The following is a 144,179-nucleotide window of genomic DNA, read 5'->3' on the forward strand; positions in this document are numbered from 1 at the left end:
TTTTATGCTCCCTTTAAAACATGGAAGACAATCCTCAGAGAAGTCAAGCCCTAGCCCATCTGAATCCAAAGTTTGTGTTATACCATGCCATGCTGCCTTCCAGCAACCAGAATAGTCCTAATGCATCAGGTTTGGTAGCAAATCTCCCTTTTTCTCTGCCCAGTACATCACTTGTAGGGCCAAAGAGGCCTTTAATATAGAGTGAAAAGAGGAGTCCAATAAAGGCCAAGGAAAGAAGTGTATTACCAGATTTTCTCTAACCAAAGTTAAAGAAAAATAGTGTTTAGGAAATCATGCCAGCAGATTTCAGAGAAGTTCAGAGAAAAGGCAATCCTCAGTTAAGCATAGCCTAGACCGTTGGTCACATTTTGGGAAGTCCTCAGCTTTACTCTACTTTTAGAATAAACATCACAAGTTAGCTAAAGCTTTGGATGAACAGGTATTATTTTTATATTCCTAAACTACATGTAAGAATGCTCTCCATTGATGGTAAAGTACATTTCCACTTGTCATCAGGATCAACATACACCTCAAATTCTATCTCAGCTCTTCACAAAATTTCCTGGCACCCAAGAAGTAGAAAAGATGCTAGAGGTAAAAAAGAAATTTAAGAGGGTAAAATATATAAAGAAAGGTTTATGTCATGGTTACCAAATGATTTTGAAGCCCAGAGAACTAGCCAAGTGGCTAAAAGTGCAGTGGGTTTGGGAGGTTAGATTTAAAAATAAACCCAAATCCCCCACAATACCTTAATGATGAAGATGTAGGATGGGGCCAAGCTTTTAACTTTGCTTTAAGATGCCAAGAAAATCTTTAAGTCTAGCCACATTTGCTGATTAAAAAAAAAAAGGTGGGGGGGACTTCCTACCAGGGGATGGGGAGGAGTTGAACTGTTTTGAAAACAATGCCTTCAGCTTACCTAGAATCTCTACTATGACTTCCCTTCTCCAAGACAATTCTTGAGTCTGTAGAAGAGAAACAAAGGCAGCCATCTCCATCCTCCCTCCACCCCCCTTAAATGACCCTGATTTGTCAGGTGAGGCCAAACACATGACCCATGCAGGATGTGTCAGCTTAGGTTGATGTTGAAGTAAAAAACAAAGGCAAGAGCAAAGTACTGTGAAATAAATCCCTAGATACATCTCTAGAAGGCAGTGCACAACTAAGGCCCACTACCAAATAATAGATATTTCGGATTAATCCTTTACTAAGCTTTACTGCTCTTGGCAATGATTGGCTATTTAGAAGATACAGGATCTTTTTTTTTTTTTTAAAGATTTTATTTATTTATTTGACAGAGAGAGATCACAAGTAGAGAGAGGAAGGCAGAGAGAGAGAGAGAGGGGGGGGGGGGAAGCAGGCTTCTTGCTGAGCAGAGAGCCCGATGTGGGACTCGATCCCAGGACCCTGAGATCATGACCTGAGCCGAAGGCAGCGGCTTAACCCACTGAGCCACCCAGGCGCCCCAAAGATACAGGATCTTAAGTGCTGTTTCACTTAAGTGTAAAGGATTCCTAGCTAGGGGACGACGAAACAAGGAATTGGATGCTGCGTGTCTCCTTTATTTCTACCCATTCCAACTGAAACATGGCAAGGAAGACACACAAAGTTTCAAGTTCTTTTAGCTCCCCTTTCCCACAAATTAAGCAGCAAAAAATTTGAGTAATTCGCAAAAATGAAGGGGACAGAACGGGGATGAGGAAGGAAGTAAAGTTGCTGGAACATCTAACTTGCTATGAACCCAACAGACCCAGGGCAGACTGGTTTAGCCAGCACCCTTTCCAATCAAACAAAAACCTGCAGCCTGTACCTGTTTCCTCTGTTGGCACTGATCACTACCCCTCCACCCACATCTGCATTTTCAACTTTTGACTCTTGCTACAGTGCGAACAAAGGGAGAGAAAGCAACAACAAAATGATAGTGCCATAAGGTAACTGCAATAGCAATTCCTAAATTGGTATCAGCCTTCTTATACCCTATGCCCCCCAACTTATAACTAAGCATAGAATGTTTTTTTCCCTGCCTAGAGTTAGTCAGAAGCAATTCACTACTTAGTTTTACATTGCACTTGCTCCTTTCCTTTAAAGCATGTATGCTTCTCCTTACTTCAAGGGGGAAGGGAGAACAGGATGTTTACTTAAGAGCTGCTATCTCATTTGCGGTTGAATCTCTTGTAGCTTTGTCTATGCAGCTTCAGTGAGTTATTACTCAGCAATTGTGAATAGCAGCTGACCGGACTTGTCTATACAGTTACTCATAAACAAGTATGAGAAACGCCTCAATAACCCAAAACCCATTTGGATGGTGTTTGTGTTACTGTCTACATACATGAGGGGGTAACTCATCGCTCTTATACAAGATTGGCTTAAATAAAAACAATTCCAGGGGATGAAGCTTTGCATTTTCAACATGCCCAGAAACACCAATGTCGAAGTCTAAAAGCTGTTGCTTCCTTGGAGATGGAGAATCAGTTGGGCAAGTCAAAGTTCCAAGAGGGTACAAGGAAAAAGGTGAGCCAGATTCCAGAACCAGCCAGCACGATTGTACACCCTACATACTGGGTGTGTTCCTAGGCTGCTATTTCTGAAGTGTCTGGTGATACACGCATGTAACTTCATGTAATGAAGGCTGCTATTTACAGCCTTCTACCCTGCCAGTGACCCAGGCGGGGTCTGGATGCAGTGACTCTCTCTTTACCCCTTAAAGCTAACATTCCACTTACTAAGCTTCACTGGGGTATGAAAAGGGATGGGGCAAGAGAGGCGGGTTAAGTGTGGCTTATGTACCATAGATTGATTGCCAACATGCAGCAATAAGGGTAGATGTGGGCAAAGAATTGACCAGAAGGAACCCTGCCACCATTGCCCCTGCCAACTGGATGCTTGCTTTAAATCTTTTCTGAGGCGGGGGGAGCAGAGAATCTTAAGCAGGTGCCACACCCAGTGTGGACCCCAATGTGGACCCCAATCTCACAACCCTGAGATCATGACCTGAGCCAAAATCAAGAGTTGGACACTTAACCGACTAAGTCACCCAGGTGCCCCTCTATGCTTGCTTTAAAAATGCTTCTTCACTTAAAATCGCACATTTTGAAGACAAAGACAAATAATTATTCATACAATATATCCCACTTCATTACCAGCCACTCCTCAAACATCTTGACTTCATCCCACCCATCAACCCTTTTCAAAACTGAATTACACAAAGGATCAAACAGAAAACCCACAAGGCCATGGAGATCTGAGGCTCATACTGCTTTCAGGGACACTGAATGCTGTAGTCAAAGGGGACACCTGCATAAGATCAGGGTGAGAGGGGGAAAGTCAACCACACAACAAAGGAAACCATACTTTATTAAACTGGAAAAACAAAAACATACTATTAGGGACAAAGATTAAAAAAAAAAAAAGGAATGGTTGGAAGAGAGGCAAGTGTAAGTGGTCACAAGAAAGGGACATGACAGGTGGTCTGTGGTGTCTGTGTGGCTCAGAAATGTGCAGGTGCACAGACGGTCCCCTCGATCCCCCTTGCACTTAGACCAAAAGCCAATACAATGCGATCTTCAGAGATATATCCAAGCTTCCTTTCTGATTCTGTCGTTGGTTTCACCTTCGGCCCTGGACAGTCACATAGAAGGGTCTTTGCTGGAGAAAATTTAGGTTTTCCAACCATAGGCCTGCTCCACAATGCAGCAGTTTCAGCTCCTGGAGAAGTTCCCTCTTAGATGTGCTCACCACAGAGTCAGGAGCCCTTGGTCAAAGCCCCAAATCTCAAAGAAAAATGTCAAACCTTCAGAACTAGTTATTTTATTAAATGATATTAATACACATTTCAAAAGGATTTCATTGTTGCTGCCTCTAAAGCATGTATTTGTTTTGTTTTCCACACTGAACACGTTGAGAATATCATCCAACATATCTAATTTTAATCTTAACAGGCACCCCCGCCCATTCAAAAAAAGGGGTGGGGGAGGAAAAAAAGGGAAAAAGCAGTAATTTACAGCGGCTTCAAAATAATTAACAGCTGAAGCTTAATTCTGCATGAACTGGTAACTTCAGGATTGATAGTGAATATTCTGCAATTAGAAAGTTTAGCATATTCACATTATCTAGATAGGTTAGCTGTACCATAGAGATCACAAATATCGTATTCCTGGGATTGTAAAGGATAAAAGTCCTACTCTCTGATCATTTTACCTACCCTGGCATCAAACCAAATTGTATTTATGCTCATCTTTTGGGAGGGTGGGAGGGAGCAGGGAGAAGATTCTCATCTAAGCTGACTGAAGAGTAAACTCTTATACAATATTTAAGGACTTGATTTCTGATACTGAGTTTTAAGTGGTACCAGTGTATTCACGATCCCCCTCCCCCATTCTCTGTCTGTGATTTTACAGTGAGCACCAAGGACCTTAGTAACAACTTTGCACATTGTTTCTTATAAATCATGTCCTTGCCAAGACACACTATATTATGCTTTCTTTAAAAAAATTTTTGTTTATTGTATTTTTAAACTCAGGTTGAAATACAAAAGTCAGAGCATGGGCACGGAGTTTTAAATCACAGACACAGAAAGGCTAAAACCCCTTTGTTTCATGTTATGAATACCAGAATTGTCTTTTTTGTTTCATTATATCACATATATACATTGTCATCTTCATTTACTGCTGTAGACAGACTTCCTTAACAGCTGACAGTCACATACAAATCCTCAGTTCCATCCCGAAACAAACTCAATGAGGATTTTGTAGCTTAAAAAGCAAAACACCCTGCAAAAAAACCCCAAAAAACCAAAAAAACAAAACAAAACAAAACAACAACAAAAAAACCCCAATCCTTAAAAGTCCATCTTTTAAACTGTACAATAAGGTCTTCCTTTCATGTATTAGTCATCATGCTTTGGAGGACAATTACCCTGCCCCAACATTCAGGAAGCCACTTTCCTGACATCCCCACATTTTCTGATAAAATCAAATGGTCAGAGAGCCTTTTCAAGTAAACACTACTTTCAGCTTAAACAAGAGCAGCAGAAAGAATTCACATTCTTTTATTCTAGAGTGAAAAACATCCCACTTAATTTCTGCAAAAAAAGTTTGTTTTAAATCAATTAGAACTCTCCCTCCCCCTCCCCCCCACCCCTACCCTTACTCTTCATCACTCTTTTCCCTAAACAAATGTCTCAGGACTCAAGGTAACTATATTGTTTCTTTGCTTTGCTACACTATATACCCCATCCCACACACGAGATCATGGTATCATGCATTTTTGTGGGGAGAGCTTCAGGGTGGAGAGGCTGGAGAGGGTCAAAGACAGAAGAGTTGACTTAAGACCAGAAATGCATCAGGAAGATGAAGGACTTGCAGCCTCCTAACCACAGAACACATGGCGAGCCCAAATAAATAATGTGGAATAAATTACACAAAACCTCCCCAACTATGACGCACAACTGGTTTAAGCTGCTCTTTACCTGAAAAGCAAGTTTATTCTGACACAAAGGATTATCTTCTGTCACTAGGTTGTCCACTCTCCCCCATCTTTAATATTTCACTAGAGGAATCCAAAACAATCCCCGTACTTGCTACAGTTAGTTAGTTCTATGCTCACTTGGAAAAAAAGTATGAAACTTGCTAGGATTCCCTTTAAAAACAAAACAAAACAAAATCAAAACCCCATACTGTTTTACTTATCCAGCTGGAGATCACCAGTGTGTATACCTTGGGGCAAGACACTAAAGAACACAAAATAATAGTAAAGCAATCTTTGCTTTTCAGTGTTCCTAGATATAAAGTTATAAACACTCAAAGCATACTGATTGTCTTTTTTCCCAGTACTAGTTGTAGAACTACAAAGAAGCCTTTCAGTTTGGGGAGAAGGAAAGCACACCCTTCTCGTGTAAAATGACTAAGGGCAGAAACATTATTTCCTATTGGGAGTGGAAGGTGAGGATAAGGTTTGAGCCTTGAAATGTGACAGGCTGCTAGCTATAGAATGAGGTCAATTTGGATTTCTCAGCTCCCCCTGGTTCTCTGAAAAGATAAGTATAGTGAAACCCACTTGTCATTAAGACACAACTAAAGAGGCTTAACGCACTGAAAGATACTACTGCACCCCCTCCGAAATACCAAGAACAGCCACAAATACAAGTGTAGGGCAAGGAGGAAAGAAGGATACAGGCCAATAGTTCCCTTTCCTCAGTAGTTAACTTTTGTTAAAAACCACCAACAAATATCACTTACATTAGGGAGGCACCATGGTAAAAACATCTACCTTTTACATTAAAAAATTGAGGGATAATATTTTAGTTGCATCTTTGTATCAATTGTCACCTGTAATAATGACTTTCTTCCCAGCCAAAGCAGAAGTGAAAACTGAGGGAGAAAGAGTCAATCAAGAAAGAAAAGCAGGAAGTAAAAGTTGGTGCAAGACATATCAAACTACCTCAAAAAGTCTCCCATTCTTGTTTATGAGGAGGGATGTGCAGGCCACATTGCACTACTGGTGGTTCCTTTCTCTCTTCATTGGAGTTACACCTTATTTTAACCTGGAGATTATATCCAGTACACTTTCATTCCAAGGATAAAGAGGAATAATTTTTACTAGGGTAGAATGAGATCCGTATCTCCTCCAAGTTAATGACAGATAGTCCTTTAGAAGAGGCTGATTTTCTTTAATTAAGATTTTAGGAGAAAGGTAAAGAACCCAACTTCAATATGTCTTTAAAAACAAAACCAACTTGACAGGTCCGTGGTCTCCAACCTATCTTCCCTCGCAACATCTTTTGGGCTCGTCAGCAGTGCACAGAGCATTCAGGAAAGGGAGCCACGCTGGTCACAGTAGTTAATGGGAGAGAGAAGGGGATAGGAATCCTTCTATTGACTATGTGATAAGCCAAACCCAAAATAACATCCCAACATTGCACATGTTATTCTCTGTACTGATGGAAGTTTTATTTCAAATGTAATAATACTCTTCAATAAATGGGGTAAAATAAGATCTGTTTTTCCTCCCACCCCTCAAACCCCCAGCCAAGTGAAGTGGCTTTGGTTGTGTTTCTTTGCCCCCTCCTCTCCTTCCCACCCCCTGCCCCCTTTAAAATACAAGTAGCTTGGGGAAGGTCATTTAAGTGCAGTGGAAGGGAGGACTGGATGGAATAGTGAAATGTAAGCATGTATGACTTTTAAATTTGGAAGGGAGGCCCTTTGTCATTAAAAAAAATTAAATCAGAGGAAGGAAAACATAAAAAGAACAATAAACCAAACTCCTACTTCCAATGCTCTCTAGACTGTTCAAAATGCTTTTTCCCTTGGTTTCCATCAGTACCTGGGAGGGAAGAATGGGCGTTTTGGTGCAAAGAACGGAGGGCCCCTAGCAAAAGGTGGCCTGGGTCTCTTTAGACTGTGGAACGGGTCTCTGCTGAGAAAAGGTTCCCTAGGCCGAAAGTCTGGCCGGGGATTCCGCAAAATCATACCACTCCGGTTGATGGCGTCTCTGTGTGAGGGACCCAAGTGGGGGCCACTGCTGCTGTTGCTGCCTCCCCCACCTCCTCCTCCATGGGCTGGGCCCAGGTGCTCCAGAGAATGGGAGGGTAGGCTGAGGCTCTCTCGTACACGGCTAAGGCCAGGGCCGTTGAGGTCCCGTTGGGTGGGGCCCCCATGGTCCCTGGGTCCTGGGAGCACCCCAAAATGCTCAGCCAGGGTCCCTTGAAGGAGGGAACTATGGTCCTTAGGAAATACTGCCACAGCTCCCGCCACTCCGTGCTCTGCCAGTGGTGGAGCTGGGAAGGGTACAACCCCAGAGTGGTCAACAGGGGGTGGAGGAGGAGGTGGAGTAGAAAAGGGAACACCACTCCCACCACTGCTGCTATGCTCCCCAGGGGGTGGAGGAGGGGGTGGGGTGGGGAAAGGAACTCCGCTGTGCTCTCCAGGAGGAGGGGGTGGGGCGGCGTGGGCCAGGGCCGCCTCCTTTGTGAAGGGGTTCGAAAGATCCACAGAGGGTAGATGAGTGGGTGCATCTCGAGAGAAGATACCACCATGATCCTTAGGAGGGGCAGGTGGGGCAGATGATGGCCCCACTGGCTCTCTCTGGAAGGGTGCCCCATGTTCCAAGGGGGACGGGGGGAGATGATGCTCAAATGTTGAGTTGAAACTGTTGGAACGGAAGCTGCCGACACTTTCCTGAAATTGGGGTGCCCGTTCCTTGTATGGTGCCGCTTTAAAGCCAGTGAGGCCTCCGCTGCCCCCGCCCCCAAGGGATGCCAACTCAGAGGCACTTGAGGGGCCATTGTCAAAGGAGCTGCCTGAGGTGCTCAGATCAAACCAACCCACCCTTGAAGCCTCACGCCCATGTCCTCTATTTCCCTTCCCAGGAATTCGGACGGACTCTACGGTCTGTATTGGCTCCCCTGACATCCTCCTATTGGATGCATTATGATAACCCAAGGTTTCTATAGGGGCTCCCTTCTCTTCGGTGCTATCGGGCAAGTCTAAGCAGGAGGAGGAGACTCGGGTTTCTATGCGGTAGTGCTCTTCTTGTTGCTGCTGCTCAGTGGCTGTCAAGCTGGGCTGGGCGAGGTTTGAGAGACCGACAACACCATCACTTGAAGTACCCTTGTTGGGTGCCTGGCCAAAATGCTTATCGTCTGAGGGCTTTCGGGAGGCGTTTTTAAGCATATTCTTAAACTCAATCGTCGACGTGGTGGAAATGGTGGGGGCCAGGACTTTCTCCACGCCTGGTGTGGGTGGGTGGCCCGTGGGAGCGGCAAGGGTATTCTGCGGAGAGAAAAGGGAACGATGTGGGACTGGGTGAGGAGGGTCTGGGTACTGCTTCTGTGGCAAACCAAGATGCCCAGTGGTAGTAGACTGAGACAAGCTATTGTGGTTGGAGTCAGGGGTGAAAAATGAATCATTCTTACTCGGTGATGGTGACCGGTCAGACCCCGGTTCACTCCCTCTTATGCTGAAGGCACCAAATAGCCCAGGGGAAGAGGAGAGATGGTCACAATTCTCACTAGAGTCCAGGAGGGCCCTTACAGATGGAGGGAAGGCAGACTTTACCCCAAATTCTTGGGCCCTGTGGCTATAACTGGAGAGGATTGGCTGGTATTCGGTGGTATCAGAAAGCTTGCTTGACTTCAGGATAGACTTGGCTGGCTTCTTCTCTAGGTTCATCATGGCAGAGGGTGGAGGCCCTGAGTACTCAAAATCTCGGTAATCCTCATCTTCCTGGAAAGAAGTATCTGGATAGAACTTTTCCTGTGAAGAGTCCATCAGGGAAGATGGTCTCTCCATTCCATCAGAAGGCTGCTTATAGGGTGATTCACTGCCCAGGCCAAAAGGTCGATATGTAGGTACAGAATTGGAGAGTTCCCGGGGGTAGCTTTCCTCTCTCCCAGGGGGTGGTGATCTTGTACTGCTGGGTGTTGAGGAACCAGGGCTAATGATCTTAGAAAGCAGGGACATGGTGTCTACACTGCTGGATGTGGGCTTGTCCATCATCTCATCCTGGGTGGGTGTCCCACTCCTTTCATCCCGCACAGGGGTTCCGTCAATGTTGTCGATTGACGTGCTAGTAGGGCCACGCTGGAAGTCTGAGGGGTGGCTTTCTGCTGGGGCACTGGACCCCAAGCTGCTCAAGATTGGGATGTTTAAGTTTAAGCCACTGAAACCAGGATTACCTTTTAAGAAGTTGTGGATCTTCATTTCCAGGCTTGGAGAGGTGGACTCGGACTCCAGCTTTGGCTTGGAGATCTCTGAAGACTGGCACATGGCAACTTCAGTAGGTGGGGCAGCAGGGTTAGTAGTATGGGTTCCTGTAAACCCAATAGAGTTAGATGGTAGCTTAAAAGTAGTGCTTGGGAGCCCTGGGCTTTGCCCGATTGAGGCCTTGCTGGCTGATGTTGAAGAGACTTCAGAAGTTGATGAATTAGGAGAATAGTTGAAGCTTTTGGGAATAAAGGATTGGGTATTGGAGGGCAGATTTCTTCCTTTTATGCTAGAGACTGTGGTGTTGGCAGGGGAAGCTGAAGTGCTCTGGGATGCGGCTTCACTGGCTGGGACTGGGTTCCCAGTAACACTCTGAAGTAAAGATGACAGGCCTGTAGAAACAGAGATTAGAGGAATTAAAAAGAACAACTGCCTACCTTACAATAAAAACAATGTCGCTAATCGGATAGTCTCATTCATTCCAGTGGGAACAAGACAGACATTATAATATGAGGCCAAAGAGAATCCAGACCAAACAAGCAATGGCTAAATGTCATAGAAAATATTGGACCTACTTCTCAATATAAAGAAAGCAAATTACTGAAATGTTTCTACTGCAGTTATCAAACAAATCCAACATAGCACAATAAAAGGCAACAGGAAAGGGGAGATTTTAGTGTCAGAATCATTCACAGTTTAAACAAGACAAAGCAGGAGAAGAAAGGAGGCAAAATTATCCTTAAAATAACACTTTAAGCCAGTATTTCTTAACATTGGATCTGTGGTACTGTTCCTCTAAATGCAAATAGATATTCTGTCCAACTCTTCCTTTCCAGCCTCCACAACTGTTTCTAATAAGTTAATATACAGTGTTATTCTCAAGAGAGAGACAGTATATGCACATTGCTCAAATTTATTTCAACAGGGTAACTTTTTTCCAAGCGTCTCTTGCTAGGCTTTGGGGAAACAATGCTTTTAGATACCATTTTTGGTTGTAAAATGTAGCAGTAGTAAACATACAAACACACATACACACACCACAAAGAATTACAAAGCTGGACCACCTTATTGCTTGGAAAATTCAAGAATTATTCATTGACCCAGGCTGACATTGGTGAGATTCAAACCTACTCACTGACAGACAAAACCTCAGAAGCTCTGAGAAAGAATTCTTTGGGGCAAAGGCTGAAGTCCACCAAAGCAAACTGCTCCTGTAGAAAATTTTTTAGAAAAATACTTGACAAAGAGATAAATAGGAGTCCTATAAATTCAATGATATTTTGGAAAATTTACCCAATTTGCAGTTATAAATGAAAACTTTTTGTGCATACTTCACCCAAGTTTATAGCTTTTAATCACACATGAAAACAGTTCTTCCATAATGATAGGGTGAAAGAAAACAGTATTTCAGAGGATACTTTAATTATATGTTTCTTCAAAATTTCAATTTTAATCCAATATTTACTAAGAGACTTAAGCTCTGAAGAATTATGAGATCACTCCATCCTTAGAACATTTTTTTAAAAAGATTGATTTATTTATTTTAGAGAGTAGGTCAGGGAGAGGGAGACAGAAACTTAAGCAGACTCTGCACTGAGCGTGGAAGCTGGTGTGGGGCTTGATCTCACAATCCTGAGATCATAACCTTGAGACCACCAACCTTGATACAAAGAGGAAGATGCTTAACAGACTGCACCATCCAGGCACCCCCATCCTTGGAACATTTTTAATTGCCAACAGTTTCTATATAGTAAAGTGCATGATTTTTGTTATCCAATATTCACTAATATCTGAATAATACATATCATTTATTTCAATTATCCTCCTGAAAAATAAGTTCCACGTTTCATTTCCAAAAAGTTCTCTGGCTCTGTAACTTACCCCACTAACAGTCTGATTTAACTCTTAGTAGCCACTGTTCATACAAAAATCCTCAAGCACTAGAATGTGATATATGACATCATATGAATTTTAAAAGATATTTCAGCATATCTTTTAGATACTGTGGGATGAAATGACACTACTCAGATTTCTGGTAACTGGTGAGATGGTCTTCTACTACTAAGCGGCTAAATATTACTTTTCTTCAATCTTAACAGGCTATCCTCTATGGCCCTTTTGCCCACTGAAGTTGTTCTTTTATGTTGAAAACCTATCAATAATAGTTGTGGTGACACAATCAGAGACTCTAATAAGAGAATCCTTTTATAGTCTTTTAAAAATCAAGAATTCTACTCTCCATAAGGAAATGAAAGGTGATGAACTACTCCACAAAGGTTGTTTTCTGGGGTCTCCAGAAAAGCATTCTGTCAGAGCACACTTAGTTCTGCTCAAATTTTGCCTGATAAGAAAGTCCACAAGACATGGTACAATAATCAACTGAAAGAAAAAGCTGTAAATATTATTATACCCATCTATATAAGAGGCTAATAAAAACAAGTGAGTTAAACATTTTTACTAGAACTGCAGGATGGTGACAGAAGAGGGCCTAGAAGGTAGAAATCATAACCATGCTGATCCCTCAAACTAATTATCTCTAAAATCCTTACTATTAGATATGCTGTAGTAGATCATTAATCCTTTATTGCTGGTGCCAATATATGGTAACTGTGGGTTACTATTTGTTTTTTTTAAGATTTATTTATTTGAGAGAGACAGTGAAAGAGAGCATGAAAGGGGAGAAGGTCAGAGGGAGCAGACTCCCCATGGAGCAGGGAGCCCGATGCGGGACTCGATCCCAGGACTCTGGGATCATGACCTGAGCTGAAGGCAGTCGCTTAACCAACTGAGCCACCCAGGTGCCCTGTAGGTTACTATTTAATAGCATTTAAGTCTGTGTAACAAAAATCTCCTATATCTTATTGAAAGGCAAAGTTCACTATAATCTAGTCCTTGGCTGATCCACTTACAGAATAGTTTAGGAAATAAAATTAATAGAAACCTGTTGTGGTCTCTATTCATATAAAGCAGGGTTTCTCAACCTTAGCAATACCAGCATGTGGGGCTGGATTAGTCTCTGTCGTGGGGGCTGTGGTCTGCATTGCAGGATGTTTAACAGCATCTCTGGCCTCTGCCCACTAGATGCAGTGGCACTCCCACCCCCACCCCAGTTGTGACAAACAAAAACGCGCTCAGACATTGGCAAATGTCCCCTGGAGGCTGCTGGGTGAGAACCGCAGTTAAATTGCTGTATTGAAGATACTGCTCTAGTATTTGTAATTCATCGCATAATTATACTTAGGTGCCAAATAAAGCTTGTGCTGGTATCTGGAGGGTCTGAGAAGAGAGAACAGGTGAGCTTTATGAAAAAATGTTAGAAGCAGACAGTTTTAGACATAGAATAGGTAATTAGCAGAGCCGAACAGAGAGGTTCAAATAAGGTAGAGATTATAGGGAGGCAAACACAAAAAAGATGTGCTACACCTATATATGGAGGCCTCTCTAATACATTAGGACATAAAAACAAAAACTCATATCTCGTAAGATTTTTAAAAAATATTTTATTTAATATTTTTGAGAGAGAGAGAGAGATGGAGACAGAGCGCGCATGAGCAGGGGGAGTGGAAGGCAGAAGCAGAGGGAGAGGGAGCAACAGACTCCCCAATGAGCAGAGAGCCCGATGCGGGGCTCCATCCCAGGACCTTGGGATCATGCCCTGAGCTGAAGGCAGACGCTTAACTGACTAAGCCACCCAGCTGTCTCAGATTTTTTTTTTAAGGATTTATTTATTCGAGAAAGAAAGAGAAGAAGATGAGGAAAAGGCAGAGAGTGTCTTAAGCAGACACTGCACTAACTGCAGAGTTTGATTCAGGGCTTGATCTCACAGCCCCAAGATCACCTGAGCCAAAACCAAGAGTCAGACACTTAACAGACCGCACTCCCCAGGCGCCCCGTCTTGTAAGATTTTCGACAGTAGATTGACCTTTCTCACTATCTTTAGCTTTGGTTAACACTAAAAATGTAAACCTCAATATATACTATAAAAGCTGGAATGCAGCCCCTGAGGGTTGGAGGGGTCATGGTGTAGATGGACAAACATAGGACTCCAGTTAAAAAAAAACAACTGGCTTTTAGTCTCAGTTAATCACTGAATAGATAAATGTGCGACCTTAAGCAGATCACATCACCTCACTCTATGAATGGCAGCTTATAGATGATACATATAAAGAAGATACTAAATAACTGTACTATACATTCCATGGCTTTGGATTCTTCAGAAATGGAATCCAAGATCAGGCCAGAGGCAAACACTCACAATTCAAGTCCCTCTGGCATATGTTGGTTTACCTTGCAGTGCTGGGGCTGACTGTGTCTGGGTTTTGGAAAGAGCAGACAGAATGCTCTCTGGGGTGATCTCCACCTTTGAGAGGATATTTGCCAGAGGATTGTGAGATGTTGTTGGGGCAGGTGCAGGTGTTTTCAGGCCACTGCTGAGGTTGCTGGGACTTGTAGGAGTTCCTGGAGAAGGTCTTGATGCAGGACTGACCCCTGGTGGCAGAAAGTATAACTCAAGAAAATGCAATTCAAAATAATCATGAAATTCATAATCCTTCCCACTCAATCAGGAATGCTTCTGTGACAGATCCACAAATAGGACATATCATGGCTTGTACAAAGGAAAAACTGAAAATTAGATTAAAATCTGCTCCTGTCGACTTGGAACACCCCTAAAGTAAATAAGTATTAAGTTTTTTTCATATGTATTTGTCAGTTTTATTTTATTTTATTTTATTTTATTTTTTTTATTCATTTATTTGACAGAGAGAGATCACAAGCAGGCAGAGAGGCAGGCAGAGAGAGAGGAGGAAGCAGGCTCCCTGCTGAGCAGAGAGCCCGATGCGGGGCTCGATCCCAGGACCCTGAGATCATGACCTGAGCCGAAGGCAGCGGCTTAACCCACTGAGCCACCCAGGCGCCCCTATTTGTCAGTTTTAAAAGCCAGTAGAAAGAGATTTTGGGAACCTCTTTCTGTTTTTCTCTGCCAAGTGGAACCTATACCTCAGAGTCCTGTAGGTACTCAGTAAGTATTAATGGCTGATTATGATCAGAGCCACTACAACTGTGTAACCTGGCCACTGCATAACTCTATGTGATTAATATGTTGCTTTTAAAATGAGATTATATAAGCAACTTCCTTTACATCTTTAAATATATACATATTTTTAAATAGGCTCCACACTCAACATGAGGCTTGAACTCACGACCACAAAATCAAGAGCTGCACCCTCCAGGGACTGAGACAGCCAGGAGCCCCTACATCTTTATATTTTAAAACACTGGGTTAGTTTTTAATATATAAGAAAAAAGTATATAAAAATAAAATAATCTTTGAATGACCAAAAATATGAACAGCTATTTCACAAGGAAAACTAAATGATAAAGAAATGAAAAGGTTTCAACCATATCTTAATCAAAGAGATGTAAACTAAAACAAGTAACTTTTTTTTTTTTTTTTTTTTTGGGAGAGAGAGTTGGGGGCAAGAGAGGCAGAGGGAGGTGGAGAGAATCTTAAGCAGGCTTCACACCCAGCAGGGAGCCCAACACGGGGCCCTATCTTACAACCCGGAGATCTTGACCTGATCCAAAATCAAGAATCAGATGCTCAACCGAGTCAAACCAGGTGCCTTTTTGTTTTTTCAAGTAATCTCTACACCCAATATGGGGCTTGAACTCACAACCGTGAGATCAAGAGTTGCATGCTGGGACGTATGGGTGGCTCAGTCGGTTAAGCATCTGCCTTCAGCTCAGGTCAAGATCCTAGATGCTAGGATCGAGTCCCACCTCCTTGCCCATAAGGGAGCCTGCTTCTCTCTCTGCAGACCCCTCCAGCTGTTTGTGCTCTCTTTCTCTGACAAATAAGTAAATAAAAGTCTTTAAAAAAAAAAAAAAAAGAGCTGCATGTTTGGGACACCTGGCTGGCTGAGTCTGTGGAGCATATAACTCTTGATCTCAGAGTTGTGGGTTTGAGCCCCACGCTGGGTGTAGAGATTACACATTAAAAAAAGAGAGAGAGAGATGCATGCTCTACTGACAAGCAGGACAAATGGGAGAGGGAGAAGGAGACTTCCTGCGGAGCAAGGAGCCCAATGTGGGGCTCAATCCCAGGATCCTGGGATCATGACCTGAGCCAAAGGAAGGCGCTTAACAACTGACCCACTCAGGTGCCCCCCCAAATGACTTTTTAAGGCTGAATTTGACAAAGTATTAAAATAAGACAAAATAGTGTTGTAGAGGTTGAGGAACAATGGGAACTTTCATGTGCTTGGTACATAAAGTAGTACATTTTTTGTAATCATTTTAGTTTTAACATGAAAAGACTAAAAACCTACATATTGATTTTATTTGGTTTTATCTTTTAGAAAAATATATTTAAGTTTTTATAAATAAATAATTGGGATTTTCTTCAAAACAATCAAGATTGGGTAAGGCACAGCAAAAACAAGACTGGCCATGTGTTTCTACTGCTGAGGATGAGTGATGAGTACATGGAGATGCTCTACTTTTGTATATTTTCATTAAATTTCCATGAAGAGAAAAAAAAACCCTATATACTCAATCATTTTGGAAGGGCTGTGCATAAAGTTTAGCATCAAGGTTGTTCATTGTTCTTTATAATAGTGAAAAACTGGAAATATACCAGATGCCTAGTAATAAAGGCTTAGATAAATAAATTCATTATAAATATAGTGAAGTATAAATATCCTTCAATTATTGAAAGAAAAATTATTATAAATATTTAATCTACCAAAACATTCTCTCAAACACACAAATACACACATATAAGGTTAAACACAAGTGGTGTCCTTTGGGGTGGCAGGACTGGAGATACTTATTTTATTCTCTTATTTTCTAATTTTTCTATAATGACCATGTACTGTTTTTTTGTAGTTGTTGTTTTTGTTTTTTGATTTAAAAAATTACTTTTAGGGGCACCTGGGTGGCTCAGTCTTTAAGTGTCTGTCTTTTGCTCAGGTCGTGATCCCAGGGTTCTGGGATTGAGCCCCGAATCGGGCTCCCTCCTCAGTGGGGAGCCTGCTTCTCCCTCTCCCTCTGCCTGCTGCTGCCCCTGCTTGTGCTCTCTCGCTGTCAAATGAATAAATAAAATCTTAAGGAAAAAAATTACTTTTAATATAAGAAAAAAAAATCAACAAAAAACCAGACTGATGGCTCAATTAGAAAGATGAAAATAAGCTTTTTATTCTCTTATGGGACTTACTTACCAGTATTCTTCATGACTGATGTTAGGCTGCTAAGGATAGAACTGATCTTTGCCAGATCCACATTAGCCAGGTTTGGCAAAGCCAACGCTGGAGAAGGGGACAGGAGAGAAGTATTCACAGGCTTTGGAAGAGGTGGGGTTGCTGTCATGGTAACAGGCACTGGGGTACATGAAGAGGCCTTTGAGATACTTTCTGTTGGCTTTGTAGACATAGAAGTAGATACAGCTGACTTCTCCACAGGTTTTTCCTTCCTGTCCTCTACTGTTTAAAGAAAAGAGGTGATACTGCATTACTGCTTTCCACACTCTGCTTCCAGTATGAAACATGTCCTAATAGTTCCTGATCTGGAGGTATAAAGCACTAAGCTTTAGAGAAAAATCATTCACTTTATGATTTTTAAATAAGTCATACTCTTTATGTTCCTTCTGACCTTCAATGCCTGCTTAAAATAAATTTCCCAAATTCATGTTTTGTCTTTTCAAAGATGTCTTTGCATTTTTTTTTAGTATTTGTGTATTAAATTTGTACATTTCTGGGATAATTTCATTATTTGGTACATATTTATGTTCTTTCAGTCATGATATTTATAGTTATGAATTATCCCTGTCCTTTCCTTTCCATTAACCTGAAAGCTTTCTAAGACACAGAAACTCTGTACATACTTTCTTGTATTTTTTGACTTCCTAAAATTGGCCTAACTGGTGGATACAACTGTAGACACTAACATGAAACTGCAATAAATGGGCTTTACAATATATTCCTTCTAATACTTCAAAGGGTATGTACTATATACTTCATATATATATGAAGAATGCATTAAATTCAACAGAAGGCCAACTGCCTAAGAAGAATAATTATAAAAGCTGGGGGTGTCACAGAAACAATGCACTGATCCAGGTTAAGTTTGTGTGTTTGTGTATGTACATGTGTATGTATGTATGTATGTATCTATGTATGTAATTTCTACACCCATTGTGGGACACAAACTCCCAACTCTGAGATCAAGAGCCACATGTTCTACCCACTGAGCCAGACAGGGGCCGCCAGGTTAATTTTGAAAGCATAGTTAACAAACTGTGGCTTTGGAATCTTGAAGGTCAAGAGTGACAGATGTAAGGTATTCCAGTGTAAGTGCCTCTCCCTCTAGAACAGTGCTGTTCAATAGAAATGCAACTTAAGCCACACGTATAAATTTAAATTTTCTAGTGGCCACATTCAAGAAAGTAGAAACAGATAAAATTATGTATTTTATCTATTTCCCAAATATTTTCATTTCAATATGTTATAAATACAAAAATAATTGAGATATTTTTATGTTTTGTGGGTACTAAGTTTCTAGAATCCATCGTGTATTTTTTAAGTAGAGCACATCTCGAGTTGGAAAAGCCACATTTCCAATGCTCAATAGTCACATGTAGCTAGTGGCTACCTCACTGAATGGACCAAATCTTAAGGGATGATTCTTAGCCCGTGTGGCTTACCAAATCCTGAACCAGGATAATAATACATGCTGTTCTAATCTTATAAGGATTAAGCTATCTTTTAATACCAGCCTATGATAGATTCATTGGTGGGAAAGCAAAATAGGTAAGGAACAAGTTGCCTATTAACCCCATAAAGACATACCAATGATTTTTGACCCATCATCTTCCACATCTGAGAGTTCCATGTCTTCTACATCACGATTATCTGTCACAGGCTCAGGTGTGGCAGATTTCTCACTCTCCATGGCTGGTGATTGGGATTCCTCACCTCCCATTCCCTGAAAAGGAGACTCAGAACCAGTTGGAGAAGGAGCATCCATGCTTGGGGAAGGGACTGGTGATTCTTCAGGATCAGGAAGGGTTGACTTCAATTGATCCAGCTTTTTCTTTAAATTGTTCACTCGATTAGCGAAGGTTTTATATGCCTAAAAGAGGAAAAGAAGAGTTATTCTTCTGAGAAAAGGAACAAGAAGTTACCATTTTGACTTTGACCAGATTCCCTCATTATTATTAACTATATCCCTGGTACAAAACAACAACAATAAAAAATCACCCGTCAAGCCTGGAACAGTTTCCAATCTCTGCTTTTTATTTATTTATTTATTTATTTTTAAAAAAAGATTATTTATTTATTTATTTGACAGACAGAGATCACAAGTAGGCAGAGAGGTGGACAGAGAGAGAGGAGGAAGCAGGCTCCCTGCTGAGCAGAGAGCCCGATGTGGGGCTCGATCCCAGGACCCTGGGATCATGACCTGAGCCGAAGGCAGAGGCTTTAACCACTGAGCCACCCAGGCGCCCCAAATCTCTGCTTTTTATATTCCCTAAATGAATATTACCATCCATGCAGTTGCCCAAGTTATCTGTACTTAATCCTCTTTTGCTCTCTTCTACCAATCTAACTGACCCAATATTTACTGAGGGCTTAAATGTGCTGGCCAATCTTCTAGGTACTGGAGATATGACAATAACTAAGAAGACAGACAAAAATGAAATCCATAAATAAAGTTTAGCATATGAAATCAAATACTATGGATTTTTTAAAGAAATAAACTTGATTTTAGAACAGTTTTATGTATAAAAAATTACTGTGAAGATTATACAGAGTTCCTAATTATCCCTTTTATTAACCTCAAACATTAGTATGATACATTTGTCACAATTAATGAGCAAATTTTGATAATTATTATTAACTGAAGTCCACATACTTAAGGCAGACTTCTTCAGTTTTTATTTAATGTCCTTTTTTTTTTTTTTAAAGATTTTATTTATTTATTTGACAGACAGAGATCACAAGTAGGCAGAGAGGCAGGCAGAGAGAGGAGGAAGCAGGCCCCCCGCCGAGCAGAGAGCCTGATGTGGGGCTCGATCCCAGGACCCCAGGATCATGGGGGTTTTTTTTGTTTTGTTTTGTTTTTTAAGATTTTATTTATTTATAATGTCCTTTTTTTATTCCAGGATCCCACGTGGGAAAAACCACAGTACATTTATTTATTTATTTATTTTAAAAAAGATTTTATTTATCTATTTGATAGGCAGAGATCACAAGTAGGCAGAGAGGCAGGCAGAGAGAGAGAGGAAGGGAAACAGGCTCCCTGTCGAGCAGAAAGCCTGATGCGGGGCTCGATCCCAAGACCCAGGATCATGACCGGAGCCGAAGGCAGAGGCTTTAACCCACTGAGCCACCCAGGCACCCCAACCACAGTACATTTAATAGTCATGTCTTCTTAGGCCCCTCTTATTTGTGAGGTGGTTAGATTTTCCTTGTTTTTCATGACCTTGATGGTACCAGTCAGGTATTTTATAGACTGTCCCTCAAATATGAGATTTGCCTGATGTTTTTCTCATGATCAGACTGGGGTTAAAGGTGCTTAGGAGGAAGACCATGGATGTAAAGCACTATTATCATCATGTCACATCAAGGGTACACATAATCAATATGACATGCCATTGCTGATGCTAGCCTTCATCATTCAGCTTAAATCCTATTGATCTGATTTTAATGTTCATGCCTTAAAACAGTGTGTTTTTTTCTTTTGGTTAAGAGTCTTGGATCATTAGATTGCAAAATCATTTTGGGTGTTTGGGTGGTCAAACAAGAAACATTTTAAAAAAGGAATGGGACAGAAAAGAATATACTAGAGTTGAGCTTTTGCTTCTGGATATACCTGAGTAGCTTGCAGTAGAACAATGCTCCCACCAAGAACAACTAGGAAAGCCAGATATATACACATACATACTTGAACACACACGCACCCATGCACACATGTTTCAGTGTGGTAGGAGTGCTGAGGCAACCAAAACTTAAGAGGCAAGTCCTACACCAGGGGGAAACCATAAGGAAAGAAAGCTAAGCTGACATTCTGCAGTTGCCTTTTTTCTCAGGATTCTGCTGACTTGGGAGAGCCAGGTAAGAATTTGATAATTCAGGTAAAAGGACAAGGCAGAGGGCCACTACTACATATGAAGAAAAAGCACAGCTTTTTAACAGTCTTGCTGGTCTACAGAGATAGAAATTAGAGATTCGAAAGGCCAAGATTCTGGTGAAACAGGCTCAACCACATGTTATTTTAGCTCTTCAAGATATTTCCTGAATTCTGAAGAAGAGGGAATTAAGAAGCCAAGCAGGAAGCTTCTGAAAAGAGTAGTTTAACACAGGCTTAGGTGTTAAGGAGACAAGAATTAGACTTCAAATCATTCAGGGGAAGAGGGCCCTAGTGATCACTCCAGCCTCTCAGTGGGAAAACTCTACGCCCTAGAAGCTGGGAAGAACCAGAGGGAGACAGAGTCATGCCCAAACTGCAAATCAGCCCAAGTCAGTTCAGTTTAACCTCTGATTAACATGATCAACTCTCATAATATCTGCAAACCCTAGCAAGGGAAAGGGTTTATTCTGGGTATAGGAAGAGAAATCATCCAGAGATTCTATAAACAATTTCATACACAATGTTGGCACTCAGTACAAAAATTAGCCAGCATGCCAAGAAATAGGACCAACTGACCTAAAAGAAAAAAGACATTAGAAACAGACTTATAACAAGTGAAGCCAGTATTGGAATTATCTGACAAAACCCAAACAGTTATGTTTCACATGTTCAAGAAAAGAGAGAAAAATCCCTTCATGAACACTCTGGTACAACATCCATTAGATGAAGCTAAAAATAAAGACTTGGTAGCCTAGAGTAAGATGGAGCCAAAATGGGTTGAGGAAAATATGAGGAAGGCATTGCATGGGATGCTGAAGTAAGATATGAGAAAGCCCAGAGGTGGATAAGGAGGGATGGATGTGATGGTTATCTGCCTACACAGAGGATTTTTTTTTTTTTTTAAGATTTTATTTATTTATTTGAGAGAGAGAGAGTGTGTGAGCATGAGCAGAGGGGAGGGATGGAGGGAGAGGGAGAAGCACACTCCCTGCTGGGGAGGGAGCCCAATGCAGGGCTTGATCCCAGAACCCTGAGATCATGACCTGAGCCGAAGGCAGATAGATGCTTAACTGACTGAGCCACCCAGGTTCCCCTACACACAGGGATTGATCAAGTAAGTAACTGTATTGAAAATAAGGGGGACAAGGTTTTGCACTGTTAAAAAAAGCAATTACAAACAGGAAAGCGGAGAAAACCAGAATGAATACTGCGGTGTTGGATTAGGAATGGAGAGAACATATAGACAGACAAAGAAATTAATATAGATGTACGTGTGTGTACAGACAGGATAAGTATGTAAACATACATCTATTTCCTAGCTCTGTACACTGATAGGGTTTAGCAGCTGTGATATCCCGACATCAATGAGTACACCTAATACTCAGATGGTTTCTTTTTTTTTCTTTTTAAAGATTTTAATTATTTCTTTGAGAGAGAGAGAGAGACAGCAAGAGAGAGCACAAGTGGGGAAGAGGCAGAAGGAGAAGCAGGACTTCCCACTGAGCAGGGAGCCTGGTGTGGGGCTTTATCCCAGGACCCTGAGATCATGACCTGAGCCGAAGGCAGACATTTAATAGACTTAGCCACCCAGGTGTCCCATTCAGATGGTTTCTAAATGATTTTTCACTAAAAGGAACTCAAGCTCCTTGGAGAAATGACTGACTCGAGGGCCAGGCAGAACAGTGCAAGATGAGATGGAACACCTTATTCCAGAAGTAACAAAATGCTCTGAAAATGATGGGGACTTGTAAAAGAACCCAGAAAGCAGCCTGAAAAGAGATCCCACTGGCCAAATCTGGGACAATTTGAGCATCACAATAATTACTGGTAGTAATTAATTAAAACAAAGAATAAAAAGACTCTATGGGTCCATACTTATTTAAATAAATGAATAAATTGAAAGTTTTATGATGAATAAGTTATTTACAATGTTTCAAAAAACCTCCCCGGAAAACACTTACTAATTACTCTATTACCTTCTTAGGTTTGTGGTAATAAAGTACCACAACTTGGGAGGCTTAAAAACAACAGAAATGTATTATCTCCTAATTCTGGTGGCTAGAAGTCTAAAATCAAGGTGTCAGCAGGGCTATCCTTCTTTGTCTTTTCCTCACTTTGGTGGTAGCCATCAACCCTTTGTGTTCCTTGGCTTGTAGCCACATCAATAAAATATCTGTTTTGGTTGTCACATGATGTTCTCCCTGTGTGTCTGTCTGTATCCAAATTTCCCTCTTCTTATAATGACGTAAGTTATATTGTATAAGGCTCACCCTAATGACCTTAGCTTAATTTGATTACATCTGCGAAGACCCTATTTCCAAGTAAGGCCACATTCATGTGTACCAGGAATTGGGACTCCAACATCTTTTTGGGATACACAATTCAATCCATAGTAATTACCAAGTGAAAACTTTTCAATGGACAAGGCTGGAAGATACTACATCTATAAGATATCAAAAGGAATAGAACAGGTAGTGGAAGACATCAAACTTGTGTGATAAATGAAAAAATGGAAAGAGAAGAATACAATCAATTCTGTAATAACCCTACTAAAGACACATAACCTAAATCTGATCACAAAAATCATCACCTAAGGGGCGCCTGGGTGGCTCAGTGGGTTAAAGCCTCTGCCTTTGGCTCAGGTCATGATCCCAGGGTCCTGGGATCGAGCCCCACATCGGGCTCTCTGCTCAGCAGGGAGCCTGCTTCCTCCTCTCTCTCTGTCTGCCTCTCTGCCTACTTGTGATCTCTGTCTGTCAAATAAATAAATAAAATCTTTAAAAAAAAATTCATGAAAAAAAAATCATCACATAAATCCAAACTGGGGGACACTGAACAAAATATTTTGATTTATAATCTTTTTTTTTCCTTATAATCTTTAAACATATTTAAAATATGAAAATCAAGGAAAAGACTGAGGAATTGTTTTAGATCCAAGGAAAATAAATAGAAATGCAATAAATGGAACCTGTTATTCTGGACAGAACCTTCTGCTATAAAAACTGGTCAATCAGAATAGGGTTTAAGTGTTATATAATAATAGTACACAAATGTATGAATTATTTTTTGATTAAATGGCTATACTTTATGGTTATGAAGGAAAATATAAACAGTCTGGCAGAAAAACACATATGAAAATATTTGGGGGTGATAGGACATCACCAATTTATTTTCAAATGATTCAGGAAAAAAAATGTCTTCATAATGTAATTATGGTGTTTAAAAGTTTGAGAATGTGTCAAAATTTTAAAAAGAATGAAAAGCTGAAAGACAGGAAAGATGAAAAAAAAAGATCAACAGAATTTTACTAGAAAATAAAATTCTTTGTAAAAAGAAATCAGGGGAAGGGAGGGGGAAAAATCAAATGGTGATTCTAGAACTGAAAAATAAGCAAATTAAATTGGTGGGTTTAACAACAGATAAGATTCAGCAGAAGAGAGAATTAATGAATTAGAAGACTGGTTAATAGAAAATATCTAGAAGGAAGCACTGAGAGAAAAAGGATGGAAAATACAAAAAGGAACATAAAAAGGAACTTAGTGATGAGATCTAATATATGTTTTTAATAGAGTTCCAGGAGAGGAGAGAGAATGGAAAAGAAATAAAACCTGAACAGATAAAAGCTGAAAATTTTCCAAAATTTGTGAAAAACATCAAGCAATTTGTTATGGGGTGTGACCCTCCAGAGTCATAGGTCCAAGTCCTAACCCTATATAACTCAGAATGTGACAAGGTTTTACAGAGGTAATCAAGTTAAAATGAGGTCATTAGGGTGGGCCCTGAGCCAAAATGACTGGTATCCTTAGAGAAAGGGGAAATCTGGACACAGACACACACTGAGAAAAGACAATGTGAAGAGATATTGAAAATGGCCACCACAAGTCAAACTATGAAGCCGGGAACAGAACCTTCCCTCACAACCCTCAGAAAGTATAAAGCACGCGGGGATGCCTGGGAGGCTCAGTCAGTTAGGTATTTGACTTTAGCTCAGTCACAATCTTGAGGTCCTGGGACTGAGCCCCCCATTGGGCTCCTGGCTCAGCAGGAAATCTGCTTGTCCCTCTCCCTCTGCCCCTCCCCCAACTCATGCATGTCCTCTCTCTTTTTCTCAAATAAATAAAATCTTAAAAAAAGTCAACCATGCTATCACTTTGATCTCAGATTTCTGGCTTGTAGAATTATGAGGGAGACAACAAATTAATGTTTAAACCACCCAGTCTGAGAAACTTTGTTACAGCAGCCCCAGTAAACTAATACATCATTGATTCAAAAAGTTCTATAAACCCCAAACCAGATATGAAGAAGACCATGTTAGACACATCGCTGTGTAACTACCGAAAACCAGACAGAGAAGCACACCAGCTCAGCAGAAGAAAGAATATTTGAACTTGAAAATTGGTAAGTATAAATTAGCCAAAAATTAGTCCAAAGGGAAAAAAGAATGAATAAAACAGCAGAAATCTAAGACCACATGGGATATGTAACTAAAATCCTCAAAGGAGAAGAGAGAGAATGGAAGAGAAGAAATATTTTAAAAGATAATGGTAAATATTTCCCAAAATTAATTAAAGATACCAGACCACAGATCCAAAATGCTCAGTGAACCCCCAAGCAGGATAACTACAAAGAATACATCTAGGCACAGTTAACTTCTCATTATAAGGGAAGCCAGAAAGATTGACACTTTTTAGGTAATAAAAGAAAAAAAATTTCTTTTAAAGATTTTATTTAGTTATTTGACACAGAGAGACAGAGTGAGTGAGCACACAAGCAGGAGTGAGTGAGTGGCAGGCAGAAGGAGAGGGAGAACCAGGCTCCCCACTGAGCAGGAAGCCCGATACAGGACTTAATCCTAGGACCCTGGGATCATGACCTGGGCTGAAAGAAAAAACTTAGCTGACTAAGCCACCCACCCATTCTCCATCCTGTTCTCCTGATTCTAAAATGTAAACCTGATCATATCATTAGCAAAATTAAAATCCTACAACTGCTTCCCACTGCTTTCAGGGTAAAATTCCAAGACCAATTCTAGCGAACACAAACCTTCCAGAACCTTGTTCCTAAGTAACACTCCAGTTCTATTTACCACCTTCCACATACATGCCCAGCAATGAGAAATTACTCTCAGGTCCACCAATTTTGCCATACTCACGTTTGCATGCTTTCAACTATGCTCTTCAGAGAATATGGGCTTTTCATTTAGCTAATTACTGCAATTTCAGAGTTTAGGTCCTTTGAGAGATTTTTCTCTGTACCTTCCATCCCCACTTTAACTTTAGTTAAAGCACCTATTAAATCCATTCAAATAGCTTCCTACAGTTACCTCTATTATAGCACGTGTCATACAGAACTTCAATTATGTGTACTCAACAAATGCTTGCTGAATAAACCTCTCCCAGCCATTTGAAGATCCTCTAAAGTAGACTAAATGATTTCCTACATAAGATCACAGGTCAGTATTAAAAAATTATTAAATGGTCCTTTGGGTCAAAATGGTAAACTGACCACTCCTATTCACTATCTCTCCCTCCTGGGACTCCTATAAAGTGAATAGTAAAAAACAACAACAAACAAACAAAGGTATAAACAATTAACCAGAAGTATACCTGGAAAAAACATTTCTACAAAATTTAGAAGACAAAAAGAGAACAAAAGAGTAATAAAGAAGGGATAAGGCAGTGGGGAAAAAAATGAGGTTGGGGTATGCAGAAGGGGAGAAGTATCTTGGAAAGGAGCCGACTGCTGATCTGACTTGCAGAATCCCTGAGCAGTTTTCATCTAGGGCATGATGACTACAGAAGGGTGGAGTGAGTAGAGGGTTTGAAATCAATATAATTAATTAAAAGTGTGACTACCAAATACTCAACACCACCTCCCTTGCAATCTCCACACTTGGTCGCCAAGGTACTATTCCTTGGGCAAAAAAATGTGACTTCTCTAAAAAGTTAAAATATTTTGGCAAAAGACTCCAGCCTTCTAACACTTAGCACTCCTCCTGCCCTGAACAGCCAGTTCCTCACCTACATAGACTTTACTAAACCTGAGAGTAAATAATCCCTATCTATGTACCAGGAATGTCTCAATTTTTTCATACCTCATTCTTAAATATGAATGGACAGAGATACCAACTGATTTTTGATGAAAGCCTTTTTCATAAGAGAAAGACCAAGAAAACTAGAGAGGGAAAAAAACTCAAGATCTTTCAGAAAACAGAACAAAAAGATCAAGATTGAGAAAATAGAAGAGAAAGAAATTATTCCACAACTGAAGAACACCAATCTTTAGACTGAAAGAGCCCTCCAAGTAACCCATAAGGAATGAAAAATAAAACCTCGTATGTTGATACATCATTGTAAAAATTACAGGACATTATGGATGAAGTCCATAAAAGTTCCCAGGCAGAAAAAAAAAAGTTCCTACAAATGATCTTGCAAAGACTTCACATCAAAAACACTAAATACAAGAAGTAATGCCTTTTAAGCTGTAAGGGAAAATGATTTTCAACCAAACTATGAAAGTAAATGTGAAAACAGTATAAAGATATTTTGAGATCTAAGGACTCAGAAAATTCACATCTCATAAGCCCCTTATTTTTGGAAATTAACCAAGGATATGCTCCACCAAAACATGAGAGAAAACCAAAAAAAGAAGATAAAGAAATCTGTAAAACAGAGTGCTCAATTCAGAGTATCAGTAAAAGGGAGTCCTAGAATGAGATCCAGACATTTCAAACTGGAGCAGAAGATTGAAAGTTCAGCTAGGGAGGTTTCTGGGGAAAATGTGATTTCAGATATTCGACATGACAGAGAATTTAGAAAGTAAAAAAAAAAGGCTATGAGAAAGCAAACAATCTAAAAAAATTTTAGGAAAAAAACAAAAAGTCTCTAATATTACCATACCTACTAGATCATATGGTGAACAATGTTTACAGAGCTTTACTATAATCTTTGTTTATTAACTTTCAACCTTTAGAGCAAGGAAGTAACATTTAATTGATTACAGAGTAGAATATAAATATTCTCCACCTTGACAAAGTGAAAGTACAGTTTACTGAAGATGGGAAACTGAAGGGATAAATGAGAACTAATGGGAAAGGAGAGGGATGTTAATAACCTCATTCTACATAGTGAAGAGTCTAGAGTTAGCGGTCAAAAAATATTGAATACAGTACTACCATGTATGAAGATGATCAACAGATTTAAAACAGTTAAATAATGTTTTGGAAGGAGGAGGAAGGGAGTGGAGTATAAGTTAAAACCTCATATGTCATACCAAGAAGTTAGTAGATATTTCTTAAATAGGATAAATCAAGAAGGAACAATATAAGCATATTATTCAGAAAACATGGAAGGCAAAAGCCCCCCCACCCCAAAAAGACCTTAAATGAGTTAAAAGGGATTGCGTCTAGGAAGTGGGACTGGTGGGATCTACTGTCATCTACTTTTATGACCATACACAGAGATTAAAGCTATTAAAAAAAAAATTTTCAAGGCGCCTGGGAAGCTCAGTCACATAAGTGTCCTGCTTAAGATTCTCTCTCTCTCTCTCTCTTTCTTCCCCTGCCCCCCCCACCCAGTTTCTCCTCTGTAAAAATAAACAAATAAATAAAAATATAAAAACTTCAGTATAACACAGGCAGTTTCTTTCAGAGGCCACTAGTAACAGAATTTTCATAACAGAATGTTTCCATCTAGTTTTCTGGTAAAACAATAAAGTATGTATACTTCTGCCCAATTTTTAAATCCTGTAACAGTAACTAGGCACATGCCCTTTGAAATGCTAAGACATAAAGCTTTAGTAAAGCTTAATGGTCAGGGTATCTGTGAGCTTTAGTGTCAAAAAAAGCCAGGTCTTAATTTAGACTCCTCCACTTGCTGGCTCTATTAACTTATACAAGGCTACTGACCTTCTTCAAAACTAATTTCATCCATGCACTGGAGGTAATAATGTTTACCCTCATAGAGTTAGAGAACTCATATAAACAGTCACTGATTTACAGTAAGCAATCAATATAAGACAGCTTTAATTATTACTTACATTGGCCACCACTTTTACTTCTTTGTACTGTGCTTCATAGAAAATTCCAGCATTTTCCAGTGCTTCTGTTAATGAGGGCCCATTTTTCACCTGCTTATCTAATCCATTCACAAATTCCTCCAGTTTGGAACTTGCCTCTTCAAATTCTTTGGAGAACTTCTTTCCACCTGTCTTATCTAAAATAACAGAAGTACTCATTTTAGGATAAAACAGAAAATATAAAAAATTCAATCTTTTGAGGAAAACCCCTTTTACATAATCTATGAACCTGTTCTTGCTGCCTTAGTATCACCTTAAAGGAGATTCTCCAAGTCACAAAATTCACAAAACAGATTATTAAGACAATTCATGTGAATGTGCTAGAATGTAGTCAAGAGTGTATCATGAGGACACGTATAATTAAAGTAAACAAAAGAAAGTTCAACTAAAAGAAACTCTGTTGATTGCTTCTCTTCACAAACTGGATGCTGAGCTGCTAATTAGAAGTAACAGGATGAGGCTCAATTCTTTTCACTTAGATTCACTACAGAATGTGAGAAAATGGAGGTTCAGAAAAGTAAAAGTGACCTCTGTGTGTATCATATGAAAAATTCTTCTTTCCTATCTGAAGAAGATCCCTAATAAGAGTACAAACCATCAATTGTTTTCTTCAGCAACTGTGATATTACAAACTGTTACTTACTCTTCTTCTTTTTTTTTTTTTTTAAGATTTTATTTATTTATTTGAGAGAGAGACAGTGAGAGAGAGCATGAGTGAGGAGAAGGTCAGAGGGAGAAGCAGACTGCCCGTGGAGCTGGGAGCCCGATGCGGGACTCGATCCCGGGACTCCGGGATCATGACCTGAGCCGAAGGCAGTTGTCCAACCGAGCCACCCAGGTGTCCTGTTACTTACTCTTCTAAGTATACATCTTTCCCAGTGACTACTGGAATACAGCTTCAGATATGGGTACAGATTTTGGCTTTGCTAAAATTTTTATCAGCTGTGTAACTTGCTTGGTAAGCTACCCATCTCCTTATGAAGTCTCAATTTCTCATGTACAAAATGCAGGTTTTTAACAAGCTGGGTTGTTGTGAGGATTAAATTAGGTAACAATGGTTAAATTTAAAGTACAGTGCAAGAACAAAACAGGTGCCCAAATGAATGCTGAAAGCCATTTAGTCATGATTTCAAAAATATTTATCAAATGCCTATTATGTAGCAGGCATTGCTCTAGGTGCTAGGATACAACAATAAACAAATAAGGATAATTTCTACCTTCATGAGATTTACATTCTAACAATTTATTAATATAATTATTATTTTTAATTTATAATCTAAGGAAAAGAGAGCAACTAGTAGATTTTATGGGGCATTACAGTGACCTTATTAAAGAACATAACCAAACCACATTATCACACATGTGAAATACATTGTCTATATATATCCCAATATATCAAGAAAGCACTAGAAATGAGGAAAAGGACAGAATTTAATTACATTTTAGATTTTTTAATTATTTTTTTTCTCCTTCATTGAGATACAATCAACATATAACACTGTGTAAGTTTAAGATATGCAATGTGAAAGACAAGAATTTACTTATGAAACTCTTTTTCTAACATTTTATTTATTTACTTGACAGAGAGACAGACAGACACAGTGAGAGAGGGAACACAAGCAGGGGGAGTGAGAGAGGGAGAAGCAGGCTTCCCGCCAAGTGGGGAGCCCCATGTGGGGCTTGATCCCAGCATCCTGGAATCATGACCTGAGCCAAAAGGCCCCAGAGAACCGTAGGTTTTAGAAAACAGTTGTGGCACTTCTGGTCTTCCAAGTGGTGATTTCATGCATATAAACTTCATGGGGTGCCTGGGTGGCTCAGTCATTAAGTGTCTGCCTTCAGCTCAGGTCGTGATCCCAGGGTCCTGAGATCAGGCCCCATGTCAGTCTCCCTGCTTGGTGGGAAACCTGCTTCTCCCTCTCCTAATCCCCGTTTGTTTTCCGTCTCTCGCTGTCTCTTACTCTCTGTCAAATATATGAATAAAATATTTAAAAATAAATAAATAAATATAAATAAAACCTAAGGTTCTCTTTATGGGAGAAGCCAGTCTGATGACTTAAAAATGACAGACCTGGGAAAAAAATCTGAGTTACTCTATTTAAAAAGAAGTATTACCTTTTAAACATTTCAGAGTTTCTGTGCTGCACACATCCACCCTCATGGTTGACAGCTGTTTTTCCTTCAATTCTATCTGATCTTCTGAGCGCTTGTACAACAACAGCTCTTCAATGAGGGCCTGGGACTGAACACAGACCAGAGTCACATTTTATTTATGAAATCATTCACTTACTCTCCCTTCCCCCTGTTAACATAAAACATGTCTAAAATCTAATAACAGTAATAAGAAAGAAACCTTTTGCAATTCTTTGTAATCGGGGATATAACTATCAATTTTTATGCCGAAACTGTACTTTTAGTTACATACTTTAAAATGTCCTTTCCTTAGTTAGTCAAAGCTAATGAAACATATAAGGTTAAGACTAAGACAAAGGTCCACTTATTCTTCAAAATTTTAATTAGATAAATATAATCTTATTACGTTAACTGTAAGCAAATACTAATTTAGTAGAGCTTCACAGTAGAATGAACCCCTTGTTGGGGGGGAGGTTTCAATACAGAACTTGGCTGGTAACCTTCTGGAAGAAGGTTAATTCCTCCATTAGGGGAACATATAAAACTCCAAGTAATCTGATCCCAACCTGGATTCTTTTAGAACCGTTTAAATTTGTTCAAAATATAATTTATATACAATTGAATAAAAAATAAATCTTACTGGACTATATGTGGAGAACTATAGCAAAAGGGGTGAATAAAGCTTTGGCATATTAAACTTATTCTAGAACTTACTCGAAATTCTGCAACTATCTTAGACTTGAGAGCAGCTTTTGGATTCATGGATGCTGTTGAATTAAACAAAAGGTCATTAAGAATAGAGACACAAAAAGTCAACTAACATTCATGCAATTTTTCAGCATTATAGTTAAGGGTTTACACTTTGAACATATGTCAAATATGCACATTTAAAGAATAATTTAATTCTTAGAACAAATATTCCTAGAATATGAAATTTAAACACTCCCAAGTGTGGCCAATATAAAAATATACTATTTAGATAGATCTAACCTACTTACCTCCAACAGACCCTTTAAGTCATAAAGTCCTAGAATTATTGATTTGGAGATACTGAGATACATGGAGTACCTTTTTTGTCTGAGTTTAAAAGGATCTCAATACCTCAAATTAAGAGTGTTCAGGAGTAGGACATCCAATTAATCCTGAGCACTGGCTGAAGAAAATTACTGATAAACATCAACTCTATTCCTACGATTTAGCTCTGGATTTCTTTTTCTGCTGACTCAATTCACAGCAAAAAGAGGCAGGAAAAGTTCTAAGTACATTACCACTGTGGTTCAACTTTGGCTGAAATGATGACTCTTGCTGTTCCTACGCATGCAACTTATGACCAAAAGGATGTCAGAGGACTCCCTTAATCATGATGGATATCACACGCTTGCTGGAGTAAAAACATCCCAAGTGTCTTGTTTTACCTCCCAATTCTCACTGTCTTCTACCTTGTTCCCTCCACACCTTCAAGTCTTTCTCAATATTCCTCAGTTTGGCCCATAGCAGCCTATCACATGCAGTATTCCACTCCCTTGATCTCATGCTGGGTAAACATGATAAACATAAAAGGAGCTCCTGTTAGAGAATGAGCTTCTGGCCAGGATTTGAGGCCCATGTCTAATGTGGCAGAGTGCATCCCCAAATCGAAGGATTTCATGGCTCCCAAAGAAATGCTTCTTAATGCCTAGTCTCCTCTTCAGCTCTGTTGTTTAATGTCAGCTGCCTCTAACTTCTTATATCTTTCAACCTAAGAGTTAGCCTGGGCACTATCAAGCATTTTTTTTTTCTTCTTTCACTCCCCCAACTACTCTTGAATCTTCACTCATTTAAACCCTTTTTCTGCATTTCCTTTGTTTAAAAGTAGGGTTTTTTTGTTTGTTTTTGTTTTTGTTTTTTTAAAGAAGTAACTCCATGATGGCTTGTTTAGTATAAGTCACTGGGTCACTCTCCCAGGCCTGGAAAACACAGGCTTCCCCATGGTTTATGCCAGGTACGATGTCAAATGGTCTACATTTTCTTCTGCTCCAAAAACAGGAGGTAACTTTATATTAGTTGAGATTTTGTTCCTTACTTTGTGATTTCTTCCACTGCTTATTCGGTTGTTTGTTCAGATTTTCTTTCAGCTGCTTCTGAGTTTTGAAAGTGGTACCTGGAAAACATTTCAGTTTTTGCAATCTGGCATTATGGGAAGCTGTTCTGTCTGTCCACTTCAGTGTCAAAGTTGTAGCATTGTAACAATCCAAGATTGTGTGTTGTTTCTTTTTCTCTTTCTCTTTCATTTTTATAAAAAAATAAAAACACCCACCAGATCTAAGAAGCTGTCAAATAAACATGATTTCGATAATCAATAAAATTATCAACTTTAAGAACAGGGAAAGAAGCTTAAAAATACCAGTTAACACACTCAAATGAAGAATTTAACAGCTTCTTAGAAGATGCTATTTTTAAAGCAAATTTCTAGTCAAATAATGGTCATGGTATCAGATATCATCACCAACTTTCATTTAATTACTCAACTGCATGCATCTAATACATAAGAAATAAATAACTTTTAAAAAACAGGTACACAATTAACTGCAAATCTAAATCAAAACAAAGACTAAAAAATCCCAACATATGCTTAATATCAAATAATTTAGTAGAAACTGAAACCCCATTAAAAAATTATCCAACTGTAAGAGGATAGGGCAGTTAATTATTAAACATACAAAAAAATGAATAGTTTAAAACACTCAAAACAAAACAAAGGCAGGAAAATAATCAGATAGCCATTGTCACTTAATATGCTTGACTTTCTCTATTCAATATGACAAAATCCAACCCTCTCCAAACCAATTCTATTTAAATTTTAATTCAGATTTTTACAACCTTAAGATTCAGATTTTTAACCCAGACTTTTAAAAGTATTTAATTTTAAATAAATAGGACTCAATTCAGAACTTTATTTTTCATTATTAAGCAACAGGACCAGATCTATAAAATATCTCTAATTTTAAAGACTCAAGGACTCAATTTTTTCTTTTAGGAGAAAAAACACACTTACTCAAAGCTTCTCTCAATGCCATAATCATTTCTTCTGGGTATACATTTCTATCTTCCCAGATTTTGAAGATTCGTTCTATAGACTTAGAGACAGATGGATCCCTGAAGAAAAAGAAGAAGTGACACAGACATATAAAAATGTTAATTTATATCTCAAACTAGAAATCTGAAAATAAAGTCAAAAAAATTATTTTCCAAATGTCTTCTGATGTTCAAGACATTTTTTTCTACAGTGCCTAATAGGACTAAAATCTTTTTTCTTTTAATATGACTGAAATCTTGAATGCTACTTAAAATTTTTTTTTTAAAAGATTTTATTTATTTATTTGACAGAGAGAGATCACAAGTAGAGAGGCAGACAGAGAGAGAGAGAGAGAGGGAAGCAGGCTCCCTGATGAGCAGAGAGCCCGATGCGGGACTCGATCCCAGGACTCCGAGATCATGACCTGAGCTGAAGGCAGCGGCTTAACCCACTGAGCCACCCAGGCGCCCTAAAAATTTTTTTTAAAAGATTTTACTTATTTATTTGACAGAAAGCAGGAGAGAGAGCAAGAGGAAGCACAAGCAGGGGAAGCAGCAGAGGGAGAGGGAGAAGCTGGCTCCCTACCAAGCAAGGAGCCCAATGTGTGGCTCAATCCCAAGACTACAGGATCATGACCTAAGCTGAAGGTAGACACTTTACTGACTGAGCCACCCAGACACCTCTTTAAAATTCTTTAAATTTTTAAAAATTGAAATGCATTTGACACACTTTACTATTATTTTAACTGAAGTATAGTTAATACATTAAAATCTTAAATATTCTGAGGTGCCTGGGTGGCTCAGTCAGTTAAGCATCCGACTCTTGGTTTCAGCTCAGGTCATGATCTCAGGGTTGTGAGATGGAGCCCTGTGTTGGGATTAGCATGGCGTCTGCTTGAGATGCTCTTCCTCTGCCCCTCCCCAGCTTGTGCACACATGTGTGCAAACGTGCTCTCTCTCAAATAATATAAATAAAATCTCCAAAAATCTTAAACATTCTTATTCAATACTTTTTTAAAAAAGACTTTATTATTTTTAAAAATATTTTATTTACTTATTTGACAGAGATCACAAGTAGGCAGAGAGGCAGGCAGGCAGAGAGAGAGGGGGAAGCAGGCTCCCTGCTGAGCAGAAAGCCCGATGCAGGGCTCGATCCCAGGACCTTGGGATCATGACCTGAGCCGAAGGCAGAGATTTTAATCCACTCAGCCACCCAGGCGCCCCTATTCAATACTTTTTATCAATGACATATATGAGGCTATGACAGCACACTGAGCTTTCTGATGTATATGAAGTTATAAGGGTTGGTCAGTTCATTGTTCATTGTGTTCATTGATGCAGCTGACATCCCATAAAGTAAAGGAAATTAAATAAAATGAAATCTTATTTTTTTTTAAAGATTTTACTCAATTGGGAGAGACAGAGGGTGCACTCAAGAGAGAGTATGAGCTGAGGGGAGGGACAGAGGGAGAAGGAGAAGCAGACTCCAGGCTGAGCAGGGAGCATGACCCAGGGCTCGATCCTGGGATTTTAATTTTTCTAAATTGAAGTACAGTTTACACTTTATTATTATTTTTAATTGAAGTATATTTAACAAATTAAAATTTCCTTAAATGTTTCAAAAGTGTCAACTATATTTGATTTGTTTGAAGTGGGATCCAATGAAGGTCAACACACTGCATTTGGTTATATCTCTTAAATCTCTTTCAATCTAGAGCAATTAGATTAAATAGTTCTCAGTAATTTGGTTGTCTGCCCAGCAGAACATGCCACATTCTCCAGCTTTACTTATTTGCTCCACTAAAGCCTGAATTTCCTCTAGATAAAAATTAGTTGGATTATATACATGTTCAAATTTTGGGGAACAAATATTGAATAAATGATACTATATACTTCATACTGCATCCCATCAGCATATACACAATCTCTGGCTATCAGCCCATCTTTAATAGCATTAAGCCTGATAAATGGAATAAGGCAGTACTTTCTCTTGTCAACTGTGCCTATCTACTCACTAGCATTTTAGTGTTTATCTTTGGACTAAATAATTATATGTATGTAAGCTCTATATGTTAAATATTATTTCGCCAACAATCCAAATCTTTCCCCACTTTGCACTTGCATTTTTAAGTTACATTTTAAAACATATAATTTTAAAATGTAGCCTTATTAAAATCAAATTGCTCTCTACTGCCACTTTTTAAGTATAGGAAGGCTACCAGAGGCTTAAAAAATTATAACATTTTCTTTTATCTTTTAATGATTAAAATTTTAAAAATTCAGTTGCATAATTCATTTAAAATCTACTGGATGGGGCGCCTGGGTGGCTCAGCTGTTAAGTGTCTGCCTTTGGCTCAGGCTCAGGGCATGGAGCCTTGCAACAGGCTCCCTGTCAGGCGAAAAGCCTGCTTCTCCCTTTTCTATTTCCCCTACTTGTGTTCCCCTCTCACTGTGTCTCTGTCAAATAAATAAATAAAATCTTTAAAGAGAATAATAAAATCTACTGGGTATAGAATGTAAAATCAACCTCTAATCTAAACAGATTTCCTTTTTTTTTTTCTTTTTTAAGATTTATTTATTTGGGGGCACCTTGGTGGCTCAGTGGGCTAAGCCTCTGCCTTCGGCTCATGTTATGATCTCAGGGTCCTGGGATCGAGCCCTGCATCAGGCTCTCTGCTCAGCAGGGAGCCTGCTTCCTCCTCGCTGTCTGCCTCTCTGCCTACTTGTGATCTCTGTCTGTCAAATAAATAAAATCTTAAAAAAAAAAAAAGATTTATTTATTTGAGAAATAGAGAAAGAGAGAGTGAGCATGCAGACTCTGGATCCTGAGGGATCATGACCTGAGCCGAAGGAAGATGCTTAACCGACTGAGACACCCAGATGTCCCTCTTTTTTTTTTTTTTTCTTAAAGATTTATTTGAGAGAAAGAGAGTTAGAGAGAGTGAGCACACAGAGGGAGAGGGAGTGGGAGAAGCGGACTCCCCACAGAGCCAGGAGCCCAACGCAGGGCTCAATCCCGGGACCCTGGGAACCAGGGGCAGACACTTAACTAAATGAGACACTCAAGTGCTCCTTGAATGGTTCTGCAAAGTAGTTTTGCTTTGTATGCAAATCTATACTGACAGCTACTTCTATAAATGCTACTATATACCACTCAAAACTGCCATCTGGCTTCTATAGTTGTTACTGAGAAGTATGTTGTCAATCTAATTGTAGTCTTATGTATGGCATCTGTCTTTCTGTCTTTTCTCTTTGGCATTGCTCTTTGTTTATTTTTTACTGTAGTAAAATAAAACTTGCCATTTTAACCATTTTTTAAATGCACAACTCAGTGGCGTTAATTATATTCACAATGTTGTACAACCACCACCAACAACTATTTCCAAAATTTGTCATTGTCCTAAACAGAAACTCTGTACCCATTAAATAATTAACTCGCCACTACTGCCTCCCCCAGCTCCTGACTTCTTTTCATCTACTTTCTATCTCTATGGATATACACATTCACACTGTTGTACAATCAATCTCCACAACTCTCTTAACCTTGCAAAACTCAAACTCTATAGCCATTAAACATCATCTTCCCTTTCCCCCTACAACCACCACTGTACTTTCTGTCTGTAAATTGCATTATTGTAGTTCATCTAAGTGGAATCATCAATCTAAGTGGAATCATCAATCTAAGTGGAATCAGGACTCTTGCCCTTTTGTGACTAGCTTATTTCACTTAGCATAATGTGTTCAAGGTTTATCTGTGTTGTATAGCATACACCAGAATTCTTTTTAAGGTTAAAGGATATTCCATTTTATGTATATACCACACTTTGCATATCCAGTCCTGTGAAAACTGGTACTTGGTTTGCTTCTACCTTTTGGCTATTGGGAATAATGCGGTTTTGAACACTGGTGTACAAATATTTCTTTGAGTCCCTGCTTTCATTTCCGGGGAGCATTATACCTAGAAGCAGAACTTCTAAATCATACAGAAATTCTAAGTTTTTGAGGAACCATCAAACTGTTTTCCATAGCTGCTGCACCATTTTACATTCCTATCAGAAACAGAAGTTCCCCCTAACCCAACACTTGCTATTTTCTGGTTTGGTTTGGTTTTATAATTTTATTACAATGACTAGGTGTGATGTTCTTTTTAATTATCCTGCTTAGTATATGTTGTGGTTGTGGTAGCTGCAGATTCATGTTTTTCATCACTTTCAGAGAGTTCTCAGCTATTACCTCCTCAGAAGAACTCAAATGTTCTCTCCTTCTGGAAGCTAATTTTTTTTTTTTTAAGATTTTATTTATTTATTTGACAGACAGAGATCACAGGTAGGCAGCGAGACAGACAGAGAGAGAGAGGAGGAAGCAGGCTTCCCGCTGAGCAGAGAGCCCTATGTGGGGCTCGATCCCAGGACCCTGGGATCATGACCTGAGCCGAAGGCAGAGGCTTTAACCCACTGAGCCACCGAGGCGCCCCTGGAAGCTAATTTGATGTTAATTAGGCCTCTCATTCTGATCTCCCCCCCCCTTTTTTTTTCTCCTTCTAATTGCTGCATTCTGATTTCTTCAGAAGTAATTTCTAGCTTATTCTTTTTTCTTTCTACAATCCCTGTTGGTTCTTTTTAAAATCTGTCCAAGTATCTTATTCATTGTTCATTTCATTTCATTCATCTTTAATGTTTTTTGTATAGTTATTTTATATATTCTGCCTGATAACTCTAATATCTGAAACTCACTGTGGGGAGGGGATCTAAAATTTGCTGATCCTCCTTCACAGTGGTTTGTATTCCAAAGTGTCTGGTGATTTTTGGATTGTAAACACATATTTATTTGATCTATGGGATTCCTGGTGGTCTAGATAGGAAATGTACTCCTAGAGAGAAAATCTGTATCAGAAGCCAGGGGGTGCTTATGACTCAAAACCACCCCTTTTTTCTGGAGTCCCAGTCTAACTGCCAGACCACATGGTACTACTGACATAGGCATACTGGTTAATGTCAGCTCTGATTTTCTAATATGTCTATCGTTGCTGGTGCAGTTTTTATTTGGTCAGGAATATAACTGTTTTATTAAAAAATGACCTTTTGGGGGCATCTGGGTGGCTAGGGTTAAGCATCTGACCTGATTCAGGTCATGACCCCAGGGTCCTGGGATCGAGCATCAGGCTCCCTGCTGAGTGGAGTCTGCTTCTCTCTCTCCCTCTGCCCTAACTGCACCCCCTCCACTGGCTTGCACGCTCTCATGTTCTTTCTCAAATAAATACAATCTTTAAAAACAAACAAACAAACAAACAAAAAACCACAACCCGGGACCCCTGGGTGGCTCAGTTGGTTAAGCAGCTGCCTTCGGCTCAGGTCATGATCCCAGCGTCCTGGGATCGAGTCCCACATCGGGCTCCTTGCCTGGCAGCGAGCCTGCTTCTCCCTCTGCCTCTGCCTGCCACTCTGTCTGCCTGTGCTCACTCTCGCTTCTCTCTCTATGACAAATAAATAAATAAAATCTTTAAAAAAAAAAAAAAAAAACCACAACCCTTTGGAATTGATCATCTGCCATCTGGCCAGAAGTCAAATCAAAATATCTGTAACTGTCTTTCTTTCCAACTAGACTGTAGAGCTTCTTCACAGCAGAGATAACTTATTTACTGTTGTTTCTTTGGTACCTACAAGGTGCTTACTAAATAGTAACTGAATAAATGACAACTGGATTTTGTTATTGTCAAACCAAATTATTTGCTATGAGTCCTCAAGTAAAATGTGCTGGAAAAACAGCAACTGCTAAGAGAAAATATAATTAAGACTAGGGCATAATATAGTAAAAGTAGCCCTAGATGGAGAAAGAAAGAACTAAAACCTATAGGTTTCAGTAAGAGTCTTTTGGGGGCCAGATTTCTTCATTTGTTTTTGTGTTGCTCGTTTTTTTGTTGTTTTTTTTTTAAGATTTTATTTCTTAAGTAGTCTCTATACCCATGATGGGGCTCAAACTCAAACCCGAGATCAAGAGTCATAAGCTCTACCAACTGAGCCAGCCAGGTTCCCCTAGATTTCTTCATTTGTAAAAATGATTTTATTACATAATTTTGTTAGCTCTAAAATTCTTAACAGATTTGTTCCTTATTTATACAAACACAGAACTCTCAAACTTCTACAATTCAACGATCTCTTGTATTTAGGAATTCTCTGAAGATAAAATTAAAATCCAGAATAGCAGTTTTACTTACCTTGTTTTTCTAGGTCTCAATTTTAGCCATTACTGATCACAGTATCAATTCTACAGAATGTATAATTCTGCCACATATAACATAAAAAATTAATTATAAACTTTGTTGTTGACTTATATGTAACAAACAACTGGTTGACCTTGTAAGAAGTGCTAAGATATTCAACAGATGTTTCCTTCACTAGCATCCCCTACCTCTGCATTTAAAACAGCAGGGTATTAACAATTATTTCAAAGCATAAAGCTGATGAAGAATACAGGAGGAGGTGCCCAGGTATCACAGTTAAAATAAACAGAGCTAAACTACTTTTGTGCCTCACTCAGGGGAATATCTTTTCTTTATCAAGATCTTATTTCTGGGGCGCTTGGGTGGCTCAGTGGTTGAGCCTCTGCCTTTGGCTCAGGTCATGATCTGAGGGTCCTGGGATCCAGCCCCACCTCGGGCTCTCTGCTCAGCGGGGAGCCTGCTTCCCCACTCTCTGCCTGCCTCTCTGCCTACCTGTGACCTGTCAAATAAATAAAATGTTAAAAAAAAAAAAATCTTATTTCTGGGATGTTGTGTGCTATGTCTTATAGGTTCTTAATAAGTATTTGCTAACTGAATGGAAGACTAAATAATAGGTCAACTTAAGGAAATAGTCAACACTTAAAAAACCTTGGAGCTCAAATTGGATAGATTTTATCTCCAAAAACTTCCTATTCTGTGTCTCCTAAATGATCCCCATTTATACAACTTTTCTTTTTTATTTGCCTATAACAAATATCTTCCTAGTGTGTTACTTGTCTTTAATTTTAAGGTGTCTTCTACAATGTGCAAATCTAATTTTGATGTCATTAAATTCTAAGGTACTTCCTTTGTTTCTCTGCTGGAGCTCCCTGCCCCCACCACTTTTTTTTTTAAGAGAGGGAGGGCAGGAAGGGGAAGACAGGGAGGGAGAGAGAGAATCTTAAGTTGGCTCCATACTGATCATGGAGCCTGACTTGGGGCTCGATCTCACAATTGTGAGATCATGACTTGAGCTGAAATCAAAAGTCAGATGCTCAACCAATTGAGCCACCCCGGTGCCCTCTAAAAGAGCTTTTAATCCTTACAGTCATAAAAATATTTGGTTCTAACATTTTGGAAGTTTTGTTTTAGGGCGCCTAGGTGGCTCAGCTGGTAAAGCAACTGCCGAGGTCATGATCCTGGAATCCCAGTATCGAGTTCCACATGCAGCTCCCAGCTCCACGGGGAATCTGCTTCTCCCTCTGACCTTCTCCCCTCTCATGCTCTCTCTCACTGTCTCTCTCTCAAATAAATAAATAAAATCTTTTTTTAAAAAAAGTTTTGTTTTATACACTAAGGTAATTCATTTGGGATACACCTGTGGATATGGTATAGAAAAACATTTAGCAGGTGCATTTTTTCTGGATGGAAAGCATATGTCCCAGACTCACTTACTGAAGAGTTCATCTTTCCTCCAATGATTTTGTAATGCAACTTCTATCATTTACAAAGGTCCCATATATATGGGTCCCTTTCTGGGCTTTCTCTGTTCCTCAAATCTGTCCTTATACTGCTATCACATTTTTTTATAATTATAATTGAAGTATCAAGGTTTATTATTTGACTTGCTGTTTATCAACAGTCTTGGCTACTCCTAGACACGGACTCTTCTATATGAATTTTATTTATCTGAGAGAGAGAGAATGAGCACGAGCAAGGGGAGGAGCAGAAGGAGAGGGAGAAGCAGACTCCTGGCTGAGCAGATAGCCAGACATGGGGTTCAATCCTAGGACACAGGGATCATGACCTGAGCTGAAGGCAGACGCTTAACTAACTGAGCCATCTAGGGAACCCCTATGTGAATTTCAGAATCAGTATAAAAAGTTTCTTAAAATGTCCTATTGGGATTTTTATTAAAGTGTACTGTATTTACATGCTGATTATCATTTTTTTCTAATAGTTTGTAATTTTCTCCAGAAAGGTCTTAATATGCTTTTATTCTAGATACTTCACATAGCTTTTGTTGTAACTGTTAATAATACCTGTTCTTCTAATATACTTTTTTAAAAAAGATATTTATTTGACAGAGAGGGAGATCACAAGAAGGCAGAGAGGCAGGCAGAGAGCAGGGGGTGGGGGAAGCAGGCTCCCTGCTGAGCAGAAAGCCTGATGTGGGGCTCGATCCCAGGACCCTGAGATCATGACCTGAGCCGAAGGCAGAGGTTTAACCAACTGAGGCACCCCTCTATTATACTTTTTGACTGGTTATTTCTGATGTATTGAAATGCTATTGATTCCTAGATGTTGATCTGTACCCAGCAACCCTGCTAAATCCTCTTAAGTCTGTGAATTCTCTTGGATTTCCTATGAAGATGATTGCAAAGTCTCCATATATCTTTTTATCCTTATATGATCCTACTGATTACATTCTATAGTTCTTCAACAACTACAAATTAGAATTTACAAATTAAGGCAAATACCATTCATACTGACATTAAAGGGAAAAATGATATTTTGTTGAAACAAATTACAACATGAGCATAATAATGTATATATATTGTCTTTAATTTATCAACACCATAATTCAATTATTTCACCTTACTATTCAATTATTTCACCATTTTTCTCCATTGAAACTATCGGAAATACTTTCCACAGTTACTTGATGCAAACAATTATGTATATATCAAAGCCATCTTTAATCTGTTCTCATTAGCTTCTCATAAAATAGTATCATCTCATGCCAAAATGCAATCACAACAAAACCCCCAAGAAACAAAGGGGAAAAATGCAATCACAAACACGTTAACACAGCCACTGAAAATCAGTTGCAAAACTGTTAATATAAGGGCGCCTGGGTGGCTCAGTGGGTTAAGCCGCTGCCTTCGGCTCGGGTCGTGATCTCGGGGTCCTGGGATCGAGTCCCGCATCGGGCTCTCTGCTCAGCAGGGAGCCTGCTTCCCTTCCCCTCTCTCTGCCTGCCTCTCTGTCTGCTTGTGATCTCTCTCTCTGTCAAATAAATAAATAAAATCTAAAAAAAAAAAAAAAACAACTGTTAATATAAGATAATAATACAGATGATATTAAATATTACACTAAATAATTCAATTACTTCCAAATTAGTATAAAATAAAATTTTAAATTTTATTTCTCTTAAACTAAGATCATTTAAACTACATCCATGGACCCACCTAAGAACACCCAGGACCTGGACTTAAAGACATGCTGCTTTGCAGCACTCTATACTATCTGCCTCCCATCCAGTCATCAGTCATCCATTGTACAGGCATTTACCAATCACCTAGGAAGTGCCTGGCATTATGCTATGAGCAGAAGCTCAAAGTCAGGGGAGCAGAAACTGGTGATAAGCAGGACCTGTATCAATTACAATGTGGAGTGTTAGCTACCAGGATGGAAGAAGAGACAAGGTATAATGGTAGCAAAGAGTAAAAATTCCTTAATTCGGACTGAAACAAAGAAGCCAGGAAGGGAAAATTTCTTGATACTGAATCTCAAAAAAGGGATAGAGTAAGCAAAATCTTACAGAACTTATTCCCTAAGTGGGCATACTATACCACTCTATGGTTTATTATACAATTTGTACTTATAGGCTGCCAATTCAATTTCCAAAAGGAACCAACTTCTATATACTCAATACTGCAATTTATCTTTTTTTTTTTTTAAGATTTTTATTTAAAGATTTTATTTTATTTAAAATCTCTCTTGGTCAGAGAGAGAGCACAAGCAGGGGGAGCAGCAGGCAGAGCAGGTAGAGGGAGAAGCAGCCTCCCCACTGAGCGGGAAGCCCAATATGGACTAGATCCCAGGACCCTGGGATCATGACCTGAGCTTAAGGCAGACACTTAACTGACTAAGCCACCCAGGCACCCCAGTATTTTGTGAGATTTCGTTCTGTTGTTGTATGTAACTGAAATTCATTAATATTCTTTGCTATCTAGTTATCCCAATATACCACAACACATTCATTTTCCTGCAGAAAACCATCTGGATTGTTTCCAAATTTTTATTACCAAGAACAACGTTACTACAAAAAGTCTCTGCCACTGATTTTGCAGTTTCTCAGGAGTTTCTCAGGAGTAAAAGCCTCGGGGTGAAACCCAAAGGTCATAGTGTGTACGTAACAAACTTTTCAAAAGGAGGTTATTTTATACCAATCAACCCTTAAAGCAGCAGTATATGAGAGCTTCCACTGTGCCACAGTTGTGCACATGTTGGTATTGGTGGACTTTAAAATGTCTGCCCTATCTGGTGAATATACATGCTAGTTATTAATCTAGTACCTCTCAGCTCTAAACCCACACTTCTTTGTGGTTGGTGCAAGAGCCAGACTGCAAGCTCTATTTCCCTTTGGCTCAGTGTTAGTATCTGCTAATAGAGGCCCCTAGAGCCACGCTGAGAGGCTGGGAGAAGTGGTGGGATTCTTTCAGTGTTCTGTTCTCAAATGGATCGGCACATGGGCTTCCTGGCAGGGTCTGAGCACAGCGGCATGTTGCTGCTCTTGCAGACAGTGAGAGCGCTCAGTAGCCAGTCTCTGCCACTACAGGGTCAGGTAGCACATTCTTCTTCTTTTTTTTTTTTTTTTAAGATTTTATTTATTTATTTGACAGACAGAGATCACAGGTAGGCAGAAAGAGAGGAGGAAGCAGGCTCCCCGCTGAGCAGAGAGCCCAATGCGGGACTCGATCCCAGGACCCTGAGATCATGACCCGAGCCAAAGGCAGAGGCTTTAACCCACTGAGCCACTCAGGCGCCCCCAGGTAGCACATTCTTGCAGCAATCCACTCTTTCCTCAGGTCTGAATCTCAGGTGGGAGGAGGGAAGGGCTCGCTCTTCACCCTTCCGTCAGGGCCAGAGGTAGTAGCTGCTTTCAGCACACACTATCCCATTACACCTTAGAGTTCTCTTATTCCTTCTAGCAATAGTTAGCTACATTTTACCTACTTAACAATTCTCTACATTAAATTTTCCTTATTTAAATTACTGGTGTGTGGTTTCCCCAACTTGACTGGAACTTGGCTTACACTGTATGTAAGGATTAAGGATATACATATGTCAGCAGTCCGAAGACCATATGATGTGATATCACACCACACAGAATGCAGAAGCAGACAAGAGAATTTAACTGTACACCGTTACTACAAGATATTAAAGAGATCTGCAAAAAATGCAAAATACCAGCTCTTAATGAGCTCTTCTCATTAAAAATTTTTTTAAAGATTTATTTATTTGAGAGAGACAGAACACAAGTGGGAGGGGCAGAGGAAGAGAGAGAATCTCAAGCAGACTCCATGCTATGTGTAGAGCCGATGCAGGGCTCAATCCCATGACTGTGAGATCACCACCTGAGCTAAAACCAACAGTCTGACACTTAACTGAGTGTGCCACCCAGGCACCCTCATTTAAAAAAAAAAAAAAGGGGGCGCCTGGGTGGCTCAGTGGGTTAAGCCGCTGCCTTCGGCTCAGGTCATGATCTCAGGGTCCTGGGATCGAGCCCCGCATTGGGCTCTCTGCTCAGCAGGGAGCCTGCTTCCTCCTCTCTCTCTGCCTGCCTCTCTGCCTGCTTGTGATCTCTCTCTGTCAAATAAATAAATAAAATCTTTAAAAAAAATTTTTTTAGTTTTTATTTATTTATTTATTTGAGGGTTGGAGGAAGGGCAGAGGGAGAGGGAGAGAGAATCTTAAGCAGGCTGCTCACCCACCACAGAGCCCAACTGGGGTACAATCTCACAATCCTAAAATCATGATCTAAGCTAAAATCAAGAGTCAAACGCTTAACCAAATAAGCCACCCAGCCGCTCCAATTATTTGTTGATTGCTTTAAAGGTGATTGATAGGGGCACCTGGGTGGCTCAGTGGGTTAAAGCCTTTGCCTTTGGCTCAGGTCATGATCCCAGGGTCCTGGGACCAAGCCCCATATCAGACCCTCTGCTCAGCAAGGAGCTTCCTCCCCCTCTCTCTGCCTGCCTCTCTGCCTACTTGTGATCTCTGTCAAATAAATAAATAAAAAATAAAATCTTTAAAGGTGATCAATACTTAATTTCTGTTTTAATTTCAAAGATGGTAAGTGTCAGGTAAAACCTTCTAATTTTTTTTTCTTTTTCTTACTATTTTGTTATTCTTTGTATATTCTGGATATGAACCCTTTGTTGACTGTACAGCAGATATTTTCTTCCCACTCTGTGGTTTTTCTTTTCATTCTTTATGGTGTCTTTCAATAAACAGAAGGTCTTTGTTTTTTTGGGTATTTTTTTAAAGATTTTATTTATTTATTTGACAGAGAGAGATCACAGGTAGGCAGAGAGGCAGGCAGAGAGAGGGAGGGGGAAGCAGGCTCCCTGCTGAGCAGAGAGCCCAATGCAGGGCTCGATCCCAGGACCCCGAGATCATGACCTGAGCCAAAGGCAGAGGCTTATCCTACTGAGCCACCCAGGTGCCACAGAAGGTCTTTGTTTTAAAGTAGTCAAATTTAGGGGCACCTGGGTGGCTCAGTGGTTGAGTGTCTACCTTTAGCTCAGGTCATGGTCCTAGGGTCCTGGGTTCCAGCCTCACCTCAGGTTCCCAGCTCAGCAGGGAGTCTGCTTGTTTCTCTGCCTCTCCTATTTGTGCTCTCTCTCTCAAGTGAATAAATGAAATAAAAATAAAGTAGGTGAATTTATCAATCTTTGGAGGTAAGGTCATGAGATACTCTCCTTCAAAAGGATTTATAGTTCTTTTTTTTCCTTTAAGTTTTTTTTTTTTTTTTTTTTAAGTACGCTCCACACCCAGCATGGAGCCCAACACAGGGCTTGAACTCACAACCCTGAAAACAGGACGTGAGCCGAGAACAAGAGTCAGATGTTTAACTGACTGAACCACCCAGGAGCCCCTAGTTCTTTTGTATTTAAGTACTTAATGTGCAACTAATTTTTACGTATGGTATGAATGAAATCTAATTATATATATATATAGATATATATGAAATCTAATTTTATATAAATATGTATCAATAGCCAATTGCCGGAGCAATAGTTAGTTCCTTTTCCACTACCCATATATAGTTTCATACACAAATCTAGTATACACATACACTGGTCTGCATCTACACTTTGTATTATGTTCTACCATTTTCTTTGGCTATCTCGGGCTAATATCAGACTGCTTTATTTATTACAGCTTTATAAAGTTTGAAATCTGGTAGAGCCAGTTCTTCCACCTTGTTATTTTTCAACAGTTTCTGGCTTTCTCTTTCTGGGGAGGGGAAGGAGAACTCCCTGCACTTCCACATAAAATTCAGAGCAATCTGTAAAAAGGGGGAGGGTACCTCTACTGAGATTTTTTTTTTTTTTTAAGATTTTATTTATTTATATGACAGAGAGAGATCACAAGCAGGCAGAGAGGCAGGCAGAGAAAGAGGAGGAAGCAGGTTCCCTGCTGAGCAGAGAGCCCGATGCGGGGCTTGATCCCAGGACACTGAGATCATGACCTGAGCCGAAGGCAGCGGCTTAACCCACTGAGCCACCCAGGCGCCCCCCTTTACTGAGATCTTAAGACTGCGTTGGATTACCTGCTGGCTCAGTCGGTGGAGCGTGTGACTCCTGATCTCAGGGTTGTTGAGTTTGAGACCGATCCTGGGTGTAGACATAACTTAAAAAGTAAAAAAAGGAAAAAAAAAAAAAAGACTGCACTAGATTTATAAATCAATTTGGGAAGAATTAACATTGTTAAATACCAAGTCTTCCCTATCCACAAATACCTTATTTAGATTTTCTACAATGTTTCTCAATTATGTTTATGTTTTATAATTTTCTCCATAGACATCTTAAACAACTTTTGTTAAAGAATTTTTTCTACACACAATCAATCCTCATTAATCTCAATTCTGGATTCCCTATTTGTCAATTCACCTACTTGCTAAAATTTATTTAGCAAGTTTTGCTTTTTCAGTCATTCTTAAACACATACAGAATGGCAAAAACTTTAGGTTGGTTACTGGCATATTCTCAGATGAGGTCAAACAAGGTGATGTTCTGCCTCTTGTTTCAGCTATCATACTAGAACCAAGTATCCTCTTTATCGTCTATTTAGTGCCATATTTCTTTGCATCGTTGTGCTTGAGTGAGGATTTTGGTGTTTAAAATGGCCTCCAAGCATAGTGCTTAAGTTCTTCTGTCTATACTTCCTAAGCACAAGAAGGCTGTAATGTGCCTTACATAGAAAACACATGTATTACATAAACTTTGTTCAAGCATTGTAGTGCTGTTAGCCATGAATTCAATGCTAATCAATCAAAAATATATTAATAAATATATATTAAATAAGTTATCTGTATACAGAAACCTACATTAAATAGGTTACATACTGATCAGTTGATAAAAATATTGTGACCAGGGTGCTTGCAGGAACCTAACCCTGTATTTGCCCCAGGAGCAATGATTCAGTATTCACTAATTCATTGTTCATGGCAACCTCATGGAACATAATTACTATGAATAATAAGAATCAACTATATCTCTTTTCCCCCACACCTCCCTAGTATAAAGAGTTAACTTTTTAAATTTTAACTTTCTAACTTTGTTTCTGGTATACAGCTAAAATAATTAATTTTATTATTATTGATCTGGGTCCAATAACCCTGTTAATCATATCATCTGCAATTAATGACAATTTTGTTTTTTTCTTTTCCCAATCCTATCATTTACACACTTTGTTCTCTCCCTCTCTCCCTTCTGCCTTAATGTTCTGGCTAGGAACTCCAGGATGAAGTTGAATAGAAATGTTGATATTGGGCATTACCTGTGATTTGTTTCTCGTACATAGTATGTTTGCGATAGCTTTTTATTTTTGGAAAATATAGGTTACTAGACTGGAGACTCCTTTCTATTCCTGGTTTGGTTTACAATGAATGGATTTTTTACTTACTTTTTCTGCATCTTTTAAGATCATCATATAATTTTTCTCATTTTATTTTTAAGCATAGTGAATTAGATGAATTTATTCTCCATATTAATAATTTTTTTTAAAGATTTTATTTATTTATTTGACAGACAGAGATCACAAGTAGGCAGAGAGGCAGGCAGAGAGAGAGGAAGGGATGCAGGCTCCCTGCTGAGCAGAGAGCCCGATGCGGGACTCGATCCCAGGACCCTGAGATCATGACCTGAGCCGAAGGCAGCGGCTCAACCCACTGAGCCACCCAGGCGCCCGAATTTATTCTCCATATTAAACCACGTTTCTATTCCTGGGATAAACCCCACTACGATGTACTATACTCTTTATGTTCCACTAGCTCAGGTTCCTCAGGAATAAGATAAGTTTGTAATTTTCTTTCCTCATATTTCGTAGTTAAACTTTGGCGTCAAGGTTATGCTAGTCTCATTTATAAGCTGGGGAGCATTCTTTTTCTCTTCTCTGAACAAGTGTAAGATTGGAATATTATTTCCTCCTTCAGTATTTGGTGAACTTGCTGGTGAAGCATCTAGGTCCAGGATTTTTTTTCCCCCCTCATTAAGCTTTGTTTTAATGGGTCACAAAATTCTGTGACAGGTTTTTTGGTCAGACTGCTTCCACTAAAAAGTACTGATTTTGAAAACTAGTGACTTAAAACTGCCACACATGAAACAAATGGTCTATAAAATATTCTCCTTTAATTCTGAAGCTTTTATGATGCACTGTTATCATTAACCGGTCTTTTTTCTTTTGTCCTGTCCTTTAGCTTTTATTATCATATAAAGTAATAGTTTAAATTTAATAGACTATTTTTTAGAGGCATTAACCAGTCTTTTATTAAAAAAATTTTTTTAGGGGTGCCTGGGTGACTCAGTGGGTTAAGCCTCTGCCTTCAGCTCAGATCATGATCTCAGGGTCCTGGATTGAGCCCCGCATCGGGCTCTCTGCCAAGCAGGAAGCCTGCTTCCCCCCACCTCTCTGCCTACCTCTCTGCCTACTTGTGATCTCTCTCTCTGTGTCAAACAAATAAAATCTTTAAAAAAATTTTTTTTTAAAGATTTCATCCATTTATTTGACAGAAAGAGAGAGGGGGCACCTGGGTGGCTCAGTCGTTAAGCGTCTGCCTTCGGCTCGGGTCATGATCCCAGGATCCTGGGATCAATTCCCGCATCAGGCTCCCTGCTTGGTGGGAAGCCTACTTCTCCCTCTCCCACCCGCCCTGCTCGTGTTCCCTCTCTCCCTTGTCTCTCTCTGCCAAATAAATAAATAAAATCTTAAAAAAAAAAAAAAAAAAAAAAAGAGAAAGTGAGCTCAAGTAGGCAAAGTGGCAGGCAGAGGGAGAGGGAAAAGCAAGCTCCCCACTGAGCAGAGAGCCTGATGTGGGATGCGATCCCAGGACCCCAGGATCATAACCTGAGCTGAAGGCAGACACCTAACTGACTGAGCCACCCAGGCACCCCCCAGTCTTTTATTATTAAACTTAATGGCCAACTGAGACAAACAGTTTTGAGATAGTTCTCCTACCACTGATTAAGAATAGGGCAGCAAGGAGGCACTGGGGTGCTCAGGTCATGATCCCAGGGCCCTGGAATGGGACTCCTGCATTGGGCTCCCTGTTTGGAGGGAAGTCTCTTTCTCTCTCTTCCTCTGCCTCTACCCTGTTCGTGCTTTCTCCCTTTCTCAAATAAACAAAATCTTTATTTTTTTTTAAGATTCTATTTATTTATTTGACAGAGAGAGAGAGAGCACAGGCAGGGGGAGCAGGACAGGAAGACAGAGAAGCAAGCTCCCCAATAAGCAGGGAGCCCAATGCTGGGCTCAATCTCAGGACCCTGCCATCATGACCTGAGCTGAAGGCAGACACTTAACCAACTGAGCCACCCAGGGGCCCTTAAAAAAAAAACTTAAAAAAAAAAAAAAAAAAAAGGACAGGTTGGCAGGTACTAGGTATAATACTCATTTAGCCTCCCCAAGCTTTCTAGACAGAGCAGGTTGGTGATCTTGCCACTTCTGACAGCCTTCTGAATGTCCACTGCTCTGGTGACACCCACAACAATGGTCTATTTCATATCACAAATAGCAAAACAACAACCAAAAATACTCAGAGGAGGATAGTCATAGAAGCGCTCAACATACTGGGCTTGCCAAAAATAGTATGAGTAATTTCAAGAGTTTGGGGCCATCTTCCACCTTCTTACCAGGGTGGTGATCGATCTTCTCCTTCAGCTCAGCAAACTTACAAGCAGGTGGGTGAGCTGTGTGACAATCCAGCGCTGATGCATAATAGCCAGGCCTGATTTGGCCCAGACAGTTCAGGAAAACCACCCGAGCCATGGGAAACATCTCTGACAGGCACATCTTTGACACTGAAGCCCATATTGTTCCCACGAAGAGCTTTACTCAAAACTTCACGGTACACTTCAAAAGACTTTACTTCAGCTGTAACAATGACCAGAGCAAAGGTGACCACTATGTGGGGTTTGAGAATACTAGTATCTAATTGGCCAACTGGGACAGTATCAATACCACCAATTCTGTAGTAATCGTAGAGTGGCAGATTCAAGAGCTGGTCAGCTGGACAAGTTGCTGAGAGAAGACAATCCACAGCTTCAAGCAGCATGGTTCTACTGGCATGCCCATCTTCCCGAGTGACTTTCTATCCCTTAAACCAAGGTGTATTGGTACTTGGGTCCAGCATGTTGTCACTATTCCAACCAGCAACTGATACAAATGCAACTATGTCAGGGTAGAAGCCAATTCTCTTAATGTAGGTCCTCACTTCCCTAATGATTTCCTTGTATCTCTTCTGGCTGTGGTGTGGCTTGATAGAATCCATCTTATTGTTTCATACCCAACGTGTAAGGCAAAAGGGCATGCTCATGAGTCTGCCCATTCTTGGAGTTGCTGTCTTCAAATTCTCCAAATATCAGTAGTAATAATCAGGATAGTACAGTCAGGCTGAGATGTGCCTATAATCACGTTTTTGATGAAGTCTGTGTCCTGGGGGCAATACTGAGGGTCACGTAATACTTGCTGGTCTTGAATTTCCACAGGGAGCTATCAATGGTGATACGATGCTCACATGCAGCTTTCAGTCTATCCAAGACCCAGGCATACTTGAAGGAGCCTATTCCCATCTCAGCAGCCACCTTCTCAAATTTTTTGATACCATCACATTTGTGATCAAACAGCCAGTAGCAGTGGACTTGTTTTCCAGTGAAAACAATGTTGATATAAATCTTTTCCTTTATCATTCTGGCATGGTCTTAGCAGTGGTTTTCATGACACTCGCATTATGGGGGCAAACCCACTGCAAAACAGGGGGCTATTCTTATGGGAAGATTTCTGATGACTGGCTGAATTTAGTCAATGGTTTTAGGATTACAGGGTCCTCAATTTTTAATTTGTGCCATTTCAGTTCTTGTATTTTTTTTAAATTTTATTTATTTATGTATTTGACAGATCACAAGTAGGCGGAGAGGCAGGCAGAGAGAGAGGACCCTGGGATCATGACCCGAGCCAAAGACAGAGGCTTTAACCCACTGAGCCACCCAGGCGCCGCTCAGTTCTTGTATTTTTGAGGAACTTTACCATTTTGTCTATAACTTCAAATTTATTGGAATAAAGCTGTTCATATTATCCTTTTATGGTCTACAACACCGTAATCAAATCTACCTTTTACATTTCTAATACTGTTTATTTATGCCTTCTTTTTTCTTGGTCAACCTCACCTAAATTTTATCGATTTTATTATTTCCTCAAAACAAAACAGTGTATCCCTTGTGGAACCCTTCTACTATTATATGTTTGTTCAGTCTTGTGGTTATGTTTTTTCCCCAATTTTCTTTTTAATGTGGTAAAAAATTAACATATAAAATTTACCATCTTAACCATTTTTTTAAGTGAAAAGTTCAGCAGGATTAAGTATATTCTTATCGTCAGGATGCCTGGGTGGCTCAGTCAGTTAAGCATCCTGGGATGAGTCTGCATCAGGCATCCTGCTGAGTAGGGAGTCTGCTTCTCCCTCTCCCACTCCCCCTGCTTGTGTGAGCTCTCTGTCAAATAAATATATAAAATCTTTTTTAAAAAAGTATATTCATATTCTTGTGCAACCATTGCCACCATCCATCTCTAGGCCTCTTTTCATCTTGCAAAACTGAAACTATGGCTATTAAACAATAGCTATTAAACCTCCCATTTTCCCTCCCTCCAGTCCAGGCCAACTAACATTCCACTTTCTTTACAAATTTGACTATTCTAAGTTCCCCACTTTGTGTTTGACTTTTTTTAAATTTCATGAGTTTCTGTTCTTATTATATCTTTTCTTCCTTCCTTTGGTTTATTTTGCTCTTCTTTCGTGAACTTCTTGAGATAGATACTTAGCTCATTAATTTTTGGAGCCCTTTGTGTTCTAGATACTTTTTAAGTGCTTTCCATATATTAGCTTGTTTAATCCTCACAACAACCCTCAGATACAAGCTGTACTATTATTTTCATTTATAGGTGAGAAAACTGAAGCACAGAAAAAGTAAACAATTAGTTTAACAAGTGGTTAACAAGGATTTGAACCTTGGCAACTTGACTCCAAAACTTAGATTCTTAACTTCTAAGTTGCACTGCTTTTCAAGAAAGTAAAAATATTCCAGGAAGAAAAATTCATAAGCACTCGTATCAAGACACACTGTATGAGTGTTTGGCTGGAGCAATGGCTCATTACTGGAACATGAGAATTGGTGACAAGGATGGGAAGTTGACATCTGACTGTAGAGGGTTTTAAGTGCCTTCCCAAGGAGCTTGGAAAATGGGACCTCACAGTAAAAAAAAAAAACAATGACGGCTCATGATCTCATTCTTTCTCATTTTTTAAAAAGTTCAATCTCCTGGGTTGATGGGGGGGAGGGGGGTTGCGGGGGGTGGGGTTATGGACATTGGGGAGGGTATGTGCTATGGTGAGTGCTGTGAAATGTGTAAACTTGGCGATTCACAGACCTGTACCCCTGGGGATAAAAATATATTATATGTTTAAAAAAAATAAATTTAAAAAAAAGGTTCAATCTCCTATCTTAGTTTTTTATCATTTACTTTATTAATCAGTATCCTTATCTGTAAAATGAGGATAATACTCTTTGACCCTAATTATATTATGTAGTAGTGGTTTGAGAGTCAAAGAAAATAACAAACATGGAAAAGGAATTTGTTTAATTACATAGTAATATAAAAATATTTTTAAAATAATGGTCAGAGCAGTGATTTTATAATATTAATTTGTTAATATAATTGTAGGAGTAACTGTCATTATCAACTTCATCATCACAGCAGCAGCTAACATTTATTAGGTGTTTATCACTATTCTAAGCACTCACCCTGTATCACAGTATTTATTCATTTAGTAGTTCCCAGACCCTGTGGAATAGGTACTATTATGGGCAAATTTACACAGATTAAAAAAAAAAAAAAAAAACCACCTCAGGCTGATATCAGACAATAAGAACACAGTTAGAAGGCTATTATAAAAATATAAACATATCAGATAGAGATGATAATGGGAAATTTAAAGACAGAGAGAAAAGGAGGAAGATACAGCAAAAGAGTCTGGTAAGTGACTCAGAACAGATGGGACAAGAATTTAAAATTACTAAGGGGCCATTATAAGATGAAAAACTCTTCAGTTAAGTTTAGGCAAACTGTATTGTAAAATGGAAATAACAGGAGACTAAGAGAATAATCTCAGTTCTATTCTCATCTCTTTTATTAAATTGACATTTTACTTTGGGCAATTCTTAATGGCTCTGGCCTTCAGTTTTCTCATTTTATAAAAAGAAATAATAAAATTCAATTTGCTTACCTGAAAAGTTGGTTACCATGAGTTTCAAATACCATTTGTATAAAAATTTTCAATTTACAACCTATTTTCACACAAACTGTGGGAGCAGGGCTTTATACACATATAAAGTAGATTATAGTTTTAGATGTTGAGCTGAATATCATATAATAATGAGGCAGTAATTCACAAAAAGAAGCTGAAGACATGGTCAAAAAAAAGAGGGCAGGGGCGCCTGGCTGGCTCAGTCAGTAGAGCATGTGACTCCTGATCTCAGGGTTCTAAGTTCGAGCCCACATTGGGTGTAGAGATTACTTAAAAATAAAATCTTTAGGGGCGCCTGGGTGGCTCAATGGGTTAAGTCTCTGCCTTTGGCTCAGGTTATGATCTCAGGGTCCTGGGATGGGGCCCCGCATCAGGCTCTCTGCTCAGCAGGGAGCCTGCTTCTCCCTCTCTCTCTCTGCCTGCCTCTCTGCCTACTTGTGATCTCTGTCTATCAAATAAATAAATAAAATCTTTAAAAAAAAATAAAATCTTTAAAAACAAAACCAAACCCTAAAAATCTAGATAGAGTTATAGTAGTTATTAGGATATGAGTAAGAGTTTAATCCATGAGTAGATAAGTCTCCAAGAGAATGTATGTAAAGAGAGAAGAAATGCGGCTATCAGTTTAGTTAGAAAACTGGGGCACCTGGGTGGCTCAGTCAGTTAAGCATCAAGACCTTTGGCTTTGGGTCAGGTCATGAACTCAGGGTCATGAGATCAAGCCCTGAGTCAGGCTCCAAGTTCAACATGGAGTGTGTTTGGGATTCTCTCTCTCTCTCTCTCTCCCTCTACCCTGTCCCTGCCTTGTGTGTGTTCACAAGCATGCTCTCTCTCTCTCAAAATGAACAGATCTTAAAAAAGAGAAAGAGAAAGAGAGAAAACTGCCCCAATTCAAACTCCCAAGTGCTTTCAAGACTTTCTTCAATAACCTACAACTAGCCATGAAGTCATCAGAAGCCCTTCTTATGATGGGTTTATTTCAGAGTACCAAGCTCATTGTTTCCCCAAAATCTGTCATGACATCTTTCCCCAACAAAGGTCAGACATACATGCAATTTTCTCTACACCCTGAGAGTCAAAAGAACACATTAAGCTGTAATGATAACAACTAGTATAAATACACTTTTCAGTTCAATTAAATAAGAAAATTTTAAAAAGCAAAAATGACTGCCTTTTATGAAAGCCTGGGATAGCAACAGGACTTTGGTAAGCTCCATCCACATCAAAGATATAACCTACTTTCATATAATCCTGGCATAATACAAGCAGACCTTCAGTTTTTCCCGGGATTTTTCTATAGTCTATATATAATGTGTGTGTGTGTGTGTGTGTGTGTACACACCACTGCTGGTGGCAGAATAGACCATTGTCTTCCAAGTGGTAACTCAACTTTGACATTCATAAAGACACTTTCCCTGTGTTTCAAACTGAATTTTATACTGTTCTGTTGTCACAATGATGTACGCATCCAGAGGAATGGCATTTTTGTCCCTTAGCTAGTATCCCTAGGACACAAATGGCAAAACTAACACCATCAGGCTGGTTTACCTTCATTTATGTCCCACCCTCTCACGTGTAATTTTCACTAAAATAATGACTAGTATGTCCAAAATAAAATCTCCAAGTTCTCACTCTATAGAATTTCAAACCAGTGAAGGAAGAATAAACTGAAATTTAATTTAAAAAGGAGCTGTAGGGCACCTGGGTGATTCAGTTGGTTGAGCGACTGACTTCAGCTCAGGTAAAGATCCTGGAGTACCGGGATCGAGTCCCACATCGGACTCCTAGCTCCATGGGGAGTCTGCTTCTCCCTCTGACCTTCTCCTCCTTATGCTCTCTCTCACAAATAAATAAATAAAATATCTTAAAAAAAAAAATAAAAAGGAGCTGTAATAATTAGATAATTTTTTGCAAAGAAAAAGTTTCCTAACCCATCTGAAAGCACCAGTTTCCCTCTTTGGTCATCTCTCTTAACATACGGCAGCAGCCCACCCCACACCAACTTTTAGTCTGGTGAAACCAAGTAACTCCTTAAAGGGATTAAAGGAATAAAATGAATGCCCTAATGCAGAAGTTTTTAACAGGTTGCCTACAGGTCAAATTTAGTCAAGAGATGTGTTTTGTTTGGCTAGCAGTAACTTTTTTAAAAAATGTGATTTGGTATCACACGTTTAAAAATTGGGAGACTTCATATAAAAATCCAATTTTGATCTAACTTAAAAAGTGAAAAACTCCTGGGGCACCTGGATGGCTCAGTCAGTTAAGCATCTATCTTAGGCTCAAGATCTCAGGGTCCTGGCATCCAGCCCTGAGTCAGACTCCCGGCTGGTGGGGAGCCTGCTTCTCTGTCTCCCTCAGGCCCTCCCCCTGCTTGTGCTCTCTCTCTCAAATAAATAAATAAAAATCTTAAAAAAAAAATGGCAAGAAAGTCCTTAGAAGGTCTGGCAGCATGTGTTAACACTGGACTTCTACTGCTTAATGGCCAAAGGCTAGGTAACTGTTGCTCCTATTAGATGGGTTCTTCTCCACATTCAAGATACCTCACTCATACATGTGACCAGCCTGGAACCTCTAGTCATTTGCCCCTCCTGAATTAAAGATTTAAAACAATAGCCTTAAATTAAGATGTAAGAATTCACAAAAGGGTAGAAATGAATCTAAAGTATATGTATGAATAGAAATTTAAAAGAGGGGGCGCCTGGGTGGCTCAGTGGGTTAAAGCCTCTGCTTTCGGCTCAGGTCATGATCCCAGGGTCCTGGGATCGAGCCCCACGTCGGGCTCTCTGCTCAGTGGGGAGCCTGCTTCCCCCTCTCTCTCTGCCTGCCTTCTCTGCCTACTTGTGATCTCTCTCTGTCAAATAAATAAATAAAATCTTTAAAAAAAAAATTTAAAAGAGGGTAGTAGTGGTTGGGATGGGGATGTTTATGGAATACTAAAGCTCATCTCTTACAATCCCCTCATTTATCATATACTGTGTAATTAATTTCTTTACAACCAAGAATATATTGTTCACTGATACAGTCTTCTACTTCTGCTTCTATTAGAGTGTTAATTAACAGAGTTTAATTAATAACTGATAGGGGAAATCTAGTCTTACTTTCTTTTTTTTTTTTTTTATTAAAGATTTTTATTTATTCATTTGACAGAGAGAGATCACACAAGTAGACGGAGAGGCAGGCAGAGAGAGAGAGAGGGAAGCAGGCTCCCTGCCGAGCAGAGAGCCCGATGCGGGACTCGATCCCAGGACCCCGAGATCATGACCCGAGCCGAAGGCAGCGGCCCAACCCACTGAGCCACCCAGGTGCCCTAGTCTTACTATTCTTTAAAACAATTATCTTTCATATGTTATCCTTCTACATTAAACCCTGTTGAGATTTTGACTGGGATTATAAATAAATTTATAGATTACATATTGGGAATTATATATATATTTTTTAGATTTTATTTATTTATTTGACAGACAGAGATCACAAGGAGGCAGAGAGGCAGGCAGAGAGAGAGGAGGAAGTAGGCTCCCTGCTGAGCAGAGAGCCTGATGTGGGACTTGATCCCAGGACCCTGAGATCATGACCTGAGCCGAAGGCAGAGGCTTTAACCCACTGAGCCACCCAGGCAACCTTGTGGGAATCATATTTTTAACAATACCAAAATCTTTCTCTTCAAAATGGTACATAATAATCTAACTTTTCATTTATCCAGATCTTTAATACCATTGAGTGAAATCTAAAAGCTTTCTTTATAAAAACCTTAACATACTTCTTTGGTTTTTTTTGTTTGTTTGTTTGTTTTTTAAAGATTTTATTTATTTATTTGACAGAGAGAGAGACCACAAGTAGGCAGAGAGGCAGGCAGAGAGAGAGAGGAAGCAGCAGGCTCCCCGCTGAGCAGAGAGTCCAATGCGGGGCTTGATCCCAGGACCCTGGGATCACGACCCAAGCTGAAAGCAGAGGCTCTAACCCACTGAGCCACCCAGGCGCCCCAAAACCTTAACATACTTCTTACTACATTTACTCGAGTGGGATCTCTTTTATTCTGGGGAGCAGTACTTTTTGTTGCAAAAGGAATCTTTTCTCCTAATTACATTTTTAAATTGGTTACAGCTAGTACTTGAACTTGAATCTGACTTTGTATGAAATCTCTTATTAGTTGACTTTATGTGAGCTGGAGGGTCAGCAAACTCTGACCCTCAGGCCAGCTACCTATTTTTGTAAATAAAGTTTTACTGGAATACAGCCATATGCATTTGTGTACCTGCTGTTTTATAGCTGCTTTCATGCTAGAATAGCAGAACTGAGTAGTGACAACAGAGATTCTAGGGCCTACAGAACCTAAAATACTTGCTATCTGGCCCTTTATAAAAAAAGGTAGCCCATCCCTGATGTAGGTAACAACAATCCTATCTCTTCTAAATGTACTCTTTTTACTTATTCAGAAATGAATGGGATCGCCAGCATAATGGCAAATATGAATGATGTCAGAAGACATCCTTGTCTTGGAATGCTTTTATTGTTTCACTGTTAAGTCCTATGTTTACTACAGGTTTCTGAAGATACCCTCGTTAAGAACATTATCAGGGGGCGCCTGGGTGGCTCAGTGGGTTAAAGCCTCTGCTTTCGGCTCAGGTCATGATCCCAGTGTACTGGGATCGAGCCCCGCGGGGGAAGCCTGCTTCCTCCCCTCTCTCTGTCTGCCTGCCTCTCTGCCTACTTGTGATCTCTCTCTCTGTGTCAAATAAATAAAATCTTTAAAAAAAAAAAAAAGAACATTTTCAGAACTGGAGCACATCAGTTTCCTGAGCTTCTGCCTTTAACTCAGGTCATGATCCTGGGGTCCTGAGATTGATCCTTTAGTTGAATTGGGCTCCCTGCTCAGCAGGCAGTCTGCTTGTTGCTTGTCCCCCTTCTTCTGCCTCCCCACTGCTTGTGCTCTCTCTCTCAAAACAAATAAAATCTTTTTTTTTTAAAGATTTATTTGACAGAGAGAGAGAGAGAGATTGTGCACAAGCAGGGGGAGCGGCAGGCAGGGGCGAAGCAGGCTCCCCACTGAACAAAGAGCATGATGTGGGGCTTGATCACAGGATCCTGGGATCATGACCCAAGCTGAAGGCAGACACTTAATGATTGAGCCACCCAGCACCCCAAAATAAATAAAATCTTAAAAAAAAAAAAAAAAAGAACATTTTCAGCACTTGAAATTTTAATTTGAAAGACTAAACTGGGGTGACTGATGGCTCAGTTGGTTTAAGTGTCTGACTTCAGCTCAGGTCATGGTCTCTGGATCCTGGGATGGAGCCCTGTGTCTGACTTCACACTCAGCAAGGAGTCTCTGTTTGTCCTTCTCCCTCTGCACCCCACCTCAAAAAATAAATAAAGGACTGAAGTTTATTCTGAGATTATGTCCTTCCACCTTTTTCTGTGAAATTAGTTAAATTAATACAAAGAAGTTGTTTTATTTTTATTTTTTTTTAAGATTTTATTTATTTATTTGACAGACAGAGATTACAAGTAGGCAGAGAGGCAGGCAGAGAGAGAGGAGGAAGCAGGCTCCCTGCCGAGCAGAGAGCCCAATGTGGGGCTCGATCCCAGGACTCCAAGATCACGACCTGAGCTGAAGGCAGAAGCCTTAACCCACTGAGCCACCCAGGCGCCCCCAAAGAAGTTGTTTTAAAAAATACCTTACCTAGTAAAATAAAAGCTGACAACTCTATATTAACCCATGAACTAGGTGATAAAACCTAAGTCTAGGAAACAGTAGGTTAAGTTATAAAAAGACTATAGTGATATTTACAGCAGAAACTCTAAATGGAGACCATCTAGCATATTGCTTTTCTTACTCTAAATTATACTGGGTTTATATATGTAAAGAAACAACACAGACTGTGGTTAAGTGGGAAAGAACATGTGCTTTAGGGTCTAGACAAGCTTGGGTGGGAATTCTGTCCCTCCCCACAACCTGCCAGCTGTGAGAACTTAGGCAAGCTACTGAATCTCTCTAACCAGTTTCTTTCTCCTTAAATGGGGACAAAGTAGCAACAAAGTAGTTGCCCTCAGGATTCAATGACTTAAAGCACACAAAGCACTCTGTATCATATCTGGTCAATTACAAGTGTTCAATAAATGTTAGGTGTTATATTATTATTTTATGTACTTTTTAAAAAGATTTTATTTATCTGACAGAGAGAGACACAGCGAAAGAGAGGGAACACAAGCAGGGGGAGTGGAAGAAAGAGAAGTAGGCCTCCTGTTGATCAGAGAGCCTGAAGCAGGGCTCGATCCCAGGACCCTAACAACTGAGCCACCCCAGTGCCCACCCCCTTTTTTATTCACAAATTTTACTTTTAAGTAATCTCTATAGCCAATGCAGGGCTTTAACTCACAGCCCAGAGATCAAGAGTCCCATGCTCTACCAACTGAACCAGCTGGGCACCCCAATTTTATGTTCTTCTGACACGTGTATAAATCTTTTAGTATATTCACCTAGCACCAAAATAAACACCTCAAGTTAATAATCCAAAGGAAAGAAAAAGGATCATTCAATTTTGAATGGGTTAATAGCTAACAAATGGATGGATAATGTGCAATGTTATTTGAGGAAATACTCAGCAATTTTGATTGTTCTACATATTTACTTATCCTCTAATTGTGTATGTATGTCTCTTGCACCAAATAAACAACTTGCAAATATGGATGAAACACAAGGAAGACACTATTAATAGAGAGTAAAAATAACATCGAATTAAGTATTCCAACACTTTGGTAAATGCTGGTTACAATTTCATTAAGGATGGAATAAATCAATATGAAGTTCAGAACAAAAATTTCCATTTTTCTTTAATAACACAGATATCATAGAGGGGTCAAGATTTCAAGAACACTGAAAGAAGAAAGGAAATGTGGGGGAAAAAAAAAAGAAGGAAAACAGAAGGAGCTATTGGAAAGAAGTACCAACCAAAGAGCTCCATAGAGGAGCTATATGGTAGGAGAGAAGAGGCAGAGAGTAAATAGCAAACAAGCTTTCAAAAAGAGAATAGAATAAATAAATAATTTTTTAAAAAAGAAATTATTTATTTGACAGAGAGAGAGAGTGAGCCCACAAGCAGGGAGAACAGGAGGCAGAAGAAGAGGGAGATGCAGGCTGCCCAGCTGAGCAAGGGGCCTGACGTGGGGCTCAATCCCAGGACCCTGAGATCATGACCTGAGCTGAAGACAGACGGCCAACCGATTAAGCCACCCAGGCGCCCCCAAAAATAAAATCTTAAAAGAGAGAGAGAGGAAAGAAGTTTTATTTTTTATTTTTTTAAAGGTTTTATTTATTTATTTGACAGAGATCACAAGCAGGCAGAGAGGCAGGCAGAGAGAGAGGAAGAGGGAAGCAGGCTCCCAGCTGAGCTGAGAGCCTGATGCGGGACTCGATCCCAGGACCCTGAGATCATGACCTGAGCTGAAGGCAGCAGCTTAACCCACTGAGCCACCCAGGTGCCCCAGAAGAGAATCTTTTTTTTTTTTTTAAGAGATTTTATTTATTTATTTGACAGAGAGAGAGAGAGAGAGAGATCATGAGTAGGCAGAGAGGCAGGCAGAGAGAGAGGGGGAAGCAGGCTCCCTGCCAAGCAGAGAGCCCGATGTGGGGCTCGATCCCAGGACCCTGAGATCATGACCTGAGCCGAAGGCAGAGGCTTAACCCACTGAGCCACCCAGTTTTAGAAGAAAGAAGAAAGAAGTTTTAGAAAAAAAATGTATGTATTAGTGGGAAAGTGACATGAACAATTTGGGCAAAATATTTGTGGATCTTCAAGCATGTATAACTTTGAACAGTTCTTACTGATAGGTCAAAAGGAAAACTAAAATTCTTAATTTTCTAAGCTTGAATCCCCAAAAGCAGTAAGAATTTACTTACTTCACTAGAGCAGCTGCTTCAGGAAGGACATCAGCAAATGATTCACGGAAAATGATTGCATTTTTCCTTTTGCAGTTCTGTATGACGTCATTGGCGAGGTAAAAGAGATTTAAACGGTGGGGATAGGCAGCTAGAGACAAAAAAAGACAACAAATAAAACCAAATGAGTCAAATTATACTTTGTTCAACTTATTCCAAATACAGTGTTCTCAAACTGTGTAACCACTATTATGTGGATGGAGAACAATAAACAGACAAGTGAACTAATGGATCAATTTATTGAAACTAGTGCCTAAAAGCACTGATTGTCTCAGGTTAATATTCTGTTCAAGGTGCTCCCTGAGTAGATTTCCACTTTACTTTATAGATGTTTGGCACTAAAAAACTCATTAAGTCTGGAGAAGTTAAAATAAAAACTGTTCTCCCAAACATTTGGAAAGATAAACTCTGCTCAAACAACTCAACTTGTTGCAAAAACACCAAGGTTAGTGGAAAGAGCCTGGGCTTTAGAACCAGTTAAAATGTGACCTTCGGCAAACTGCTTAACCTCCTCTGCATTATTATTATAGCTACACTCTTTTCATCAATTAGTCCTGATACTACTCAGGTACACCTAAATACTGCCATCTAACTGGAAGCAACACTTTGCTCCTACTTTGAGAACTAGGTCCTAGGAAATATGTAATTTTATCTCACACACACACACACACACACACACACACACACACGGAAATCAAATTCTTCTAAGGCCCGTGACAAGGCCCAATCAATTTGCTTTCTGAACTCAAGCAAAACCATCGCAAGTTTTGGGGCACCTGGGTGGCTCAGTAGTTAAGCATCTGCCTTCAGCTCAGGTCATGATCCTAGAGTCCTAGCATCAAGCCCCAGATTAGCCTCCCTGCTCAGCAGGAGGCCTGCTTCTCCCTCTCCCACTCCCTCTACTGGTGGGTATTCCCTCTCTTGCTGTCTCTCTCCGTCAAATAAATGAGTAAAAATCTTTAAAAAAAATTTTTTTTTAAAAAGCAAAACACCCCAAGTTATATTATATCCTGGACAATTTTAATGTCCATTTGGATGATCCATCACATTTTCTAGTCTCAAAATTTTGATCTTAAATTCTGTGACCTCTTAAGAACTACCTGCACATTTTAAAATCCCCTTTTCTGACCACAGCCTCCTATTCCCCTTAAATCTGTCACTTTTATCAAGATCTCAGTTCTACATTTTTCCTAACTTTATAGTCACTTTTAGTACTCAATTTTTCTCTATCAATTTCAGCCTTTGATCTATTATTTAAACTTTTTTTTTTTTAGAGAGCGAGAGTGAGAGAGAATGTGTGCGCATGCCCACAAGCAGAGGCTCAGAGGATCCTATGCAGGATCCATTTCCAACACAGAGCCCGACTCAGGTCTCTATCTCACAACCCCAAGATCGTGACCTGGGCCAATATCAAGAGTCAGACACTTAACCCATGAGCCACCCAGGTGCCCCTAAACCACTCTTTTATTAAAACTTCATTTTCGGGGGGCCTGGGTGGCTCAGCTGTTAAGCATCTGCCTCCAGCTCGAGTCATGATTTGGGATGGACCCCTGCAACGGGCTCCCTGCTTATCAGGAAGCCTGCTACTCCCTTTCCCACTCCCCCCGCTGGTGTTCCTGCTCTCACTAGCTCTGTCAAATAAGTAAATAAAATCTTAAAGCAAAAACAAAACAAAAAACTTCATTTTCTATCATATGCATTCAACAAATCCTAAATCTAGATCAACCTAACTGAATGCCTTTACTGCACTTTTATTTCTGCTCTTGGGTTCTGATGAAGAAAAATCATACCACCAGGAAGACTGAAATCATAAATCTAGTCTCCTTCAGCTGGGCCCTCAACATCACATTGCTACAGTCCTTCCACATGTTCTTTATTATCATCAGAAATCATTAGATGTAAATTCTATTCTCTCAAAAAAAAAAAAAAAATCCATATTTAAACCCAACCAAATCAACTTACCCGAGTTAAGATCTTTCAGATTCAAATATCTGAAAGAGTTCTCACTGTCTCCACTTTAACTCCCATTAATTCCGTACCTATAGGAGCTACTTTTGCTTTTCTGTACTTAAAATATGCAATCTAAAGAGCTTTATATAAATTATGCCATCTAATTTATGTTGCCACCACTGCACTCAAATAAGAATTACCAATAAATTCCAACTTATTAAACCTGATGAAAATTTTTAAAATGTTATTTCATTATGGCTTTTGGTACACAGAATAATCTGTTAGGGTAATTCCTCTTTGGTTTCGGTCATAACCACTTCCCTGGTTTTCCTACCTCTCTGATTCCTTCTCCATATATACATGGGTGACCATGTGTAGATAGGTAGCTCCACCTGTGACCTTTAAATGTTGAATTCCCCAGCGTTCTCTCCAAGCACTCCCTCCATTCACCCAAGGCATCATGTTCTAAGATTTCAGGTATTAAGTTACATAGTTTGTTCCATTCCTGACTCTTGTCCCTTATTAGCTTTGGGGTTTTATACACTACTTAACTCTTCTATAGAACACTTCCTTTTTCTTTATAAAATGACAACCTCACAGGGTTGTTACAAGTAATGAAACAAGGTATATAAAGCATTCTGGATAGTGCTTAGCACACAGAAAATGAAATGCTATCAGTATAACCATCCACTTTCACAGCCTTAATTCCCACCACCTATGCATCAATGACTCCCATGTCTATAGGTATCAAGCCTGGATTTCCCTTTATCAGTCAATGCACACATCCATGTTCAAGTCTCAGAGGCACCTTGGCTTGATTTTTCAGTATTAATAATAGTCCTCCTCTACTACTGAAGTACCCTCCTAACTGGTTATCTTACCTCTAGACTTAGTCTCCTCAAATTTACCTTCTACATTGCTAAATTCACTTCTACTATGCAAACAATATCCAAGTTGTTTCTCATATCAAATCCATCAATGATTTCCAAATGCTTACTAGAAAATGCCTGAACATCTTGGTCCCATTTATGAGCTGGATCTTACCTTCTCTCTTTCAGTCTCATCCCTTCCCTTTCAAAGTTCTATTTTTAATGAAATACAGTTCCCAGAAAACTTGCATGTGTATTCTCTCTCCTTCTCTCTCAGAATTTTCCTTTTCTAATATATCCCATCCTGAATACCTTGTGTTTTCTACTCATCTACAGAAGTCCAAAATACTTACTTTAACTCATGTCAGATTTTGCCCCCCACCTTATCACTACTTCTTCCCCAAACAAACCACTCACAATGATTTTAACACAACTTCTTTCCAATGCAAACCCTACAGTCAAATCACTACAGAAAGTCAGGAAGAAATGAGAAAAATTGGCTGAGGTAGTCTGTGAAAATGCCTAAAGGCAGTGGGATTTGAGAAGACCCCTCCTGCATGATTTTCCAAACCCTCTGCAACCTAGTTCTTGCTTACTTGTTTAGCCTCAACTTTAGCCACTCTCCTTTAAAGCCGCTGTTTAGTGAACTACACTTTGTCTCAAAGTCAAGCCCCACCTCCTTCCCTTGTCTGGACACCCATTTCAACAGGCTAATTCTTTTTCTTCCTTCAACTCTCAGCTTAACATATCACATCTTCCACAAAGCTTCCCCTGGCTCTTTAAGACAAGGCCTTTAGTAGATCCTGAAGATACGTGTATCATACACTTACCACACTGTAGTGTACTTGTCTGCACCTTCCACTAGAGTGTAAGTTCCCTAAAGGCTAGAATTCTGTCTTGTTTAATGCTATGACCTCAATGACTAATTGAGTAACTGGCAGGTGCTCAAACAGTATTAATTAAAGGTCTGATGAAGAAGTTAAATTTTTGTATAGGCAGGAAGAAAGGGGAAGAGCACTCTAGCAAGAACAAGTCATGAGTAAAGGTGCAGAAAAGAATTGTGCAATGAGTGTCTTTTGTTTTGCAGAAGGGAAAAATTTAGGCTAGATTTTTAAATTTATTTAATAATACTTATAGCATTTTCTATGTGCTAGACACTGTTTTAAAGAGGATACAAATATGAACTGATATCCTTACAACATCCCTATGAGGTTGGTACTGTTATCTCCATTTGAGAGACAGAATGATGTGAATTGTCACATCTAGTAGGTACTGAAACCAGAATTTAAGTATAGATAGTTTGGCTCAAAAGTTTGACATTCCTTTTTTTTTTTTTTTTAAAGATTTTATTTATTTATTTGACAGACAGAGATCACAAGTAGGCAGAGAGGCAGGCAGAGAGAGAGGAAGGGAAGCAGGCTCCCTGTTGAGTAGAGAGCCCGATGCGGGGCTCGATCCCAGGACACTGGGATAATGACCTGAGCCGAAGGCAGAGGCTTTAACCCACTGAGCCACCCAGGCGCCCCTCTTTTTTTTTTTTTTTTAAAGATTTTATTTATTTATTTGACACAGAGATCACAAGTGGGCAGAGAGGCAGGCAGAGAGAGAGAGAAGGAAGCAGGCTCCCTGCTGAGCAGAGAGCCTGATGCGGGATGTGATCCCAGGACCCTGAGATCATAACCTGAGCCGAAGGCAGAGGCTCAACCCACTGAGCCACCCAGGCGCCCCCAAAAGTATGACATTCTTAATTACTACCTATTTCTACTTGTGTCTGACTAGAAGGGTTTGGCTGGAAGAACAGTGGGAGAATAGGAAAAGATGACAAATTCTGATGGGTTATTAAATATTGAGCTAAGAAAGTTTAAGCCTTTATTCTGTGCCTAACAAGAAACCATGAAAAGTTTTTATATAAAAAGATGATTTAGAAAAAGCTGCAGAGGGGCGCCTGGGTGGCTCAGTGGGTTAAAGCCTCTGCCTTCAGCTCAGGTCATGATCCCAGGGTCCTGGGATCGAGCCCCGCATCAGGCTCTCTGCTCAGCAGGGAGCCTGCTTCCTCCTCTCTCTCTCTGCTTGCCTCTCTGCCTACTTGTGATCTCTGTCTGTCAAATAAATAAATAAAAAATCTTTAAAAAAAAAAAAAAGAAAGAAAAAGCTGCAGATAATTTTACTGGTAGAAATAACAAAAAGAGCTAATAACATTTGCAACCAGACCAATCTACAAGGTGAGATATTCTGCAGGTCAACGAGCCCAGTCTCATCAACAAGCCAGTGGCATAAAATGTAACAGAGAGATTAAGAGACCCAAGGAACAAAGTAATCTGATGTAATTTATCTGTGTCCCTACACTGCACACAGGTTTGGACTAACCACCTATAAATGACACTTCTGGATCAATGAAAGAAATCTGAATATGGTCTGGTATTAAATAAAATGAAAATTTACTGGGTGCCTGGGTGGCTCAGTGGGTTACACATCTGCCTTCAGCTCAGGTCATGATTCCAGGGTCCTATGATTGATTCCTGCACTGGGCTCCCTGCTCAGTGGGGAGTCTGTTTCTCCCTCCTCCTTCCCACTTGTGCTCTCTTTTGGTATCTCTGTCTCTCTCAAATAAATAAATAACATATTTTTTTAAATGAAAATTTACTAAAATGGAAATAAAAAACCATCAGTTAAAAAAACAGTAATTACAGAGTGATTTCATGTTAGGAAAAAAAAATTTTTTTTTCCAAAGATTTTATCCATTTATTTGACAGAGATCACAAGTAGGCAGAGAGGCAGACAGAGAAAGAGAGAGAGAGGAGGAAGAGGAAACAGGCTCCCTGACAAGCAGAGAGCCCGATGTGGGGCTCGACCCTGAGATCATGACCTGAGCTGAAAGCAGAGGCCTTAACCCACTGAGCCACCCAGGCCCCCCAGGAAAAAAAAAAATCTTTTAAAGAGATCAGAAAGGATATGGAATTAACTTTAAATAGTACTGATCTCTATTTTCCTTTTGCTTGCTTGTATTCTAATTTTCTACAAAACATATCTGCTGCTTCCATAACAACAGGCAGTAAGGAAATATAAGCATTTTGGCCCCAAAAATTGAGCCAGTTTTCTTGAAGTAATCTGCATTTCATTCTGGACCTCTAACTTTGAACTGTAAACTCAAATATCCAACTACTTCCCCAACACCTCCTCTTGCATGTCTAATAGACAGCTCAGACTCAACATGTGACCTTCTGATCTGTTCCTCCAAATTTTCTCCTCCTATAGTCTTCTCCATCTCAGTAAATGGCATTTATTCTGGTGGCTTTTTTCAGCCAAAATTCTTGAGTCATCCTTAACTACTCTTTCTCTTTCATACTCCACATCCAAATTCGCAATGTAGACCTCATTAATGCTACTTTCAAAATACATACAGACTTAGGAAATTACAAATGTAGAAAGGGAGAAGATTAGAATAAACCTTGTTGTGCTGGGACTATAAATGGAAGTCTTGGTGTAAACCTCATAGTTATATATATAGAAAGACAAGGGGAATGAATGTGTGTGTATATGTATATGTGTAAATACAACTATTTCCTAATCTCCACTGAAAATATCCCAGTATCTAATATCTAGATCTTGGTTTCAAAGAAGAACCAGGGATTCTTGGAGAAATGGCTGATTCTAGGCCAGGAAAGAAGGTACAAGAGCTTGGAACAATCTGCACTAGAAAGTAAAAAAGTGCTCTAGGGGCGTCTGGGTGGCTTAGTGGATTAAAGCCTCTGCCTTCAGCTTGGGTCATAATCCCCGAGTCCTGGGATTGAGCCCCACATTGGGCTCTCTGCTCAGCAGGGAGCCTGCTTCCTCCTCTCTCTCTCTGCCTGCCTCTGCCTACTTGTGATCTCTGTCAGATAAATAAATAAAATCTTTAAAAAAAAAAAAAAGTGCTCAAAGCATGATGTCAAGAGGACAGAGGCACTACCTTCAAGGGGTACCTTACAATCGCTTAAAAGTTCTTAACAATCTGGCCCCACATCGTCTCTGATGCTCTGTCCAATCACCATTCATTCCATTCCAGCCATTCTACCCACCTTACTGAATTGAAGTAAGACCTACAACACACCTGGCACACTCAGGGTCACACCCCCTGTCCAGGGTCCTTTAAGCTGCCTACTCCCTCTGCTTTGCACATTCTTTTCCCATACAGTCTCACGGTTTACTCTCTCATTGCCTTTAAATCTTTGACCAATGTCACTTTCTCAGTGCCTTCCTAGACTTCCCAGAATAGGAAAACTGTAATATCAAACATCACCTCTCCTTTACTTCCCCCCTACCATATAATTTCCCAATATACTATAAAATTTAATTATTTTTTTGTCTCTCTCCCCCCAACAAGAATATAAGCCTCCTGAAAGCAAAGATTTTTGCCTATGGTTGAATTCTCGGCATTTAGGACCATGCCTAATACACAGGAGGCTTTGAGTAACTATCTTCTGAATGAATAAATTAGAAAGAGAACAAAATACAAGGAAAAGAAGAAAAGGAATGAAAAATGAGAAGTCTTCTATTCGGTCTGTTTCATAATCCCAGAGGTCAGCTGGCTTATGTGTAACTATAAAGGATAGGCTTCATTTTATGTAGGGTTAGGTATTCTAAGGGGTTGTTGCAGAAGATCATTTAGATATAAAATCAGTGTTCTCACAACAGCAATTCCTCAACAATCTAGAAACTAAGAACTCAACCCTCTTTTAATCATTATAAAGAAGGGGAAAGAGACTAACAATAGGAAAAGAGGGGCCAGGATGCTTGGGGGCTCAGCATCTGACTTTGGCTCAGGTCATGAACTCACCATCCAGTCTGGTTCCCTGCTGAAACAGGGCTCTGCTTATCCCAATCCTCCCTCTGTCCCTTTCCCTCTGCCCCTCTCCCTGCTCATACTCTGTCTCTCTAACAAATAAATAAATAAACTCTTTTTAAAAAGGAAAAGATGGGCCACTGATTTAAAATAAGTAATAAGTAAATTATTCAAAATGAACCTCCTAACCTGGTGGCAAAAGGATTAGATTTTTTTTTTTTTTTTTAAGATACATTTATTTGAGAGAGAGAGAGAGAGCGAGAGCGCATGAGCCGGAGGGACAAAGGGAGATGGAAAGAGAATCTCAAGCAGACTTCATGTTGAGCACAGAGTCTAACGTGGGGCTTGAAATCACCACCTTGAGATCATGACCTAGGCCAAAATCCAGAGCTGGGACGCTTAACCAACTCTGCCACCCAGGCACCCCAGAAGGGTTAGATTATTTTTTTTTAAAGATTTTATTTATTTATTTGACAGAGAAAGACACAGCGAGAGAGGGAACAGAAGCAGGGGGAGCAGGAGAGGGAGAACCAGGCTCCCTGCCAAGCGGGGAGCCTGACGTGGGGCTTGATCCCAGGGCCCTGGGATCATGACCAGAGCTGAATACAGACACTTAACGACTGAGCCACTGGGCATCCTCCCACCCCCACAAAAAAAAACTTCTTTAAAAACAAACAAACAGGGGCGCCTGGGTGGCTCAGTGGGTTAAGCTGCTGCCTTCAGCTCAGGTCATGATCTCAGGGTCCTGGGATCAAGCCCCGCATCGGGCTCTCTGCTCAGCAGGGAGCCTGCTTCCTCCTCTCTCTCTGCCTGCCTCTCTGCCTGCTTGTGATCTCTGTCTGTCAAATAAATAAATAAATAAAATCTTTAAAAAAAACAAACAAACAAATGAAGAAACTTACAAACTAAGTACTGGGGCACCTGGGGGGCTCAGTCAGTTAACCACCTAGACTTCGGCTCAGGTCATGATCTCAGGGTCCTGGGATCGAGCCCCACATCAGGCTCTCTGCTCCATGGTGAGCCCACTTTTTCCCCTGTCCCTCTGCTGCTCCCCCTACCTGTGTGCCCTCTCTCTCTCCCAAATAAATAAAATCTTAAAAAAAAAACCCAAAGCAGCACAAAACTTACAAAGTACTAACAATTAACTGAATGAAACCATCAACTGTATAATACAAAGATTTCAAATGTGTTAAAATGTGAAGAAACAATGTGCATCTTAAAATTGATGGAATACATGATTTGTAATTCATTCTTTCCCTCCCCACTCTTTTTACCACTGCCTGACTTCAGTTTTTCATCATTACTACTTCCTAGTAACTGATCCTTGCCTCTAGTTTCACCACCTTTCAATGAATTCTCTAGACTGCTGGGAATTCATGCCACAGATGTGCTTGCCCCCATGTACAAAACTAGTATAAAAATACTCTCTGGGGGCGCCTGGGTGGCTCAGTGGGTTAAAGCCTCTGCCTTCGGCTCAGGTCATGGTCCCAGGATCCTGGGATCGAGCCCCACATCGGGCTCTCTGCTCAGCAGGGAGCCTGCTTCCACCTCTCTCTCTCTTCCTGCCTCTCTACCTGCTTGTGATCTCTGTCAAAATTTAAAAAAAAAAAAAAATACTCTCTGTAACACTATTACCAACAAAAGCCTGGAAACATCCTGAAAGTCCATTAACAGGAGACTGGCTAAATCCAACTGAATAGCATATAACTATTAAACACAAGGACATTCTAGGGTGCCTGGGTGGCTCAGTGGGTTAACCCACTGCCTTCAGCTCAGGTCATGACCTCAGAGTCCTGGGATCAAGCCCCGCATCAGGCCCTCTACTCAGTGGGGAGCCTGCTTCTCCCTCTCTCTCTGCCTACTTGTGATCTCTCTCTGTCAAATAAATAAATAAAATCTTTAAAAAAAAAAAAAAACACAAGGACATTCAATAGTTCATTTAGAACATCCAAGGAGAAAAGCACAATGGAGTAGTATGCAACTATAGGTACACAAAAAAATGCAAATAAGCATATATATATATTTTTTAAGATTTTATTTTATTTATTTGACAGATCACAAGCAGGCAGAGAGGCAGGCAGAGAGAGAGGAGGAAGCAGGCTCCCTGCTGAGCAGAGAGCCCGATTCGGGGCTCGATCCCAGGACTCTGAGATCATGACCCAAGCCAAAGGCAGCGGCTTAACCCACTGAGCCACCCAGGCGCCCCAAGCATATATTTTATATTCATAAAGAATACCTCTTGAGAAGGTAACAACAAACTGTTAATAGTAATTCTTTGGCAGAAAGAAACCAAGAGACCAAGAGAGCTAGGGGCAGTTATCACACAGGAATTAATTTCCTATTATATATACATTTTGGAATTTGATTTGGGGATGTATTTATTTACTTATGCAAAATAATACATTAAAAATTTTAAAAGAAGGGGCACCTGGGTGGCTTAATCGGTTAAGCACCTGCCTTCGGCTCAGATCATGATCCCAGGGTCCTGGGATCCAGCCCCGCATCAGGCTCCCTGCTCAGTAGGAAGCCTACTTCTCCCTCTCCTGCTCCCCCTGCTTGTGTTCCCTCTCTCACTGTCTCTCTCTGTCAAATGAATAAACAAAATCTTAAATAAATAAATATAAAAATAAATGATTCTGCAGCATCTGGCTGACTCAGTCCAAAGAGTATTAAACTCTTGATCTCCAGAGCATAAGTTTGAGCCCCATTTTAGGTGTAGATTACTTTAAAATAAATAAATAAAACTTTTTTCTTTTGAAGATTTGTCAGAGAGAGCACACAAGTAGGGAGAGTGGCAGGGAGAGGCAGAGAGTGAAGCAGGCTCCCCGCTGAGCGAGGAGCCCAATTCAGGACTCGATCCCAGGACCCTGGAATCACGACCCGAGCTGAAGGCGGTGGCTTAACCCACTGAGCCACCCAGGCGCCCCTAAAAAAATAAAACTTTTTTAAAAAAGTTCATATTACTCCTTCCATCTAAAATGACCTGCCGGGGCAGTGCCTGAGTGGTTCAGTTGGTTAAGCATCTGCCTTTGGTCAGGTCATGATCTCAAGGTCCTGGGATTTAAGTCCCATATCCTTTCCTTCTGCAGCTCCCCTTGTTTGTGCGCTCTCTCTCTCACATAAATAATAATGAAAATCTTAAAAATGTTTAAAACAGGGTGCTTGGGTGGTTCAGTTGGTTAAGCGACTGCCTTCGGCTCAGGTCATGATCCTGGAGTCCTGGGATCGAGTCCCACATCGGGCTCTCTGCTCAGCGGGGAGTCTGCTTCTCCCTCTGCCCTCCCCCATCTCATGCTGTCTCTCTCATTCTCTCTTTCAAATAAATAAATAAAATCTTTAAAAAAAAAAATGACCTTAGGGCGGCTGGGTGGTTCAGTCAGTTAAGCATCCAACCCTTGAGTTCAGCTCAGGGTAGGATCTCAGAGTTGTGAGATCAAGCCCTATGTCAGGCTCTACACTAGGCATGGAGCCTGCTTAAGATTCTCTCTCCTTCTCAAAAAAAAAAAAAAAAAAAGAGCCTGATGCAGGGCTCAATCCCAGGACCCTGAGATCATGACCTGAGCCAGAGGCAGAGGCTTAACCCACTGAGCCACCCAGGCACCCCTCAGGTTTTCTACTTCTTGAGCCAATAGGGTTAATATTTTCACAGACACTTTTTCCATTTCCTCTAGGCTTTCAAAATTATTACCTTTTAAGATTTTGTTTATTTATTTATTTATTTATTTATTTTTAAAGATTTTATTTATTTATTTGACAGAGATCACAAGTAGGCAGAGAAGCAGGCAGAGAGAGGAGGAAGCAGGCTCTCCGCCGAGCAGAGAGCCCGATGCGGGGCTCGATCCCAGGACCCTGGGATCATGACCTGAGCCGAAGGCAGAGGCTTTAACCCACTGAGCCACCCAGGCGCCCCTATTTATTTATTTTTGAAAGCAAGAGAGAGAGCAAGAGACTACACAAGTAGGGAGAGGGATAGGAGAGGGAGAAGCAGACTCCCCGCTAAGCAGGAAGCCAGACAGAGGACTCAATCCCAAGACCCTGAGATCATGACCCAAGCCAAAGGAAGACATTTAACCAACTGAGCCACCTGGGTACCCTTGGCTTTCAAAATTATTAATGTAAAGTTGAACTTGCATTTGTTTGTAATTTTTAAAAATCTCCATATATCTACCGTTAGTCTGCTTTTGAGAACACATTGGTAGGGGGACCTGGTGGTTTAGTTGGTTAAGTGTCTGCCTTTGGCTCAGGTCATGATCTTGGGGTCCTAGGGATTGAGCCCCACACTGGGATCCCTGCTTAGTGGGGAGTATGCTTCTCCCTCTCCCTCTGCCTCCAACTCATGCTTGCTCTCTCTCTCAAATAAATAAAATTTTAAGGAAAAACAAGGAACACATTGGATAAATGAAATGTGATATATATGTATAAAGTAAATAAATACATTGGGACACCTGGATGACTTAGTTAAGCATCTGTCTTCAACTCAGGTCATGGTCCCAGCGTCTTGGGATCAAGTTCTGCGTCGGGCTCCTTGCTCAGGGGGAGCCTGCATCACCTCTGCCTGCTCTGCCTGCTACTTTCCCTGCTTGTGCACACACTCTTTCTCTCTCTGACAAATAAAATCTTTAAAAAAATAAATGTGAGGGACGCCTGGGTGGCTCAGTTGGTTAAGCGGCTGCCTTCGGCTCAGGTCATGATCCTAGCGTCCTGGGATCGAGTCCCACATCGGGCTCCTTGCTCAGCGGGGAGCCTGCTTCTCCCTCTGCCTCTGCCTACCACTCTGTCTGCCTGTGCTCATGCTCTCTCTCTCTAACAAATAAATAAATAAAATCTTTTAAAAATAAATTAAAAAATTTTAAAAATAAAAATAAAAAAATAAATCTGAATATATATGTGTATATATATATAATTTCTTAAAATACACATCATAAAATATGTATCATACACACATATTCAGCCTTAAAAAGGAAACTCTGACACATGCCATAATATAGACAAACCCTGAAGACACCTTATGCTAAACGAAGTAAATAAAAAAAGAACAAATACTGTATGATTCCACTTATATAAAGTAACTAGAGCAGTCAAATTCACAGACAGACAGTTGCCAGGGGCTAAGGGATGGGAGGAATGGGGAGTTATTGTTTAATGGGTATACAGTTTCAGTCTGGGGAGATTAAAAAAGTTCTGGAGATGGATGGTGGTAATGTTGCACAGCCATGTTTACATACACAGGAAATACACAAGAAATTGTTAAGAATGGGACCGGGCACATAGAGGAAGAAGGTGGAGGACAACTTACTTTTGTTGCATACTGTTTCAGTTTTACTTACCATGTACTTCTTTTTTTTTTTTTTTTTTTTTATTTATTTGACAGAAAGAGATCACAAGTAGGCAGAGGCAGGCAGAGAGACAGGGGGAAGCAGGCTCCCTGTTGAGCAGAGAGCCTGATTCGGGGCTCAATCCCAGGACCCTGGGAACATGACCTGAGCCGAAGGCAGAGGCTTAACCCACTGAGTCACCCAGAAGCCCCTCATCATGTACTTCTATAATAGTTTAAAAAACTAAGTAGTGGGGAACCTGGGTGGCTCAGTCCATAAAGCATGCAATTCCTGATCTTGGGGTTGTGAGTTCAACCCCTACATTGGGCACAGAGCTTACTTTAAAAAAAAAAAAAAAAAAGTTAAAACAAAAAACATAGCTAAAAAATAAACTAGTTAATCACTCCCTAATAAACTGAAGTGACTCTAATTTGAAAATAACCCTCCCTTGGGGCACCTGGGTGGCTCAGTGGGTTAAAGCCTCTGCTTTTGGCTCAGATCGTGATCCCGGGGTCCTGGGATTGAGCCCCAAATCCGGCTCTCTGCTCAGTGGGCTCAATCCCAGGACCCAGAAATCATGACCCGAACTGAAGTCACGTTTAACTGACTGAGCCACCCAGCCCCCCCGCTTTTTTTAAGCTGGCTCCACACCCAGCATGGAGCCCAACAGGGGTCTTGAACTCACAACCTGCGATTAAATCAAGAGTGGGATGCTTAACTGACTGAGCCACCCAGGTGCCCCTGAAGGATCCTTTTAAAACCTAAGTCAGTGAATGTCACTCTCTGCTCAAAATCCCCCAACAGTTACTCCTTTCACTCCAAATAGAAGCCAAAGACTGCCATGATCTGCCATCCCCTTATCTCTCTGACCTCACTTACCTTCCCCCTCACTCCATTCCACCTAGTGTTCTAGACACTGTTCCTTGAACATACCAGATATATAGTAGGGTCTTACTTTGAACTGTACCCTCTACCTAAACTCCTCTTCCTCCAGATAACCACTGGGCTAACTCAGTATATCTTCAGGTTTTTACTCAATTCTCACTTTAAAAATTTTATTTATTTATTTATTTATTTGATACAGAGAGAGCAAGAGAGTGAACACAAGCAGGGGGAGTGGGAGAGGGAGAAGCAGGCTCCCTGGTGAGCAGGGAGCCCAGTGTGGGGCTTGATCCCAGGACCCTGGGATTGTGCCCCGAACCAAAAGCATATGCTTAATCAACTGAGCCACCCAGTCGCCCCACAATTCTTACTCTTAATGGAGCCTATCTTAAGTGCTTCCTTTAATAACTACAACCTGTTCCCCTATCTCCATCATTAATTCCAAAGCCCTCTGCTCTATTTTTACTTTTTTCCAAGATAAATTTACCATCTTCTATCATACTAGATAACTTACTTTTTCATTATGTTTGTTGGCTACCCATTTCCCCACCAAATGTTGGCTCCGTAGAGTCAGAAATCTAATGTATTATCAAATGGCACACATATAAGTAAGCAGTTAGTAAAGTGAGTCACACTAATTTTTGTTTGTTTAAGTAGGGTCCATGCCCAGTGTGAAGCCCGATGCAGGACCTGAACTCATGACCCTGAGATCAAGACCTAAGCCAAGATCAGGGGTCAGATGCCTAACCACTAGGCCACCCAGGTGCCCCAAGTCACACCAGTTTTGACATGTAGTGTCCTTATTGCTATTCATTGCTATGTATTTTTAAATTTACACTGATTTCTTCTTTGATCCATGAGTTATTTGGAAATGCGTATTTTAATTTCCAAACAAAAGGGAACATTTTGTTTTTGTTAACTTCTAAGTTAATAGTGCTATGATTAAAGAACATGAATCTGTGATACGGAGCATTTGAAATACTAATCTTGCATTAGGGGTCAGCAGTAAACATCAGAATTGGTTTTAAAAAGGTGGGGGGCACCTGGCTGGCTCAATCGTTTTAAACATTCCATATTTGAGTTTTTAGAAGACAGTGGCAGCTGCAGCAGAGCTCAGGTCACTGGCTACTGCTCCTGACTTCTTGCTGTTCATTCTCCCAAGGAACAAGCTGTTGAAGAAGCCACACTACAGCCTTAGCCTTTAAAGATACTGAAAGAGGGGGGCCTTGGTGGCTCAGTCAGTTAAGCGTCTGCCTTCAGCTCAGGTCATGATCTCAGCATCCTGGGATCGAGCCCCCGAATTAGGCTCCCTGAGCAGGGAGCCTGCTTGTCCCACTTCTTTTACCCCACCCCTGCTCCAGCTTGTGCTCTCTCTCCCTCAAATAGAGATCTTTAAAAAAAAAAAAAAAAAAAGATACTGAAAGACACCTGTGGAACCAGAGATGGCAATTCACTAAATGTGAATTATTCTAACCAGCCACAACATAAAAATCTTTGGAGTAGGCATGTGCTGGCTTAACCAGAGGTACAAAGGAAAAGATCTCAAAGTCAAAGGGCTAGTTCAGATACCTACCAAGACCCTGAGAATCACTACAAGAAAAACCCCTTGTGGTAAAGATATAAAACTTGGGATCAGGGCCCTGGCTGGCTCAGCTGGTAGAACATGTGGTGAGTTTGATACTGGGTTCCTGAGTTCCACAATGGCCCTTAGAGCTTACTTAAAATAAATAAATAAAAATCAATTTTAGAAGATTTGGGATCACTTTTGGATGAGGCTCCCAAGTGACTCATTGATGTGCAGAGTCCTGAGATGGTGAATCAGATTACTTCCAACAGAAATGAGCTGAAGTTGAATTCACCACCGCAGACGCTTAAAATCAACCTTTTAATTAATAATCAGTTGTTTAAATAAATATACCTGTTTGTTATAAAAATAATGCCTTATTTTCTAATTTTAGAGCACAGGGTTCTCTGTGAGTTCATTAAATCAGATATGCTGTAGTATAAATTTTCTTTATTTTTACAAATTTTATATCTCCTTAAACTACCAATAATTAAGAGCTACATTTTAACTCTCCCACTAGGACAATGGAGTTGATAAATTCTGTAAGCATACCAAAGATTGCTTTATATACTGATGCTATTTTTATTTTTATTAGGTACTTACAAATTTAAAACTGATGTATCTTCCTGGTACATTAAACTTTTTGTCATTTTAAGGACCCTGTTTATCCTTAATTTTTTTTTTACCTTAAAATCTCATTTATCTGTTATTCAATCAGCTACCATAGTGATGTTTTTAATGTTTTTGATTGTTTGCTTTAGGTTAGTAATTTCCTTCTACCTTTAACCTTTCCATTCTAGCTATGCTCTAACTGTTGCTTAAAAAAAAAAAAAAAAAAATCCAAACTGGTTATCACTGTTTAGGATCATTATATATACATTTAACTGTGACTGAGGTATTTGGACTTATTTTTATTTGCCCTGCATTACCTGTGTGTCATGCTACACTATTCTCCTTTCACGCCTCTTTGGCAAGTTATTTCTTGATTCTCTTTTCCCCCTTCTAGTGGCTGGAAGTTAATTCTATTTCTAGTCATTTAGTAACTACTTGCAATATTTTACCATACACACACACACATACACACACCCCTTAAAAGATACAAGGATCTGAGAATACTTTTATCCCAAGTCGACTTCTGCTTGGTCTATGTTATCCACTATTTTAGTTTTGACTTTCTTAAAAAAAACTCCACATACTAAACATTATTTTATACAGATAATGTTCATTTAGATTTACTCTCATGGTTACCAATTTATTTGTTCAGCGTTGCATTTTCTTTCTTTCTTTTTTTTTTTTTTAAAGATTTTATTTAGTTATTTGACAGAGAGAGATCACAAGTAGACAGAGAGGCAGGCAGAGAGAGAGAGAGAGAGAGGGAAGCAGGCTCCCTGCCGAGCAGAGAGCCCGATGCGGGACTCGATCCCAGGACCCTGAGATCATGACCTGAGCCGAAGGCAGCGGCTCAACCCACTGAGCCACCCAGGCGCCCAAGCGTTGCATTTTCTCTCTCAAACCTTCCTGGGATTATTTTTCTGCTTCTTTAAGTATATATCCTTTAGAAGGTCCCAAAGTGAAGATTTTTTGGTTTCCAACTTTTGTCTTTCTGAAAATATCATCATTTTATCCTTGCTCTTAAAAAAATAGCTTTGCTAAGTATACAATTCAAGATTGATAGTTATTTTCTCCCTGCCTTTGAAAATTTTATTCTTATGTCTTCTTCCACTATTGTTTCCACTGTTCCATTTTATTCTTATGTCTGGCTTCCACTGTTGCTATCAATCTTATTGTCATTCCTTTGCAAGCTATTTATTTGTTCTCTCTAGCTATTTTTTTTTTTAAAGATTTTACTTATTTATTTGTCAGAGAGAGAGAGGGAGAGAGAGCAAGCACAGGCAGACAGAATGGCAGGCAGAGGCAGAGGGAGAAGCAGGCTCCCTGATGACCAAGGAGCCCGATGTGGGACTCGATCCCAGGACGCTGGGATCATGACCTGAGCTGAAGGCAGCTGCTTAACCAACTGAGCCACCCAGGCGTCCCATCTCTAGCTATTTTTAAGGGATTCTCTTTGTCTTGGTATTCTTCAGTTGTTGTTGTTGTTGTTGTTGTTGTTGTTGTTGTTGTTGTTTTAAGATTTATTTATTTATTTGACAGACAAAGATCACAAGTAGGGAGAGAGGCAGGCAGAGAGAGAGGAGGAAGCAGGCTCCCTGCTGAGCAGATGCCGGATGGGGGGGCTCTATCCCAGGACCCTGGGATCATGACTTGAGTTGAAGACTGAGGCTTATTAACCCACTGAGCCACCCAGGCGCCCCTGTATTCTTCAGTTTTGTTTTGTTTTTGTTTTTTAAGATTTTATTTATTTATTTGACAGACAGAGATCACAAGTAGGCAGAGAGAGAGGAGGAAGCAGGCTCCCTGCTGAGCAGACAGCCTGATGCGGGACTCGATCCCAGGACCCTGGGATCATGACCTGAGCTGAAGGCAGAGGTTTAACCCACTGAGCCACCCAGGCGCCCCTGTATTCTACAGTTTAACCATAAATTGTGCAGTTATAGATTTCATTTTGTTCAACCTCCTTCATATACATTCTGCTTCCTGTACATTCCCATCTTTCACAATCCTTCACTAATTCCTCAGATTTCTAAGCCATTATTTCTTCAAATATCACCTAATCTCCATTTACTCCTTCTGGGACTTCAATTACACATATGTTAGATTCATTATCATTCTTATCAACTTATTTCTCAGCATTATATCCTGGGAAATTACTTTTCTCTCAAATAAATAAAACCTTTTTTAAAAATAAAATTAAGTTAAAAGTTTACTTTAAAAAAACTGTATTTGTTGCAATTTCTGTAGGATTTAGTTTGGTTTTTTGTTTTTTTGGTGAAAGGATCCTGAAAAATCTAATGTCATATCACCAGAAGTCCTATTTACACTTCTACCAAATATAATCATGCTCCCTCTCAGAACCATGCCCCACCAAAATTCCTCTGGCAAACTTTTTTTCCTTAGTTTCTAAAAAATCACTTTGTTCTGATCCTCTCAGCTACTTAGGACACCTTTCCTTCTGCTAACCTCTGAAAGTGGTGTTTCCCAAGTTCTTTCATTGGCCCTATTCTCTTCTCAAACTCTGTTCCTTGAAGTGTTCATCCATTAACACTACCAATATATTTACAATTCTCAAGTCTACACCTCTAGTTCAAAGCTCCCTCCCAAATCCAATATAATGGTTATGAACATCTTTACTGAGTCAGAGCCAGTTTCAAAACCCAGCCGTATTTCCAACTGCATGACCCTCCCCAAACACTGCTTTCCCCATTACAAGGGGTAGTAATAGTACCTACCCATGCAAAGGTTGTTGTCAAGATTACATGACATAATACATGTAAAATTCCTAGGACAGCATCAAGTCCATAACTGTCAGTAAATATTAGCCAATATTAGGATGATAAGTACCACCTATATGGCTAATTGTCTACCAAACAATTCTTCCCAGATGCTCTCCAGACACTCCAGCTCCATATGTTCAAGCCTGCTTTCATTATCTCTCTTCCTCCCAAATTCCCTGCCACCCAGGACAGAAACCACAGAATCTGTCTTCCAAGCTTTCCTCTTATCCCCAACATCCAACTGGTCATCCAGTTCTATCAAATTCCACATTCTAAATATGTCTTAGATCTTTTCTGCCTTCCCCACTACCACTATACTAATTCAAATCTTGGTCATTTGTTGCATTATTATAATGGCCTCCTTCCATTTCTCCCAAATACATTATTTATTTTTTATAACTGTAATATCAGTTTCAGGTATTATAGCTTACTGTGCTCTTTTATTTTATTTTTTTTTTAAAGATTTTATTTATTTATTTGTCAGAGAGAGAGGGAGAGAGAGCAAGCACAGGCAGACAGAATGGCAGGCAGAGGCAGAGGGAGAAGCAGGCTCCCCGATGAGCAAGGAGTCCGATGTGGGACTCGATCCCAGGACGCTGGGACCATGACCTGAGCCGAAGGCAGCTGCTTAACCAACTGAGCCACCCAGGCGTCCCTACTGTGCTCTTTTAAATGACAAAATACAACATTCTGGTTGGCATTATACAAAAGAAGCTCCATGTGTCTTTCTTGGTTATCTTTAGCAATTCACCTACTCACCCATCCCTATCCCTCTCACTTTCACAACAAACTCCTTACCCTGTTTACTACCCAGCTCAAGAAACTCCCCTGCCTCAGTCTCCTCCACTCTTATCACCCCCTGCTTACAGGGTGAATCTGCACCTGAGGGTAAGAACCCAAAGGCTCTCTCCTTGGGGAAAGAAAGGAGTTAGACCTCCACTAAGGCAATCTTTCCCAGGTTGGCAAAGGAAAAAAAAAAAAAATCAAAACTTCAGCAATTTTGAACTGAACAGAGACAGATGGTTTTCAAAGCACTAGTCAGGGGAGTTAAATCTGGCAAAAACGCTACTTAAGTCCAACCCAACCAGCTATATCACACATGGCAATTATAAGGGTGTCTCAGACAAAAAGACCATAGTTAAAGGAAAAAAGCAAAGAAAAGGAAAAAACCAAAGCCAGGAGCAGCTGATGATTTACATTAGAAGATTAACTATATTTAATACTTTATAAATTCGTATTTTTACTTTGTGTCTTAATGATAATTTTTAAAATTTTTTTGATAATTTTTAAAATTTGAACTATATTAAATTCCCCGCTTCACTGATCTGATTTCAATTTCTGAATTCTAAAAGCTTTAATAGGGGCACCTGGGTGGCTCAGTCAGTTAGGCATCTGCCTTCAGCTAAGGTCATCATCCTGGAGTCCCAGGACTGAGTCCCATGTTGGGCTCCCTGCTCAGCTGGGAGTCTGCTTCTCCCTTTCCCTCTCATCCCACTCATGCCCTCTTGCTCACTGTCTCTCAAGTAAATAAAGAAAGTCTTTTTAAGTGAGGTATCTGCCTTTGGCTTGGGTCATGATCCTGGGATCGAGAGCCCTGTGTCAGGCTCCCTGCTCAGCATGGAACCTGCTTCTCCCTCTGTCCCTCCCCCTACTTGTGTTCTCTCTCTCTGTCAAATGAATAAATAAAATCTTTTTAAAAATTAAATAAATAGGGACACCTGGGTGGCTCGGTTGGGCCGCTGCCTTCGGCTCGGGTTGTGATCCCGGTGTCCTGGGATCAAGTCCCGAATAGGGCTCCTTGCTCAGCGGGAGCCTGCTTCTCCCTCTGCCTCTGCCTGCCACTCTGCCTGTCTGTGCTCACTCTGACAGGTAGATAGATAAAATCTTTAATAAATAAATAAACAAACAAACAAACAAACACAGAATTATACTAATACCAGTGTTACAAAAGATAATTTTGGTCCAGTGTTATAATCACTATCTAATTTAGCTTTTGTACCTATTTGTACTTTTTTTCCAACTTACTTTTCACCCTTTATGTTGTAAAAATTAGGCCTTTCATTCCTTATCTTTGTCTTTTCTATCCTAACTTGTTTTCACTCCCAGCTTCTGATTCTTTCACACCTTCGTTTACATTTGGGGTGCCTTCCTTTACCTGCTTTACATCTTTTTTGAACACCTATATCCTCCACGAAGCCCTTCTTACTATACACAAATATAAATGGGTTCTCTCTGTTCTTTAATTGGAGGTTTCCTAGAAAAAACTTCTTACAAAGTTTCCCAAAGTGTGTTCCACAGCACACTACTCACATGAGGTGGTTAGAAAAAAAGAGATTCCATGGTCAAGTAAGTTTGGAAAATGCTGAATATCTTATTCCCCATGCCTCTTGGAAATTCATGAAGCATTTTATTAACCACACTAAAGGAAAGCAGCATGAAAACAAGGTGTAAATTTAACTTGGTAGTTTCTAAACTTTGAACTGACACTTAAACATCACTTTTGGGGAAATACTATAGTTTGTACAAAGTACAAATTCATACTGTTATTTTTAATTTTTTAAAGATTTTAAAAATTTATTTATTTGACAGAGAGAGACACAGCGAGAGAGGGAACACAAGCAGGGGGAGCGGGAGAGGGAGAAGCAGGCTTCCCACTGAGCTGGGAGCCTAATGGGGGTGGGCTCAATCCCAGGACCCTGGGATCATGACCTGAGCCGAAGGCAGACACTTAACAACTGAGCCACCCACGCACCCCCATACTGTTATTTTTGTTCACTGCCATGTTTTATTTTCTCTGTACCTTATTCACGGTCCGTTTATACATATATACTACACATGGCGATCTGAAAAACCTAAGAGGACAGAAATGAACTCTTAACTTAGCTGATACTAACTACAATATATATGTAGAAGGATGCCCTATAAATGGATTTGAAAAACTTCATTTTTCTTTTTTTTTTTAATATATTTTTTAAAGATTATTTATTTGACAGATATCACAAGTATGCAAGCGGAGAGAGGAAGGGAAGCAGGCTCCCTGCTAAGCAGAGAGTCCAATGCGGGGCTCGATCCCAGGACCCTGGGATCATGACCTGAGCCGAAGGCAGAGGCTTTAACCCACTGAGCCACCCAGGCGCCCCAAAAAACTTCATTTTTCTATTATCGCATTTTACAAGTCTTATAAAATGAAGTGAAACTGATCCTCCAAAATGTTGTCTTGATATAAAATTTCTTTTTAAAAAAATCTTGAACTTAAATTTTTAAAAATTTAAATAAAAATATGATTAATATTTGGTCTTTATCACTCCATCTTCAATTTACAGAAATCCCTTGTTTTCAGGGCACCTGGATGGCTCAGTCATTAAGCAGCTGCCTTCGGCTCAGGTCAAGATCCCAGGGTCCTGGGATTGGTCCCCACACCGGGCTCCCTGCTCAGTGGGAAGCCTGTTTCTCCATCTCCCACTCCTCCTGCTTGTGTTCCCTCTCTCGCTGTCTCTCTGTCAAATAAATACATAAAGCTTTTTTTTTTTTTTAAGGTAAATAAAATCTTAAAAAAAAAAAAAAAAAAAGTAGGGGGCACCTGGGTGGCTCAGTGGGTTAAGCCTCTACCTTTAGCTCAGGTCATAACCTCAGGGTCCTGGGATCAAGCCCAGCATTGGGTTCTCTACTCAGCAGGGAGTCTGCTTCCCCCCTCTCTCTGCCTGCTGCTCTGCCTGCTTGTGATCTGTCAAATAAAGAAGTAAAATCTAAAAAAAAGAAGGAAAGAAAGAAAGAAATTCCTTGTTTTCAACAGGATAATTTTAAGATTTTATTTATTTATTTATTTATCTGACAGAAAGAGAGCGAGCGAGTGAGCAGGAACACAAGCAGGGGGAGTGGGAGAGGGAAAGCAGGCCTCTGCGGAGCAGGGAGCCCGATGCAGGGCTCAATCCCAGTACCCTGGGATCATGACCTGGGCCAAAGGCAGACGCCTAAGAACTGAACCACCCACCCAGGCGCCCCTCAACAGGTTATTTATTACGTAGTCTCTATGCCCAGTGTGAGCCTCAAACTCACAATCCTGAGCTGGAGTCATGTAACCCACGACAGGTTATTTTTTTTTTTTTTCCCCAGATCTACCAACACTAAAGATATTGCTGTCACTTTGAAATCCCTTCCTTGAGGGCACCTGCGTGGCTCAGTCAAGTCTGCTCAGGTCATGATTCCAGGGTCCTGGGATCCGCCCTGCATCAGGGTCCCTATTCAGTGGGAGCTTGCTTCTGCCTCCCCCTGCTTGTGCTGTTAAATAAATAAAATCTTTAAAAAAAAAAAAAATTCCCTTCCTTAAGATGCACTTTCATGTTAGCAAAACAGCTATAAAAACATGAAAGTTTCTTAACTATAAGATGTTCTTATATGAACAGCTGCTTGAAATAATAAAAATAGGTACACAGTTTCTTAATTATGTATTTTTTGGGCACTCAGCAGTATTAATAAGAAAGGATGAAAAAATTCACATTCATTCCTTTGGATTATTAACCTAAACTTTCACCTACAGTATGTAAGATTAATGGGAAGAACTTAAAGCTTAAGTAGACAAGCTTGCATGAAACATGATGTAAAAAGTGTAACATAGCATAACTGCATTTAAAAATGACAACGGGGTGCCTGGTAGTGCAGTCAGTTAAGTGTGCAACTCTTGTTTTCACTTGGATAGTGATCTCAGCGTCCTGAGATCGACCTCCACATGGGACTCCCGCTCAGCAGAGTCTGCTTAAGATTCTGCCTCCCGGGGCGCCTGGGTGGCTCAGTGGGTTAAGCCACTGCCTTCGGCTCAGGTCATGATCCCAGGTCCTGGGTTCAAGCCCCACATCGGGCTTTCTGCTCAGCAGGGAGCCTGCTTCCTCCTCTCTCTCTGCCTGCCTCTCTGCCTACTTGTGATTTCTCTCTGTCAAATAAATAAATAAAATCTTTAAAAAAAAAAAAAAAAAAAAGATTCTGCCTCCCTCTGCCCCTCACCCTCCCCACGCATGCAAGCACTCTCACATGCCTCTCAGTAAGTAGTATCTTATACAGTAATGAGAAAAACTATGAACAAAATTTAAAAGGTGGTGTAATAAGAGAATGATGGAGAGGGGGATGTGGTGGTAGGCCCTTGGCTACAGTGAAGGGTCAACCTCTAAGAAGACATTTGAGCTAAGACCTGAAAGACAAGAACATCAAGGCAAATTTTTCATATAAAGTGGTAATTTATAAAATTGTAGTAATAATATAAATTGTAGTGTACTTATAAATCCTTATTTGGCAAAATAAAAAGTTGGCAAATGTATGATCTCACAAGTTAAAATAATGATAATAATTAAATGATTGATAAAGCCTGGAAGCCAATGAGCAATATGCAGTATTCAGATGAGAGACAATGGATATGTACCTTGCAGAAACTTGATAAAGGTCACTCTGCATTATAAAGCAGTGGCTCTCAAACCTTTTGGTTTCGGGATCCCTTTACACTCTTAAAAATTATTAAAAACCCCAAACTGCTTTTGTTTATGTGAGTTAAAACTAGTTATTTACTGTATATTAGAAATTAAAACTAAGCAATCTAAATATCCACTAATTCACTAAAAGCAGCAATAAAACCATTACATTTAATGTCATATACAATTTTTGCTAAAAATAACTACATTTTGTGGTGCCTATGTGGCTCAGTTAAGCTTCTAACTCTTGGTTTCGGCTCAGGTCATGATCTCATGGGCCATGAGGTCAAGCCATGTCAGCATGCAGTCCACTCAAAGATTTTCTCCCTTTGCCCCTTCCCCGACTCACTTGCATGTACACATTCTCGAAGGCCCCTCTCTCTCTCAAATAAAAATATTTTTTTAAAACGCTACTTTGGGGGCGCCTGGGTGGCTCAGTGGGTTAAAGCCTCTGCCTTCGGCTCGGGTCATGATCTCAGGGTCCTGGGATCGAGCCCCGCATCGGGCTCTCTGCTCAGCGGGGAGCCTGCTTCCCTCTCTCTCTCTCTCTCTCTGCCTATCTCTCTGCCTACTTGTGATCTCTGTCTGTCAAATAAATAAATAAAATCTTTAAAAAAAATAAAAAAAATAAAACGCTACTTTGTAAAGGTAAGTAGCATTGTGAGGTAAGTAGCATTGTTTTACATTTTTGAAAATCTAACGTCTGGTTTAATAAGAAAAAACAACTAGGATCTCATATCTGCAACTATATTCAATATATTTCTATATATGAATTAATGAGTTGTCTTCAACTTCACAGTTCTGTGAAATCATGAAAATAAGCAGGTACATGAACTCATAGAAACAGTAGAATAGTGGTTTCCAGGGGCTAGAGAGTGGCAGAAATGCGGAGATGTTGGTCAAAGTGTACAAACTTCCAATTAAAAGATGAATAAGGGATGCCTGGGTGGCTCAGTCAGTTAAGCGGCCGCCTTTGGCTCAGGTCATGATCCCAGCGTCCTAGGAACGAGTCCCACATCGGGGCTTCTTGCTTGGCAGGGAGGCTGCTTCTCCTTCTGCCTCTGCTGCCACTCTGTCTGCCTGTGCGCTCTCTCTCTCTGACAAGTAAATAAATAAAATCTTAAAAAAAAAAAAAAAAAAAGATGAATAAGATGGGGTGCCTGGGTGGCACAGTAGGTTAATCCTCTGCCTTCGGCTCAGGTCACAATCTCAGGGTCCTGGGATGTAGCCCTGCACTGGACTCTCTGCTCAGTGGGGACCCTGCTTCCCCCATGTCTCTGCCTACCTCTCTACCTACTTGTGATCTCTCTCTCTCTCTCTCTCTGTCAAATAAAGAGAATCTTTTAAAAAATAATAAAAAATTAAAAAATAAAAAAATAAAAGATGAATAAGATTCTGGGGAGCTCATGTACAGCATTAGACTATAGCTAACAACACTTGAAAGATGCTAAGACAGTAAATCTTAAATATTCTCACAACAACAACAAAAAAGGTAAGGCACCTGATCAGCTCAGCTGGTTAAGCAACCAACTGATTCTTTATCTCAGCTCAGGTCTTGATCTTACGGTACTGAGTTCAAGCCCGGACTCTGGCTCCACACTGGGTATGGAGCCTACTTAAAATTCTTTCCCTCTCCCTTTGCGCAACCCCCTTGCACATGCGCATGCACTCTCTTTCTCTCAAAACAAAAACTATGGGGCACCTGAGTGGCTCACTCAGTTGGGGTTCTGACTTTTGGTTTTGGCTCAGGTCACGATCACAGAATCATCAGATCAAGCCCTGCACTGGGCTCTGTGCTGTCTACTGGAGATTCTCTCCTTCTCCCTCTGCTCCTCCCCACACTTGCCTGCGTGCATGAGCATGCTAATACAAATACAGAAAATCTTTAAAAAATAATAAAAATAAAAAATAAAACAACAGGGGCGCCTGGGTGGCTCAGTGGTTAAAGCCTCTGCCTTCGGCTCAGGTCATGATCTCAGGGTCCTGGGATCGAGTCCCGCATCCGGCTCTCTGCTCAGCGGGGAGCCTGCCTCCTCCTCCTGTCTCTCTCTGCCTACTTGTGATCTGTCAAATAATAAAAAAAAAAATCTTTAAAAAAACAAACAAACAAACAAAAAGGTAATTGTGAGGTGACACACATGTTAACTAACCTTATTGTGGTAATTATTTTACAATATATACATGGATCAAATCACCACATTAGGGGTGCCTGGGGGGCTCAGTGGGTTAAACCCTCTGCCTTTGGCTCAGGTCATGATCCCGGGGTCCTGGGATTGAGCCCCACATTGGGCTCTCTGCTCAGCAGGGAGCCTGCTTCCTCCTCTCTCTCTTTCTGCCTGCCTCTCTGTCTACTTGTGATCTCTGTCAAATAAATAAATAAAAATCTTAAAAAAACAATCATCACATTATATACCTTAAATTTATACAATGTTATATGTCAAATATATCTCAATAAAGCTGGGGGAAAAAAAAACCACAAGGCTGTTTGAAAACTATTATACTATATATACCATAGTGCCTATGGAACACTAAAATACCAAAAAACTTAGGAAGAAGTGGGAAGCAGTCTAGCACAATGGAAGAGCAGATTCTGGAGCCAAGAATGCTTGAATTTGGGAGTGCCTGGGTGGCACAGTCAGTTAAACATCCAGCTCCTGGTTTCAGCTCAGATGGTGATCCCAGAGTTATGGGATCAAGCCCCAGGGCAGACTCTGCACTCAGCAAGGAACCTGCTTAGGTTTCCTTCTCCCTCTGCTCCTCCATCCACCCCACCCCAGGCTTGGTCCCATTCTCTCTCTCTCTCTCTCTCTCAAAAAAATATTTAAAAATCTTAAAAAAAGAAAAAGACTTGGGGGTGCCTGGGTGGCTCAGTCAGTTAAGCATTCGATCCTTAATTTCAACTTAGGTCACGATCTCAGGGTTGTGATAACAAGCCCTGTGTTATGCTCTGTGGTGCACATGGAGCCTGCTTAAGATTCTCTCCCTCTGCCCCTGGCTACAACTTAAAAAAAAGGGGGGGGAACACCTGGGTGGCTCAGTCAGTTAAGTGTCTGCCTTCAGCTCAGGTCATGATCTCAGGGGTCTGGGGATCAAGTTCCAGATCAGGCCCCTTGCTCAGCAAGGAGTCTGCATCTCCCTCTGCTTGCCTCTCTCTCTTTCTCACTCTGACACATACATACATACATACATACATACATACATAAATTCCTAAAAAAAAAAAAAAAAAAAGACTACTTAGATTTGAATCCTGGCTCTACTGTTTACCACCCCAATACCTTCAATAAATTTTCCCTCACTGAGACTTCAAATACTTCACCTACTATCATTTGTCTTACTATTTTGCCTGTCACCAGTGTAGTTATTTTTACATTTACATTACTAATACACTTACTCAGTAATAAAAATTATATACAGTAGTTACCTCATGAGTTGTTATATTAAATAAGATCACATAAAAATTTGGTATACGTTGACTATTTATTTAAGATTTTTTTTTATTTAGGGGCGCCTGGGTGGCTCAGATGGTTAGGCCTTTGCCTTCAGCTCAGGTCATGATACCAAGATCCTGGAATCCAGCCTCACACTGGGCTCCTGCTGCTGCTGCTTCTCCTTCTGCCCCTCTCTCAAATAAAATGTATTTGTGTTCTCTCTCAAATAAATAAAATCTTTTTAAAAAAGATATTTATTTGAGAGAGAGAGAGAGAGAGAGCATGAGCAGGGGTGGGAGAGAGGGAGAGGGAGAAGCAGACTCCCTGAGCAGGGAGCCCGACGTAGGGCTTGATCCCAGAATCCTGGGATCACAACCTGAGCCAAAGGCAGATGCCTAATGGGCTGAGCCACCCAGGTGCCCTATTTATTTTTTTTAAAGATTTTAATTTTAGGGGCGCCTGGGTGGCTCAGTGGGTTAAGCCTCGGCCCTCAGCTCAGGTCATGATCTCGGCGTCCTGGGATTGAGCCCTGCATCGGGAATCTCTGCTCAACAGGGAGCCTGCTTCCCCCTCTCTCAATTCTGCCTACCTATGATCTCTGTCTGTCAAATAAATAAATAAAATCTTAAAAAAAAAAAGATCTCATTTTTAAGTAATCTCTACATCCAACATGGGACTCGAACCCACAACCCTGAGATCAAGAGTTGCACACTCTATTGACTGAGACAGCTAGGTGCCTTGTTGGCTATTTATCATTAAATCTATTAGTGACATTTGTGAAGTTAACTATATTAATGACTGGAAATTTAATAAAGAACACTGCTAAATAATAGCAAAGTATTTGTGAGCAATTCAGGCTTTGAATCCACTGTACTTCTTTTCTCTCCCACTCTCAACTTCTGCCTACATAAAACAAACCAAAATTAGCCTTACCCTGAAATCAGGTATGGTTTCCGTCTCCTTTTTTTTTTTTTTTTTTAAGATTTTATTTATTTGAGAGAGAGAGAGTGAGAGAGAGAACACAAGTGGGGTGAGGGGCAGAGGGAGAAGCAGACTCCCTGCTGAGCAGGGAGGCCAATGCGGGCTCAATCCTGGGAGTTTGGGATCATGGCCCCAGCCAAAGACAGACGTTCAACTGACTGAGCCACACAGGCACCTCTGGTTTCCTTTTCCTATGCAATAAATGTTCTGACAATTTCCTTTTCAAATAATCAATTAACTTCCCTCAGATCATAAAATTTTAAAGTGGGGATAAGTCTTATCTTGCAGAGTTGATGTCAAGATTATAGATAATACATGTATATCCACCATACCTTCACCCCAACCAAAAAGTGATACCCTCTTCTAAACTGTTACAGCTTATGGGGCGCCTGGGTGGCTCAGTCAGTTAAGTGTCTGCCTTTAGCTCAGGTCATGATCCCACGGTCCTGGGATCCAGCTCTGCATCAGGCTCCCTGCTCAGCGGAGAACCTGCTTTTCCCTCTCCTGCTGCCCACTGCTTGTCCTCTCTCTCTCTCTCTAACTTAAAAAATATATATATATTCGGGGTGCCTGGGTGGCTCAGTGGGTTAAAGCCTCTGCCTTCGGCTCAGGTCATGGTCTCGGGCTCCTGGCTTAGTGGGGAGCCTGCTTCTCCCTCTCCTGCTGCCTCTCTCCCTGCTCAGTCTCTCTCTCTCTCTATATATATCTCAAATGAATTAATAAAATCTTAAAAAAAAAAGTAAATATTTTTTAAAATGTTAGGCTACAATTCCTAACATTAAAAGATCTTTTCCCTTGTAACAGTGCAACTTTTACTAAAGGGTAATAAAGAAACACACTCTTGGCTAGTGGGTTACCAAAGAACCAGAGAGTGAAAGTAAGTGAAACTAACCACTAGAGAGTGAAGTGGAAGGAAGAAGAGAGGAGGAAAAGATAAAGGCCACAAACAAAATAAACCCGGAATACTGAACACTTCATTTCTTTCATCAAAGAGACTCTATTTCAATATTTGTAAGAAAAGAATAAAAATTAGGTTTTTTTTTTTTAACTGTTTTATCTTAGTTAGAAAAACTTCAATGTTCCAAAGCACAGATGGAATTGTTGCCTTTTTCCAAAAAGAGTAACTCGGTTCTATTACTTTCTCCACAAGATGTGCATTTCTCCAATGTTCTATAATTAAAATCTGTGGAGGCAGTGGGATTTGAAAGCACCACAAAACACCAACTACTTTATGTTTCCTTGACAAACAGATGAGAAACTCAGTCTAGCTGGTTTGTTTAACGCTACTGAGTTCTAGAGTAATTTTACTAGGGTCTCTGAGCTCCTTCTACACCTTAAAAAACCTTCTGTATCCTTACTTTTCCAACATTTGAAATTTTAAAACAAATATCATAACTGTTTGACAAAAGCTTAGGAGAAGGGGCGCCTGGGTGGCTCAGTGGGTTAAAGCCTCTGCCTTTGGCTCAGGTCATGATCCCAGGGTCCTGGGATCGAGCCCCGCATCGGGCTCTCTGCTCGGCAGGGAGCCTGCTTCTCCCCTCTCTCTCTCTCTGCCTGCCTCTCTGCCCACTTGTGGTCTCTGTCTGTCAAATAAATAAATAAAATATTTAAAAAAAAAAAAAAAAAGCTTAGGAGAAAAGGAGTTTGGATGCATCTATGATTTATTAGCTTATGAAAAGCAGGAAGCCAAGTCACTAAAAATAAAATCAATAACCCTCTACTCCCTAAGAAATTATACACATACAGGAGCATCTGGGTAGCTCAGTTGGTTAACTGACTTTAGCTCAGGTCATGATCAGGTCCTGGGATGGAGCCACACGTCCACACACCAGCTCCCCGCTCAGCAGGGAGTCTGCTTGTCCCTCTCCGTCATTCTCTGCTCCTCCCTAGCTTGTGTGTGTTTGCGCAGGCTCTCTCTCGCTCTCCCTTAAATGAATGAATGAATGAATGAATGCGTAGCTCAGTTGGTTAAGCGGCTGCCTTTGGCTCAGGTCATGATCCCGGGGTCCCGGGGTCCTGGGATCCAGCCCTGCATTAGGCTCCCTGCTGAGCTGGGAGTCTGCTTCTCCTTCTCCCTCCCTCTCTTGCTCACTCTCTCAAATAAACAAATAAAATCTTTAAATAAATAGCTTTGCACAGTGGCAGTATCGTAGCCAATGAGGTTTATCCGAGGCGCGATTATTGCTAATTGAAAAATCTTTAAATAAATAAATAAATAAAATCTTTAAAAGAAAAAAAGAAATTATACACATACATACACTCACTCCTTCTCTGCAGACAAAACTATAATTTTGGTGTGACCTATCTGAGCAAATTTTAATTAGTATTTTTTCACTGCCAATGAAATTTTCCTTTCCATACCAAAGAACCATTTGAAGCTTGTCAATATTGTTTCACACTTTTAGTTATAGGAATGTTTACTTGCTACATAATTTAACATTTAGCTTACTATGGAATGTATAATAAAATTATGTCATATACAATGCTTCAAACCCACCTACGGCCATGTTTATAGTGTCACCCTTCTGCATTTGAGAGACAACACAGCTAAATGAAGAACATAATGACTGATTGTAAAGTCTCACAATCCAAGTGAAAAAGCTCATTTAGTATATGCCATCAGAGTAATGATATGTCATAATTAGGTAGTTCATGTTTTAAAACACTGTCAGGAAACATGGAAAATATTACATACATCTATGAATTTAGGGCAGTGGAATAAAGAAAAAGTGGTCTAAGCATCCAAAGGGGAGGGAGAGAATCATTATGCAATAATTTTATAATTGGTAATTAAGATACAGTTACTGCCTAACTAATCCGGAAGTGCCATTTAGTCTAAACCAAGAGTAGAGACATTCAAGAGCTCAAAATAGATTACTTCTTTGGGGAGCTGAGATAAAGTTTACCTTGAACCTCAAAAAGAACCTAAGCCAAGAACACATTAGATCAAATAAGCAGAAAGAAGTATCTGAAATACTGACTGCCCCGGAGCCTTCTCTCTGGACCTCTTCTCTATCTACACTTATTACTCTTCCTATACTTCCTTCTCTATCTATACTTTTTTTTTTTTAAGATTTTTTTTTAAAGATTTTATTTATTTAGTTGACACACAGAGAGAGATCACAAGTAGGCAGAGAGGCAGGCAGAGAGAGGGGAAGCAGGCTCCCCACTGAGCAGAGAGCCCGATGCGGGGCTCGATCCCAGGACCCTGAGATCATGACCTGAGCCGAAGGCAGAGGCTTAACCCACTGAGCCACCCAGGTGCCCCCTCTATCTATACTTAACTCCCATGTAGCTCAATCTCTGTGGCTCCAAAAACAATCTATACACTAAACAGACACCCTGTAGTGACTGTTGAACAATTCTGTGAATATACTAAAACAACTGAATTGAACAGTTTTTTTTTTTTTAATTTATTTGACAGAGATCACAAGTAGGCAGAGAGGCAGGCAGAGAGAGAGGAAGGAAAGCAGGCTCCCTGCTGAGCCACCCAAGTGCCCCGAATTGTACAGTTTAAATGAATGAAACTTATATTTGTGAATTATATTTCAATAAAGATATTTTAAAATATGGACAACACAAACCTAACATTTAAAACTAAAATTCTGATCTTCCTCCCCAAATCTGCTCCACTTACTGCCTTCCCCATATTAATAAATAACAACTCTTCCTAGTCCAGCAAAAAACTGGAGTCATTCTGGATTACTTTCCTCTCTTAGCCCATGTTTAATCCATCTAGAAATCCAGTTAGACCTACATTCAAAATAGATCCAGAATTAAATTATTTATCACTTCCACAGGCCACAGCCTGGTCCAAACCACCAGCACCTTTCTCCAGGATTACTACAACAGCCACCTAACTGGTATCCCTGTTTCTACAGCAACTAGAATGACTTTTTTTTTTTTAAGGTTTTTTATTTATTTGAGAGACAGAGATAGCACAGAGGGAGACTAAGAGGGAGAAGCAGACTCCCTGATGAGGAGAGAGCCCAATGCGGCGATAGATGCCAGGACCCTGGGATCACAACCTAAGCCAAAGGCAGACACTTAACCAACTAAGCCAGGTGCCCTGCAGAATAACCTTTTAAAAACATAAATTATGGGATGCCTTCCCTGGCTCAGTCCACCGAGCACGTGACTCTTGATCTCAGCATCACAAGTTCAAGTCCCACACTGGGCCTAGAGCTCACTTTAAAAAAAAAAAAAAAAAAAAAAAAATCAGTTCATGTCATTCCTGTGCTCAAATAGCTCCCCATCTAATTTAGACTGAAAGCCAAAGAAAGTCCTTCTGACACCTATAAGACATTGTGATATGCCTCTCCTCCCACCATCACCCACCATAATCTCTGAGATCATCTGCCAAACCTCATTGTACCTATTTCTTTGCAGCCACAAAAGCTTTCTTGCCCTTCCTTAAACTTTCCAGGCACATTCTACCCTCAGGACCTTTGTATTTTTCTGTTCTCTTTGTGTTAGAACATTCTCTCCTCACACTCTCATTTATCTATATTGCAATACCTCATCTCCCTGCTCAAATGTCACCTTCCCAGTGAGGCCTTCTCTTACAACCTAATTTAAAACTGCAACCCCCTGGGTACCTGGGTGGCTCAGTCAGTTGGGCATCAGAGGCTCAGGTCATGATCCGGGAGTCCCAGGATCAAGTCCTACGTTGGGCTCCCTGTTCTGTGGGAAGCCTCCTTCTCTCTCTGCCTGATGTTGCCCCTGCTTGTGCTCTCTCTTTCTCTCTCTCTTTCTGTCAAGTGGATGGATAAAATCTTTAAAAAAAAAACAAAACAAAACAAATTGCAAACCCCTATAACACTCTGTATTTCCCTTTCCTACTTTATATTTCTCTACAGCACTTCTAATACTTTTACCTTCAAATATATTTAATATTTACTTATTTTCTTGTTGTCTCACCTCACTGGAGTATAAGCTCCAAGAGGGCAAAAATTTTTCTCCATTTGGTTCACATGCTATATCCCCAGGCCTTGGTACAACAGGTATTCAACAAATAGTTGTTAAAGAACCGAATGTAAACTAGGGACTTAAAAGCAAAATGCATCTTCATACTCAAAGTTAGAATCTGTTCTCTAGTCCACCTGTATTACTCGTTTGTATACATGTGATACGTAATTATAAAGCTTTATGCTTATGGCAGTATTGTTATATATTCTACATGGCTAGCCTACATATTTGCTACCAAGGATGGATTTCAAAGAGAATAAACAGTTAACTATGCCAGCTGTTTTTAGGCTTTTGTGTTTACTTTTTGTTTTTAGGCTTTCGGATCACATCACAGATACTTACAACTATTACCTGTTGTAATTAGGTAGGAAACCTAATTTATTATTAGGTAGGAAACCTAATTTGCTAAGTATCTGGCACTTGAGATACTGCTTTTATTGCTGGAGATCTACATCTGTGGTTGACCTCTGTTGTTGTTTTTAAAGATTTTATTTATTTATTAAGAGAGAGAGAGCATGTATGTGAGCAGGGGCAGAGGAAGAGGAAGAGGAAGAGGGAGGAGGAGCAGACTGATTCCCTGCTTCTCAGGGAGTTCCATGCAGGGCTCAACCCCAGGATCCCCCAGATCATGACCTGAGCCTAAGGCAGATGCTTAATTGACTGAACCACTCAGGCACCCCAACCTCTATTATTTTTAAAAATAATAATAAAAATTTTAAAATCTGTGCCAAAAAAAAGTACATTTCAGAAGCCAAAGCTGCAGAAATGGCCCCAGACCCTCAGATTTGCATAATATCAAATATACGATAGCAGACTCCACTTCCCACTGACCAGTACTGTGCCCCGAACTTTTTGTCAAGAAAACTCTTTTATGGAGCACGGGGCTGGCTTAAGTCAGTCACCTCGGTAACTCTTGACCTTGGGGTCGCGAGTTCAACCCCACATTGGGCAGAGATTAGTTAAAAAAAAAAAGGCAGGGCCACCTGGGTGGCTCAGTGCGTTGAGCCTCTGCCTTCAGCTCGGGTCATGATCTCAGGGTCCTGGGATTGAGCCCCACATCAGGATCCTTGCTTGGTGAGGAGTCTGCTTCTCCCTCTCCCTGATGCTCACCCTGCTTGTGCTCTCTCCCTCTCTGACAAATAAATAAATAAAATCTAAAAAAAAAAAAAACTTTTATTATTTAATACAAATACACCTCATATTTAGAGATTTTTATCTAGTAGTTAGCTTTTATAGTTAACATGTTTTCAAGCAAAAACATAAATGTCTATCAGAACTCAAAATCCACACAAGATAATCAGTTTTGCCACAGAAAGCAAAAACAAAACACCCACAGAGATTTAAAATTTCAACATTCTGGTTAATCTACAAAGCCTAATCTTGGATAAATAAGCAAGTAATGAAAGGTTTTCTGCATGGCAGAGAGTATTTTATGAATCAGAAAAGTACTATAGTAGAGTGGTGAAGAGTGTTCACCCAAAATCCAGAATGTCTGGATTGAATCCTGGCTCTACCACTTAATACCTCTGTAACCATCAGCAAGTTATTCAATCTTTTAGTGTCTCTGTTTTCTCATCCATAAAATGGGGATCATAACAATACCTACTTCAAAGATCTATGAGGACTGGGGGCACCTGGATGGCTCAGTGGGTTAAGCCTCTGCCTTCAGCTCAGGTCATGATCTCAGGGCCCTGGGACTGAGCCCCGCAATGGGCTCTCTGCTCAGCAGGGAGCCTGCATCCCCCACCCCTCTCTCTGCCTGCCTCTCTGCCCATTTGTGATCTCTGTGTGTCAAATAAATAAATAAAATCTAAAAAAAAAAAAAAGATCTATGAGGACTGAATGAATTAAAATGTGCAAAATACCTGGAAAGGTATCTGGCACATAGTAAGCACTTGATAAAAGTTAGCTATAAAATTATCACCATCTTCATAGTCCAGCTAAGGATCCTTGAGTACCAAACTGAGAAACCACTGCCATAAATCAAAACAGTAACTGCACTTTGCAAATTCTCCCCAACAATTTAATCCTGTAAAAAGAGAATTTTTTTTTTTAAGATTTTATTTATTTATTTGACAGAGAGAGAGATCACAAGTAGGCAGAGAAACAGACAGGGAGAGATGAGGAGAAGCAGGCTCCCCGCTTAGCAGAGAGCCCAATGCGGGACTCGATCCCAGACCCCTGGGATCATGACCTGAGCCGAAGGCAGAGGCTTAACCCACTGAGCCACCCAGGCGCCCCAGAGAATTTTTTTTTTTTGCTAGCCCATGTTTATGTAATAGTTTCTCATGTAGGAAAAAAAAAAATACCAGATTGTACTAAGAGTTCCTTCAAATGAGGTGGAAGGGGTAAAAAGTAAGGGGAGGCAGAAGAAAAAAAGACTGGCCATTAAGTTGATAACTAATGAAGTGGGCTAATCAGTACAAGGTCTGGGGTGGGGTGTAAAATATTTAATTTGTATCAAAAATAGCTGAAGGGACTTCTTAACAGATTTTCTGCTCTACAAATGATTCTATTTTTCTATATCCTGCCTTTCTTAAAAAACTCACTTAAATTCTCAGACCACCTTCTAAATAAAATAGACCAACCCATTCAATGGTTAGAAACAAGACAACATGGGACGCCTGGGTGGCTCAGTGGGCTAAGAGTCTGCTTTCAGCTTGGGTCATGATCCAGGATCCTGGGATCCAGTTCCCTCCTTGCTCAGCAGGAGCCTGCTTCCCCCTCTGCCTGCCATTCCTCCTGCTTGTGCTTCTGCACTCTCTCTCTCTCTCTCTGATACATAAATAAATTACTTTTAAAAAGAAACAAGACAACATGGAAATATCATGAACACAGTAATTTCCATTTTGTCCTACTAGTTCTTCAGAGCACTTGTTAATTCATTAGTGTCTGGTCCAATCCATCTGCTCCAACTGGGAATTTCCAGTACTATACCCCAAAAAAGTTCTGCTGTAATTATTCTGGATACTCAGGATTTTAGGATAAAGACAATCTTTATCTGCATCATCACCGTCATCATAATAAATAATTTGAAAGTTCTGTATATGCTAGAACCTATGCTAAAATAAATAATCTTTTTAAACCTAGACAGCAATTCTATGAGATAATTATTACCTCTACTTACAGATCAGAAATTGGGGTTCGCAATTTAAGTGTAGAGTCACCTAAGTATTAAATGATGGAATTAAGGTCTGGATCTAGGTCTAATTCTAAAGTCTGCATTTTTCTACTTTTCCACATTGATTTCTATTTTACATTAAAAATGGGAGGGACAAATGAAGTAAAGAAATGAAAATCTGGTTATCTGAACATCAAGTCCAAAAAGAGCCATATCTTACAAACAAACAAACAAACAAAAAACCACAAAACAAAAAAAGCCTATCTTGAACCTGCTGACACCATAGCAATCATTTCTTTCACTAATTATAAGCATCTTTCTGATAAATAGAAATTAAAACAATTCAAGTTCTTGATTAATACACAAAATTATGTCGGCAAATATTTACTGACGGCTCACTTTGTGCCAAACACTGTTCTAGTTGCTTGAGGATACAGAAGCAAAGAAGACCTAGTTCTATCATCTGGTGGGAGAAGACAAACAATAAACATGTAAACAAATAAGCAAGGTAATTTCATATACTGAAAACAATGTGAAGTGACCATCTGGAATAAGGTCAATTAAGAGAGGGCCTTTCTGAACAGGTAATACATGAGCTTGAAATCTAAATGATGAGGAAATGGAACTGGAAGAAGCCTGAGAGGTAGTAGGCAAGGCAGATGGTGCAGGAACTTGTAAACCACAATAAAGAAATTTAGATTTTAACCTGTTGCAATGGGACATCAATGGACAATTCTGAAACACAGTAATGACATCTGTTTATGCTACAGAAAGATCAGTTTTTAAAATGATGGCAATAAATGCTTCAGGACAAATTAAAATAAGCCTAAATAAAATCAGTTAGAACCCAGCCATGGAGTGTATCTTCCAGAAGCCTACTTGCTTTCTCCAAATTATTTCCTTTAAAATCAACAAAAGCCTCTCATTACAACATATGAAATAAAGGGTCATATGAAAATATCTTTGGAAGAGCTAATACACTTAAATTCACACTGAGGTCTAAACACAAATTATTAAGTAATGGATGCCAGAATAAAAAAGAGAAGCAAAAGTAACATCAGGAAAACAGACACAAAGGCTGGGAATGCCGGAGACACCTATTTCACAAACTTGCCTAAAGCTGACTTAGAAACCAAACTCAAACTAAAATAATCCCAACTGTAAAGAAATATGAAACTAAATGAAGCCTAATGCATCAACTATTTTCACTGTGCCCTTCATTACTCTCCTGAAAATTTCTCTCAAAGGCTTTATTTACATTGAAATAGATGATGTTCATTAAAGATAAACACAAAATGACTACAAATAACCCTTAACCATTTTTAGAAAGTTCCATTCCACTAGGAAAAAAAGAATCAAGTTTTTAGAAAGCCAAAAGCATTTAACTACATCAACTACATATAATGCACTTCAAATCAAGTATTTTACTAGAGCAATCACTTTTTCACTCAAGATATCAACAGGGGAGGGGCGCCTGGGTGGCTCAGTGGTTAAGCCGCTGCCTTCGGCTCAGGTCATGATCTCAGGGTCCTGGGATCGAGCCCCGCATCGGGCTCTCTGCTCTGCGGGGAGCCTGCTTCCTCCCCTCTCTCTGCCTGCCTCTCTGCCTGCTTGTGATCTCTCTCTGTCAAATAAATAAATAAAATCTTAAAAAAAAAAAAAAGATATCAACAGGGGAAATAAGCTCGGGCAAAATATCAACAATAGTAGAGGCAGAAAACTTCTGGCTCCAGTATATCTCATTATTGCTAACTAGAAAAAAAAATTCTAATTGTCATTTGAAATCCCACAAGGCAGGAATGGGGACCAACTTAGTCTTGCAAATGATGTAACCATGCAATTAAAGCACCAGAGCTCAAAGGTAGGAAATGTTAAATGCTTATATAATTTTGTACAAATGTTTCAAGACAATTAAAGAAAGTATGTTCTCGGGGCGCCTGGGTGGCTCAGTGGTTTGAGCCGCTGCCTTCGGCTCAGGTCATGATCTTAGGGTCCTGGGATCGAGTCCCGCATCGGGCTCTCTGCTCAGCAGGGAGCCTGCTTCCCTACCTCTCTCTGCCTGCCTCTCTGTATACTTGTGATCTCTCTCTGTCAAATAAATAAAATCTTTAAAAAAAAAAAAAAGAAAGAAAGTATGTTCTCAGACTTGTATGAGCATTTGCTACCACGGTGTACCAAGTACATTAAAGAACAATTTTCTTTTAATCTTGAAAACATTACTACAAAGTTAAATGTGGTCATTGTCACCTGATACGGTGGAGTCAAATCCTAACTCCACACTTTTTCTGTGTAATCTTAAGCAATTTACTTAACACTTCAGGGCTTTAGTTTCCCCATATGTAAATCAATGATTTAAAAAAAAATCTACTTCTTAGGATTATTTTAAAGTATAATGAGATGAATATATTGTAAATGGCAATAAAGGGTTGGGCACATAGCAGATCCTTAAACATGTGAGTCTTTAATGATGACTGTTATCATAGTTTATATTGTATGTTCTAATTTTACTTCTTCGGAAGAAAGTAACTCTAATCTATTGGTGAATATTGGTAATCTTGTCTTGGTTCTACAATCTTTTCAGTATATATTACTCCAAGTGCTACAAAACATCTCTACCAACAATAACTTTACACACATAGTCTGAAGATTGGGGCCTATAATTTTGTAAGCTTTATCCATCTATTCCCTTAAAGGTTAACACAAATCAAAACACTATGGGGGCAATGGCAGAAGTGGAATAAGAAGAGTAACTGGATGATGGGTCTCACTGGTGACATGCCATAGACAAGAAGCAACAAAAGACCTAAAAGTCAAATAAATATATATGGATTTAGGGTTAACCCTCTTCTCAGCAGGAAGCAACAATGACTTCTCCACACTTGCTCCTAAAAGATTTGAAATGTTTTGGAGACAATCCATGCTTCCTGACAGTTTAATATACATACCTCTTTTCTGTAGAAAAGAAGCAAAATGGAAAAAAATCCCCGAGGGAGACAAAAAAGCAGTTACTGGGGAAAGAAAGTACCATGTATTCAAAAAGCACATTTCCCGATTTCCTGTTTTGATTGCCTATGAAGCCAAACTTATTTCTTTAAAAAGGTACCTCAAGTGACTGAAAAGTAGCCAGACATGTTTTACATTTTAAGGTATTAAGTGATGATACTGACTGCGGTTATTTCCGGTCAGTATCAAGAAGCCCGTGTTTTATTGAAGCAAACACAGGTACAGGGAAACTCCCAGGTGGTCGCTTCAGCTCTACGTGGAGCTCCCGTTACTTCGTAACATTCACCCAGCAAGTCCCTTCGTATAACATCACGAGTTTTAGTTCAGCGTAAAATAGTGGTCCAACATATACCAAAGAAGTGGTTTTGCTACTGCTTAAACCATAGCTTGTCTATCATCACGAAAACCAGAAATCATGAGCACGTCAAGGCCTGTAAGAAATAAACGGACGCGATAATTTCCGCGAAGGATCAGTAAAGACAACAGCACCTTACAAGGCTCTAAAATAACACCTCAATCTCTAATGATCTGGGCCCAACGGCCCAAGGTCACACACACACACACACACACACACACACACACACACACTCACCCACCCACCAAGTGGGTAACTAGCTAATAAAAAATCCAAGAAATGATGAGCCTCCTGCAGCTCAGGACAACTGTGGCTAGGAATGGAGGCTAGGTTTGGGAACACTCGCGTCAAGTCATTAATGTGAACAACGCCAACCGAATGCAGTGGCTCCGTGGGGGGGAAAAAAAAAAAAAAACAACAACAAACCTAGGCGTTTCTGGAAGGATTTCCTTCCATTTCCCCAGTCTTCCCTTCCTTAGTCACCCCCAACACTCACATCTCCGGAGCCACTTCATCCAATGGTAGACGATAGTAGTGTGGTGTTTCTTGTTCTCTATACACCAAGACGACAAGCCTTGAATAGATTCCATGGTGTTAGTTACCGACTGGAATTTTCGATCCAACGAGGACTCCAGAGCCCCTGCCGAAGAGGCCGACGAGGAGGAGGCCTTACTGCTGCCTCCGCCGCCGCCGGCCGCCATCTTCCCGGTTTGCACAAGCGCTGCTGCTCCTCTGGCGGCCGCGGCGGCGGCGGCGGCGGCGGCGGCGGGAGCGGGAGCGGGCAAAACAATTACTGAGAGTGCGTGAAAGCCGTAGGTGGGGACGGAGGCCAGGGGGTGGGGATGGTGCACGCGCTAGGCTCTTCTAGAGGTAGGACGGGAGGACCAGCTGCTGGGCACGCTGGTGGCTCCTACACGCTCTAAGGAAGGGCTGCGGGTATCGAAGGTTTATCAGAATTGTTTAAGGGGTTGTGTTTAAACCAGTCAATAATCACGGAAGAACTGCGCAGAAAACGGATCCTGCAAAGCCTTCCCAAACGCCTGGCCCCGAAACTAATGGTTTTACACTCTTCAGCTCTCAAAGCTAAGGCTCTTCCCCACTCCTGTCACCACGCTCCTGTAAAGCTGGGCGTTAATATCTTAAATTTAATACTACCCGACTGCCCCTTCAGTTGCAGAAATCTTTCTCCTTTAGATCCTCTAGCACAGAAAAGGCCCAAGGCTACCTAGTCTGGATTTTTTTTGCAACGCAATAGCAGCAAAGGGACAGCAACAGTATCGCGCACGCGCCGCTTCGCTCCGCCTCCCCGCTTCCTTCTCAACCTAGAAAGCAGAGGGAGGCGTGATGGCGGGGCAGTCTGACCAATCAAAGGACCAGAACGAGAAGCGCGCGCAGAAACCCTCAAGCTCTAAGGGCCAAGGAGGCGCTTCGATTATTTGTACGCTTGCGCACCAGACGGGCGTGTAGAGGGCTAGGAAAAACCCGGAGGAAGGGTGAGGGAGTTGGTCAAACTAAGGAGAGGTCGGGGGTGGGGCTTCACCGCTCTGCCCCGCCCTTTATTTCCTAGCGAGGTCTCGCTCTTGGGATTGCCAACTCTTACAGCAGGCCGGGTAATTCCCACCGCTCAGGGGTCACTGTTACTCTCTGGCAGCTGCTGCCGCTGCAGCCGCCGCCGCCGCTAACTCCTCGGGGCTCCGACGCGCGACAAAGTGGCTGGCCGCCATCTTGCAGTGCCTCAAAAGATGCGCATGCGTCAGCTCCGGCGAGCCATTCACTACGCAGACTCCCAAATCAAACAATATTTTACACTCCCGTTGGACGGTGCCATTCATAGCCGGTAGGCTATTTGGATTATAGGAAGAGGAAGTAAATGAAGTGAAACGAAGAATTGCCTAGTAAAATTTTCGAGACGAGAAAATAGAAGGCGAGAAGTGATCTCACCTTTGCGGGTTATAATAGCCTCACAACTGCGTAATACATTATCGTTTACAAGAGCCCTAGCCGTCTATTGTATTGATTAGCACAACCTAGATTAGCCTTCCCATCGTATCTGCTTATGTAAATCCTCTGGGCAGATTTGGAGGCTCCTGTGTTCCACTAAGTACATGCAGTTACTGTATTTTAAGTCTTTTACGTCTCCCCAAAGAACTCATCGTTTCTTGAGGCAAGGAACCTGTTTTGTCAAACTCCTATCTAGTGTTCATTCATTAAACAAAAAGTTGGTGAACGTTTTGTGCTAAGTATAGTTCTAGATACTGGGAAGTATAATAGCAAAACAAAAATATTCTACCTATGGGGCTTAGTAGCAGGAGATCATAAACAAATACGTGTCAGGGAGTAATAAGTTCTATGAAGTAGTAGTGTGTGGAACCAAGAAGCTACTTCTCTGAAACAATGTAAGAAGGAGAGAGAATTTTGTTTATGAGATCCTGTATGAGAAGGGCAATTGGTGATCGAGGAAGGCTTTTGGAAGGAAGTGACACTTAGCTGAACGCTAAGAGTAAGGTAACCAAGCAGGTCTTGGGAAGGGGGAGAAGAACGTGCTGGATCAACCAAGTGCAAAGGACTGCAACTGTGTCTTGACATATTCCAGGAAGAAAAAGGAGACCGATGTGGCTGGAGAAGAGTAGGGTACAAGGAGCAGAATATCAGGTCTGACGTGGAGGAAGGGGGTTCTTGGAAGACCTTGCTGGTGACTGTAAGGATTCTGGCTTTTTTTTTTTTTAATAAATATTTTATTTATTTATTTGACAGAGATCACAAGTAGGCAGAGAGGCAAGCAGAGAGAAAGGAAGGGAAGAAGGCTCCCCACTCAGCAGAGAGCCCGATGCCAGGCTGGATCCCAGGACCTGAGCGGAAGGCTGAGGCTTTAACCCACTGAGCCACCCAGGCGCCCCAGGATTCTGGCTTTTAACTTTGAGATGGGGAGCCATTTAAGCAGAGAAGTTTTAAGTAGGGAAGTTACAACCCACGTAACTTTTTAACTGGTTGCTATGTTGAAAACAGATTTAAGAGCCACCAGTCAAGGAGGCTATTGGAATAATCCAGACAAGGAAACCATGGCTTGTACAAGAGTGATAGCAAAGAGATAATAAGTGGTGTCAGATACTGGAGATAGATATAGATATAGATACAGATATAGATAATTGTAAAGATTTTATTTATTTATTTGACAAAAAGAGAGAGATCATGAGTAGGAAGTCAGAGAGAGGGGGAAGCAGGTTCCCTGATGAGCAGAGAGCCCCTTGCAGGGCTCAGGGGTCAATCCCAGGACTCTGAGATCATGACCTAAGCCGAAGGCAGACGCTTTACCCACTGAGCCACCCAGGCACCCCATGATCCTGGATATATTTTTTTTTCTTTTTTTTTTTTTTTTTAAAGATTTTATTTATTTATTTGACAGAGAGAAATCACAAGTAGACAGAGAGGCAGGCAGAGAGAGAGGAGGAAGCAGGCTCCCTGCTGAGCAGAAAGCCCGATGTGGGGCTCAAACCCAGGACCTGGGATCATGACCCGAGCCGAAGGCAGCGGCTTAACCCACTGAGCCACCCAGGCGCCCCATGATCCTGGATATATTTTGAAGATAGAGTCAAAAGAACTGCTCATGGAGTTAAGGTGAGTATGAGAAAAACAAATGAGTCAGGTACAACACCACAGTTTGTGACCTGAGCAGCTACACCAGTATTTCTTTTTTTTTTTTTTTTTATTGTGTTGCCCCTGAAGATCCTTTTTAAATATTTTTTCCTAATCACCCAGCTCACATTGAATTTTAATGCCACAGATAAACTATATATCTGTTTATGAGCTGTATCCTTTATTCAATGCAGAGTAAAGCAGTACTAAAATCTTTGGGGCACCTGTGTGGCTCAGTTAGGAGAGCATGCAGCTCTTCATCTTGGGAGTCATGGGTTTGAATCCCATGTTGGGTGTAGACATTACTTTAATAAATAGATTTTTTTTTTAAAGTACTAATACCACAAGTTAAAAATTAAAAATTTTAAAGCGGGGGTGCCTGGGTGGCTCAGTCGGTTAAGTGTCTGCCTTTGGCTCAGGTCATGATCCCAGAATCCTGGAATTAAGTCCCACATCTGGCTCCTTGCTCAGTAGGGAGGCTGCTTCTCCCCTCTCTCTCTACCTGCTGCTCCCCCTGCTTGTGCTCTCTGTCAAATAAATAAATAAAATCTTTAGGGTGCCTGGGTGCCTCAGTGGGTTAAGCCACTGCCTTCAGCTCAGGTCATGATGTCAGGGTCCTGGGATCGAGTCTCGCATTGAACTTTCTGCTCAGCAGGGAGCCTGCTTCCCTCTCTCTCTCTTGCCTGCCTCTCTGCCTACTTGTGATCTCTCTCTGTCAAATAAATAAATAAATAATCTTTTAAAAAAGAATTTTAAAAAATGTTTAAAAAGAAATTTTTAAGCTATTAATATTTAAAATCTTTATAACTGCATTTGCTGAGTAAACTTTAATGTAATAATTTATTTACTTACATAAATTATAATTTATGGCCATCACATATGCAAATTGGTGGTTTACACAAATACATAATAGCAATGTAATCACTTTTTTAAATCATTCAAAATTGTGGCTGGGTGGCTTAGTTGGTTAGGTATCTGCATTTGACTCAAGTCATGTTCCTGGGGTCCTGGGATAAGTCCTTATTGGGCTCCTTGCTTAATGGGGAGCCTGCTTCTCCCTCTCCCTCTGCCTACTGCTCCCCCTTCTTGTACTGTCTCTCTCTGTTGAATAAATGGATAAAATCTTTTTAAAAAATAAAAAGAGGAGGGGCGCCTGGGTGGCTCAGTGGGTTAAGCCGCTGCCGTCGGCTCAGGTCATGATCCCAGGTCCTGGGTTCGAGCCCACATCGGGCTTTCTGCTCAGCAGGGAGCCTGCTTCCTCCTCTCTCTCTGCCTGCCTCTCTGCTTACTTGTGATTTCTCTCTGTCAAATAAATAAATAAAATCTTTAAATAAAAAAAATAAAAAGAGGAATACCTTGGTGGCTCAGTTGGTTAGGCATCTGCCTTCCACTCAGGACATGATCTTAGGGTCCTGGGATGGAGTCCCACATCAGGCTCCTTGCTCAGTGGGGAGCCTGCTTCCCCCTCTCCGTGCTGCTCCCCCCTGCTTTGCTTTTCCTTTCTCTCTCTAATAAATAAATAAAATCTTTAAAAAAATAGGGGCGCCTGGGTGGCTCAGTGGGTTAAGCCGCTGCCTTCAGCTCAGGTCATGATCCCAGGTCCTGGGTTCGAGCCCCACATCGGGCTTTCTGCTCAGCGGGGAGCCTGCTTCCTCCTCTCTCTCTGCCTGCCTCTCTGCCTACTTGTGATTTCTCTCTGTCAAATAAATAAATAAAATCTTTAAAAAAAAATCTTTAAAAAAATAAATAAATCCTTCAAAATTGTTTATATTTCCAGCAAAACAATTGAAAAAATTGTTTCTTCAAAAATTTTTTTAAAGATTTTTTATTTATTTATTCGACAGAGAGAGATCACAAGTAGACAGAGAGGCAGGCAGAGAGAGAGAGAGAGAGAGAGAGAGAGAAACAGGCTCCCTGCTGAGCAGAGAACCCAATGCGGGACTCGATCCCAGGATCCTGAGATCATGACCTGAGCTGAAGGCAGCGGCTTAACCCACTGAGCCACCCAGGCGCCCCTGTTTCTTCAAAATTTTTAATGAATTTTAAATTTTTATTTGACATGAGAAAATTACTAACTAGTTGTTCAGATATTGTTGACATTTTTTCCTTCTCAGCGTTTGACAGAGTTAATGATGAACTGAATAACATAGGTAAAATTAAATAATAAAATACAAACTATTTTTATTTGCTCCTCAAAGCCCAAGTCATACACAAAAGCGCTCAGAATCAAAAATGATATTCACAAGGCACTACATGATAGCCAAAAAAAATCGGGTATAGGCCACTTCCTTGTATTCAGAACTTCAAAATTAAGGGAAAGTTCTCCAGTCACAGCCTCAAAGTTTTGTAGCATTGACCTTGCATAATTTTGTATATCTTCCATGAACTCAATGTTATTGTTGTTTTTGTCCTATCCAAAAAAAAAATAGAGAAATTAAGTAAGGAATAAGATTGTGTTGGGTTGGGGCGCCTGGGTGGCTCAGGGGTTAAAGCCTCTGCCTTCAGCTCAGGTCATGATCCCAAGGTCCTGGGATCGAGCCCCGCATCGGTCTCTCTGCTCAGCAGGGAGCCTGCTTCCTCCTCTCTCTCTGCCTGCCTCTCTGCCTACTTGTGATCTCTGTCAAATAAATAATAAATAAATAAAATCTTTAAAAAAAAAAAAAAGATTGTGTTGGGTAGGGGGTGCCCGGATGTCTCAGTTGGTCAGGTGTTTGCCTTCAGCTCAGGTCATGGTCTCAGGTTCCTGGGATCGAGCCCTAACATGACCCCAGACTCAGGGCAGAGTCTGCTTCTCCCTCTCTCTCTCCCTCTGTTCCCCCTCCCCTCTGTGCACAGGCTCTTTCTCTCTCTCTTTCTCTCTCTCTCTTTCTAGAGTAAATAAAATCTTTGAAGAAAAGATTTTGGGTATATTTGAGTTTTAGTGAGTTACCACTATAGTATCTATATCTATATGTAATATCTATATATAATATCTACGTATATCTATATATAATCTACATATAATATCTATAATATCTAAATCACTATAATATCTAAGACTTCTTCATCATGCAAGAGCCAAAGTTTTCCCTTTTCTGGGGTGACAATGCCCCCATTGAAAATGCATGAGGGACACCTGGGTGGCTCAGTTGGTTAAGCAGCTGCCTTCGGCTCAGGTCATGATTCCAGCGTCCTGGGATCGAGTCCCGCATCGGGCTCCTTGCTCAGCAGGAGCCTGCTTCTCCCTCTGCCTCTGCCTGCCATTCTGTCTGCCTGTGCTTGCTCTCTCTCCCTCTCTCTCTGACAAATAAATAAAATCTTTAAAAAAAAAAAATGCATGAAATACACATTTTCTCAGATGGACCAGGGAAGAAAGATGGAGGAGCAGTCATGTGAGAAATGAATAGGAGTCAGGATTTCAGTTATGGACAGCTTGCGTTTGAGATATCAGATCTATAAATGGCACTAGATATAAGAGTCTGAAGTTCACAAGAAAGATCTAGGTAGGAAACATCAATTTTAGAATTGTTAGTGTTGGGGGTTGCCTGGGAGGCTCAGTTAGTCAAGCATCCGACTCTTGATTTTGGCTCAGGTCATGATCTTGGGGTCCTGGTATCAAGCCCCACACTGGGCTCCATGTTCCGTCCATGAGGAGTCTGAGGTTCTCTCCCTCTTCCTTGCCGTCCCCACTTGCTCTCACTCTCTCTTCCCAAATAAATAAAAATAAATCTTAAAAAAGGAGGGCACTTAGTCGTTAAGGGTTTGTATTTGGCTCGGGTCATGATCCCGGGGTCCTGGGATAGAGCCCCGCATCGGGCTCCCTGCTTGGCGGGAAGCCTACTTCTCCCTCTCCCCCTGCTTGTGTTCCCTCTCTCACTGTGTCTCTATCAAATAAATAAAATCTTGGGAGGAAAAAAAACATTGTCAGTATTGGAGCTTCCGGGTTGGTGAACTTGTGGAGATTTGGAAAGAGGCACCCAGAGAGGGCATGGAAGCTGTGCGCCTTTCCCCATAGTTGGCCCTGTGTATCTCTTCATCTGGCTGTTCCTGAATTGTATCTTTTTATGATAAATGGTGACCTAGCATGTTACCCAGAGAACTTTCCAAACAAGTACCAAAAATCCATCTGATGTCTGAAGAAGAGTAGAGGAGACTTGGTGTCCAATAGAATCCAGGCTGGGCTCATTACGTGATTCATGAGCCAGAACCACAAATTCTTATCTTTAGATGACCTCTTCCAAAAGATCAACAAAATGAAGTATATCTGGTGATCATCAATTAAATATTTTTCAGATTTAATGTATATGTATATAAGGTGAATGTACAAATGTTCATCCATACCTGTGCAAATGTAAAAATGTATAAATCATTCCTCCATACCTGTACATGAGCTATCTATATTCTTCACAGGAACAGAGCTCAGTTAAATGCATCAAGTAGGTTACTATAAGGCGTTTAAGATACAATTCCTGACGGGAGGGAAACAAACCATAAGAGACTCTTAATGTCTCAAAACAAACTGGGGATTGTGGGGGGTGGGACTAGGGAGAGGGTGACTGAGTTATGGACATTGGGGAGGGTATGTGCTATGGTGAGTGCTGTGAAGTGTGTAAGCCTGACGATTCACAGACCTGTACCTCTGGGGCTAATAATACATTATATGTTAATTTAAAAAAAGGGGGGGGGCCTGGGTGGCTCAGTGGGTTAAAGCCTCTGCCTTCAGCTCAGGTCATGATCCCAGGATCCTGGGATCGAGCCCCACATCGGGCTCTCTGCCCAGAAGGGAGCCTGCTTCCTTTCCTCTCTCTCTCTGCCTGCCTCTTTGCCTACTTGTGATCTCTGTCAAATAAATAAATAAAATCTTAAAAATAAATAAATAAATAAATAAATAAATAAATAATAAAAAGACACAATTCCTGGATGCCTGGGTAGTTCAGCTGCTTAAGTGGCTGCCTTCAACTCAGGTCATGATCTTAAGGTTCTGGGATTGAGTCTGGCATCCAGCACCTTGCTCAGTGGGGAGCCTGCTTCTCTGCTTACCATTCTCCTTGTGTATGCTCACTCTCTTTCTGATTAAAAAATAAAATAATAGGGGCACCTGGGTGGCTCAGTGGGTTAAGCATCTGCCTTTGGCTGAGGTAATGATCCCAGGGTCCTGGGATCGAGCAGGGATCCAGCTCTCTGCTCGGCAGGGAAACTGCTTCCCCCTCTTTCTGCCTGTCTCTCTGCCTACTTGTGATCTCTGTCAAATAAATAAAATCTTTTAAAAAATAAAATAATAAGGGACGCCTGGGTGGCTCAGTTGGTTAAGCAGCTGCCTTCAGCTCAGGTCATGATCCCAGCGTCCTGGGATCGAGTCCCACATCGGGCTCCTTGCTCATCGGGGAGTCTGCTTCTCCCTCTGCCTCTGCCTGCCATTCTGTCTGCCTGTGCTTGCTCTCTCTCCCTCTCTCTCTGGCAAATAAATAAATAAAATCTTTAAAAAATAATAATAAAATAAAATAATAAGATAAAATTCCTTCTAGTCAGTTTTTCTCTTAATATAAGTGCTTGTTTGACCTTCTCTGTTACTTTTGTTAAAGTCTGTACATTGAATTTTTTAAAATGTCAGTATTTAGGGGAGCTTGACTGGCTGGAAGAGCATGCAACTCCAGATCTGGGGGTTGTGAGTTCCAGCTCCACATTGGGTGTAGAGATTACTAAAAAAATAAATAAAACTTTACTTTTTTTTAAATTTTATTTATTTATTTGACACAGAGAGGGAGACAGAGAAAGAAAGAGGGAATACAAACGGAGTGGGAGAGGGAGAAACAGGCTTCCCACTGAGCAGGGAGCCCAATGCGGGTCTCGATCTCAGGACCCTGGAATCATGACCTGAGCCCCATACATAGAACTTTAAAGAATTGTATTTTTAAAAAGAGTTATTGGTAATAAAGCCATGAAATGGTTAAGGTTCCCTAGGAAATGAGTGGGTGTAGATAGAAAAGAGGTCCAAGAACTAAGACATAACGAACAACTTGTATAGGAGATCCAAAAGGAATGACCACTGAAGGGAGAACCTAGAGAATAATGTTCTGAAAGAAGTAATGAAGGGACGCCTGCCTGGCTTGTCCGTTAAGCGGCTGCCATTGGCTCAGATAGTGATCCCTGGAGTCCCTCATTGGGTTCCTTGCTCAGCGGGAGAGCCTGCTTCTCCCAGCCTGCCACTTCCCCTGAGTGTGCTCTCTCTCTCGCTCTTTCTCTCTCTGACAAATAAATACAATATTTTTAAAAAAGTAATGAAAATTTGTCAAGAAGGAAGGACCAATCAATTATGTCAGCTGTTGGGGCACCTGGGTTGCTCAGTTGGTTAAGCGACTGCCTTTGGCTCAGGTCACGATCCCAAGGTCCTGGGATGGAGTCCCGCATTGGGCTCCCTGCTCATTGGGGAACCTGCTTCCCCCCTCCCTCTGCCTGCCTCTCTGCTTACTTGTGCTCTTTTTTCCCTCTGTCAAATAAATAAATAAAATCTTAAAAAAAATTATGTCAGCTGTTGCTGTGTAGGTTGGGTGAGGACTGAGATAACCACTGATTTGGCAACATGGTGATCATTGGTGGTCTTGACAAGGACTGTTTCTAGGAAGTGAAGTGATTGGAGAGGGTTCTACAAAGAATGGGAGAAGTGGAGATATCATATATAGACAACTCTTTCAAGAAATAAAATGAGGGATGCCTGGCTCACACAGTTGGTGAATGTGTGACTCTTGATCTCAGGGTTATGAGTTCAAACCCCATACTGGGTACCGAGCCTACTTTAAAAAAAGAAAAGAAATAAAAGGAAGAAAGGCAGCAGAGAAATGGAATTGAAGCTGAAGGGAAATGTGAAATCAAGGCCTTTTTCTATGATGGGAAATAATTATAGCTGATGCAAATGAAAATTGGGGGTTAAATATTGATTCAGAGTAGAGATGGGACAATGGCTGGATTGATTTCCTTGAATAGATGGGAGAGGATAGAATCAAGTGATAGGTCCACAGTTTTGGTTTTTTTTTTTTTAATAGGAAAGTAGACAATGTAGGTAAGAGATTCAGGTATATTGATTTGTTGGTCACAATGTGCAGAAATTCTCTTCAGCTGCTCATTTTCTCAGTGAAATAAGTGGGCACTGTAGTAGGTGCTGAGGAAACACCCACTTCAAAGGCACTAATTATCTGCTAACTGCTAATTCCAGTGTATTATTGCAGGCTTCACCTCCCATTTTTCTGCTAGAGAGTGTAATGGCTAAGAACAAGACCTCTAGGGGCACCTGGGTGGCTCAGCGGGTTAAAGCCTCTGCCTTCGGCTCAGGTCATGATCCCAGAGTCCTGGGATGGAGCCCCACATCGGGCTCTCTGCTCAGCAGGGAGCCTGCTTCCCTTCCTCTCTCTGCCTGCCTCTCTGCCTACCTGTGATCTCTGTCAAATAAATAAATAAAAATCTTAAAAAAAAAAAAAAAAGAACAAGACCTCTAGAACCAGACTGCTGAAATTCAGGCTATGCCACTTACCAGCAGCAATTTTAGGTAAATTTCTTAATCTCTGTGGTGCTACAATTATTAAATGAGTTAATGAATGTGTGGTTCGAGCAGTGCCTGAGTCAGAAAAGGTTTGATGATGGTGTCAGCTATTATTACACTTAAACTCTTCTTAAAACTTACTTCCTTTTGCTTCTGTTAAATGTACAATCCTTAATTAGACTGTACTAAATTAATGGATTTCTCTGCCCATTGCTAGTTTTCGCACCCTATTTGCCACAGTTCCATTTTTAGCCCTTTGGTTATCTTTCTCCTTATCCTCTCTTAAAGATTAAATTTTATCACCTGCATTCAGACATATTCAAGTGGGATATTCTAGTTATTTTTGTTTCCACCTCTTCCATCTAGTTATCAAATCTTATAGACCTTTACCTAGAAATCTCTTGTATGGGGGCGCCTAGGTGGCTCAGTCAGTTAACCATCTGCCTTAGGCTCAGGTCATGATCGCAGGGTCAGGAGGGAGTCTGCTTCTTCCTCTCCCTCTGCCTGCCGCTCCCCCTCTTGTGCTCTCCTGGTCTGACAAATAAAATCTTTTTTTTTTCTTAAAGATTTTATTTATTTATTTGACAGAGAGAGATCACAAGTAGACAGAGAGGCAGGCAGAGAGAGAGAGAGAGAGGGAAGCAGGCTCCCCGCCGAGCAGAGAGCCCGACTCGGGACTCGATTCCAGGACCCTGAGATCATGACCTGAGCCGAAGGCAGCGGCTCAACCCACTGAGCCACCCAGGCGCCCCTGACAAATAAAATCTTAAAAAAAAAAAAAAAACAAAACCCCACAACTCTTGTATGAATTCGCTTTCCATTCCCTTTGCCCTCTACTACTTATGTTTATCATTACCATTCTAATGAACTATGATATCAGCACAGGAGCATCACAATCAGCTTCTCAGTCTACCTCTTCAACTTATATACCTCCCCTTGAAACAAAACAAAACAAGTGTTCCTTGGGGCACCTAGGTAGCTCAGTGGTTAAGTGGCTGCCTTTTGGCTCAGGTTATGACCAAAGGGGAGCTTGATTCTCCCTCTGCCTCTGCCTGCTGCTTCCCCTACTTGTGAGTGCTCTCTCTCTTTCAAATAAATATCTTAAAAAAAAAAAAAAAAAGTGTTCCTTGTTACCTATTAAGTAAAAGCCCTGGCTTTTAAGACTCTCTGCAATGGTTCCAATCTAACTTCCCAGTATAATCTCAAATGCCTCCCCTCAATGGTTCCTTGGGCTCCAAACTGTTCTTTTTCTTAAATATATGTTGTAATTTTCTATTTGCAATTAATTCTGTTCTTTCTGCCTAAAACATCCTATTATCAAAAGTCTACCCATCTTTCAAGAGCTATCTTAAATTGCCTCTTTTGTGCAATAACATTTTCTCCCCTGAGTGAAATTATTTATATTTTCTTATCTCCAGGAATATTGCATTGAATAACATGCAAAAGCACCTTGAAAACTGTAAAATGGTCAAGTGTTAGTTATTACTTAATTGACTTATCCAAAAATAATTATTTGGTACCTATAGTCCTAGGATATTAACATTTTCAAGGTCATTCTAGAAATTCATCAAGGTAAGCTACATACAGGGAGGAGTAAATAGTCCAGTTATTTTATATTCACTTTTAAACCAAAAAAGCTATTTTCTACCTTGATGTCTCACTTGATTCCCTATCATAAATTCCAAATGACTTTTAAAATTCTTACCAGAACTCTGGAGGACAAATAACAGACATTAACATATCTGACATAATATACATAATTTCAAACATTATGAAAGGAATTGCTAAAGTTCACAATGCATTTTAAGTAGGAACTACTCTGGGAATAACATTCATTTGAAAGAACACAGCTGTCCCTACCACCTTATTTCACAAATGAAGCAGCATATGTAGGGGCTAAGAGTTCAGGGTCTAGTCAAATGAACCTGGGTTCAAACTAAGCTCCATTACTTACTAGCCAGAACCTTGGAGCAACTTACTTACTCTAAGCCTCAAATTCCTCATCTCTAAAATCTACTTCTATCTTAAATTTATTCTGAGAAAAGAGGCAATGCTTATGGAACACAATGCTCAATACAGTATGGATGGGGTCAAAAATTTTAAAGACAACAGAAACACTGTGAAGCACAGGAAGATTAAAGACTTGCTCAATGGGGCACCTGGGTGGCTCAGTGGGTTAAAGCCTCTGCCTCCTGCTCAGGTCATGATCCCAGGGTCCTGGGATAGAGCCCTGCATTGGGCTCTCTGCTCAGCAAGGAGCCTGCCTCTCTGCCTACTTGTGATCCGTCAAATAAATAAAATCTTAAAAAGAAAAAAAAGACTTGCTCAAGGTATGGTTAAGTCTCACTATACTGGGATGCCTGAGTGGGCTCAGTGGGTTAAAGCCTCTGCCTCCCACTCAGATCATGATCCCAGGGTTCTGGGATTGAGCCCTGCATTAGGCTCTCTGCTCAGCAAGGAGCCTGCTTCCCCTGACCCTCTGCCTGCCTCTCCGCCTACTTGTGATCCCTCTCTGTCAAATAAATAAATCTTAAAAAAAAAAAAAGTCTCACTATACAATGAAAAATTGTGTATTGAGTATAAATCCTCCTTTTTAGGCCTTATCCAAATAATACATTTTTGAAGTAGTATATAAATTATTTACACACATTATTGTGATAAATCCTTTAATAAGAGCAAAAGCACTTATTTCTATGACAATGAATTTTTCCCCTGGATTTGCCTAAATCAAGAAGTATCAAAAACAAGTTCAATTCTCTGGCTCCCATCTCACAGATAGAGATGATTACTAGCAAGTACCCAGTTCATTGCTGAGGCCTGGTGAGCTTTTCAGATTTCATCCTGCTCCAGGAATAATTAGTTAACCTCACCTGTCTGGGTTATAGTTTACTTATCTCTAAAAGAGATCATATTAGGTTTTCCTTAAGGCCTTTAGCAGTTCCTGTCTCCTTCCACCTTTTTTATCCTAAAGCTCTCTCATACTGTTTTGAAATTAGAACTCTAACTAGGACCTGAACACATAAAACTTTTAATAAAGGGTTAATTTTATAGTAAGGAATGTTTTAACTTCTAATCAAGTATCCATTTTTCAACACCACTTCCTGGTAAACTCCAACTAGAGCAAGTTACAGGAGCTCTAATGGCTCCTGTGTTTGATCCATAGGTTCTCAACAGGCAACATGAATTGGAAGTGTAGATATGGTAAGAATTCTGGATTTCAATGGATACTGGTGCTGACCTAAATACTCCTAAAATCAAACCAGAAACAGTACATTCTGAAAAGAACCGCATCTAGTCAGATTCTTTGGAAAAGAAAAAACAAACTACACGTTGCCTTTTAGAAAAAGATTTTCTATTTTTTTAATTAGTAAAGAGAGGAAATAGGCTAAATTCCTGAATCCTATTCCATTTTACAAACTGACCCATAACATCCTCCTTGGACTCTTCCTGTGTCCACTTCACCCACAACACACATCTCTCATCTATGTACCTGTTTAAGGAAATGACTTCCTGTTAAGAATATAGCCAAGACCAGGGGTAATCTGCCTTGTGACTCTCTTGAAGGTTAACAGATTTGTTCCACCCTCTTTTACCCACTGAACACCTCCTCCTTTATTTACTCTGCTGGAGAAAAACAGTATTTATCATTCTTGCTCCAAGATGAGGTGAAGAATTTCCATCAGACATCAAAAAATACATATTCATCCATTCAGCCATCCATCCATCCATTCATCCATCCAATATATACACAGATATCAATGACAAAATTTTCTTTTTCCACAGCAATTGCAGAAGTTGGGAGAAAAGATCACCTGAAGACCCAAACTCCAATACCTATAAATGTGTGAAAAATATCATACCAACTTTAAAAATAACTCTTTAATCATATGCACATAAGGGGAATAAAGGGCAGCACCAGGCTGACTGGGGAAGGGACTAAGGTGTTTTCCCTTTGACCCAATGTCAGCTTGGCACAGTTCTGAGATCACACACACAAATAGGACTGGGTTGGGAAGTAGAGTAAGAGGACTGAAGAGACAAAGGCAGGAGGGGAGAGGCAAAGGCTCGCAGTAGTTTCAGTCGGTGGACTCCAACACAGATTCGCTCAGTGCAAGGTCCCAGTAGTGTTCAGCCCCATGCTTTTTGAAGTGCTCTCGAGCCATGTTCTCTGTAGGGCACTGTTTGAACTTCATCTCTCCAAAGCTCCGGTCTTTGGCTGTACCCTGGGAAGGAGACATCTGTAGTTAAGAACACTGCAATTTTTTAAAAGATTTTACTTATTTTTTTAAGACATTTTTACACCCAGCGTGGGGCTCCAAACTACAACTCCCATATCAAGAGTTGTAAGCCCCACCAACTGAATTGGCCAGGTGCCCCAAAACATTGCAATTTCTAATTTAAATCAGATATAATACTCTTTTTTAAAACCTAGTAGCATTTTTGGGGTGCTGGGTAGCTCCGTCAGTTAAGCATCTGACTCTTGATTTCAGCTCAGGTCATGATCTCAGGATTGTGAGATAAAGCCCTGTGTCGGGCTCTGCAATCAGCAGCGAGTCTGCTTGAGATTCTCTCCCTCTCTATCTACCCCACCATGTGCACATGCACACGTGTTCTCGCTCTAATAAATAAATCTTTATTTATTTACTTTTAAAGATTTTATTTATTTGAGAGAGAAAAACAGGGCTGTTGTTTGCATACAAGTAGCGTGGAGGGGCAGAGGGAGAGATAGAAGCAGACTCTACTGAGCAGGGAACTCCATGCAAGGCTCGATCCCAGGACCATGAGATCATGACCTGAGCCAAAGGCAGACACAACTGACTGAGTCAGGAGTCGCCCCTTAAATAAACGAATCTTTAAAACCTAGTAACATGTGTAGCAATGTACCTAGTGAGCATGATTTTATAGTAAAAGCTATTCCAACCTCCACTCCCTTGGATATTTGTGTAAGTCTTCATGAATTTATAGGCATAAAGGCTTCAGGGGTTGTTTTTGTTGTTGCTGTTGTTGTTTTACAGTTTTTTTTTTTTTTTTTGGATGAACAAAGGATGAGGAATTCTGTGCTCTGGTACCTGGGTTAAAGAGCAAATCAGGAAGGACTATGGAGGGTGAGATGGGATGAACCACTAACCCACCAGGCCTCCAGAACTAGATTTGGGCCTTAAAGGAGAGAACCAAAGGCTGAAAGGACTCCTTCTACCAAGACTCAGTGGGACCCTGTATATAAGCAGGAGGCTTTGGGGCCCACAGACCAATAACAATATGAGGGTGAGGGGAAGAGGGGAATGGGAGCAGTGTGGGGACTACCCAAGGAGAACTACAACAGAAAACCATACAGAACTGGGTGTGTAACCACAACCTTGCCAAAGGCGCCACCAGCAATGGCAGTCACTTTGGCATGCACTTTAGTGCTGTCTCAAGAGACTCTCAGGGATGAAATTCCAGTAAGAAGCTAGAGGAGAACCTGGCTTGTTTCTGAACCTGAGATACAATTCCTGTGGATTCTCAGAGATAAATGGAAGAGAAACTGGAAGAGATGAAGGGGTTGTGATCTTAAATATGCAGGTGGGGTATTATGGTTATTATTCTAATTTGTATGCATAAATTGGACAAGTCTGGGATAAGACAAAAGGATACATGAAGAACATTAACAACTGCCTATGAAGAGTGGTCTTAAAGAATCAGAGATTAGGGGGCGCCTGGGTGGCTCAGTGGGTTAAGCCGCTGCCTTCGGCTCAGGTCATGATCCCAGGTCCTGGGTTCAAGCCCCACATCGGGCTTTCTGCTCAGCAGGGAGTCTGCTTCCTCTTCTCTCTCTGCCTGCCTCTCTGCCTACTTGTGATTTCTCTCTGTCAAATAAATAAATAAAATCTTAAAAAAAAAAAAAAAAAAAAAAAAGAATCAGAGATTAGGGGCGCCTGGGTGGCTCAGTGGGTTAAGCCGCTGCCTTCAGCTCAGGTCATGATCTCAGAGTCCTGGGATCGAGCCCCGCATCGGGCTCTCTGCTCAGCAGGGAGCCTGCTTCCTCCTCTCTCTGCCTGCCTCTCTGCCTGCTTGTGATCTCTCTGTCAAATAAATAAATAAAATCTTAAAAAAAAAAAAAAGAATCAGAGATTAGAAGGAGACCATTTCAGTAAATGTTCTTCTGTTATTAGAATTTATTTTAATAAGCATTTACCACTTTTGAAATAATACTTTTATAATAAAGAACTAGTTACTAAACATGAGTACTTTTAAAAAATGAAAGATATACATGTACTCAATATGAAAGAATAAAATAATTACATTACATCAACACAAAGGTAGAAAATACTTACAATGTAAAAAATGTATTTTGGAGTGGGAATAAAAGGATTACTGCAACACATCAGGATAAGGATATAATTATTCAAGAAAGAAAATTTTAATGCTTCCTGGAAAAACAGGATGGTATTTTATGCTTCTCAAATAATGAACATCCTTAATTGACATTTTGGCCTTAATAAGCATAATATTCATTAATTCATTCTTCATAACAAACACTGGTTCACTAAGATTTCAGAAATGAGGGGAACTGTATAACCATAAACAAGCTCCATTTTACAGAGCACTATTACATAGTAATCTAATTCTGTTCAGAAAAAATTTGACAAATAGAAAGGGAAAATAATATCCACATTTTGTAGAACAAACCAACAGTAATTGATGTTAAGTGTTTTGTCCAGTTGAACAGCTAGTGAGTGGTACTGCCCAGTCTCCCAACTTGATATTCTTTTTTTTTTTTTAAAGATTTTATTTATTTGACAGAGAGAGATCACAAGTGGGCAGAGAGGCAAGCAGAGAGAGAGAGAGAGAGAGAGGAGGAAGCAGGCTCCCCACAGAGCAGAGAGCCCGATGTGGGACTCGATCCCAGGACCCTGAGATCATGACCAGAGCCGAAGGCAGAGGCTTAACCGCTGAGCCACCCAGGTGCCCCCCAACTTGATATTCTTAAGTCTAGTACTTCTTTCATTATATTCAGACCAAAAAAAATCCCACAATCCATTTCCCTCTTTCCACATCTCATATCCAGGACTCTGAAATAAACAACTTGGCCAAGAGTTTGTATTCTTGCCACCAGTTTTCCACACTCTCCCCCGCCCCCAGGTGAAATACAGTATATACTCATCAATTTAACTGAAATATAATCAGGAAGAATCTGCTGCCAAACATTTACCACTGAACTCCAAAAAGAAACCTAAACTGCTTAAGGAATCAGTCATCGCTTAGTTTTACCATTCCACTGCTCCTCTAGAATGCTATAAACCAGGAATTAGTTAAAGTTCTGCTTCAGTGGTTAACAGAAGATCACCTACCTCCCAGACTAGTACACATTTGTTGGTTTTCTTCACAGCTTCTTCATCAGATTCCTCATCATCTGGAAAAGACAATATAGCTAAATCTTGCTCTAGACTTAGACTAGAGATCAAGATTTAGGTTCTAAACAAGGAGTATTCAAGTCTACCCCAATTCTTTTATTTATTTATTTTTTTTTAAAAGATTTTATTTATTTATTTGACAGAGAGAGATCATAAGTAGACGGAGAGGCAGGCAGAGAGAGAGAGAGAGGGAAGCAGGCTTCTTGCTGAGCAGAGAGCCCGATGTGGGACTCGATCCCAGGACCCTGAGATCATGACCTGAGCCAAAGGCAGCGGCTTAACCCACTGAGCCACCCAGGCGCCCTACCCCAATTCTTTTAAATGTTGTCCCCCTCTTTGCCATGTATCAGGGTCAAATTTCTTCTGTTATTTTTATTTCCCCTGAATTAGACTGAAAGCTCCAAACAGCCAGAGATACTAATTAATTCAACATCTACTGAGCACTTATTATATGTCAAGAGCTGCCCAGGTACTGGGAATAAGGAGAAAAATAAAAAAGACAAGTAATCAACAATAAAATCTCGTCTTAAGGGGCACCTGGGTGGCTCAGTCAGTTAAGTGTCTGCCCTCAGCTCAGGTCATGATTGCAGGGTCCTGGGATCAAGCCCCACATTGGGCTCTCTGCTCAGCAGGAGCCTGCTGGAGAAGCTCTCCCTGCCTCTTCTCCTGCTTGTACTCTGCCTTTGTCAAATAAATAAATAAAATCTTAAAAAACAAAACAAAATAAAAAACTTGTCTTAAGCACTTTGAGAGCCAGGCTTCAGATGCCAACATGATAGAATACCTTATCAAGGAGTTTTTAATCTAGGGGAGGAGGGCAGATAAACGAAATGAAAATATCTTAGAAACCTTGCAAAACGAAAGAAAATATAGGTCAACTGTAGTAAAAAAGTGTACTTTAAGTAGGGCACAAAAATACTTTAAGAACAAAAAATTTAAGAGGTCCAAAGTTAGGTAAAATTAAGAAAAGTAAGACTGTGCATGTTAAATGCTAACCCAGGTTTCCAAAGAAGGGAAGAATGAATATTGATGATTTGTGACCTTCAGGGGGATATCAAATATATACATGTAATTTATATTTTTACATTTTATACATATATAAAGTCAGGCAAAAGAATAAAAGTGTATATACCTTTTGCCTTCAACCCTTTAAAAAGCCCCCCCCCCCATAATACTTAGTGCACATATAAGTGCATAGCTTGGGCTGCTTGGGTGGTTCAGTTGGTTCATTGTCTGCCTTTGGCCTGGGCCATGACCCCAGGGTCCTTAGATCAAGCCCCACATCAGGCACCCTGCTCAGTGGGGTGCCTGGTTTCTCTCCCTCTGCTGCCACTCCCCTTGCTTATGCTCTGTTTCTGTCAAATAAATAAATAAAATCTTTTAAAAAGAGAGTATTCGTAGCTTGCTACATTTTCACAAACTCAATACACTCCCATAGCCAGTGACCAGGCAGACAGGGAAAGCAGCTCATAGAAAGGTCAGGCAGAAGAATAACTAACAGTCACATGCATCACCACATAATAAATACTGTATGAATGCCTATCATGTTCATAATCCAAATGGGTCTTTCTAAAATTCCTAAACATTATCTAGTGTGAGCAATTTTCACTGGGAAGGAACGGCTGACGGGACAGAGCGCCACCCCCAACCCCCGCCGAATCCCCTTGAACCCCCATTCACCATCTCCCTTTGTGCTCGCCGTCTGCTCATCCCACTTTATCCGATGCAGCATGAGACGCTTAAATTTCTTCTGGGCCTTGGGGCCTGGAAACAGAGGAGGAGAACTTTGCCAGAAAGGCGGAAGATGATGAAGTAGAAAGAACCTCTAAGCGCATTTGTTACGCAGACCTTAATGTGGTAGTTGAAGCGATCCCAGGAACCACATCGTAGGTCCTTCTACTCCAATAAACACAGAAACAGAGGCCCAGGATATTACAGCCAGGTATGGCTCTAAAACTTTTTTCTTCCCACCATTCTTATCACTTCAAGGCCTAGGGTTGTGTGGGGACGGTCTCCCTCCGTTTTTTCAGACTCACCCCCTTCCACTACTACCACGTTGACATCCTTGTGCAGTACCACCACCCCTGTCAGGTACAGCTGCCCAGCATTGGCCTCAATCTTGAACTTCTTGGCTGGGTTGCTCAAATTTCGAACTCTGGAGAAGGGAAAGTTTAGTTACGGCTTTTGTTTTAGCATCATTTGCTGCCTGAATGGAATGGCAAATAAACAGATGGATCCAAAATGGTTTTCTCTCTAAAAACAAAGCCCTTTGAAGTAAGCAAATACACTAATGCTTAAAAGCTAGAATCAATGAGTACCAAAGTAATTCCACTGTCTTATGCTTCAAAGACTAGTACTGTACACCCTACAACAAATAGCAAGTAATTGAAATGTTCTCTAAGGAAGGAGAGGTATGTGCCATCATCCAAAAATATGTGTAAGCTAATTGTTCTTGACAGTATAAAGATCAACAAACTCTGTCTCCTAGATGTTTATAACATAAAGTAGTCAGAATGCTATGCATGGAAAATTTCTAGAAAGCTACACAAAAAACCGTTAGTCGCAATTACCTACAGTAGGTGGTGTCAAGGGATCAGAGTAGGAAGGGGACTTTTTCAGTAAGGGCCTTCTATAGTATTAGATCAAAAAAAATTTTAATAAGCTTTCACTACTTTTCTAATAAAGTACTTTCATAATAAAGAGCTAGTTATTAAAAAGGAGCACATTTTAAAAAATGGAAGGTACACAAGCACTCAACATAAAATAAAATGAAAACATTAAATCAACAGGAAGGTAAAAATATTTACAATGTATAAAATATACTTTGGAGTGGAAATAAGGATTACTGCAATAAGTGAGGATAAGAATATAGTTTCTGGTTTAATGCTTCCTGAAGAAATAGGTTATTTTATATTTCAACAAAGGATGATGATCCTTAGTTCACAGGTTTGTTTCAACAGGTATATTCATTCATTCATTCTTCAGAACTAGTACTGGTTCACTGAAAAGCCTCAGATCAATGATTAAGTCCCTAAACCTCCCTCATTATAAAAGATTCACTAGCTCCGGATTCACGTTGGGGTCATAGAAGAGAGCAGAGACTGATGTTAAGTGTGCTTTGTCCACAGTTATTCTGCCTTAAGCACTTGGAAAATTTTTGGTATTTCTAAGGCAAAGGCTGGCCCAGACTGGACACCTACCTATATACAGATATGTGTACCCCCTGTGAAATGTCTTCTTTAAGCTTTTTAATTTTCTTGACCTTTCTCTGTTCTGCTGTAAGTTTTCGGGCAGCGTTGGCCTCTTCATGCGCTCTGTCGTGACAGGAAGGACATCCACAAGTGAGAAAGGCATTGAAGATCAGAGGCAAAGCTGAGGGAAAGAGAGAGCAACAGAGGACTCTCCCCTCCCTCCAAATATGGATCCCCCCAGAAGAGTCTGGGAAAGGTACTTGCCCTGGGTTTCCACCCAATCCCATGGCACTTACTTCTGTCTTTTTGCCATCTGAGCTCTGACATGGGCTTCTACCTTCGTGGGGTCTTGAACAGCTTCTGTTCCTAATACTCGCATCAAATTTGAAATTCTCACTGCACGTGGAGAGAGGATAGAAAACAATTAATTCTCCAGCTGAGATAACCTGTCACCTTTTCTCAATTCATACTGTTTACCTACTTGAAATCTCTGCTCAAAGTTCATTTCCTCCAAAAATCCCTACCTTGAAAAGCCCATCCAATTACCTCAGCATTTGTGGAAGGACGCACAATCTAAATAGTTGGTATACATTTACTTAAACTGCTTGAAAATTTATGAAAGATAAGGAACTTAATTTCTTTGGTATTTTTCACTCTGATCACAGCATTTAGTTAAAGATCCTACAGTGCTCACTCAAAAGATTACTGAGTGGTAATGGGAACTACAGGAGTGAAGGTTTCTTTTAACGGTATCTTTGTTTTTCAGGTATTAAGAATTATGTACAAAACAAATTTATGCACACTCTGCAGCTACTATCTTCACGTATTTCAAGACCATTATTCTTTCAGGAAGATCACAGTGTTACATATTTTCATAAGCCTTAAATGACCTCTATAGTGAATATGCTGACCTGTCTTAGTAAAATTGTAGAAAATTTAGGAAAGGAAGAAAAGAATCAATGAATGATTCCAAGAAATGGAAAGCACCCAAATATAGAGAGATGAGAAAGTTCTTCTAGAATTACAGAGATAAAAAAACGCACCACCTTTTCTTCCCTCCCTCTAAGATACATACCTTTGGGTTCTGGAGGAGGCATCAGGCCCAGCCTGACTTTCTCTTGTAGTTCCTTCTGTGCTTCCCTCCTTGTTTGCCTTCGAAGTTTCTTCTGTTCCTTCTTAGTAAGATATACCCCCAGAGTAACTGGTGTGTCATTATCAACTGCCAGGTAGAGAAATGAAAGTATAAAAGCAACAAACCCATCAGAGGAATGTAAGTGAATATCAATCACATTAAAAGAAATTTAATTCTTATTATTTTTACATTGTGATAATGGTAGTATGTTACTTTTTTTTAAAGATTTTATTTATTTGATAGAGAGAGAGACATCGAGAAAGGTAATACAAGCAGAGGGAGAAGCAGGCTTCCCGCTGAGCAGGCAGCCCGATGTGGGGCTCGATCCCAGGACCCAGGGACCATGACCTGAGCTGAAGGCAGATGCTTAAGAACTAAGCCACCCAGGTGCCCCTAGTATGTTACATTTTTTTTTTTTTAAAGCATTCTTATCTTTCATGAGAGTTCTAACTTGTTTTTTCTTGAAGGAGTTGAATGCTTTAATCAACTGAAAAGTGGCCAATATAGAAAAGAAAGTGAGAGCTGCTCTAGTTGCCTTGTCTGAGGATTTGGGGTAGGTGGGGCCACGATGATGAAATTTATACTTTTGAAGTTACAGGGATTGGGAAAAATCCTCTGGACTCCCAAAGCAGGTTTACTCAAATTTTTATTTAATTTTATTTATTATTAGTTTTAAAGGTTATTCATTTAAACAATGTCTATATCCAAAGTGGGGCTCAAACTCATGGACCTGAAAGCAAGAGTCACATGCTCTTCTGACCTGAGCCAGCCAGGCACCCCTCAACTTTTTACTATTTTTTGAAGATTGATTTATTCATTTTATAGAGAGTGTGTGCATACATGCAAGTGGGGGGATGGAGGGCGAGAGGGAAAGGGAGAGAATCTCAAGCAAACTCCCTGCTGAGTGTGAAGCCTGACACGGGGCTCCCCTGGATTTCTTTTTTTTCTTTTCTTTTTTTTTTTAAAAAGATTTATTTATTTGACAGAGACACAGCAAGAGAGGAAACACAAGCAGGGGGAATGGGAGAGTGAGAAGCAGGCTTCCTGCTGAATTGGGAGCCTGATGCAGGGCTCGATCCCAGGACCCTAGGATGATGACCGGAGCCAAAGGCAGAGGCTTTAACCCACTGAGCTACCCAGGCGCCCTCCCCTGGATTTCTTGACCCTGAGATCATGACCTGAGGTGAAACCAAGAGTCAGACACTCAACTGAGCCACTCACATGCCTCTGAACTTTTTTTTAATTTTTAAAAAATTACTTATTTATTTGTTTGACAGAGAAAGAGATCACAAGTAGGCATAGAGGCAGGCAGAGAGAAAGGGGGAAGCAGGCTCCCTGCTGAGCAGAGAGCCCAATGAGGGGCTCAATCTCAGGACCCTGGGATCATGACCTGAGCCGAAGGCAGAGGCTTTAACATTCTGAGCCACCCAGGTGCCCCAACCTCTGAACTTTTTGTTTTAAACACAATCCCTACGTTGTTCCAATGATCCACACTGATGACATCTAAGTAGACTCTTACTAAGTAATATTCAGTGATTTCCATACATTGTCAAGGTCTCAACCTATTTTTTCAAAATTTACTAATCAAGGTATTGTGTCCTTTAGTCATCCCAAATCTGATGCAAGTATTAAAATCTTTAATGATCTGTGGGGTGCCTGGGTGGCTCAGTGGGTTAAGCCTCCCACCCAGGTCATGATCTCAGGGTCCTGGGATCGAGCCCCACATTGGGCTCTCTGCTCAACAGGGAGCCTGCTTCCCCCTCTCTCTCTGCCTGCTGCTCTGCCTATTTGTGATCTCTTTCTCTGTCAAATAAATAAATAAAATCTTTAATGATCTGCATAACTCTTGTTAAAGAAGATGTAATAGTTAATATTATCTCTACATGTGAGAAAATTCCAAGTAAATCTAAGTGATTTACCCAAGGGAGTCAGCTAGGTAAAAACAGAGCCACAACTAAAACTTCTCTCTCTTTTGAGTGAGGCAACAGACTTTTGCTACAAAAATGAAAGAGAGAATGGGTAAAGACAAAGGAGACTGAAGAAGGGCAGGTACTCAGTAATGGTATACAAGACCGGAGTTGGGAGTCAAAGATAAGAATGCTTTTCATTTATTTATTTTAAGTAGGCTTCACACCCAGCGTGTAGTCCAATGTAGGGCTTAAACTTAAGCACAATCCTACCTGAACCGAGATCAAGAGTCAGATGCTAAACCGACTGAGCCACTCAGGCATCCCAAGAATGATTTTTTTTTTTTTTAAAGATTTTATTTATTTATTGACAGACAGAGATCACAAATAGGCAGAGAGGCAGGCAGAGAGAGAGAGAGAGGGAAGCAGGCCCCCTGCTGAGCAGAGAGCCCAATGCGGGCCTTGATCCCAGGACCCTGAGATCATGACCTGAGCCAAAGGCAGCGGCTTAACCCACTGAGCCACCCAGGCGCCCCCAAGAATGATTTTTTTTGAAGATTATATTTATTTAGAAATAAAACAGAGAGCAAGCACAGAAGGGGGAACAGCAGGCAGAGGGAGATGGAGAAGCAGGCTTGCCCAGCAGGGAGCCCAACATGAGGCTCAATCCCAGGACACTAGCTGAAGGCAGACACTTAACGAATGAGCCACCCAGGTGCCCCAAGAATGATTTTTTAAAACCCAATCTGTTACACGCATTAGTGAAACCATCTCTAGAGTAGGCCTCACTGCTCTAGAGCTGCACTGTCCAATACCATAGCTAATAGCCACATACATACACTATCTGCCTACCTACATATTTTTAAAGATCTACTTATTTATATATATATGGAGAGAGACGCGTGCATGCATACAAGGAGGATCGGCAGAGGGAGAGAGAGAGAATCTTAAGCAGGCTCCACACCTAGCACAGAGCCTGACACAGGGCTAGGGCTTGATCCCACAACCCTGAGATCATGACCTGAGCTGAAACCAAGAATCAGATGTTAACCATGTGAGTCACTGAGGCGACCCACACATACACTATTAAAATTGAACATAATTTAAAAGTTAGTCTTTCAGTTGTATTAATGCAACTCCATTTTCAAGTGCTCAGTAGTCACAAGTGGACAGCTGGTACTGTATAGTCAGCACGGGTAGGGAACATGTTCATTATCACATGAAGTTCTATTGGATAATACTTCTCTAGAGCCTTAACTGAGTAAGCTATACATTACCTGGAGGATTGAGTTGGGCTGGATGTTCAACAAGATTTGTGATTCCAAAATAATCTTCTCTCTTGGGATTTTCCTCTGTACTAAAATTGGACGAAGAAGGGAAAACAGGAGATGTAGGTAGAGACAATTCCAAGAGAGAGGGAGTCTCAGAAACACAATGAAAAATGCACTCTCCGTTATGTGTTCTAGCACTTTTTAGTGTTTATCTACAACATGTAATTATATTACACATAATTTTCAAGATGAGAAAACTGGCTCCCACTAAGGTTGGACATATTCTCCACACCAGTCATTCTCAACCTTTTTCCTACACTAACATCCTTGATAGATGTCACATTCTCTCAACTAATAATGGTAACTCCCTGGGACAGTGGTTGACAAAGAAAGGGTAAGGGGAAAGCCTGGAACACAGTCTCCTAAAGCCATGTATCAGAATTACAGAGCAGATGTAATTAAAGCTCTCCAAATGTTTCCTAAAAGCTTTATTTACTATTCTCTCCCCCATCAATTAAGAATCCTTCCACTATTCCAGGACTGGATCTTTAAGAAATATAAAAACCTATTATAAGTGGCAGAAAATATAATTAAGAAAACAAATAACTATATATAAAACTTACATTCTTTTTCTTTTAGATTATTTGTGCCTGTTCCTTCCTATGTTAACTCCCAAAATTAAAAAAAACCTATACAATATATTCTTCACAAACACATGAGTCTGTGTATGGTTACCTATTTCCCCAGGATTTTAAAATTTTACTTAATGCATGAATACCATCTCTCCCAATAAAACTCCAGCTTTATCAAAAGGTATTAACTAACAAACTCACAGGTCAAAGCCATTGGGGATGATGTAAGAGTCCCACCACTCAATTTCAGGGATATCTCCTTCCTTTAGTTCTTTTTTAGGAGCAATGAGGGCCAGCCTAGTTGAAGTATGGATGCCTGTTTTTCGAGCTGCCTGTGAGATCTCTGCCTGCAGCTTCTCCAGTTGAGCCTAAAGACAAGATAAAACAAGACTTGAAGATAAACTAGAGTTACGGAACACCAGGATATGATAGAACCCCGTATTTTAAAGCACTCTCTTGTTGAACTCTTTATGCCTAATGCAAAGAATTCATAATTTCTGAAAGCTTAGAAGAACCTTCCACTTTATTTTATCCTTAGTTGATTTACATACAACTACTCTCAGCACCACCCGCTTCACCCCACAGTGTGTGCCTATAGCAAATACATGGAAATGAAATTTCATGAAAACACCATTCTTAGAGGATGAAAACAGGAGCAAAACTCACTGAATATACAGTCAATCCAACTCTCCACGTGTGGAGTTAATTTATCTGCAGTAAATGTTAACACCAGGCTAGCTTTCCTCAGTCACTCAGAGTATTCTGAATTGTTTCCTTCCACTGTTTGTATGTGAATTTTGAAACTCAGTTTTATTTCCACGTAAGCAGAGTATAATTAAGAAGACTAAATCAGCTAAAAAAAATCAAGGATTCCAGGCATAAATGAAGTATTTTAAAAATTAAGTCACTGTTTTATTACTTGTGTATCTAATTGTTAAAACTTAAGAGAACTGAGTTGATAGTATTTTAGGACTGTATTAAATTTCCTTTTCCCCTTCCTAACTTCTAGTTCTGGGTTATGTTCTTAACTAGGTACCTTTGTCCGTAACCGCTGGGCAATCTTCTCAAATTTGCCCTTGTCATGGAATTTAAAAGTGCGTCTCTGGCGCTGGGAAGGGGCAATTGAGACTCGGGGGTCAAAAAAAGTATTAGACTCCATATCTTCAGATGGCTTTTCTTTTAGCTGTTGTTTGAATTGTTCCCTTTTCACAGCACGAATATTGGCCTTCAGAGTAGGCATGCGGTGCGTCAGCTCGATCTCCTTGCCAGTTGCATCTACAGTCCGGCCTTGCTCATCGAGAATCAGTGGTGTAGGTTTAGTTTGATCTTTTAACTCCACCTTCCTGAGAAACAGCCCACCAAGAAATAAATGCCATATGGGGCAATAAATAAAGCAAATAAAAACAAAAGAAAACAAATCAAACCCAACAGAGAGAACAGGTTACAAAATTCTAGGGAATATAGGCCCATCAGTGAATAATAACAGCTTGATTGAAAACATCAAACTAAATATTTGAGTATAGAAGACAGTCAGATGAAATGAATTTATATATACATTACATTGCTAAGAATTTGCAATCCTGAATTTCTGAGTCAGATATAATATGCCAAACCAATTGTAGGTGATAAAAATAAAGCCTAGTATCTTTATCCAGTGTAGGGAACACTCAGATCTGGGATCACTCACTGTGATTTAATGGATTTGGCTCTGAGTTAGGAACCAGGAGACCTGGTTCTATTCCTAGCTCCAACAATAGATAAATAATCTTAACCTCTGTTCTACCAATTGTAAAAAGAAGATAAATTCTGCAACAAGGAAGCTAAAAGAATTCATCTGGTATTTATTAAGCATATGTAAGAAATACAAAACTAAGAAATGATGTAGGTTTCTTGGAAGAAGAGGATCAGTAACATTTCAGGGTTTTTGTTTGTTGTTGTTGTTGTTTTTTAACTTTCAAAGGTATTTATTGCTTCTCCAGCAATAACAAGAGGTTCCATGAAACAGATACTCACGGGGGAGCAATGCCCATGGCATGGAGATTGGCCAGGCCCACCATGTTGGCATTGCCAATGAGCCCTGGCTTCAGTGCCAGCTGGGCTTGGATGCGGGCTTGTAATTCAGCTGCTTTCCTTGCCTTCTCAATGGCATCATTCATGAAAGTGGCAGCCTGAGAGGGCTGAATAGTGTTGCCAATTGGAAGTCGCTCTGGTTGGGAGGAAGAAGGAGTCTTTGGCTGTGAGATAGAGAAAAAGAAGTCAGAATCAGAAGAATTAGGCAGACAGGTCACACAAAAAGACACACACACAGACTGGTAGATTGTAGGGTGGAACATGCAGTCATCTTCCAGACTCTCAAATGACTGGACGGCAAGAAATCTTTGCTAAAGAGTCTTCTTTTCACAGTACCTGAGGAGTAGGGGGGCTAATGAAGCTCAGCTGCTTTTTCCTCTCCTCAATTTGCCGTGTAGCTGCCTCCATCATCTGTTTGATCTGTTCTCGATGGGGGAAAAAAGTAAAAAAACTGTTAACATCTTTTTTTTTTTTTAAGATTTATTCATTTGACAGAGGGAGAATGAGAGAACAAAAGCAGGGTGGGCAGCAAAGGGAGGAGAAGGAGGCTCCCTACTGACCTGGGGCTCGATCCCAGGACAACAGGATTATGACCTGAACCGAAGGCAGATGCTTAACCAACTGAGCCACCCAGACACCTCAAAATCTCTTTTTTATTTCTCCTGTATGGGTTCCTAAACACAAAAGGCTTTTAGGTATAGAGAACTAAAATGTTTGAATGAACCCATCATATTCTGCCTATATGACTGGCTAGAAATTTTAGTAAAGATAAGCCTATATAGCTGAGCACTGAAACTTTTCAACCCATCATCCTACCGAAGGACTGGCATGTTAGGTAGTAACATAATTTTACAGTTAAGACTTGGGTTAAGTGTCCGACTCATGTTTTTGGCTCTGGTCATAATCTCTGTGGGATGGAGCCCTGCGACAGCCTCCATGCTCAGCATGGAGTCTGCTTGAGATTCTCCCTCTCCCTCTCCGATTGCTTCTCCGCTACCTCTCTCAAAATAAATAAATCTTAAAATAAAAAACAAAACAAAACATCAAGTTAAGAGAAACCCGAGCCTGAATTTTAACTGACACTTAATGCTTGTGTGACCTTGGATATGGTATTTAATCTTTAAAACTCCAAGTGTCTAAATAGGGTAAAAACAGTACTTATGTTATAAGACTATTATGAGCACTTAAACAAAATTCCTAACAAAATCAACACAAATGACCATACTTTTTTTTTTAAGTGTATTTATTTATTTTTTGGAATTTCTACATCCAACATGGGATTCAAACTCAGGACCCTGAGAAAAACAGTTTCATGCTCTTCTGAATGAGGCAGCCAGGTGCCCCACATTATCATACTTTTTATGAATACCTGCTTTGGGTAACTGGAGATGACAAACCAAAGACCTGTTTCCTAGCCTCTGTAAAACCCTTTTGTCCTAAAGAACATGAAAATGATAAGCTTTGAAAATACAATCAAGTAACTCTTTCTGAATTTTCCAAAAAAGAGACCTTGCTGCCAAGGTGCTTCATGGTATTTTTTGAAATTTATTTTTTTTTTTTAAGTTTCATTTATTTAAGTAATGTCTATACCCAACATGGTGGTCAAACGCACAACCCCAAGCTGCGTGCTCTTCTCACTGAGCCCACTAGGAGCCCCTTTAAAATTCACTTTTTTTAAACATTTTTTTGAGTAGGTAGTATGTTTACATAGTTCAAAATGCCAAAGAAGTACAAAAAGGTATATTATTTCTTCCACCCCCTATTCTCTATAAAGCACCAACATTCGTTTCTTTCCAGGGCACCTGGATGGCTCAATCGGTTAAAGGTCCAACTCTTGATTTTGGTTCAGGCCATGATCTCAGGGTGATGAGATCAAACCCCATGATAGGCTATACCCTGGGAGTGGAGCCTGCTTAAGATTCTCTCTCTCCCCATCTCCCTCTGCACCCCCTACCTTTTAAAAAAAAAAAAGGAAAAGAAAAGAAATTCATCTACTTATCTATACACATATATGTATATATTCTATTTCCCTTCTAAGAAATTTTAAATGGCACAAGAAATATTTACTGTTTATAAAGGTTAAAGACTTCACTTACTTATTTATATGAGAAAGAGAGAGAGAGAGAATAAATCAGAGAAGAGGGAGGAGGGAGAAGCAGACACCCTGCTGAGCAGGGAGCCCGACATGGAGCTCAATCCCAGGACCCTGGGATGATGACCTGAGCCAAAGGCATACGCTTAACTGACTAAGCCACCCAGGCACCCCCAGATAATTCCTACTAAAAAAAACAACCCAAAGTTGGGGTGCCTAGGTGGCTCAGTTGGTCAAGCATCTGACTCTTGGTTTTGGCTCTTGGATTGAGCCCTGTGCTGGACTCTGGTCAGCACAGAGTCTGGTTGGGATTCTCTCCCTCTGCCCTTCTCTCCTGCTTGCGTGAGCTCGCTCTCTTTAAACAAATAACATCAAAGGAAAAAAAAAAACCCACAAACCGCCCCTGCCACCCTGACAAAGTCAACTTGAAATTATTTTTAGTGGATTATATCCTCTTGTCTCTGCATTATATTTGGAAATTCTCCTCTGCCATCAAGTTGAGTTCTGATTATTTCAGTAATTTTCTCAATGACTCAATGAGGTACACAACTAGGCAAATGATATATGTAATACAGCTTGTTTGCCACATAACAGGTGCTCAGTAAATACGACTTCAATAGTCTTCCCTGATGCTAAACACGAATCCAAATTAAGGTCACAACAAATCTGGACCCATGCATCTCTTGCTTCTTCAACTCATAAAATCACTGCTTTTAGTTCCTAATTACTCACCTGGAGCTTAGTTAGCATACCAGGACTTTCTGAGGGAGGTCCAGGGATCACTTCAGGCTCCTCTTCCACCTCCTCAAAACGGGGTATCCGTCGCTTCTTTACTCCTGATGATTCCTTGGAGATCTCAGAGTCATCACCAAACACTTCCTAAGGAAACCCAAGACGAAAGAAGAGTTGTCTCCCTGCCCATGGGAGAAGGGAAAAATCAACCTAGTCCCTCCACCAAATGGACCATCTCACCCAACTTCATCATTCTCCTACTCCAGTCAAGCAGATTTCATCTCCGTGTCCTTATAAATGTTCCCATCTCAAGCTCTTTACAAAAGCTATTGCCTACATTTGTAATGATTTCCCTCAATTTTTCCATACCCCTATTCCAAATCCTGCCTGAAACTCACCTCCTCCAGGAAGTTTTTCTCATAAATAATCTCATCCCACTCTGATCAAACTGTTGTTTCATATCCTCTTAGCACTTAAGACCTGGGCTCATGCTACATAAAATTACATCGCTGATATTCTGCTTGCCAAGTGTTAAGTCTTTTAATGTTAGTACTTTCTCCCAACTAGAGTCTAAGCTCTTCCAGGACAGGGGTTTTCTCTTTCTTCTTCAGTATTCCCCAATAACACTTGTTGTCATCAAACAATGGGAACTCAAATATGTTGACTAACTTGCAAGGTGAATTTAACAGGACCAAGAGTGGCCAACTGGAAGGGACAACGGGAAAAAGCAAATGTACACACCGGTGGTAGGCTTTGGGTGACATCCCCTCTTCACTAGGAGGGCTCGTGTTTTGCAAGGACATATCCTCGGCCAAGGGCGAGCGCTTCCTGGAACTCCTACAGTTCAAGAAAAAGGACTCTCCCATAATATATTGTGTGGGGTGGGGACCTGAATGGACCAAAATGGGACCCATATCCCAAGGCTATCTAGATACCTCCTTCAAGAAACCGTCTTCATTAATCCCACCCAATGTAGTGACTTCATTCACAGCATGCCTCAGAACTTACACAGCCACATGCCCTATTATAGCACTAACTTCGCTCCACACATCTGTGTATACTGTGGATCAAGCATTCCCCTTCAACAAACAAATTCAACGTCAATCTGACTCTATAGTCAACTCTAAAATATACAGGAAACCGCTACTTAGATTTTATAATTTGCGACTGTATTTTGTTGTCACATCCCTCCCACCCCCAAGCTGCCAATTCCTTTAAAGCAAGGGCTATTTCTCATTCCTCTGAACACCTTACAATGCCTTAAACATAAAAGGCACACGATTCTCTACTTCTCTTGGTACCACAGCCTGGCCCGGGACCAAGCCAACATTGCTTATTTAGTCTTTGTGCCTCAGGAAAAGCAACAGGATAGCTAAGGTTTCAAATGCACTTTGGAAGGTTTGATGGGACTCACAGAAAAGAGTTTCTTAATGGAAGAGACAGAAAAGAGATAGAGAAATCAGCCACCTGAAGCTGCTAATATTGAAAGAAGGCACGATGAATCAGCAGTCACTGAATATAAAGTGAAGGAGGTAAAACAGTAATAATGGTCCTTTTAAGCACTCCACTCATAGGGCCTGATGACCAGAAAAATGCTATATAGCAAAGAGTAGCCTCTCAAGACATACAGTAAATAATAATTTTTGTTAGGTATTCCATCTACAGGTCCATTCCAGAGAAACCTCTCTCAAAGGTGCAACAATGAAGTCTACAGCAGCAGAGTCATATTCTGAATCACTCTATTAGTTACCAAGTAATCGAAAGAAACCTTAGACAATCAATTTATAGGTAGTAGCAAGGGGGAAGGTGGAGGAGACATAAGGAAATATAAGAACCAAAAACTCCTAACTGTACATGAAAAAGGACAAAGCTACCAATTGTTTCTTTGGAGTATTTCAGCCCATGAACTCAGGTAGTTCATCACCATAAAATGGTGATAATACAAGTTCACCTCTCCTTTAATGTCTAAGTACCTCTCTTGAATATTATGTATTCTAATAGAGGATATCAAAGCATGGGGCATGTAAGCTCAGCAACTTTGTTACCATTCAAAACACTCCCCAGCTCATCAGATAGTTAACTGTAACCTACCTTCAGCTCTCTTTTTCTGCTCCTGTCACTGCTAGACTTGGAATGTCTAGAGCTTCGGCCTTCCTCCACAGCCTCAAACAGTTTGTCCACAAATCGGAGAGTAGAATCATCAAGAAAAGGTTTCAGATGGTCTGACAGGAAAAAAAAAAGGTGATAGGGTTGAAAAAGTAAGAGTACTTAGTCCAACACTAGGCATATAACAGATACCAACACTGAAATTTTATCCCCAGGAGGGAGGGAAAGGTCTTCCTAAGTTCTTTGTAGGATTCCCATAAATCCTTTTACATTGAACGACTTTACTTTTTGAGGTAAAAGTACAGTTAGAATTTTTTTTTACAGTAGGAAGTAGCATAGCCAGAGCAACCTATTCAGGTTGAGCATCGAAGTTTATGATGAATAGGGCATCTGGATGGCTCAGTCAGTTAAGCGCCAGTCTTCAGCTCAGGTCATGATCCCAGGGTCCTGGGATCGAATCCCAGGTTAGGAGGCCCCCTGCTCAGTGGGGAATCTGCTTTTCCCTCTCCCTCTCCCCCCTGCTCATGCTCTCTCTTAAAGAAATAAAATCTAAAAAAAAAAAAAAAAAAGCTTATGATGAATAATCATCCCAACTCTTCCCAAAGAGCAAGCTATAGGAGACTACCATAAACAAATTCTACCATCTTCAACTTTTTTCATGTTTTTATTTTTCAGAGACTTTGATGTATTTAGATGTCAATCTCAATCTGAATATACCTACCTACTTTAGTATATTTCTTAAGTAAATATAACCTAGTCAATTCAATAATACTGGTTAAAGGAGTAGTATAAAAAGCCAGAAAAAAAATGCAAAATTAGTCACTTAGGCTATTTCCATTATAATGCAGGAGAAAATAAAATGTGGCCTAATCTTTTTCAGATATTTCCAACAGAGAATTTGGGGAAATTCAAAGCAGTGTTTGGGATCATACTATATGTTAAGTCCAAAGATTCATGAAAGAACATACCAGCTGCCTTCTTCTTGTCCATGCCCTTCCCCACACAGTTCAGTGCTGCTGTGACCACTGTGGGCTCTGAGAAGCCCAGCACCCTCTTCACTGTCTTCTCTATCCATGGTTTCAGCTCATCCAGCTCCCTCTTAGACAGTGCCATTCTTCAGGAAAAAGGGGGTAGCTCAAATGGGATTCAGTACTGCACCTAAAAAGAAACCAGGAAAAAGCTCTGTTTGGGGGTAGGAAAAGACCATTCCAGGCAATGTTTAGTATGTCAGGAATGACATCTCCATCCCTCTTCTCAATCAGGCAAGTGCCTGTACTTCATTTCAAGCCAAATACTTCCCCCAAAATCCGTATTTCAAAGCAGAAAGAGTCACATTCTGTTTGTAACCCTAACTCAGTAAGTATCAGTGCATCAGTAAATTTGTGGAATAAACAAGGAAACCTTGGGAATAATCTAGTCTGAGTTTTAGCTTCTGTTTTGGTCCTGTCATAACAAAGGTTGGTGGCAAACATATAACCTGAAAACAATACTGAAAAGCCCACCCAGAGACCAGCTTTTCTATTTCTCCTGCTTCTAGGCAGGCATTCCTTAACCCAGCCTTGACCCATAAGTTTCCTTTCCTTTAAGGGATGAATAAAAAAAAAAAGGAGGGCTTATCCGGGTCAGTCATTGTACATTAAAGTTCATAATCAAGGGTGCCTGGGTGGCTCAGTTGGTCAAGCATCTAGCTCTTGATTTCAGCTCTGTTCATTATCTTGGGGTTATGGGACTGAGCTCCACGCCAGGGTCCATCCTGGGTGTGGAGCCTGCTTGAAATTCTCTTTCTCCCTCTTCCACAGGCCCTCCCCCAGCTATGATTTAAAAAAAAAAAAAAAAAAAAAAAAAAAGGCTCATAATCCTGGGGAGCCTGGCTACCTCAGCTGATAGAGCATGTGACTCTCAATCTCAGGGTTGTGAATTCAAGCCCCACACTGAGTGTGGAGCCTACTTTAAAATAAATAAATTAATTAATTAACTAATTAAAGCTCCTAATCCTTAAGAATGTTGTCACATTTCTCTATAGTCATATTCATCCCTGTGGAAATTCTGTACCCAGATCATATTCTCTCATGTTCTATAGGATCTGTCAGTTGACTTCATAAAATTAATCCTTCAGCTCAGTAAAGAATTCCCTCATTTTGGATGTACCTTCTCTCTCTCCCTTTTCATCTTTATATTTCTACTTTTTAGTTTAGCAGAGAAAACACTATCACAAAGGACCTTCTACAACAAACCTTTGTTATTTAATGCAAGTTAGTATAAGTCTTCAACATTATTCATATTTACATTTTGCTCTCCCATTTAAATAGCAAAGCTCATGAGCACAGAGAAAATTTTATTTCCCTAATTTTCTCTGTAAGTGCCTAAAGTCAATAAACAGCACTGACCTCAATTTCCAAGCAAACTTCCTCCCAGCAGTGCTACAAATCAGGGTCTCTGGGAGTCATTCTTTCAAGATGTTTTAAGACATCTTTTCTCCTAAAAGATAGTCTGATTAATTTCTACATTCTTGGCAGGTTTATCCTCTGTAAGACCTGTTGCTAAACAGCATATTTAATTTTGGTATAACCATAGGTAGCTAGCAGATTAAAGTCATGACAAGAGGAGTGAAAGATTTTGTGACTCAGGGACATGTTATATGAATAATTCTGTGGCAGCTCTATTGAACTCTCCTGAGATAGCAGTAGAGCCTATAAATCTCTACATATTAAATGTGCATTACTCAAAAAAAGCATACTCAGACACCAAAGAGAGTGAAGAAAGAGTTCACCCTGAACATTTGTAACACTGAACTCTACCAGCTTTGGGGCAAATAATTCCTCTGTGGCTTAGTTTACTCATCTTACAAAATGAGGCCCATTCCCACACCTAAATCATCCTTAATCATTCAACAAATACTTATTGGATAATTACTAGGTCTCAAGTAGTGTACTGTGTGCTGAGGATACACAGGACAGTGAACATAACAGACAATCCTCGCTTTAACGGATCTTATATTCCACAGGAACTCAATCGTGGGCTGGAAAGTGTAAGCAATTTGAAAATCCAAAGCAACAAATGAGGTACCACTCTATCAGATGAAATGTGTGCCCAAGTATCATGCTAACAAATGCATTCAACTTCGATCCAATCCTCTAGGAAACTAAACAGCCAGTGGGCAAAAATAAAAGTTTCAAACAGTAACCAGCTTTGTCACTAATCCAATGTTCAACAATAAATGGCTGGGGCGGGGCGGGGTGGGGGTGGAAGAAGAGGAAGGCAGAGGATCTCTGAATGAGCAGGTAGCAGAATCCAATCTTATGAAGAAATTTCCTTACTCCGTGCTCTTCTTTGCTATAAGCTGAGTTTCCCCCCCTGCAACCCCTATTCTTCTGTTTGCCCTCTTCCTATCTCCGACCTGCTCCCTACCCCACCTTGTTCTCCCCAAACTCATCCTAAAGCTAGTCTCCCCACTCCGTCCCCTTCCCGCCCCCGCCCTTTTCCTCCCCACAATCTCACTCCAACCCATTCTGCCTCAGAACCTTGTACTTCTTTCGGCTTCCTTCCCACTGAACGTTCCCGCCTCGGTCCTCCCCTTGGGCTGAGCCCTGGCCCTCACCGCTCAGACCGGAGGATACCCTCCCAGGGCCGGGGGCCACTACTCACCTCACAAACTTCAGCCCCTGAGACGGAGCCCGAACGTTACACCGGAACCGGAAACCCTCCGACCGCCCTACGGCCTGCCGTCGCTACCGCCACAGCCGCCGCCACGCCGCGGTCCCCCGACATGTGACGGGGAAGGGCCGGGCCACAGATTCGCGCAGCCGTAGTAACCACTTTCCCCTCGGCGGAGCGCATGCGTGCGGGAGCTGTAAAGTTTGCACATAAAAGTTCCTACCTCTTTAAGTTTCTCTAGCGAAATCTGGTAACTAGAGTACTGCGAAGTTAATGTTGCCTGAAGCAGAAACTGGGCTGCTTGCAGTACTCATGGCGTGAATAAATGCGCGAAAAGCGGAGCTTCTGCGTTCGCGCTAAACGGGGCCTTTCTGGTAGAAACGAAACCATCTGAGAGTCGTTGTCACTAGCATTAGCTACCCCTTTCATCTTTCTCCCTTACTTGAGCGTGGTGCCAGAGACCACCAAGAAGAATGACGAACATAGAAGGACTCTGAAGATAGTAGCTCCTGTGCCTTTTGTTTTATTCATTCACTGACGTAATACTTGACTGCCCACTACTCAGTGCCAGGCATCCTCTGAGAATGATTAAGACCATGGCTTTAAAGTCAGACTGCCTAGATTGGTATTGTAGCCTCTCTCCTTAGCTGTGATATTAGGCATGTTACTTAAGCCCTGTTTCCTCACCTGTAAAAAAAATCCACTTCATGGGGCTGCTCTGAGGACTACAAGAATGACTGAGGGCAATGCACTTAAAACAGTGCCTCTCATAGAGTTCAACAAAGCTACATTATATACAATGATAGTCAATTGCCTACATAAATGTGTAACAGACATTTCAAATTCACATGATGAAACTAAGCTCCTGATTCCAACCCTCCCCCCACTCGCCCACCCCCGCAAAAGAACAGCTCATAGTCTTCATCCTCCGTCAATGGCAACCCTATTCTTACAGTTATTCAGGCCAGTAATCTCGGAATCTTCTTGGACTCCTGTTCCATTGGCCCTACTTTCAAATATATACAGACCCATTTGCTTCTCACCACCTTCACTATTCTCATTTTTATGCCTGGGATTATTTTAGTAGCCTCCTGCTTTTTCTCTTGCTTCCCCTCTACCCTCCTTTAGTCTCATCACATAAGCTAATAAGCAAATTATCTAGTACTAGAATGGCAAGTATTATAGTGATCATGTAAACACATCGGAAAGGTCATTATTATCCCCCTGCTTAAAACCATCCCTTGGCATTCCATTTCACTGAGTAAAATGGCCTACAAAATCCCCCCACTCCATTACCTCTGTGATCTCATCTACTACCACTCTTTCCCTCACTCATTGAGCTCCAAAATCCCAATCCCTTTTGTTCCTTGAACATGCCAAGGATAATTTCACTGTCAAGGCCTTGGGACTTGATGCTTTCTGCCTGGATTGATCTTAACCCAGATAGAGGATTTGTTCCCTCCATCCCCTTCAGATTTTTATTCAAATATGGCCTCAGTAAAGCCTTCCTTGATCACCCCATTCAATTCTAAAGCCTGTCTGGCACTCTGGAGTCCCAAGTTTCTTTTTTTCTTTTTCCATAGTACTTATCACCAGCTACCATACTAGTACTAGTTTACGTTTTATTGCTTATCATTTGACTCCGTCTGGTAGAATGTAACCTCCTTTAAGAGAGGAATCATTGTCACTGAAATATCCTAAATGCCTATAGTAGCACCTGGCACAATTAAATAAATTCATATTTGTTGAACTAAAGAATGAAGTTTTTTCAGCAGCAGATCTTGCAGGCCTTAGAACTGGCTATAAACTGTTTTTCACCCAAGGAATGGAGATACCTTAAGAAATTTTGTGTCACATTGTCTTTGTATCTCCAGGACCTAGGAGAGTATCAAATAAAGTAAAGGCTCAACAAATGATAAATGAGTAAGACCTGACAGAACAGATTTTCTCATTCTATCAGTAAGCCTGTATTTTTCCCTTTCTTCAGAATGAGGCTCTACACCTTACTGACCCTTTAAACCACTGCTTCTTAAAAGCATGTATGTGGGCAAAGTATAGTTTGGAAAAAATACATCCAATATTATGGTACGGTTTCATATATGGGAAACAAACTATTCTGCTATAGCCAATTACAAACTGCAGAAACTAAAATTCCAAGATGTCTTCTTAGATGATAGGCTCACCACAAAATGGAGTTATTCTCTAGGGAGGTTATTAGAATTTCCCAGGAAAGATAAGACTTTTGTTTCTAAAGGCTGGTTTTAAACAAGTATGAGAAATACATAACAAGACCCATCTTCCCTGATGCTGCACCATGACATCATGGAATAAAGCTTGGTTTTGAGTAACAAATTGAGGGAGCTCCAGCATGTTGCTCAAGTTATTCATGCCTCAGCTTACCCATTGTATCTATAGCCCTAACACCAATGTCTCACAGAACATTCACTCTAAGTCTGCTAAATGGGTTAATGATTCCAACTCTGCAGAGTTTTAAGTTTATTCTGTTTCAGTGCCTTTAACTGTCTGGGCTCAATTCCCCAGAGGGAAATGTTTTTCTACGAACTGATTGTATTTCTAATGCTTGGAAAATGGATGGGTTTAAATCCTTAGTCTCCCAGTTACTAGCTATGATTCCTTCAGGTAATTAACTTTTCTGAGGTTGTTTATTCAATTATAAAATAAGAGTAAGAATCTCTATTTCAAAATACTATTGTGAGGATTAAATGCAATGTATAAAACACAGTTAGTGTGGTACCAGCATAAAGGACAGCCATGCAGACCAACAAAACAGAATAGAATGCAGAAATAAACCTCACATATATGGCCAGTTGGTATTTTGACAAGGGTGCCAAGACTATTCAATAGGGACAGGACAGTCTGTTCAACAAATGGTGCAGAAAAAAAATGGGTATCCACATGCAAAGAATAAAGCTGGACCCCTTTTGCGCATCATATACAAAAATTAACACAAAATGGATCAAAGACCTAAACTTAAGGACACAAACTGTAAAATTTGTGGATGAAAGCATGGGAAAATCTTCCCGACATCAAATTTGGCAGTGATTTCTTTGCTATGGTACCAAAAACACATGTAACAACAGCAAAAAATAGATAAGTTGGAATTCATCAAGATTAAAAACTTTTGTGCATCAAAAGACACTATTAAGAGAATGAAAAGACAATCCACAGAACAGGAGAAAATATTTGTGAGTCATATATCTGATAAGTGAATAATATCCCAGAGTATATAAAGAACTCCTATAACTCAAAAACTTAAGAAAAAAAAAAAAAACAATTCAAAAATGGATGAAGGACTTGAATACGTGTTTCTGCAAAGATATACAAATGGCCAATAAACACATGAAAAGATGGGGCGCCTGGGTGGCTCAGCGGGTTAAAGCCTCTGCCTTCGGCTCAGGTCATGATCCCAGGGTCCTGGGATCGAGCCCCGCATTGGGCTCTCTGCTCAGCAGGGAGCCTGCTTCCCTCCTCTCTCTCTGCCTGCCTCTCTGCCTCCTTGTGATCTCTCTCTGTCAAATAAATAAATTTAAAAAAAAAAAAGAAAATATGCTAAGTGAAATAAACCAAACACAAAATGATAAGTATTATATGATTCCACATATATGAGGTACCTAGAATAGACAAATAGACTAGAGGCTACCAAGGGCTGTGGAGAGGAGGGGTGGGGAATTATTGCTTAATGAT

At 40.5% G+C, this 144,179-nt stretch overlaps 2 protein-coding genes and 2 pseudogenes across 9 annotated transcripts; 1 reads left to right on the top strand and 3 right to left on the bottom strand.

Annotated features, from left to right (window-relative positions):
- Window positions 1–3,336: 3,336 nt before the first annotated feature.
- Window positions 3,337–104,852, bottom strand: RPRD2 (regulation of nuclear pre-mRNA domain containing 2). 7 transcript variants are annotated; one of them, XM_047724664.1, is made up of 12 exons: window positions 103,644–104,852; window positions 63,003–63,132; window positions 34,075–34,175; window positions 33,103–33,180; window positions 31,755–31,807; window positions 31,023–31,149; window positions 28,869–29,044; window positions 18,548–18,830; window positions 16,922–17,182; window positions 13,989–14,189; window positions 9,054–10,093; window positions 3,337–8,768 (listed from the first exon to the last, which is right to left on the bottom strand). In XM_047724664.1, exons 1-12 carry the CDS (start codon window positions 103,846–103,848, stop codon window positions 7,314–7,316), a joined length of 4,110 nt encoding a protein of 1,369 aa, XP_047580620.1. In that variant the 5' UTR covers window positions 103,849–104,852; the 3' UTR covers window positions 3,337–7,313. The 7 variants fall into 7 exon arrangements, with proteins under 7 accessions (XP_047580620.1, XP_047580618.1, XP_047580619.1 ...); XM_047724666.1 differs by having other exon boundaries at window positions 8,528–8,768; window positions 8,912–10,093; XM_047724668.1 differs by having other exon boundaries at window positions 8,528–8,768; window positions 9,674–10,093; window positions 103,644–104,851.
- LOC125097161 (elongation factor 1-alpha 1-like) lies at window positions 51,171–52,675 on the bottom strand (annotated as a pseudogene).
- Window positions 93,828–93,934, top strand: LOC125099408 (uncharacterized; annotated as a pseudogene).
- Window positions 104,853–118,157: 13,305 nt separating the features above from the next.
- Window positions 118,158–140,611, bottom strand: PRPF3 (pre-mRNA processing factor 3). 2 transcript variants are annotated; one of them, XM_047725502.1, is made up of 17 exons: window positions 140,466–140,557; window positions 139,208–139,298; window positions 137,789–137,978; window positions 136,806–136,936; window positions 134,715–134,861; window positions 132,227–132,310; window positions 131,834–132,054; window positions 130,857–131,163; window positions 130,022–130,188; window positions 129,195–129,274; window positions 125,954–126,097; window positions 125,175–125,274; window positions 124,888–125,001; window positions 123,724–123,842; window positions 123,368–123,451; window positions 121,625–121,686; window positions 118,158–118,516 (listed from the first exon to the last, which is right to left on the bottom strand). In XM_047725502.1, the coding sequence occupies exons 3-17, from the start codon at window positions 137,931–137,933 to the stop codon at window positions 118,370–118,372; spliced, it is 2,052 nt and encodes a 683-aa protein (XP_047581458.1). In that variant the 5' UTR covers window positions 137,934–137,978; window positions 139,208–139,298; window positions 140,466–140,557; the 3' UTR covers window positions 118,158–118,369. The 2 variants fall into 2 exon arrangements, with proteins under 2 accessions (XP_047581458.1, XP_047581457.1); XM_047725501.1 differs by lacking the exon at window positions 139,208–139,298 and having other exon boundaries at window positions 140,466–140,611.
- Between the last annotated feature and the right edge of the window lie 3,568 nt (window positions 140,612–144,179).

Source organism: Lutra lutra, chromosome 4 (genome assembly GCF_902655055.1).
Source record: "Lutra lutra chromosome 4, mLutLut1.2, whole genome shotgun sequence".
Classification (NCBI taxonomy): Eukaryota; Metazoa; Chordata; class Mammalia; order Carnivora; family Mustelidae; genus Lutra; species Lutra lutra.

What these genes read in the sequence shown, in the direction of transcription:
- RPRD2 (XM_047724662.1), bottom strand. Translation starts at nt 103,848, where the DNA reads ATGGCGGCCGGCGGCGGCGGAGGCAGCAGTAAGGCCTCCTCCTCGTCG. An exon ending in GATGAAGTGGCTCCGGAGAT is followed by an intron (nt 63,133 to 103,643) that starts GTGAGTGTTGGG and finishes TTTTGTCTCTAG; the next exon opens with CTGCCTATCCCCACCGTTTA. An exon ending in GCAGTGGAAGAAATCACAAA is followed by an intron (nt 31,808 to 33,102) that starts GTAAGGAACAAA and finishes TTAATTCAACAG; the next exon opens with CATCCATGAATCCAAAAGCT.
- PRPF3 (XM_047725501.1), bottom strand. Translation starts at nt 137,933, where the DNA reads ATGGCACTGTCTAAGAGGGAGCTGGATGAGCTGAAACCATGGATAGAG. An exon ending in GCAGAAAAAGAGAGCTGAAG is followed by an intron (nt 134,862 to 136,805) that starts GTAGGTTACAGT and finishes GGGTTTCCTTAG; the next exon opens with GAAGTGTTTGGTGATGACTC. An exon ending in CCCAGCGGTTACGGACAAAG is followed by an intron (nt 130,189 to 130,856) that starts GTACCTAGTTAA and finishes TCTTGTCTTTAG; the next exon opens with GCTCAACTGGAGAAGCTGCA.